Source organism: Candoia aspera, chromosome 1, assembly GCF_035149785.1.
Source record: "Candoia aspera isolate rCanAsp1 chromosome 1, rCanAsp1.hap2, whole genome shotgun sequence".
Classification (NCBI taxonomy): Eukaryota; Metazoa; Chordata; class Lepidosauria; order Squamata; family Boidae; genus Candoia; species Candoia aspera.
In genome coordinates, this window is record NC_086153.1 from 74,601,495 (window position 1) to 74,739,774 (window position 138,280).

The 138,280-nt window shown below is 40.4% G+C and overlaps 3 protein-coding genes across 3 annotated transcripts; 1 reads left to right on the plus strand and 2 right to left on the minus strand.

Annotated features, from left to right (window-relative positions):
- Positions 1–2,619: 2,619 nt before the first annotated feature.
- On the minus strand, positions 2,620–21,463 carry ABCB10 (ATP binding cassette subfamily B member 10). The gene is made up of 13 exons (XM_063307046.1): positions 20,968–21,463; positions 18,404–18,604; positions 16,598–16,800; positions 14,874–15,008; positions 14,074–14,220; positions 10,060–10,195; positions 8,493–8,588; positions 6,886–7,095; positions 6,222–6,301; positions 5,792–5,972; positions 4,630–4,673; positions 3,901–3,935; positions 2,620–2,891 (listed from the first exon to the last, which is right to left on the minus strand). Exons 1-13 carry the CDS (start codon positions 21,314–21,316, stop codon positions 2,639–2,641), a joined length of 2,070 nt encoding a protein of 689 aa, XP_063163116.1. The 5' UTR covers positions 21,317–21,463; the 3' UTR covers positions 2,620–2,638.
- Positions 21,464–26,506: 5,043 nt separating this feature from the next.
- On the minus strand, positions 26,507–36,860 carry TAF5L (TATA-box binding protein associated factor 5 like). Its single transcript, XM_063307072.1, has 5 exons — positions 36,533–36,860; positions 34,831–34,975; positions 32,497–32,601; positions 30,976–31,700; positions 26,507–28,957 (listed from the first exon to the last, which is right to left on the minus strand). Exons 2-5 carry the CDS (start codon positions 34,970–34,972, stop codon positions 28,160–28,162), a joined length of 1,770 nt encoding a protein of 589 aa, XP_063163142.1. The 5' UTR covers positions 34,973–34,975; positions 36,533–36,860; the 3' UTR covers positions 26,507–28,159.
- A 2-nt stretch (positions 36,861–36,862) lies between these two features.
- URB2 (URB2 ribosome biogenesis homolog) lies at positions 36,863–58,077 on the plus strand. The gene is made up of 10 exons (XM_063307059.1): positions 36,863–37,349; positions 39,035–39,171; positions 40,944–41,120; positions 42,234–45,621; positions 47,077–47,237; positions 48,091–48,201; positions 50,010–50,243; positions 51,671–51,761; positions 52,961–53,100; positions 57,437–58,077. The coding sequence occupies exons 2-10, from the start codon at positions 39,046–39,048 to the stop codon at positions 57,632–57,634; spliced, it is 4,626 nt and encodes a 1,541-aa protein (XP_063163129.1). The 5' UTR covers positions 36,863–37,349; positions 39,035–39,045; the 3' UTR covers positions 57,635–58,077.
- The last annotated feature ends 80,203 nt before the right edge of the window (positions 58,078–138,280 follow it).

Sequence of the window (138,280 nt, forward strand, 5' to 3'; positions counted from 1 at the left end):
TATAAAAATTTGAATAGTTAAAAAAGGAAAAAGAATATCTGAAATTGAGAAAACTACTAAAAAGCAGGATAAGAATGGAAAAATGTCATATATAGTTTATTAATACATTTTATTGTATACAAAATATTGCTGACAAGAACTGGGGAACAAAGAAGAAATGTTATTGTTCTTTATATCAAAATTAGCCTCGTTTTAGCCTCTGCATTGCTAAATATTTTATTATCATACTGTGCATCCCCCAGAAATCCTTGAATTACAATGGTAAAGATTGTTTCTTTGCAGAACTAAAAATCTGTCTTTTTGTTCCAGTCAAGCTTCAAAAACCCCCCCTATATTAAATGACTTTAAGTAAGTCAATTGAGATTAAAAAACTACAGAACAGTAAGCATGATGCTGATTATAGTCCTCATAGCCACTTGAACAGCACATAAATCATTACAATGCCAACTTTACGTCATCTACTTGTCACTAAATTGGAGGGACCAATGATAAAGAAGTCTGTAAGTAAAGAAAAAATCCAGAAGTTTGCCTATTTGAAGTTAATGTGAAGTAACTGAATCTCTTCAAAATAATTGTTCATTCTCGTCAGTACCATAATTTGTGAAAATCATGAAAAGTTCCATTTATACACCAACATGCTAAGGTTATTCTATGAGATTTTCATTTTGTTCTAATCAACAGTATTACATGTTTAATGGATTGGATACAAATGTTTAGACAAGACTCACATAAATTAATGGAATAAAATTCATCATGATTGATTTAAATCTCATAGAGTTCAATGAACCTATTTGGGGGGCTACAACCATACCTGATCTGATCTGTATAATGTAGAAACCCAACACTCAAGATTTCCATAAATTCTTCTGTGAGATTAGTGGAATTTTGCTGAACTTTAGTGTTCTCACTTAAGAGCTCAGAGTTCTCATACAGGGGATTATGTTTCTAAGATTTTGGTGTTTTTTAAATAATTTGGGGGAACTTGGGGACACCTTTTGGGCATTCAGTAGACATCAGTGTTCTAACCTCTGGTCTAGTATGAACTCAACCCATAGTGTATGTGCATTTACAGCTGCCTTAATTCTTTTTTTCCCCTTCTATCAGTATGATTCATGACTTAAACTTATTTAGAAAGTTTAACAACGATGACATTTTCCTCTGTCATCAACCCTTAACAAGTCAGTTCGGAGAAAAGTCTGAACGCTACATAAGAGAGATATATAGACAGTACTGTACAGCATCATATGAACCAAACATAAATTGGAAATATGGGAAGGCATTTCTTGCAATTAATATTCTTTGAATACTTATCTGTAACCATATCCTATCTACAGTTTATCTACTTCCATTTTATACATTTATGAGTTTATTCAGTGAACTGTACTAGGTTCAACTCATTGCATGCTACTGGTGGCACTTTGAGCAACACTATTCCATCTGTCACACTGTGGCCTAAGCACATGCTAGTTCCCACCCTTTTCCCCACGTATCACTGAATGCTGTAAGTGTTTGAATACATAATGTAGGACTAGCTGATCCTTTCCTTCCATCTGTACATACAGTAGGAAGCAGTATGGATTTCTATATGGGTAAACTATTTAACGTAACACTGAATTTTGGAATTCCAGTTCAAGTTTTCCCATGTTGCAGAGCTGTAGCCAAAATAGCACTATTTATATATCAGTAGACTGACTAGATATCAGCAGACTGACTAGGTTTGCCAATCATTAAAAATAATCTTTTGAAGTGTTGTTGTTTTTCCCTAAAGGGGAATCCTCAAAGAAAAAAAGTCTGATAAGTTTTCTGTGCTACAAAATATTGATCAGAAAAAAATGGAAAGGGGTGAAGGAAAATGGAATAGAGTTGTTGAAAGGTGAAAGAGAAGACACACATCAATACATCAAAAGCAAAACACAATTTGCTGGATAAGTTACTTCTTGATTCACAATCAGGAGGAACACAAAAGTGAGTGCTCTCTGTAAACCTAAAGAAATCAAATATTTTAACATAGCAAGGATGTGATAGAATTTGCTTTTACTAATAATATCCTTCTTTGCATTAATGTTGACCATGAGAGTTTTTGTTTTTGTGAATCAAGACTGTCTTAATGTAGAAATGATAAAATTATTAAATTCATAATGATGTAATAGGAAGACAAAGCATGAAAAGACATTTGGCATGAAAATAAATTAGCTGAAAAATTAAAGTATGCTGCCAAATCATAAGATTAAACAAAAGCCCATGATATATCCATTAATCTAGGGATCAGCAGTGTGGTACTTACTGTACTCCCAAGTAGATCCCTTACAAAATCTTGGCAAACTTCTGAAGTTTCTTTGATTTGGGAAGGAGGTAACCAGGTGATACAATGGCACCTTGGTCTGGAAAATATATCCATCCCTGTGTAATCACATCAGAAGTGTAGAATCTGAAAACAATTCACTGTTGGATTGTATCACAATATAATTAAACAAATGCATTGAATAAAATGCTTAAGATAATCAATTTTTGCAAATATCTGAAGTACTCTGGAAAATATATACAACACATTTATTGAAACTTAATTTAAATTATTGGAAATATTACATTTCCATTCCCTAGTTATACCTTTTCATTCTCTTTTTAAAAAGGATTTTTTTCAATTAGATGCAACATGTTCAATATTCTGGATAAAAGACTGTTTTTTCATTAATTTGCTGAAAAGTCCATTTGGGTTTGCAAGCAGTGTTTCATGCTTTCCACACTCAACTATTCTGCCTTGGTCCAGAACGGCAACAGAATTAGTATTCTGAATGGTGGAGAGTCGATGAGCAATAATAAGAACAGTTCTGCCTTCCATGAGCCGATCTAATGCTTCTTGGACAAGGTATTCATTTTCAACATCCAAAGCACTAATTAATGAATAGAATGAAAAAAAAGTTATTCTCCCCATTATTAATCTTAGTACGGAGAGTTTACCAGAGGCTAATTGTCTGCCCGATCTGTTTTCATTTCATTTAACATTTCTCCTAAGTGGAATTAATTTTTTTTAATGATCTCAGCATTTTTAAACAAAAGCAATTATTTAAATTCTTGAGAGACTTGCTTTCACCAAAGAGAACCCAATTTTTCACAGATGATGTCCCCAAAAATGAGTTAAAACATTTTCATTTTTAATCTGCAATTTAACTAACTGATATTACAGAACTGTGAAATAGAATGACTTAGAGAGGGAAGCTTGACAGGCTTCTAGCATACTGCATAGTATGCAGTATTCCAGAAATCAGGGAAATTTGTATACTTGCACAAATCCAGCCATGAGGTCTGTGTAACTTACACCTATCCTGAGAATTGTATCTTTTGGTTTGGACCAGGTGAAGCACTTCACCAGCTTGGCCTGCAAGCATCCAAACGTATTAGACGACACTCTTACAAACCCTTCTATAGATCTGAATGGAAGCATTATGTGGATGCATGACTTCAGATTCATGAAAGACATCTGGAATAGTGCATGTGTGCTTCACACAAGCACATTTGGAATTCTGGCAGGATGGTCCAAAATGGGACAAAATGGCTGCTCTGGGACAGATTCTTCTTAATAAAATGGCTGCCACAGTAGGCATGGCTAGTCACAAAACACCAATTACTGCACAGCAAACTTATGAAGTTGTTCGCATTTCCACTGGTATCTAGGATGCTATCACTACAGCTGAAAAGAGGAGCAGTATCTGAACAATGGCAGAAAAAGTTGAAGTTACAGAAGTATTCCACACTGAGGAAAATACATGTAATGTTTTGCCACAAAATCAGTAGTAAAAATATCAGAAGGTCCCAGGGGTTTTGAATATTAATCTTCTAAGAAACAAATTAAAAATTGTCCCAGCTACCCATCATTCATTCTTCTTAATTTTTATTATTTACCTTGTTGCTTCATCAAGGAGAAGAATTTTGGGATTCTAAACAACAAAATGAGAACAAAGAGGTTGAGACTGGAAGTCTATTTTATGCAGATTTTTTTTTTAAAAAGGAACACCACTTTTATCATAGGTTTTAGTAGGCATCAAGAGATGTGTTAAGTTTTCTCTAAAGCAGTACTAATATATCACTGAAATATTTTATCATGGAATGTGAGAGAGAGAGAGCAAGTGAGTCAAACTACAAAAGGCATATATCTTCAAAGCCTTTTTCTTTCATGTAAAGTCTTGGTCAAAAGTTACTAGCCATAAGACATCCAAGCACTCTGTATTTTTAAAATAACCTGCAAACTCTAAATAATATTACTATGTAACCAACTATCTCAGTTAAAATACAAGCTACTTTTAAAATCCTTATCAAAATTATTATCTTCCCAGAGTTCATGAATGGTTGTTTCCACAACTGGCTGTTCTAGAAAAAAGTGTAGAGCAAGTTTCAATAATTGCAAGATGTTTTACTATTGTTTTAAAAAAATGATTCAAATGCAGAAAAGTAACAATAGTTAAAGTATACATAATAAACAGTATATTGAAACAATAATAGATGTATGAGAAGTATCATAAAAGGCCATGAATGCATGAGAGTTCCTCTTTCTCTTAATTCAGCTAATTAAACCATTTTTTGCCACATATGCTCCTTTTCTCCTTTTAAAGGTGCAGAAGAAAAAAGGCTCACCTTTAGAAGAGCTCGAGCAATTGCAATTCGCTGTTTCTGCCCACCTATGCATAAAAATACTACGTAAATATTGTATACATTTTGTGTATACCTATTTATGTTTTTTAAAAACGTACTTGGCCATTCAAAACAAATGACTTATAGGTTGGTTTACTTTTTTCTTTTCTCTCCCCACGGAAAAATCCGACTTAAATGGAGAAAGGGATTACTGCACCGCTGTCTGACAACAAGATAAAGTGTTTTAATACAGTTCAAGGGGTGACATTAAAATCAGTATAATCAGGCATCTGCAGTTCTAAGAAAAGGCATCTAGACACCGACAGTGTTTGTCAGCAGAATAGCTTCTTTCCTTCCCTCCTCCCCATCTCCCATAACTATAGTGAGCATATTTTCTTGGAAATGGTATAGGACAAACCTGAAAAAGGGGCAAATCTGAAAGAGGTTCATAAGGATAAAAAAAGTTAATTCTTTATAACGTTGTTTTACAAAGAAAAATTCAAGCGCAAAACCAAGAAAAACTTCACAAAAATGCATATTCTAATAAAAACATCTAAAATCAAACAGTATATGAAAATTTATTTTAAAAGGACAATTCAATTTCCATGTTTTTCACATGACTGTGAAAGACTGTGCCATTTGTATGGTAAAAGTAAAATAACCAAAACAAAGGACAAGAGTGAATTTTTGAAAAATAAATAAATCTAAAGGACGACTTTCTGAAATAAAGGGCTGTCCTTTATAACAAAGGACGTATGGTCACTGTACCCGTCTCCTTCGAATCTGCTTGGGAAGGTCAGAAGACCCTTCGGAGCAGATGTGTGGTATAGCAAAATGAAACATGCACAGCAGAACGAGCAGGGAAAGGCAATCCCTTCTATAATGCCCATAAATTACAAAAATAGATTTTTAAACGCCAGTTTGGTCTGGTGGTTAAGGTGCTGGGCTAGAAACTAGGAGACGGAGAGTTCTAGTCCCGCCTGAGGCATGAAAGCCGGCTGGGTGACCTTGGGCCAGTTTCTCTCTCTCAGCCCAACTCACCTCACAGGGTTGTTGTTGTGGGGAAAAGAGGAGGAGGAAGGAGTATTAGGCATGTTCGCTGCCTTGAATAATTTATAAAAATGATAAAGGCGGGATAGAAAATAAATAAAATAAATAGTCTTACCAGACAGAAGAACACCTTTTTCTCCAACTAAAGTATGGAATCCTTCTGGAAAATTTTGGATAAAATTAGAAGCGTTTGCAATTTTGGCAACTCTCTCAATTTCTGCAGGAGTTACTGTGGATGGATCCTCTGCACCATAGGCTATGTTTTCAGCAATAGAGCATGAGAACAGAGTGGGTTCCTAGCGTAGGGAAAAACATAGGGAATATGGCAACACAGTTACACATATACCCAGATAAGATCATAAATAAAATAAATAACATGTGACCAAAGAGATGAAAGAGAACACTTTTTTTTTCATAATGTATGATGGCTTTAAGGGGCATGGGGCAAATTCAAATGCTGGAGGGGCAAAAAAAAAATGTCCTCTGACATCCTCGAAGAAATTAGGATAAGCAAGTACCATAAGAAAACTTTGCTTCTCTTTTACCTGACTTACTGTTCCGATATTAGTTCTGAACCATAGTGGGTTTAGCTGACGGATATCAACCCCATCAACGGTAATATTTCCTTTAATAAATTAAGAGACTGTTGTTAGATAATATATTGGGTGCTGATGAGGGCGAAGAGAGTAAAAGTGTACAGAAGTTCATAATAATGACACTCTATCAAATAGCAGCATTAGAAATATTTAATTTTAAAAAAAAATTCTAGGCAAGAACTGGTTTCGCCTTACATAGAGTAAGTGATTTCTAGAGACATCTCTCTTCTTAATATAAGAAGTTATGATTCAAGTTTATACATGTCTGATCCAATTAATTTAGAAGAGTGTAGGAACAGGCACATTATATAGAAATTGCCTGAAATATTGTCTTAACTGTTAAAAAATACAAGATAGGGGAAACATGAATCTGAATTTGTTTTATGTATTGCCACTTTTTCATTAATGGAGAAAGGCTTAAGTTATGAAATGGCAACACACATTTACTTTTGGCAGTTAATGCCTCCTTTCTAGGACTACATTTTGTTAATAGCCTTCCAACTGATTCTACAAAGGTCCTTCTTCTCCATGTGCAAGTTGTGTTTTGATCTTTACTCAGAAGTATACCCAGCCACAGATATTCAAACATATTCACCCAAACACATGTAACTACCTGAGAGTGGATCATAAAGCCTCAGTAGAAGAGACACAACTGTCGATTTGCCAGATCCACTTGGGCCCACTAGTGCCATGACAGAGCCTGCAGGGATGCTGAGAGCAAAGTCTTGAAAAATCATTGTTTCTGGACGTGTTGGATATGCAAATTTGACATTTTTGAACTCAAGAGCACCTTTGAAAGCATCCTGGTTTAATACTGTTCCCTCTAAATAGAAAAAATGCAAAAATGAAAATAGCATCAATAATATCAAACACATTTCAGTAAAGACAAACCCAATTATTTGCACTAAACATTTACTAAAAGTAAAAAGAAAATAGTCAATATGATACCTTACTAAGATTCTGTAAGTTACAGAGTTACACGAATCTGGGCATTCTGAAAGAGGAGTCATTAAACAATTTGTGCTTGTCTGCTTATACAACAAAGCATGAATCCCAGCTGTTGGTATATTTGGAAATGAAACAGCTCCTCCTCTGGTGGCTCATATCCTAACATTTCTAAGACCTCCTGCTGGTTATGGTTGAGTCGGGCCCAAAGACATTTATTCTCACTTTACCCCAGAACTAATAATATAGCTAGACCAGGTCTTCAATAACAGCAACAAAGTTATCATGACAGAGAATGGGAAAGTAAATGATCATGATTTACAAAAGAGCAGGTAGGATGACTATATGTCACAGCCAGAATAGAAATCATCAATCATATTCCTGACAAGGGATCATCAAGTCTTAAATCATCTCTTTCTGGCATGTATGGTGTTACTGATTAGAATGCTGACTCCGCCAGCCATTTCTGTTCAAACAGTCGTAAATGTAGTACTTTTACTGTGCTTTACTGCATTCTGTAAGGCATAGGCAGACAAGTTATTGGGGGGTGAGGGAATGTATGTATTTTAACAGCCTTACAGGGCTGCAGGGGCCATGGCCAGTGACATAATGACATTGTAATCATTTTCATTTTAGGAAATTTGTAGGAGGATTTTAAGGGGAGACATGCATTGACCATAAGGCATCCATTTTGGACTTTAAGATGCAAAAAGTAGTTTGGGGAAGTTTCTAAAAGGTGAAGTAGGTGTCTTAAGTCCCCCCAAACAACTAAAACATATTGAAAAGGTCCAAAGATGTTTTCAAAACAGATACCAAATTATGCAATTAAAACTATTAAAACCAATCTTATAGTTTGAGCTTTCCCATCAAGAGACCATCAATTACCCACAAAACTTGATAGTGTATCATGTTAATCACTGATCATAGCAAGTTCAAACATGTAATAACTGTCCTTCTTAAACCTTAATACATGTGGGTCATCCCATGCCCATACAGTGTTTTCCATGCATATTTACTTAGAAGTTATTCCTACAGTTTTCAGGCATTTTAACTGTCTAAAAAACTGGTACTCACAAAAACTGCACCACAACTAATTTACCTATTCTGTTACATTTTGTGGCATCAAATGAATAAGTCTATTCCTTGGGATCATTTATGCATTAAAAGTGTAATTTGCTAACATTCTAATTTATGAAAATGTTAGTTTTTGTATGATATTGTACGATGTATGGATATTTTACCAGCTTAAGCAACTGCAAAATATAAGAACATTACCATTAAAAGGAAGTTGCGGCTTTCGATCAATAAGTTCCCACAGACGCCCTCCTGCACCCAAACCTTTCATTAACTCAGTATAGAAGGAGCTTAATCCTAGGAAAGAAAAAACCCCTATTGTTATACATGTTCAAAAACAGGTATTGCATGTTTGTTGAATAAGCTCTGCCAGCCAGTGTTCAAACAGCTGAAATGAAATAGCCAGCTAGTACAGCGAAACAAAGCATAATCTAAGATTAGGCTGTTTAGGGCAAGAGCAGCAACTGGGCAGGGGTTCTGCCTTTCCCCCTTCATTCCTACCCTTAGCAGCAGAGAAAGTAAGCACATAGCCCGGAACTATTTATCTGCTTCCCCTCCCTTTCTTTTAATAAAGCACATTCATAAAATGGCTGGCAGAACTTCGGTAGGCAGGTTATCCCTCACATTCCTCAGAGCTGGAATTTGTTAACCATTCAACAGGCGAGGTGAATACTCCTGCAGACACCTGACCCCTTTAGCACCTGAGGAATTGTTTGGTCCATTCGGTGCAACAGGAACAGTTCTGTAAGGAGAGGTTGACGCTTGAGCTGTTGCCTGAAGCAGGGAAAGAGCAATGGGCGGGAGACAGGTCATTTGGGTACAATTTCGAATTTGCTTACAAACTCCTTCTCAAGAAGCATTATGTATTCTTCTTATAATAGCAAATTTTAAAGATTTAATTTCTACCATTAATGTTATTACAACTGACAGAAATTCTACCATGCCTTAATCCTCACCATATACTCTTTTACAGACCATTGCTTCTGTGATTGTCCTAAGACAGGCAACGTGTCACTTTAATGAAACCTAATTCTGCTTCTGCATATGAGCTTTTGAATTAAACGAAATCTATTAAGACAAACTGGCGTGTGTCAGATATGTATCATATACTAAGTAACATTTTGTACCCAAAAAGCAAAATTCTGCAATACCCATTATAAAAATTAATTACACTTCCATATTCATTATTATTTTGGATAATGTGTTCCATTTTGGGCTATTTTGCACAATCTGCTATAGACTTCCCAGTCATGAAAGGTTATACAGCATTATATAGAGCACTTAAGGCTCTTATTTTCTTTTATTCATTTAAATATTATTCAAATGCTCCAATCATTTGAGGTTTCAAAGATACATTTTCAAACATATCACTCCCACTGTGGGGCCTGGAATGTTTATTTTTAAAAAGAATACTGAGATTGGTCAGAAAATTCAATTTTTGAACAATATTGCATCTTGCAGATCGCCTGTGTTCCCACTGAATCATGCCACATATTCATCAGAAGTATTTAGTAATGCAAATAATTTAATGGACTCCATGTATTGTGGTTTATGAGCCATTGATCACTTAGATCATTGTTTCCCACTCCAGTGCTATTTCAGAATTATTCTCAGCCAGCAGGGCCACTGGGCTGACAAGATACTGCAGCAATTTTGGGAAATGTTCTTGACACATCTAGAGAAAGACAAGTTGGAGAAGGCTGATCTCACCTTCTGATCTGGTATCCTGCCTATCTATTTTGAACATTTAATTTTAAGTATATATTACCTCTAATGCTTATGCCAACCCAGAAAGCGTACATTAAGAAAGAAGACAGTTCACCAACAGTCAAAAGGGCACTACCCATCAGTAATCCTCCTTTGTAGAGAACAAAAAGCACAATCAAATTGCCTGATAACCCCGTCTGCAAAGAAAGGAAAGGAAAAAGTGCTGATTGCAGGACTTTCAATGTAATTCTTCAGAGCTGCATCTTCTACAATGTTCTCAGATTTATGGATGAATATTGCAAGAGAGGGAAGAACAGACACCCCTCACCTACCTTTGGCCTAAAATAAGACGATGACATGTATCAAAATAGTACTCTTAGTATTTAGACTTCCATAATTAAAAGCATCAATCCTTTAATCCAGATTATTTTAGAGATTTTTGGGCACTTTTAGATGACTAGCTTTTTCAACTTTCAGTCCAGAATCCAGTTTCAAATGCACCTAAGAATGCTTTGACTATTTTTAGTTCTACTCAGATTTTGAAGGCTGTCATCATAGATGTATTTACATGGTTGTAAGCTTACAGAACTCTAGAACCATCAGACAATCAGTACTTACCTTTCTGGCCAATAGTTGAGCCCAGAGAACTATCAGCCAATTACTGATCACCTGCTGCCTAGTAATGAAGTGCTTCATCCCACCCCCTCAGATTCATAGCTGAACACATACAGTATCTCATCTGTCTTTTCACAATAAAACAGGATGAACTACTAATGTGTCCATGTGTTTCTGTACTCGCCATGGTGGTAAATTTCATTGCCTTCCAAATTTCTAAAGCAGTCAATTTACTTAACTTAACCATGCTGCTATTGAAGGATGCCAGGAGGTGGGAAGGAGGGTGAACCAAGGTTCCCCTCCAATGAGATCACAGACCATCCCTTTAAACCAGGGTTTCTCAAGCAGTGTTCTGTGGAACACTAGGGTTCCACAAGGCGTCACTAGGGGTTCCCTGGGAGATCATGATTTATTTAAAAAATTATTTCATCTTTGGGCAACTTCACATTAAAGAGGTAAGTTTCAGTCTTTATTTTTAGTTTAAGAACAATATTAATGCATATATAAAGGCCTACACGTGAAACAAATAAAATAATTTTGTAACTTCTGGCTTATATTTGAGCCTGAATGTGCAGGGGTCCACCGAGGCTTGAAAAATATTTCAAGGGTTCCTCAAGGGTCAAAAGGTTGAGAAAGGCTGCTTTAAACACAAGGCAGCATTATACTAATATTTCCGAAATGGCATTCACTGCCTTGAAATGGCATTTCACATCCACTGCTTCAACTCTACTGGATATATTGATATTGTATTGTGATGGAATGTGTCTCTGAGTGGGAAGGTGATGTTATGGAGATTGCAGGCGAGGAAGGAGGGGGTGCCTTCCAGGGGGAAAAACGAGTTCTCAGTGTGGAGGACCTCGGGCGCCCAGCCAAGAGTGTCAAGCAGGATCTGCCTTAGAGTTCTGGAGTTTTTACCTTAGAGCCTGTTAGCTTAGCTCAGTTTGGCAAGATTTTCTGTCTGCGCTAGAAACAATAAAGAACTAGAGCTTCATATTGAGCTCAGTGTGGTTTCTTTTGCCTAAACCCTGACATCAATCTTGCCAAACTCCTTCCTCGCCTGCAATCTCCATAACATCACCTTCCCCCTCAGAGACACATTCCATCACATGTATGTAATTACAAGCTGCTGCAGGCAATGCATGTATATTAATTATTAATATTAATTAGGAAGTGGCTCGTCTTGCAGGTTTCTGCCTTTGTCTGAAGGAGTCCATAGCTGAACAAATAAATACATGTTAGTAATTATATACTGTGTATGTCAGAGGCAATACTAGGAGGAAGGCACTTTCAGAAAATATTCTGAAATACTTTCAGAAATAACTTCATTATTTGGGGGACCATAACTGCATCTTAAATAATCGCAAACATCAAAAGATTTGTGGCAAAGGGAGAAATGTAAATCTAAAATCTATAAATATAAATCTAAAACATGATTCATTTGACTGATGGTGATGAAACTCTGAGGGATTTCAAGAAGGGTTCAAGGTCGATAAGAACATGTGAATGTGAGAAAGACCATTTCTTAGTAATTCCAAAAATAGAACTTGGGGGGAAAAAAGGGGGACATAGAAGGAAAGAAGTGGAAAGAACAATAGTTCAAGTAGAATGATTGCAGGAAGAGCAAGCACAAATGAAAATATTATATGAAAACCTTTTTGAATCTAACTTAATCTCCCAGAAGAATGAATGGAATGCGTATATACAAACTGAGGGTGTAGAAGCTATTTAGAACAATGTGAAAATAATTTAAAAGCATGACAGAAATATGTGGAGTTATATTAATGGGGCATATAAAAAAGGATGCTTAGCAGAACGATGGTGAAAGAGACTGGATGTGGAAAAAATGCACATAGAAGGATTACTGCAAAAATGGTGAGAGAAAGATATTGTATAATGTTTACAGAGAGCAAAAGATAGTTGCAAAGAATATAGTGCAAGAGAGCAAGGAATGGTTAACATTAAACAAGGCAAAGAAAATGCAGAGCAATTTTAATGGAAATAAAATTTTGCTTCAGAAGCAGGTGAAGAGGGCTAAACAAAGAGTCCACACCAGAGTGAATGGAATTAAAAACAAAACAGATAAAATGATCTGGGATGTTATTGAAATGAGGAAATCCTGGAACAACTATCTGAGAGATCTGTATGACAATGATATATTGAGGAGTGGAACTGAAACTTCCAGTGTTATAAATATAGTTGTCCAAGAAAAAAAGAAGTCATATCGGCTGTAAGAATGTTGAAAAATGGTAAGGCTGCAGGACTATACAGTATAATGGAAGAAATGTTAAAATATGATGTGGTTTGGCTGTGCAACTTTTTAATCTGTCTGTGAGGACTGTTTCAGTGCCTGATTTTTGGAGAAATGTTCCTTTACACAAAAGGAAAAGTAGCAAGAGTGTATTAAAAAAACCCAACAAGGGGATTAATTTAGTAGGTGTGGGTGGGAAAGTGACAGGATACTGACTCAAAGGGTTCAAGAGATGACAATAACAATCTTGGGAAATACAATGAGGCTTTATGCAGGACAAGGGGTTTACAGATCAGATATTTTTTTGCTTTTCAGGTCATGTGAGAAATATTTATTGTGCATCTGTTGATTTAGAAAAAATATATGAGAATGTCAATAGGTTTAAATTATGAAATGTCTAGGCAAATATGAAGTTGAAGGTTGGTTGATGAATGCAATAACAGTGATGGCTAAAGCACAAGGTTAGACACTGGGAGACCGTGAGTTCTAGTCCCACCTTAGGCATGAACCCAGCTGTTCTGTCTCTTTGCTTGTTTCATGCATTTGTGGCTCAAAATGTAAGAAATGCCTGAGGTGATAGAAAAAGTATGTTTGTGAAGGACATGAACGTATGTGTAGTTTTGTGTGCAGACAATGCTGGTTGACTGGCAAAACTGACATATGAGGAAGACTAAATGGGTTAGGAGGAAGGGGAAGATTAAAAAATAATTGTGGTTATATGGAGCTGATGAGATCCTTAAAAAGAGAGAGGTCAGACCTTTAGAGAACAAAAGGCAACATATGAAGTGGCATATACTGTAGATGTGGTAGAAGCAATGATGGGTTGCAAAGATAGAAAGTTATGAGGAGGTATAGTGAAAAATGTTGATATAAATTAATTTCAGTTCTGTTTACTTTTCTTTTTCTTAATTCTTTCTTAACTTTTGATTCTTTTGGCTTAACATTTCTTGCTCTTTTTTCTGCTCTCTGCATAACGCTGCCTATCTAAATATAGAGTAGCATCATGAAAATGTATTTATGCATACTTGAAGGCTGTTACTTGTAAATATTTTCTGTAAACCTATTTAATACATTAGTTTACTGATGGTCATGATAAAAAAAAGTGCAACTGCAGATATATCAAAATTATCAAAATAACAATTTAAATGTTCAAGGAAGCAGTCTCAACATCACAAAAACATAGATGATTCCTCACCTTCTTCATATACTTACTGCTCCAAAGAATCCTGCTCGAGCTATTGCTTCCTTTTTGGCCAATTGTAGCACATACTGAATCTTGTTCTGATATTTTTCCATTTCGGTTAACTCATGCCCAAAAGCTCGCACAGTTCTTAAATTTCCAATCCGTTCTTCTGCTAACTGCAGTAAACAAAATGTGAAAATTAAGATAATCTCCCACAAGCCTTCCTGGATTGCCCTCAGCGCATGTTGTCATTAAACTAACAGTGGGTCTTTTCTGCTAAACTATATACATAGCTGAGATGCAGTTATCAGACTAAAATACAGCGTATTAGGCTAGGGAAGAATGGATGACCCTATTTCCAGACTGTGTCCATTTTATATGTTCATTCACAAACCTGTTCTGACCTATTTCCATAATGAGCTATTTATTTTTAATCAGCCAAAATTCAAATACATTTTCTAAGTATATTTCATCTAAGAGTATGTATTTCTAAATACATTTGGCAGTGCATTATAAGCTTAGAGAAAGGCAAAACCCTTCTAAATGGATAGCCCTAATCTGAATCATCTCAATCCAAGCAATCAGATCAGGTCAGTTCTCATTGGAATTCACAAAGAACAAATTCTTCAAGCATCTCAAGCTATAAGATATTTTCAGATGTGATTGTACAGAAAAATTGCTTCCAACTGGGGAATTACAACGGTGGCTATGTGGAAATGACTTCAATCAGAACAGAGTGTGGACTTTTGGGAGATGAGCATGAATGAAAAAGCTCAGGGCAATTCAATACTATCTTTCAACGTTCTCATTTGAACAATTGGGAACCTACCTGCGTAGCATCTGCGAGGGAATCCTGTGTCATTCTAGCCAGTTTTCGTAAATACGTTCCATAAAGCACAGCTATGATAGCCAGAGATGGTACTACAGTTAGGACCAATGTAGCAAGTTTGGGAGACACAAAAAACTAGAAGCAAAAATGCACTGGCATTAACTTCTTAATACAGTTTACAGAAGTTTTGCTCAATTTATTAATCAAATGTTTCAAATACAGGTAGTCCTTTGTTAGTGACAGCAATTTGGACTGGAATTTGTTACTTCCGGTTGCTGTCGTTAAGTGAATCCTGTGCCATTGTTAAGTGAGGATGTCACATGGTCACCATTTGTGACCTCCTGTCAGCTTCTCCATTGACTTTGCTTGTAGGAAGCTGGCAAAGGTTGCAAATGGTGACCATGGGACACTGCAATGTAATTGCGAGCTGGACGCTGAGCACCCAGATTGCAATCACGTGACTGGGGGTGCTGTGATGGCTGGAACTTCAAGGATCAGTTGTAAGTACCATTCATTCAGCGCCGTTGCAAGTTCAAATGGTCACTGAACAAGTGGTTGGTAAGTGAGGACCACCAACATGCTGGGCTGTTTCAATTTTTTTTTTTTTTTTTTTTTTGCAATTTTTTAAAACCAGTTCCCATTTCTCAGATCTAGCTCCCTATTGCTGAATTATTCACTCGGAACTATGCTGTAACTATTATGAGCAATAATAGCTGTTGTATAAGACACAGCTATCAACATAGGTTCCACTCACTTGTACAATTAAACCTCCCCAAAACCACAGGATACAACTGCATTACAACTCAAAATAGATGGAAGAGAGACTAAAAATGATGCAATGTTAGTTTTATTAGCTTTATTAGATAGATAGATAAATAAATAAATAAATACGTGCTATCAAATTTTGCCACTGCCCACCTCCCTCCTTTTCTCTTATATAACTCGTGACCTCTCCACCTTCAGTCATATAAAACAAAGCACTTGGGAGTCTTTTACTGCTAAATATAAAAAGCATATTTGGAGCCAAGGGACTCTAGATATTCATATGTAATGCAATATTTTTGTCTATTCTAGTGCTACTGATGGGAAGCTGGGATTGTATGATTTTCCTTTATCATGGAAACTATTAATCTGTGGTATAATTTTAATGCTGCAACTTCTGTCCATTGAATTACCCTCTTTTCATAACATATAATTAAATATAGTTTTAATATTTGCATTACATAACAACCTAGTTCATACCATGTGCTTAAACCACATTGTCTTTGGTTGAGCAAAGCCATTACAGCTTGTAAACCATGGTTTATGGCTTAATGATATTCAGTTATGTTATTTATGTCCCTTTTCTCTCTGAATTCATAGTGTGACTAAGACATACATTCCCTCATTTCTTATCCACAGCAACGTAAGGTAGATGCGACTGAAAAAGAAAGACTGGCCTAAAATCTTCCAGTGAGCTCTATGGTCAGGTAGGGACTTGAAACTGGGTCTCCCTGGTCCAAATCCAACCTCTTAACCACCATACCTGCCCTCCCAGTCAATTAGATATTTTTTAACAAATCACTGTTAAAATAATAACTCCTTAATGCAATGTGTAGACCTAGTTATTTATTTGATTTCTAATTGATCCCAATAGAAATATGAAGATGGATGGCAGGGTGGGGGGAAGCAGCGTTATACCATAAGATCTGCAGAAATGGAAGGAGAACAACACAAACACATACCATCATCCCAATAGCAGCTGAGGCCTGACCCGCAGCTCTTAACCCATCTGAAAGGTTTTCAGTGACTGAACGGCCCAAGAGAGCTGTGTCTGAAGACAAGCGATTAATCAGCTCTCCAGTGCTGGTTTTGTCAAAAAAAGCTACTTCTTGTTTCAAGAGAGAAGAAAATATTGTTGCTCTTAGACGTTGCACAATTCTTTGCCCTAAAACAGTCAAGAAGTATGGCAATTTATAGAAAAGATTTTAATATTAAAAAAACCTTAGCATTATTACCATTCCCAAAAGTTATCTGTGATATTCCAAGTTCACTACCACTTATACGCTGATGTCCTTCAGATCTATTAACCTGTCCCTATTGTGGGTGATACTGGGTGAGCAACTTTCTCCAACTGGCTAAGCAGGATTTCACACTGGATGTGCTCCAGCTGTCTGAAACCAAATATGGGTAAGATAGAGATCATTGCATTCCACTTTGATCATCTTATCCCTCCCCTTCCTTTTCCTTACTCTGAATTTCAAGGCTACTAGTTGCAGGTCTCTCCAGCCGTGAGGAACCTAGGAATCCCAATTCAATGACAGACTGTTCTTTCTTTGAAAAACCCATTATTTCCATTTACTGAATGTTTGCAGAATCCTTCAGTTCAGCTGTACCAGACAACGAAGCTCTTGGTTCCTGAGTTGACTGAGTCATGCTTGATTATTGTAGCAGCCTATTGACTGGATTACCCCATACCTCTTCACGCCACTCTTTGATTCGTGCTCAGAACCCTGTACCATGCTGGATCTTCTTTATTTTGCCCCATCTCTTTTTAACACAAATCAATATATTGGGAATTTGAGAAAGGTACCAGTACAAATTAATGGTGTTGACACATCGTACCCTGCATATGGGCAAAGCCAGTTACTTGAAAGATCGGCTGATAGCTCACGTCCCTGTGTGTTTGACCCAATTCTACGGCTAGGGTCATTTGGCTCTACTACTGCTAGAATAGCCACATCATGAAGGGCTTTTCTTCATCTGGTTCCAGTTCTGTGGAATAAACTCCCACCAGGCTCCCTCCAGATCACTCAAAGCAATAAAAATACTTCTTTTACATGGGCTTCTATGAAATAGATTTAAAATAAGTAAATTCTTACCTGTCATTTTAACGATTGAGGTGACTGTTATATGTTACATTCTTTTGGTATAAAGACTCCTTATTTTATATTATGATATTATGTTTAATTGTAATGTATTATGTTCCAATTGTCATTTTATTCTGTGTCTGTACTACACTGTTATAGGCTCACAATAAATAAAACAACAATTATTACTACACTGTGACTAGATCCCGTTTATCCTCATCAAAGAAGAAATGTGTTGTACAGAAAGGCAGGAAGGGAGGGGGCTGCATGCATTTAGTGAAATATTGGATCAAAAAGTAATATTGATTAAAAACACAAAAGAAATTAGATATTTTGTGCATCTTGGTAACAATACATAGAACATGATTTTGTGGCAGAAAAGGGCATTTCAAGTTGAGAAGCCCTTTCAGTTTTTGCTGTTTTTTCTTGTTGTTCCATAGAAATTATGCTATTGTTTCTCCTGGTTTCAACGGCACAATTTCTATGGCTGGAAAGAAAATTCAGGGTCACATGTGGATTGTGGGTGACAAATGGCTCACCCTTGTTCTGATAAAAGGAGAACAGGAAGCTCTTGCTGTATCTGGCTCTGTATCTTGAATAACTTATTTACCATAGGCCTAGAACAGATGGAATTCTATATAACTCACAAAAATATGTAATTTTACATTTGTACCCAATTACCTGAAATCTGCATGAGGTAGACACGTATTCCATTGGCAGCGGCACCAAATATAAATATTCCAGTTAATAAGGCACAGATTGTGGACAGGTTCTCTGCAAGTTCACCAGCTGGATTTGTGTAAATGACATCAATAACTTTCCCCAAGAAAAAAGGGGCAGACATAGTGATGACACTGGAAATAGCCAAAAAGCCAACAGCAGCTTGGGAGGGAAGGGGGGAACAAACATACCATCTTTTTAGTAATTAAAGATTAATATAAGTTTTACATTAACGTTTTATAAAATACTTAAGCTCTTTATAGAAACATTTTAAAAAATATATTCTGAATGTTAACATTATCCTAATGGATTAAACTGAAAATTGTTTGTGAATGGTAGCCTTGTTGGCCATTTGCCTTAAATGCAAGGTATCTTAAAATCTCCTGCTTGTCAATTTAACATAATCCCAGATAAGTGTGGATATGTGAAAGACTGCACCTTAAAAATTAACAAATATATTATGGCATAATATTACCAAAGTCCAGTGCATCAGATGCATAGAGCAGAACTCCAATTTAGTGATCTAGTTTACATACAGCCAACCTAGGATAACCATGGCTTGTTAATAAACCACAGGTGTTGTTTATGACAAGAAATCATGGTTGACTTTAAACTTAGCTTATTCAATAGGCCATAATGGCTGGATTTTCACACTGAAGAAAGCCATAAACCACAATTTACAAAGCATAATGACTGGGCTAACACTACACTAAATCAAAATCAAATAAGCCACATTATACCTTAGCGCTATTTGTACTCCAGGTCACTGTTTTAAGCAACCTAGTATCACTAACCTGAAAGGCCTTCAAGCCAACCTCCACTTTTGTGAAACTCCCAGTGTCCTTACCTGCAAATTGTATAAGGGATTTTTTTTATGATCCCATAAATGTAAGCTACAATATGAATAATACTTCCCTTCTGTTTAAATTTATAGCAAATTCACATTAAAGCTTTGATGATGTTCAATTTGCCCTGCCCAAGTATGGCTGCAAAAGGAGAAAATGCTCTTTGAGCTAAAACCCTACTGATCCCTACCTTCTGTTTTACCAAAAGATCTTAACTCTTGAACTACACATGGATTAAAGTTTTATCCCATTCTTAATGCAGCACTTGACTTGAACAGTTTCACCACAAGCTCAACGAAACACTGCTTTGCAGGGGGTGTAGCTGTGGATATTATGTAATTTGATTTTGCAATATGGCATAATATCAAACATGCAATTTCTCTGGTAGTACACATAAGAAAACCAAACAGCACATGACTGGTGTACAGGCATTATATATCAAATCAGCCAAATGGGATTTAGCCAGAATTCACAAGAAACACAATGCAAGATTAGGGACTGGCAATTTGGACATCCAATGGCAGGGTTATAATGGTATTGTTTTGTGCCAACACAGGGGAAATGGTCTGAGCTTTAGTTTACTTCAAAACTCCAACTGTCTGGATTTGTAAAAATATGAGTCAAAACCTAGCCAACCCAATTTTATTCTGGTGTGCTATGTGGATCTAGCCTAAGTGAGGTGGGGGATTAGCAATTCATACAGATATCACTTGTTGTTGTTACCATTATTATTTGTAGTACTATTAGTTAAAATAGTATTTATTAAATTGTTTTCAGGTAATAAATGTTTGGGGGTCAATAAACAATCTGAAACTTCATGAAGGGGTTGATGAGCTGAAGAGTTTGGCCACCCCTGGCTTAGACCTATCACATCTGGATTGCAAAGAATGAGCAGCCAAGAGTTTCCTTTATTTATTTGCTGCCATCAGGGGTTGTCCAGATTTTTTTCAGCCCATATCTGCTTGTCCTAGCACCCCTGAAACAGCCCAAGAAATGTCTTCCTACTGTACAGAGGTACAGAAGGAAAGTAAGAAGCAGCTGCTCAACAGCAACTCTGAGTTCCCCCTCTAGAAAGAAAATGGTGCTGAGGAGTCTGGATGAAAGCCTTGTCCATGCTGGTGAGAAATGATGGGAGCTGTAATCCAAGACTTTCCAAAGGTACTAAATTGGGAAGACTACAGTGTGCAAATGGAAGGGAATTGCAAAGTGATCCAGATACGATGGGGCAGGAATATGCGAGGAGGTCACAGAAATGGGCTCGAATTCCATGTAGAACTTGAATTCAGTAGAGCCCCATAAGGATCAAAGAATGTGGGGCGGAAATCAACCACACTCGCGGCGGGGAAGAAAAGGCGAGGGCGAGCAAAGGAGTCACCAGCAGCGCGAGGGCATTCATGGTGGGCATTTGCTTGAGCCCACGCTGTGGTGGAGCGAAGGACAGGGAGGCGGCAGGAAGGCAACAGGAAGCAGCAGCAGCAGCAGCAGCTACCAGCGGCAGCCTTTCCTCGTTGCCTGCGGGAGTCAGTTATGAGTTCTCGGGGAGGGGAGTGATGACCCCGCTGAAGATACTGCAGGAGTGAAGTCAAAGCGTAAGATCAAGCAACGCGCCCGCGCGAGAGGGCAGCACGCTTTGCAACCCGAGAGCTCCAGCCGAGGAGGCGAGAGCCGGGGAGTAGGTACCTGTCAGTTTCCAGCGTTCCGGATACGCCAGCGCCAAAAGCCTCTTGGCGTCCGAGACGGCGCGGTCGCCGGGCCCTACCGCCGAGGGCGGCTCGGTCCCTTGGGGGTCGCCTGGCTTCTTCCGCGAGGATTCCGTCGCGGCTGCCCAGGAGGAGGCGGAGCGGGAAACGGGTGGCACATGGCGAAGAGTGCCGGGGGGCAAAGCGGCGACCCCCCACCTCTCCGCGGCCCATCCCGCGCCCCCGGGGGCCGCCGGGTTGAAGAGAGCCCGAGGCCAGGAGGAGCCCCGCAGGCTCTGCCGCCGCCACAGCCGCACCAACAAGGGAAGGCGGAGAGCCAAGCCCGCCATTGAGCCCGCGGCGATTCCTTCTCTCTGGCCGAGCGGGAGAGGGCGGCCCCTCACGGGCTGGGTCGGCGCGGCCCCATGAAGCCGGGCCCAGCCTTTACTGCTGTCCGCTGATAAGGCTCCCGGCCGAGGCTTCCTCCTCCCTTTTCCAGCTGGCCGCCAGCGACCCGTCCGCCGGGCTCGGAAGCCAGCGGCGCCCTCTGCTGTTCCGGGCCTCGCCGAGCGATCAGCCAAGACAGTAAGCCGTAAACCATGGTTTGCACACCACAGTGGCTGAGTTGGTGCGGCGTGCTGAGTGCAAGCCAGCCAACCATATCAACTAAGTTTTATTTCATAGTAACAGCCGAAGCCAACACTGATTATACCCGCAGAAATGTGCCCACCAGAGGCTTAAAAAAATAAAGTCTCCGAGTCGGCTCGGATTCCTGGGGATTTTATAGACATGTCCGCTCAGTTTGCTTGGCACCAGTACAGAACTGGTGTATTCTTGCCTTCTTTTGGGATGTTTGATTTCACGGGCTAGCCTGTACCTGACCTTCCAAGATCCTGCTTAGCTTTTGACCTCAACTTTCTCAGTAAGAATAAAATGAAATGTCAGTTTCGTATTTGAAACTCTTTCTTCCTAGGCTGCAACCTGCTAGATTGGATTGTATGGCGCCATCTTCCAACTAGTAAAAGACTGGCAGTCCACCTCCCTGACCTTTCTTTTGACTTCCCCAAACCTGCTCCGATAATAATGTCACCCACACAACGAAGGGTGTCCAAATGAAGCAGATTTTACTCGTGAGAGAAAGGAATTACCAACAGCCATGCTGGCTTTTCTTGTTTAAATGCTTTCAGTCGGTTTGCATGCAAAATCCAAGGAAGTTTATAGATAAACAAATTTTACATATCAAAAACTACATTGTCTCACAAAATGTAGTAATTGCTTTATTAATATTTGCCACAGTCTTTTTAAAATAATGCTCTTTAAGTATGCTCAAATATTTACAGACTCCTCAGTTCTGGGGTACTCAAAGCCACCAACCTAACAATTGGCTGGTCAAGCCAATATAGAGAATTCAACCATCTCAATAACCTTAGAAGTGATGTACCTAATAGAGTTTTACAATTCAGGTATACTAGGCTTACAAGTATCCACAATTAAGATCTAGAGCTGTTTTTTTGCCCCTGGTCCTACAGGATGTAGCAAGTGCTCAAAAGAACATTTCTGAAGTAAAGCTTACAATGGCATTATGATAGAGGATTTCCAAGTTATAAATGTAAAAATGTAAATGTTAGTACGGGAAATGAACTGTATCATTCATTTCCAAAGATGATGGGAGGGGTGGCTGCTCATAGGAGGCTGAATATTCTTCCCAGTGAGATGTGCTGGCCACTATTTTCTAGTACCAGGAGACTCTTTTTATTCTCCCTGTATCTTTATATGTTTTACCTATTAGAGCTTAAAATGTATGTTGAATATATGCGTTTAACTGGCTGCTGGTGGCTACCTATTGTTTATATTCTGTATAAATGTATAAACTTCTTCTCTACTTTCCAAAAAATATTTACAGTATATTGTGATGTTAAGGAGGTGTAAGCCACTTGGGGAAACTCTTGTCTTTAAAGTTGGCAGTTGAAAAATAAATACATATTATGGTATAGAAGAACACTGATGTTGATTTTACTGTATTGGGAAATTTAACATTATTTGCAATAGCATTATTTGCAAGCAGATAATAAACACCTTTACAAATAATAAAAATCTTTATTTCTGTTTAATGGCAGAGTTGTTTAAGCATACAGTAGTTATTCTGAGATTTTTAAAAAATCAAGTTTATATTCCCAGACAGGTAGACAGGGTCTGAGTCTGAACGTGCGCACACACACACGTAAGCATGTTATGCTGGCATTGAGAAATCCTACCAACCCTGCCTGGAGGGAAAATCTGTATTATTTTAGAACTAGAGCAGATGGAAGAAAACAGGGAAGTTGCTGGACTGAAGAAGAAATGAGTGGGACTGAAAATCTCCACACACCCTCAGAATTAATTTACTAGAATTTCCAGGAGGAAAAGAATTTCCAGAAGAAACAACTGTTTCAAGGGGCTTCTACTCTTATGTAGAAATAGGTAAAAATTAGGCAGGATCTTGCACTAGGCATTTGATTGTAGTGCTACTTAAACTGTATTATTTCTTGTTATTTCTCTGTATAATCTCATGATTGTAGTCTAGTCTTTAGTGCATATTCTCAAATTGTACATACAGTAAGGATATTTTCTATCTTTCAAACATCTTGTGATCTATAATGTTAATTTAGAACCCCCTGTTTTACCTCTTCTTTTATAGAGATCTTGGGGCAGTAAACAAGCAATTCCAACTGGAACATTACATTTTCCCTTTGGTTTTTTTAAAATACTGATTGCCTGCATTTTAAACAAGTGTTTTAAATATTGTTACAATCTACACTGCTGGTAAGCATAAAACTAAATCATAGCTTGTAATAAGTGACCATTTTTGGATAGAATTGGATTAGAAGTAACCAACATAGATTCAAAGGAAGATTATTGTATTTATGTGCATTTAAAAAGCTGTTTGTTGATGAGACAGAGAAGGAAGGTGGCCAGCAAACAGCAATTTATTCAATGTATGCCTCTGAGTCTTTTGTTTATAGGCCAACTGGAAGCTAACACTAGGGAGACAAATTTAATTCCAAGGTGGAAAGATAATGCAGTTTAGGCCTCTATACAAGTTATGTGGTCTCACAGAATAACAAAACTACAGAGGGGAAAGGTCCATGTTGACCATTGAGTCCAATGTGTTGCGTAGGACAGAATTCAAATGAAAGCATCCAGATGGCTTTCTAGCACCTATCTGATCACATCCAACAAAGGGGAGTTCTCCACTTCCCCAGGTAATTGGTTCTACTATCAAACTACTCTTACCTGTTAGAGTTTTTAATAGGCAATTAATATTTAATATTAATATTAAATCCCTTAGTTTGTGCCAAGCATTGTGGAATTATAGGTTACAGTCTTGACTGTGTGGCACTTCAACATGCTATAGTATTTCCCCCATTTCTTTTTCCATGGCTGAACATACTTACCTCACTCAATCTCTTTTCATAGCTTTTAGTTTTTAGTCTTCTGAACATCTTCCTTGCTCTTCTTCCCTGAACCTGTTCCATTTTCTTTGAATTTTTTGTAGTGTTGTATCCAGAACTGGACATAGTTCTTGAAGTAGGATCTGACCAATACTGAATATATTACTTCCTGAAATTTAGAAACTACTGAAGGAAGTCTTCCTGGATGCCTCATATGCCAACTGTGACTTTTCTTGAGCCAGTCAGATTAATGCCTTGGCTCTGTATCTTGCCTATTGCAATGTGCTTTACATGAGTGTACTCTTTATTGTATGGAAGTCACAGGTGATGCCAAGTTCAGCAGCTAGGCAGCTAACCAGTACAAGGTTCAGGGATCATATAATGCCTGTTCTAAAAATGACATAGTTACCAGTTGCTTATCAGGTACAATTTAAGGTGTTGACTTTTAAAGACTATCTAAAGGACTTCTTCCCCGTTATTGGACCAGGCTGTTAAAATTTATGGGAGATTTTGAAGATACCTCCTCCCTATCAGAGGCTTGTCTTTCTAGCATTTGGGAGAGTGCGCTTTTCTGCATGAAGCACATTCTCTTAAAAACTGCTTATGGCCCACACTCATTCAGTGTTTAAAAAAACCTGTAAAATGCATTTCTTTTCCCTGGCTTTTAATTGTTAAATACTGTTAGTATGAACTTAAACTTTTCATATTTTTTGTTAATGATCTTGAGAACCATCCTGGGTAATAAATAAATAGATTGAGACATAAGGTATATGATTTATACAGCATCTGTTACCAGTTTGACTTTAAGGCTCAGCTTATTGTACAAGACAATATCTACACTAGCCACCTCCAAAACACACTCTACAAGGCTTTCTGTTCATGAAGTGTTTATTAGGATTCAGCTGAGCCTATTTAACAACATAGGTCTGTGCACGTTTAAGCAATTGTGCCATTTTAGATCAATGGAACTTATTCCTGCTGTCTGTAGCATCCTCTTACTGTTGTGGGTGTCTGCAGTTTTTTTGCTGCTGTTCTTTGGAATTGTAGCGTAATCTCAATAATCTAAGGAGATCTAAGAATTTTGCTGCCATTCTGATTTGGAAATTCTTTTGTTTTTCTCTTCTATTTGTGTGTGTGGCTGCCCATCCTGTATGGACAGCTAGAGGCAATCTGCTCAAAGTCTCACCCTTGTGAGAGGTAGGAGGGGCATGGACAGGAATGGAGGCCTTTTCAGTGGTAGCTCGCACACTGTGGAACATACCTCCCCAAGATATGCTCCTGGCACCATCCCATCTGGCATTTCAGAGGGCACTGAACAGTCCTTTTTCAACAGGCTTTTGGCTCCTAACAAGGAAGATCTGTTGCCTCTTTCTTTCCATCTGTATTTGCTTAATGTTAATTTACAGTGCCTGTTGTGGTGGCTATTTTTAGATGTACTATTGTGCTCCTTCAAAAATGTCTACTGAACTGAATTTTAAAGTGACAGAAGTAGAAAATAATTAAATGCACGAGTGATTGTATTGTCTTTAATTTAAATGTAATGAAGCGTAATGTCCTCTTTGTCACGATTCCTTCTCCCTTTCAAACTGTAGTCTCTGTAATAACACTTTGCTCCTCAAAAGTTGAGTATTCCATCTTAAAGTAATGTAAAAACAAAATCCAACATTGTACAAATGTACTTTTGCTTGTATAACAGAATTCCTGTCTGCTTTTCTCTGCAATTCTGTGAATCCTCCAAAATCTGGCCGGGAATGTCTCACAATTGTACAAAGCTGAGTTTCAGCGGGCGTCGAGGACTGCAGAGGGAACAAACTCTCATATAATACTGAAAGATTATATGAGAGTGTGTTCCTGAATTAGCTTTGCTCCCTGGATACAACCATTTACATTGCAATGCTTTTTTTAAGCACCAAAAACTTTCATATACTTTATTAAAGTTAATAAGAAATGGTTGCTTGTTTTGCTATATTTTTTTAAAAATAGCAATCAGTAATTTAAAACATGTTAATATGTTAGCTTTGTTTAAAGTAACTTCCTTCAACCGCCACCTCTTTGCAAAATGTACAAACCAAGTGAATAAAAACATGAATAGTGCTTGCAGCATGTGTATGGATAAGAGAAACCTGTCGTGGATTTATTTTCAAGCAGTTTTGTGATCCATCAACACAGAGTCCACAATGTGAACAGACATGAAATTCAGAGCCAGCTAACATCTGGCTTAGAATATTTTTGGCTGAAAAAGACGTATACAAAAAATAATATATTTGGGGAAATGATGCATACAAGATGTGTAAAAAGTATGTTAGGGAAAGTTGCATACAAAATGTTTTCAGTTTTAAAAAACAATTTGCAAAATGGTACAGAACTCTGAAGAGATGACTTTTGTATATTTGTTAGACTAACATGGACAAGATACAAAAAGATCCTTACCCATGTGACAAAGTTAGATTTATCTACTTCATAAAATCTGAATTCCATACAGAGATGCCAAACTTTTCTTTTTAAACTAAACATTTTAATAAAAAAAATACAAAATCTTTTTCCTGAAAGCAGAAATATTCAATCTTCTCTTAGAATGAAGAAATTAAAATTGTTGTTCCCACCCCCCACTCCATTTTGCATGCTCATACTTGTATATGAAAACTTACTGAAATGTTTGTTTCAGTGGAAAACATCAGATATTGGCAAAGCTGCATCTTCTAATAATTAATGATTTAGTAATACTAGTTTCCATTCCCTGGATATCTTTGTTCATTGTCTGCAGATAATGTTTCTGAGGAGGGGAATTGTCTTTATAGATGGAGTTGAAATGTGCTACAACAAATTCAGCCATGTTTTGCTGGTTCCTTCCAGCAGGTAATGTATTATTCCATCAATCAATCTTCTAGTATTTTATATCACCATCACAGTGCAATCAGATCTGAGAAAATCGCACATTTCTGATCTAGAAATAGCTACAAATGTTATGGTCCATATAAAGAATTAAAACCACTTTATATATTTGGTAGTGACAACAACTGCCATGTATATTAAAAAATAACAATACAATGGCAACACCCTCTTCCCCCTTTAAGCCCCTTCAACTCTGCTGCAGAAGACTGGGATACTGCCTGGGACATTGAAGGAGATGGTACTGTAGGTTGCAGTGAACACTCGTCTTTCCTCTTCATTCACCAGGTTCCTTTGTGGGATCAAAGCATTCCAGAGATGGAAGAAGCTTTTTTTGATTTAGATCTAATCCCACGTCTTTTATGCTAATAAGTTGGGAGACTGCTCTTCAGTGTTACTTCAAACATTTCTGTAATGTTATATACTTGGGAACATCTCCAGAACAAAATATATTTTTTCTATCCAATATGGTGTCAGCTGTACTACATAATTGATATTGAGACCACAAGTCATTAGCAGTAATAGGTAGGATGTTCCCATCAATGCAGGATTATTAAGTGCAAATGCTCCACTGATGATTTTACTTGTTTGGACCAGGTTTTGGACTACCCCTATACCAAAATATTCTGGGCTGCTGACTTTATCACATTGCTTCCTAACCTTGCACTAATGTAGAAGTACAGTGAAATTCTTCTATTGCTCTCCCTTCCTATCCTTTTTGCAAAAATAAAAGATACCTTCAAATACAGTACTTCCATCATTCTGAATATCTAACAAAGGGAGAGGAAAAAAATTCACAGTCAATTATATATAATCTCAGTTTATAATAGACTCTAGTTTTCAATAACATCTTCTGTCCCATTTTTAAAAAGGCTAATGTTCCTGATTCTCTTGTGCAATTCCAGTCACTAAAAGAAGGTTACAGGCCATGAACTGGACACTCAGTACATTACTGATCTGTCCAGTGTATACTCCAACTAGCTCACTGGAAGAGCCATCTACAGGAGCATTGCAGTAAGTGTTTCGAATATCCCAAACCCGAACAGAGTTGTCCATTGATGCAGAAGCAATCAAACTACTATCTGGACTAAAAGTAAGGCTGGTGATATTATCTGTATGCCCTCGTAGTTCTTTGTAAAGCGTTCCAGATGCCAAGTCCCACAATTTCAAGCGCTGGTCTTCACCTGCTGAGGCCAAGTACTTACCATTGGGAGAAAAGGCAAGGGACAGGACAGGGCCCCGATGACCTGTAAACAGACGTACTGTGTTTCCTTGCTGGGTACTCCAGAGCCGCACTGTTTTGTCTGTAGATCCTGTTGCCAAGTAGTTAGAATTTGGATGAAACTTGATGCAGTCGACATCTGCTAAATGGCCTGCATATATCCGTAGGGGATACGTCCGATCGAATGACCAGAGTCTTGCTGTGCGGTCGTGAGAACCGCTAGCAAAGTACAAGCTGCAAGGGCTGATGTCCAGATCCCACACAGGATAAGCATGTCCTTGGTACAAGACAGTGTTTGTAAAACATCCAAGATCCCAGTATCTGATAGTTGTGTCCTCAGAGCATGACAACAATCCCGAACTGTCTGACAAAAAACTTGTGCTATACACCGGTCCAGAGTGCCCTCTTAATAGCTTCATTTCAGTTCCCACATCATCATCATCTTCAGCCTGCAGAGAGAATAAAGGGCGTTTGTCAGTTTCTTCCGAAGATCTTTCTCTATGCTTTTTTTTAATGTCTTTATCCAAGCAATAACATAACATTTTGTTGCTGTCAAAATGTTCCAGAATTTTACCAGTTACAACTAAACCAGTGATAACCATCTTTTAGCATTAGGCTAGAAATAAAACACTTTCAAGTGCTTGAATAACATGGTCTCTTTGAGTCCTTAGGCTGCCAGTGAAACACTTTTAACTGCTTGTATAACGTGGTCTTTCTGAGTCCTTCTCAAAGACCAACCTAGCTGCCAAATCCTATACTAACTAAAGCTTATGGAACAGATACAAAAGCAGCCCTGTGTAGAGAAGTCAAGCTTGGAAATTATCACCTTGTATACCACTGTTATAACATCAGTTTAGTCCCAGAAAGGGCACCGAGTGTGCATCTGCTAATGCTGATAAAAGACCTCATCTTACCTGCTTACCTGCTGTCTTACCTGCTCTTTCTGGGAGAATGTAGGCCCATCCAGAAATCTGTAACTTCCATGGAACTAATATCTCATTCAGTGACTAATCAATCCAATATTGTTAGCCTCATTTAAACCATTACTAATAGCAAGCAGATGTTACATGAGTCATTTCATTATCTGATGTTTTTACCAAGAAATAGATCTGGGTGTCAGCAGCGTACTGATAACACCTAGCTTCAAATCTCTTGATGACCTCTCCAGCAGTTTCATGCAGATGTTGAGCAGCGCTGAAAACGATATGGAGTCCCAAGGGACACCATGTATGAACTGCTTTTTCAAAGAGCAACTGTCTCTAAGCAGTACCACCTGAAGTATACCTGAGGGACAGAAACAGGCATTGCTATTTCTACATTTTTGAGGTGATCCAGAAGGACACCAAGGCTGGAATATCAGAACTGCTGAGAGGTCAAAAAGAATTATGTACATATCTTACTCAACCATAATAACTGCTGGACAGATGTACACAAACAGCCCAAGGAATTAAGATGTTTTGTATCTTGTGCAAATACGTTATTTGGATTATGTTAACAGCTAGGTGTATATTAACATGAAACTGGATTAAGAGACCACTGACTTCCTTACCTTCAGTAAGATGCTCTTGCCATCACCCTCAATTCTACTACAAATCTATAAAATTATATATAGCATATACATACTGTTGTATTTCTCCCAAAACTTATCCTAAGCTATTTCTTTACCCTTCTTTGTTTACTTTTACATGTTTATTCCTAGTTCTTTCCTCCTTTGTTCATTTCTATAATGTGCTTTAGACAATAAGTAAGTGAAGTCCTTTATTTTGATCATTGACCAATCTACTTTAGGCATTAGTTAACAAGATTACTTTAGGAATTATTTTAGGAACAAAATTGCAACACTGCTTTGCTTAGGCAGTTACACCACACAGAGTACAGGCAAGAAATAATAGCTGGATTAATCATGCATATTGTTGAATTCTGTGTTAAGTCACCCTAAACTTTTAGAGCCCAAAGAGGGCTAGAAGCAACCTATATGTAACTTTCTTTCTAATGAGCCAGTTTGACATTATAAGTTAAAGCACCTTCTGAGTCTCCTTTTCTGGCTCAAGTACTGTGACTCACCTCGATTTGTGACTTTGAGGAGTTGAGGTATATTACTGTAAATGCAAATGAAGAACGAAACTGCCACCATAAGGAGGCATAAATGGTTAATAAAGTGTGCAACTCAACAAGGGCAAGTGTTTGATCAGCTCTACTGCTATCAAACCAACAGTGATGGGTATATGAGACATTTTAACTTAAATCCTTACCCAGGCAAAAGAGTGTTGCACCCTATCATTTCTCGCCTGCCCAGAAGTTATGACTAATGGGTAGAAGGGAAGCACCAGCATCAGGCAGATTTTGCTTTTGGTTTGCTTGGGAGAATGTGACAATTTTGAAAATCTCTCACATAAATCATTTCAACATAAACATAATATATTCTACCCATGATTCCAAAAATTTCAGGATAACAAGGTTCTCTGACCTCTTCATCCAAGATATCACAAGCCAGGCGTATTCGGGAAATATCTACTAAATGAGGCTCAGATTTCAGCTTCTTGGGCCGCAAGCTCCACAGCTTTACGCAGGAATTATCAAAACCAGCAGCCAGCAGCTTGCTGTTTGGTGAGATCTCTGCTGTGTTCAGCGACTGCTCAGTATGATAGAATGCATAGAAACATATGGTAGTAAGTGATGGTGGCCCATCTTTGACTCTTTTAATGCTATCCTGCAGGATATCCAAGGCTGCCTCATTCTGCAGGATGGAAGCAGGCATGTCAGTAGGCTCCAGGCCATTGCTCTCACTGCGGGAAGAGCCACCACTGGCATAGAGCTGGTAGTCCATCCTCTTGGCTGGCTGCACATCTAGGTGAATATGCAAGGAAAGGACTTTGCAGAGAGCACTGTTATTATCACTCTGGAGGTAGCGGAGGAGGAAGTTGTAGCTATCTTCCTGAAGGCGGACCACGTATTTATTGTCCAGAAATGCCCGAAGCTTGAAATTGGACAGGATGTCTTGAATTGTTAATGTGGTTTGTAGCTGTTCAATGATATCTTTCTGGCTGGCATTCTGTAAGAACATCCCATGGAAGCGACTGTAGAAACTGTCCACTGTGCTCTTTAGGCCATTTTGGACCATGTTGAGATGGAGGTAGACAAAGAGGGGGTACAGGAGAGGCATCACTTCCTGGCTATGCTGGGAATCTGAATCTATACATCCAAGATAAAGAAATGTCACTTTTCCTCACTGAGTTCTCAGCAGATATTAGAGCGAAAATTAAGCAAGCCATCACCCAGCCCATTTACTGATAGCCCCGTAATTAATTTTTTTTAAAGAAATCAGAGGATAGTCAACATGACTTTTTGTTCATTAAGAAATACAAGGTAATTCTAAAACTCACATAGGAGCCCTTGTAGATGTTGCTACTGTCTGTGGCAGAAATAGGGGTAGGCACACAAGTAGCCAGTTATACTCTGGTCCTTCTTTATCAGGTTTGCTCTGGTAACAGAATACCATTCTGTATGTATGCTCCCCATGGAACTCCAGTCAAAGAAGGTATTTATTTATTTATTTATTTTCTATCCCACCTTTATTATTTTATAAATAACTCAAGGCGGCAGACATACCTAATACTCCTTCCTCCTCCTATCTTCCCCACAACAACAACCCTGTGAGGTGGGTTGGGCTGAGAGAGTGTGACTGGCCCAAGGTCGCCCAGCTGGCTTTCATGCCTAAGGCGGGATTAGAACTCTCAGTCTCCTGGTTTCTAGCCTGTTGCCTTAACCACTGGATGAAACTGGCTCTCTCTACGTAGCTTCATTACTCTTGCATTTGAGAATAAAATGCTATCAGAGCAGAGATAAGAGTTAGAAATGGTAGTTTCAGGAACTGATATTCCAATGGCATTAGAAAAATCACATTCCAGGCCAAATGACTAAATCTGACACAGAACGTCAGGAACCTTTCACTTAACAAATCTATGCCTCCAATCTGAATTTTACTTACCTGTCAGAAAGTTGCGTAAACGCCCAAACTGTACTTCATATTGTTGGGGCTCTGCTAAGCAGGGTGCAGCAGAAATCACATTTGCACAACCTGATTCAGATTGTACTAAGGAAATAAACAAAAATGAAGACAATTGGCTTTCAAAAACATTGAATGTTGTAATATAACTTTCTGCTTTTTCATATTGAAACATGTAACACCTGCATTTTAAAAACAATCAAGTAAAGCAAACACCAGAGTTTCCATTATTTGCATAGGATAAATGCAAGGGGTACAAATTAGGTTGAAAATAATCCACTATTCTTGCTATACTTTCTGTCTGTATATAAACTTTACAAACAAGGTAAGATTTTTAAGGTCATTGCCTATATGGCTATTAATCTAGTTTACTTTTTTCATGATACAGGAGGAATTCACATATGTAACTAAATATGCCACCAAAAAAAAAAAAGACTTCAGTATTTAGCATAGCTGGTTATCAGGGACCACGAACACAGAAACTTGATGACACATGAAAGGTCAGAATACATTATTTTTTTTGGCTAACTCCATTTCTAAATTAAGTGGAGATTATTCAATAATCAAGTAATCAACTATGATTTTTAGGTATCCATCTAAATGTCCACCATATATTCACTCTGGAAGTCTGAAGGACAAATGTACTTGCACTTGTTTGACCCTGAGTATAGCTATCTATACAATCTAGAATTCTAATAAAGCCAAAGAGGGCTTAGGAATCACTGTGTGAATTGATCTTACACAATTTAAAAAATAAATTTTAATAGTAAGTATTCCTCACATTTCAATTAAATCTACAGAAACATGGGTAAGAGGAATGAAGGAAAGAGACCTTCCCCATCCTCTGAAATTCCACTGAGGGATTTCTACATGAGGAACTTTGGCAGCATGAAGAACAGATGCAAAAGTGGGAGATTTCAGGCAGTCAAGGAGAGAAACTTTCTGATAGCAGAGCTCTTGCTAGCCGAAGATACCTCTGCCTAATTTTTAGGAAGCCTATCCCATTCAGCATGTTCTCCCCACCTTTGGGAAAAGCAAGGAACTGAGAGGGCCAGAGTGGCATAAAAATCCTTTTCCTTTCCCAAGCACTGATTTGGATTCATCTCACTGTAATTATTACCCCACCAATATAATTTTCTAAACTATTTGGTGTTCAAATAACTCCTCCATATGGCTAGATCTGTGGCTCAGCATCACCACAGATTCTGCTTACAGTGGAACCTCCACAATCAATTCCTGGCAAGATGGAACTTCAATTTCACTGTTAGCATCCCAAAAGAAGAAATCTGGAAGCAACTTTTGCAGTTAAGTTGCCTAATAGTTCTGAACAATGGAAAAAAACTTAAAAGACATTTTAGAAATCTTAAAAGTAGTATCTTAACTAGCTTCTACCATGCAAACCCTACATCATTTAATTTCTATTAATTTAATTAGGATCTTGCATTCATTTTCTGTGGGTTTACATAATTTACCCCAAAATAAAATAAAGAGATCTGAAGATGTGGCTAAGCTTATTTTAACATGTATTCCTGCATGACTACAAACAAACAAGCATGAGCAGTGCATGTACTCCTTTTCCTAAGAAGCAAATATTAATTATTTAATTAAAATTAAGACATCCATTGTTTTCATCCAATTCCATCCTGGTGTATTAAGTATAATCTTAACCTGAAAAATTAATGCTTTGGATAAGATGGACCATGGTTAGTCACTGGCAATGGTAGCTGATTTATATATCTGCAGAGCACCAGCTTGGGGAACACAGTGGCTGAGTTAAAACATTATAATAACTAAGGCAATAAAACTGCAGTCTTCCTCAACATTTCAAGGTATACAATAACAGTTTAAACATGCAGTTCCCAAAAGAGTCACTTTTGAACATTCAGGAATGGCAGCTACTAACTAGATGTTTCATTAAGTTTTCTTACTTGAAAATCTCTAACAAGTTTTCCTTGCAAATATTAGCTGATTTCAACTTTTTGAACATACCTGCCTACTTAAGATATTTGCAGGGGGTGTCAAAAAAGTCAAAATGGTAGTTGTGACCGTGTAATAAAAACCCCACTCCTTTTTACATGCACGTTTGATCACACATTCATGGCCACCATCTTGACTTTTTTGCTTTTTTAAAAATAATTTTATTACAATTTTAAAACCATCATCTTGACTTTTCTGACTCCTCGCCTGCCCCTACCCCACCTGAATGCTGCTGAATTGGATTATCTATGTTCAGTCTCTTCCCAAGCATATTCCAAGTAAATGCTTAGACATTTTGTAGCACTACAGGAATAATTTCACTGTTCCTTTCTTGGTTACCTGTTAGATTAGCTGCCATTTCTTCAGCTGTGTGGCATAAGCGCAGCCCTTGCTTCAGAGGACCTTCTGAGTCTACATACTGCCTGCGCTTGACATAGCAGGAAACAGCCATCTGAATCTGTTCAGTGCGTACACGTTTCATGACCTTCAAAGAGAAGCAGAATTCTAATTGCAAGAAAACAGTAAAATCATGATGGGTTTTATGTAGAATTTTCTTAAGACACAGTTATTGCATTAGAAAGCTGTAAGTAGCTGCCTCTGCCATATTTCATTCTGAGAGAACCCCTGGTACAATATTGGAATGTAGTATTTGGATTCCAGCACTTTGAGATGGATGTGATTTATGACAATGAAGTACTTTTAGGATTATGAATTTTTAAATGAAACCTTAACAAAATGTTGGGCAAGGATTTTGCCAGTGAAAACTTCAAATTGTCACCGGCCTAATTCACGCATCACATGAAACTATGCTTTTAACTAGTGTATTGATCAAAGAAACCATAATGGCTGGGTTCACAGAGAATGCTAAGCCAAACTAAACAAACCGCATTATGACCTAATATGACACATGAATTCAGCCACAGACCCACAATTTTTTTCTTCATCTTTCTCCTTTATTCAGATCCAATAGAAATATATTTAATAATTCTCTTCATCTATAAGCCTACTAAACAAGGGAGTATGCCATCTGTGTTTATGGTTAATAAACATCTGCTATTAAAAGAATAAGTCACTATTTCCATAGTCTACAATTTAACAGTTAAAAGTTATTTCAGTTTCAGTGTTATTTTCTTATCACAGTCTAACTTTTTAGGTTTCATGGCACCCATCAAATATTAAATTGCTTAGAAATCTTTATTTGCAAACAATTTTTCAATACAGTATTATTATGAGAATTCCAGGTGATATCACAGGTGGGGAATCTGTGCCTTTCCAGGCACTGCTGAACCATAACTTCCATAAGTTACGTACTGGCTAGGCTGTTGCATCCCCTCCTAATTTTTCAGCTTGCAAATGGTATTTGCTCTCCATCAATCAGAGATATGTCTCCTAAATACTACTCCTGGTGCATCATCTCCCTACCTCAAAAAGAGATGGGACAGTATCAATAGTCTTGAGTCGTCAACTGTTTCTGTACTATAAGCAATAACAGTATTTGGAACTGCACTATAGAATTAAAACTACTACTAATACCCATTGTGGCACATGGCTATTTTGTTCAAGCTCCAAGTGGGCTTCTAGCTTGCTTATCTACAGTGATAGCTCAGCAACAATAAAGCAAAGGATTAAACGTAACCTAATCAGCGGCGGCCAAATATAGAGCCCACTTATTCAAAAGTATCAAGGACTGTTCTTTCCCAATCCCAACGTAACAGGGCAAGGTGTACAAACGATCTCCCGTTTCTATGCCTTTCCTCTCCATCCGTCCCCAGGGAAAGCACTTGCAAAAACACGGGGAGGAAGGAAAGGAAGAGGGATAGAAAAGAGACGACCGGGAAGCATGCACCACGAGAAGATACCCAGCTTTTCCTGCCGCTCCGGCAGCTGCACCGGCGGGAAGAGGGGAAAATAGAAGACGAGAGTCCGACTTTACCCAGCGAGGGCCCGAGGGCGCTTCCGCGCGCTACGCGCAGTTCGGCTCGTCCCGAGTCTCCACCCGCCCGAGCAAAGCAGCTGCTCCGCGGGGAAGAAATACACTCACTGGAGCACTGCAGGCATGGAAGAAGGGAGAGAGAGACAGCGCGCGAGCCGCCGCGAACGTGGGTGATTCCTATTGCAGCCACGAGATAGAATTCCTGGGCTCGCGCCGTCAGTCACTGCGCCCAGCGGCGCGAGACGACTCCGCCGCGGTTGCTGCTGGTGTTGCGGAGATAGCGGGCTCCGCTGGTGGCGAGAGCAGTTTTTCCTCTTGGATGAGTCTTCTGCAAACTAAGCTGGCTCGGACGTCCCGCGTTGCAAGGTCTGGTGGCGTTATCTCGACGACTGTCGCGGCTGCAAAGCGCCGCTCCATGACTGACGGAACTGACTCAGAGAAACCGGGGGCCAGGGAGAAAGACGACTGCGCAGGCGTTGCCTTCTAGCCAATGGGAAGGCGCTCCTTCTTTTCGACGCTCAGCTAGGAATGCCTGCACTGCTCCCACCATCCGGATAAAGGTGGCAGAGAAGAGCACGAGGAGGTGCCGGAAGGAGGAGCACGTGCGTGGAGCATCTGGGAAGCTCGTGGGAAGGGGAGGCGTCCTTCCCGCCGCGTCCGTCGCGGGACGGAGGAAACCTGCCGGAGTGTCCGGCGGACGGTGCAGTTGCGTGCCGGCCATCAGAGTAGCCTTGAAGCTCTGTTGGATTACAGTCCTCCGCATTCCCACTAACGCGACTCTTGCCTAAGCAATAGGTGGACTGTGGAAGTGAAGCCAACTCTCTTTATTTCGGTCATTGACCAGCAAGGGACTCTGGAAGCTGTTATCTGGTAGGGCGGCAAGTTCTGGAAGGCAGCTAGAAACCGATCTGGTGCAGTCTGATTTGTAAGCAGCTCTCATTGGGTGTGGGTTTGTAAACTTAATAACACGTGAGATAAGCGACTCTGAGGAAACGACGGGGAAGCCCTCTGATTTCTTGTGATAGAAGGAACAGTGGCAAGTGCAGACTTTCCTGGAAGTCGTATCGCCTGCTCTGAATTTCTGCTGCTTAGTTTTGGCTCGGGTCAATTGATGGCGATGCAAAGACTCTCAGCAGGACAAATGCCCTCTAGATATTTTGAAATGCGGCTTTCTGTGCTGTCAGAGACCAGCTGGGAATTTTGAAAAACGTAGCCCAACGTTGCTGCACGTCAGCAAGGTTGGGTTGGATAGAAATTTAAAACATCTAGTGGGCACAAGTTTGTGAAAGTTAAAACATTTAGTGGGCACAAGTTTGCCTGCTGGCTGTATGTTTTGATGGGGTATTGTGTTAAAGTCTTGATGTTAATACTGGGATTGATTGATTGATATTGAGGTGGGATTGTGGTTGCTGCATGAGAACTACTGGCAGAGACTTGTTTGAAGTGTTTCCTATGCGAATTTGGGAAATGAGAGACCATTTTGGTAGGCCTGTAACAAGTTGTTTCTATGTCTGAGGGAAGGCACTCTAGTAAATCTATAACAAATAAGTAGTAACTGTATAATAAGTAAGCACTACAGTAAATGGGTATTAAGAATCTGATCAATTAATGTGCAGGTGAAAGGTGAAAGGTCCCCTGTGCAAGCACCGAGTCACGTCTGACCCTTTGGAGGGACGCCACTTTAGCGACGTTTCCAAAATGTGCATATATGAATTTTTATTTCCTTTTGATGCAGGGAGAGGGAGGGAAATAATAAGACAGTAAACAGAGATTTTGGCAATGGTAGAGATGAGATACTTTATTGATTTGAACAGTTTTTATTGAAACAGTTATGTCCTCATACCAGCAGAGATGGTGTGTGCAGGAAAATGAACATAGTGCTTATCTTTACCTGAAGGAATCAATACCTTTTCCTGGGTGCTCCAACCCCTTTTTAGACAGTGCATTTGAAGTGCTGCACAGCTTTGATATATACCGAATCTCCCATGCACAGTGGGAGATTCGGTATATCGATGTGGACAGACCCTGCCACTATAAAAACAGGGAAAATGGGTAGGCAAAAGCTGTCATAGAATGAACTGGTGAATCTTAACGTGATATACTATGCTTAGGTGCACTGGGTTAGCTAGTTTGCCCTTATCTCTCTCTGATATCTGTCTGAGATTCAACTTACAGCTTGATTCTAATCAGGAAAGAACAGACCCTTCAAAACATCATTTATTCTGCTGAAGTGCTTATGAAAGGAAATCTAGGCTTCTCCTAACATGGGATCCTTTTTTTCCTTTAGCAAATGCTCTCTTCTTATTTCTTAAGCATAAGAAAAGGCATTTAAGGTCTCTCAGTGGCGTTAGAATAACCTTCAAAGTTGATCAGCAGTGTTCTTCATTTTTATTCCAATATTTCAATGGTGAACATGTGTCCAGGCAGACTTGCAAAAGACTACTGTGAATGAATTCTTGGGAGGCATGAGAACTGAATTATAGGGCTTCCCTTTTTCAACCTGTATCAGTTATGTTGCAAACCAGAACAGATATGCAGCACTGTTTTAAGGAGTTGTCATGAGAATTTGGTTAGAAACATAATTAATATTCAGCTTTAAATAATTTTTAGGTTCTACTTCCATGGCTGCAATTTACTCTGGTATTCATCTGAAGCTGAAAAGCTCAAAGACATCTTGGGAGGACAAACTCAAGTTGGCTCAGTTTGCATGGATTTCTCATCAGTGTTTCCTTCCAAACAAGGAACAAGTAATGTATTTCACTAGATGTTTTCCCCTAAAAGATGTTCTATACTGTTTTTATATGTAGGAAGTCTTGAACCTACTAGGCACTCTTTCTTGAACCAAAAGAGAACTTTGTTATTCAAAAAATTTTATCGCTTATTTTTATCGAAGTTTAAGAGAAAGTGGCTGAGAATTAATTTGATATTTGAAGAAGCATTTGAATAGCACAAATGTCAAGTTGTTTTGTTTTTCATGAGAGGCTTTTTATCACAAGACCATTCTTACTATATTTCTGTAATATTAGAAATTGTTTTGAAGGAAGTATAAATGTACTGGATATTTCTGTAAACATCTAGCGCCATTCTTTCACCATTTTAAAAATTTAGGCTACTTTGTCTTTCTTAAGCATATTCCTTTATATTATATAAATATACACAAGAGGAGTATATTTAGGGGACAACAATTTTGCACCACATTTTAGGTGGATTTTTAAAACAGAAGAGGGAGATTTCCTTGCCTTTTTGCATCTGCTCCAAGAAAAGATTTTGAGGACATGCAGGAGGTTGCAAAGGGAAAAGAAGATCTGTTGCCCAAGCAGAAATATGCTCCTAACATTGGATTTCATCCATAGAATACCAATGTACCATGCAGATAGGGATGTCCTGAGTAGCACCTAAATTTATTTATTACTATTTTATTGCTTTATTTTTAAATTTGTACACTGCCCTTTGAAACCAAATTAAAAAGTTACTAAAGGTCTAAAAAGTCTAGCCATGATTGAGGATTCCTAATAGCACCACTGATATCACTGGGAACATTAAGCACAGGATCAACTTTGACTGAAATCAAAAACATGTGCTTTAGTATGCTTTACAAGGACTGAACTGTGTTAAGCCTGTAAATACCAACTTATCTACCTGTGACAATTAAGGGTCTGTTAAGTTAGTAGCAGGAAAACATTTGTAATTTGGGAGGATAGTTCATTATTTTCCAGGTTGACTGCTAATCTAGAAAAATCTAAGAGATGTCCCAACCAACTAGCACAGATGTTCATTGGTGACAGACTATTTATTTATTTTATTAATCAAATTTATCACCGCCCATCTCCCAAAAGGGACTCTGGGCGGTTTACAATAAAACAAAAAATTTACCCTTTTACAAAATGGTTTAGAATGTTTAGAATATTCATAAGACTGGATATCACTGTGCAATTATATACTATAAGTCTTATATATGTTTTTCTTTGTCATATAAAATTAAATGTGTATTTTGCCTTTCCACTGATGTTCCAAGTATTTCCATGCACATGAATATGTAGCCTTAATAAATTTTGGGAAGGGACACATAACTCACCCATCTGATACACATAGGATCCAAATTTTTAGTTTAAAGAATCTTCTTTGGGAACCCTCACATTTGGAAATTGGGACAGGTCTCTTTGATTGTGGTGAGAAGAACAGGCATGCCCAGATATTGTCCCACAGGTAAAGGCAGCTTTAGTTGCAAGCTATGTAGCAGAAGTACAAGGAAGTGAGGGCTGTTAATAAGGAAATAGAATGGATCTCTAGATTTTGACTTTGTCATCTCTTTAATCATAATACTGGAAGCCTATTAATTTATACATAAATATTGAGCTGCCCTTTCATATACCATGTTAGGGAGACAGATCTGCTTGCTTTTAGGAACCAAACACCATTATTTGCCTCAAACTGCTTTGTGTTCCCAACTGTGCCTACAATGATGCTATCTAAAATGATCATTGTTAATATGTGTGCATGGGTATTTTGTGGGATGCAGGTCTTACTTGACTGGGTGAGTCATAGCCTGGTTTCTTGCAACAATAAGAAACTTGAATTGCCAGATGAAATAGTTGAGAAGCTTTGGCTATACCTGGACAGCATCATTCACAGCAAAAAGCTACAGAATCTCTTCAAGGATGGAAAAACAGTCACTCTGCGTTTTACAATTGCACAGGTACATTTACCAATATATAAACTGTTACATAGATCCATCTTCCTCTGGGAGTAGTGCATGGACTGATTTGAGATCTTGCTGACTATCTGCTGAATCTTTTCTCCTTTCATCATAACATCTGCTGCAAATTTGTCTGCAACTCTTCTTGTAATAATTTGATACTCCTTGGAAGCTGTAGTTCTTTTTTCTTTTTTAATCTGTTCAATCATGTTTGATTCTCAGAGACTGCCTGGAGAAGTCTCTGCAGTTTTCTTGGCAAGGTTTTTCAGAAGTGATTTGCCCTTGCCTCCTCCTTAGGGCTCAGAGAGAGTGACTGGCCCAAGGCCACCCAGCTGGCTTTGGGCCTAAGGTGGGACTAGAACTCACGGCCTCCTGGTTTCTAGTCTGATGCCTTCACCACTACACCAAACGGGCTCAGACACGATTGAATGGATTAAAAAAGAGATGCTTTGTTTTTTAGCGAGAAAATATGAGAGACTGTGAGAAGCAAGTGGAGGAGTTCAGTTGGTGTGAAAAGAGGCAGCAGAGCCTGGATGTGGGGGCCACGGAAAGGAAATATTTCAAAGGCTGCCTGCGGTCATTTAAGGTTTCAAGATTATATTTTTGCCCCTGTCTTGTAATAAAAATGCCTTTCTGAATTCTGGTGTGGTTCTCACTTCTAGGGTGCCAGCTATGTGGAGCTTGACAACAAGAAAAGCTTCTTTTGAGTAAAAGGCCCGCTAACGCAGCCGTTGCTTTGGAATTCAGATTGTGCTAGTATGATAAAATTTTTTACTAAGTCATTGCCTGATTTGATTTTCACCTTTATAGAACCTCCCTTGTCCATAATCCACTTGTAAAGGCCATTTTGTCTGTCTGCTTTTGGATCCACAGGCTGAGACTGAATTTCCATAAACACTGTCATTATAAAGAGCCAGAATAGATTGTTTGGTAGTGCAGTTTTTAAAGGAGACCAAAGGTAAAAGGAGGGGTGGGATAAATATGCTGTTTGTATTGAGAGACTTTGCAGATAACAATAAATATAATACAATAAGTACACAAGAAGTCACTGAGTTTAATTTTGATACAGATCACTGAGCTTTACTTTTACTTTGTATCTTGTCTCATCTTTAGGTCATAAACGAAAAGCTTTCTCTTGCCTACACTCAAAAAACACTGAAGAACGTCAAGTCAGTGCTAAGTTGTTGTGGTGGCATCCTTTCCAGACCTCCTCTTTCAATAGTCTATACTGCAAAATTTGAACTGCTGGTGCATCTTCTAAGTAAGTTGGCCTGGCTAACCTGTTGGCAGTTATCATCAGAAGATGCTGTATCCTCTCAGTTGTTTGAAGTCCTTCAACTGAGCCTCAGGCAGTACCTTCTAACTCAACGGCAGCAAACCAATGCAAATCGAGTATTTGGACAAGTAACCCAACAACTGCTTCAGCCGTGCCTGTTGCTTAGATACTTGCTAATAATGAAAGTATGGACAGAAGCAGATGCTGATCGCATTCATCCACATCTGAGCAAGGAAGTCCGGAATCATGTAGAGACTTTGCTCAAGGCTGGCATTTTCCAACAGGAGCTCCTGTCCTCCTACAGAGAAGAGCTGTTGCCAGAGAAGGAATCTGTCAGCACAAAGAAAGGGGGCTTGAAATCTCTGCTGCTACCAGCCAGTACAATCCAGGCTTCTTTAGGAGACACTGCCTTTTGCGAACAACCTCTTCGTGGAAAAGTGGTAGCACATTCAGTGTCTTTGCTCTTCAAGCTTTTTTTAGAGACTTACAATAAGCCTGAAGACCATTTGGTCTGCTTCCACATGCTTACCAAACTTTTTGGTTGCTTACGGATTTCTGGCCTGCAAGGGAATCTTTGGGACAACCAGCTTCCAGCATCAGAATGGAGCTCAGAGCTGCTTGCAGTGGAGCAGCTTCTCAATTTGGTGCTGAGCAACAATATTTATAATGTTGCTGCTGATCGGATTCGGCACCGGGAGGTCCAGTTTCACTTTTACCACCAGGTAGCACAGTTGCTGATGAGTCATTCACAGGCCACCATACCTGCCTGGTTTAGGTGTCTCAAGACCTTGATTTCATTAAATCATTTGATTGTGGATCCTGACTTGGATGACTTAGTGGCCTTGGCTTGGGTTGATGCAGAAGTCTCTGAGCCACGTACACAGAAGGCTCAGACAACACTCGTCAGCACCCTCTTCTCCACTTACGCCAAATTGCGCCAGTTCCAAAATCTCTTCCAAGAAGTTTTATCGGTCATTTTACGTCCTGCTGCAGAAGAGTCAAGACTCCCACTTTTGCCAGCTGGTATCAGGGCCAAGCTACGTGAGTGTCTTCTGGATCTGCCATCCAATCAGGGGCTGGACATAGTAGCTCTCACAGTGGAGAAGTGCCAGGCCTTTGTCATTCCTCACGTCAAGGGGGATTCCGACATGGCCTTGAAGCTTCTGTCCATAAGCACATTGCTATATTCTGTTCTCTTCCACATGAAGAGTTTAGATGATTCCACTCCACTGTCTGTTGTGTGTCGCACTCAAAGCCTGCTGGAGACAATGCAGAAAAATGTCATCCAAGTTTTATTTGACCTGCTAAAAGATTCGGAGGCAGAAGGGGCAGAACTTGAGCTTTGGATAGAGAAGGTCAGTAACTCAGCTGTTCTTCTTGCTTGTGTGTGGGTAGAAAGTGATACTCTTTTTTCCTTAAATTGCAAGCAGTATGTCTCTCCATTAGCCCAGATAAACTCTTTGCTTCATGATTCTTCTGAAGAAATCTGGGACTTCTCAGCCATATTTCCTGGTCTAGATGCAGAGTGCTGGGGGAAGATAGATAAGCTGGTAAAATGTTCCTCCCCAATGAGCAGCTACTGTACTGAATGGCTGGTGCTTCAGAAAATGAAGAAGATGCTGATGCACACCAGCTGTTGGACAGAGGCATTGTATCGGACCTTGCAAAGTGCCGGGGCTTTCATCCTTCAGTCTGGAAGAGCTTACACGAACAAAGAAGAATCGGAGCCCTGGGATGGCAGCGCAAGTAGTATAACTACTATTACTTATCCAGTGGCACATTGGCACCTGTTAGTCTCAAATCTTCCTGTCCTGTTTCCCTATCTTTCTGAGAATGATACAGAGTATGTTGCAGAGGTGCTCCTGAAAACATTATTGGTCAAGCAAACCCAGGCAACTTTTGCTGATGAAGATGATTCCTTGCTCACAGTGGAGAAGGTGTCTAAGGATTTATTGCACAGTTCTCTTCTTCCAGAACTGCAGATGCTACACTGTTTTTTCCTAAGCCATATAATTCAGCACTGTGCTAGTGTTCTCTCGTCTACATTTCCAAACGTTGCCAGTCAGCCTCTTCAGCTGCTGTGTGCAGGAGATATTCCGTGGTGTGAAGCTGTCCCTGCTGGTCATGGGGCCAGCGTAAGGTCTAGCAATGACTTTTCAGCCTCCTGGGCAGTTATGGAGAAAGTTGCTCTCAGTATATTATCCTTGGTGAAAGACAGATCTTATGCTACCCTGGAAGAGGAGCATATCAAAGAGCTCTTGGGTGTACTAGAGATCATTTCAGCACTGAATGTGGACAGCTTCTTTCCTTTGGACTTCACACGATGCTTTCTTTTGTTGATTTCTTTGACGGTTAATACCAGGGCAAGCACTTCTTGCAGCAAAGCCTTATCTTTAAAGTTTTTGGCAGCCTGCTTCCACCTTCTAGCATGCCTACAGGCTGGGAGACATGCAAACTCATCCTTCAAGGTTTTGTATGCTAGTGATGTTCTCGAAGCTCTCCTCACTTCTGTGTTTGCAGGCTGCAAAACCTTCGGCAGTGTCTTGAAGATTGCTGCTTGGGATGAATTTCTTCATGAGCTCCAAGTCTTTTTGGAACAGTATCTTCAGGTAACCCTAGAAAGGAGGCAGAGTGTGAAACTGAACCTGGAAAAGTTCCTGTCTTTCATAACAATTTGCCAACCATGTACAACAAGTTCTGGACAGTGGGAGCATTGGAGCCCTGCAGCTGACCAGGTTCTTTTAGCGGCACTAATTGCCCTGTGTCACATTCTGGCTACATATCTGCAGCAGCACCATGGAAAACCACGGACTTCAGGAATGCTATCTATTTTTCTTAAACAGGCCATGCTACAAACAGGAGCAACTGTCAAGTTCTGCCTTAGAAACAGCACAAAAGGCCAGCCATTACCTGTGGCATTTATACCACATATTACTACTCTTCTAAAAGCAGATTCATCTTGCTTTCAATCTATGGTTCTTGCAGCTGGTGAGAATGAACTAGAGGGTGTGATGAAACCAAGCAAAAACTGGCAGCTTTTTCACAGTGAACTGTATCAAAGTTTTTGTGTTCAAATATTGAGAGAACTTGACTTGGCAGATGGTAACCCCCAGTTCCTTCACTCTGCTTTGCAGTTTTTGACTGCTTTCTGTTCCATGCCAGAACTGTATCCACCACACATAAATTCTATTGCCATATTTAATTCTGTCAGAAAACTACTTGCAGGTAAGAAATTGCAATCCTTATTTCCTCTCCTAAATATTGAAGGGAGAAAGTAGATTAGAAAGAGTTTCAGAGAGCCAGTATTCAGCAAGGCTCAAAAATCAGCACACAGGAATAGTAGAGAGAGATTGTGAGAGTTGAAAGGTCAATATTACCACTGGATGACCAGCAGTGGCACAGATTAATGACATCTCTAAGAATGTTTTTGTCTATCATGGCTGAGAGGTGACTCTGAGAGTCCAGTAAGTTGTTAGTGAAGAAGTGAAACCAGTGACTCTTACAAGGGAGTTCTAGAGCTGGGAACCTTGTTCATAGCCTTTTGCCTTTGTATACTGCCTGGCCTGCCGGAAGCACATTCAGTGATATGATTTCACCAGGGTGCACTGAAGTTTTCTTTTATGTTTTTGGTGGGTTTGGGACAATCTGCCTGATTTTCTTGTGGTTTCTAGGATTTTTAGGGGATAAAATTAATGCCTTAAAGGCACCCTAAACCCTTCTCTTCAGTACAAAAAAATGGTCCCAAAATGTTGGTCCCCACCTGCTCTGGGGTAGGCTCTAGGACCCACAAGTGAGGTGTTGGGTTTTTTTTTATCCTATTCTGGAACAAGAATTGAAGCCACCAAAAAGAATTGCCTACTTAAAATCACATAGATTTTAATTTCTTTGAAAATGTGGTTGATAGCTAACAGTTGGATGACTGCAGTAGGATTGCATTGGATTCTCCACTGCTGCCTGATAGCTGAGCTGGAGATGGTATTCAGTTAGATCCCTTTGCTGGGCATGAAGAATATTGCTTCTTTCCCCCCCCCTCTGCCCTCCTCTGTCCCAAAACAGACCATACTGGCTGGGAGGAAAGCAGAGAGTTGCATGGAATGGTTACCTGGTAATGATAGCAGCCTGCCTGATTTAGAAGGGGGAGACCAATGAGTTGCAGCTTTTGGCCACCCTACTAACACGGCCAGTGGTGAAGAATATTTAGTGTGGCAGTTCAACACTTTCTGGAGAACCACCTGTTTCTTCCCTTGATCTTGTTGGCTGTGGAAAGGGAGCTTCAGTGGCATTGTGACGTCTCCGGCCTGGTTCTGTGTGATTACTCCACTGTGTAAAATTCTGCCAGTGTATTTTGTAACTTAAGGAAAGTTATATTGATGGAAACAATTTGAGATTTTGGCAGGAAGTTCACGTGACAGGAAAAGCTAGACCTTCAATATTTTTCCTGCTTCCTGGTTGCAGAAAAGGAGATACTGTTGGTTTGTGAGAAGTGCTGTCAAGTCTGTTGCACTATAAGGAAAAAGAATGTTGTACAAATAAAATAATAAATACGATACTGAGTTGTCATTTCAGTCAGTCTTTCTGTGGGGGAAGTGAAGGAAAGTTCTGTGCAAGAATGGTTCAGCATCTATCATTAGTCTGTGGGCCTTAAGAGTTTGGATGATGGTTTTTCTTGAACTATTGCAGGTCCTGAAATCAAATGCCAGTTGATCCAAGATCTAGATGTGCCCTTAACCGAATTGATTGCCCAGCTGGTGGAGAATAGTACCACTGATGACTTTTGTACCATGTTGAGGCTGCTGATTGAGGGACTGAATGTTTGCAACCTTTGGAAACAAAATCCTGAAGTAGGGATAATGTTGTTCATTTTCTTTTGAATTTCTTGTATGAATCAGTGGTGCTGAGTATTTGCCTTCATCCAGTTCCAAGCTTTTGAATCACACTGCTGCTGAACAGCAATATACTGCTGCATATGGAGAAGAGACATCAAAATGAGTAGTTTCAAAATTTACATCTACTGGGGCATGTTACCCAACCAAGGTTTTAGGTTTTGTATTTTTTTACATGGAGTATTTTTTTACATGCAGAAGTTGGGGATTAAACCCAGAAACCTCCTAAGTACAAAATGTATGCTCTGCCCCTAGATCTTATATTATAGGTAATTCCTGGGTTACATGAGGATCGTGTTCTAGGAATCCTTATGTAAGCTGATTCTCATGCAAAATCACACATTATCTGCATGCGGAAACATATTGGTGGCAGTTGTTCCTTCTTGCATAGCATCAGAATTACATACATCAGGGCTTATAGGTATTGTCTGTATTTCCCAAAAGCATGTCCAAATTCTGAATAAACAAGAGTAAATTGCACCATTCAGAAAAACCTGTTTCTAAAACTGCAGTCTTAGTCTGTGGATTTTATGCTTAAGTAATGTGCTTACCTATTCCAATTGCCTATGCACCGGTAAGCTTCAGAGAAAAGGGTACAAAGATAATATTTTAAAAATCTTATTACTATACAGCCAACATCTTAGGGATGCTAGTTTCTACATGTATTATATATGCTTGAATTTCATTTATTTTTATAAAACCTTGGTTAGCCTGATATTTTCTAGGTTGCATGTTGCTTGTATCTTTTACCTTTTACCTTTCTGGAAGTGACCATGTTTATTACTCTTACTGTCTTGATGTGTTTGTGTAGATAGTATTATCAGCTGTTACCTTACTGAAAATGCTACTTGGCTGCCCTCTAAGTGGAGAGAAAGAGAAAGTTTTCTGGTTTTCTAGTCCCCAGATAATCACTGCTTTAGCTGTAAGTACCTCTGCTGCTGGATTAGGTTTATGTTCCTGAATTTGGGTCACTGGTTTAGGTTTGTGCTACTGAACCCCCCTGCCCCCAACACACCCACAGAAAAGAAGCATACTCTTTACGTACTGTCGTCTTAGTCTGAGGATGGAGAACTAAATAGTTCATATCAACGCTCTGTCAATGGTCTATGCTTTCTAAAACTAGTTACTCCAAAAGCACGTTGGTTATTACTGCTGCTGTATGCAGCTTCCTGTCTGGCCAGACTTCCTGGTTTCCTTGGCAGTAGAATGATATCCTGTGCTTCATTATAAGTTGTAGGCCACTGAAGATTTTGAAGCTCTGGTGTATACAGGTGAATGGCAAGCAGGAACTTTGTGATATATATAAAGAACTTCATGTACACTGAGTTCCATTCCAGTGGTTTGCAAAATGTCCAATTACAAGGTAGGGACCACCTCTTTCAGGATCAGACCACTTCCAGAACGTTTGGAACAGTTCACTCAGAGACCAGAAGTTCTGATACAGGAGGTTTTCCACACCACTGTTCCATTCCCTAGTGCAGTGTTTTTCAAACTTGACAACTTTAAGATGTGTGGACTAGGGAATGCTGGCTGGGGAATTCTGGGGGTTGAAGTCCACCCATCTTAAAGTTGCCAAGTTTGAAAAACACTGCCCTAATTCCCAGAAGATGGAAAGTGGGAAACTATACCAGATGTTATTATATCTTCTCTACCCTCATTTTTGTGTGTATGTTACAGTGCTAGGAGAGACAGCAATTAATCTCCAAGGAACTGAAAATAATAAGCTAATGGGCATGGAATATAGGTATATTGGGGGTGGAGCTCCCTTCCTACTTTGCAACTTCAAATTGTCTTTTTAAAGACATTCCTGCAGTAGGGTTACTTAGTGTTAAAGAAGAGGACATTATGAAATCAAACTAAGGATGAAAAATAGAAGCCTCATTTCTTCTCTTCACATTTTATTTTTAAAGTGACATTGGGTTATTTGGGTTATATAGGACTACACTGTATTTATTTATGTGTATAATTGTATTCGTTTACTTGCTTTTTTGCAAAATAGCACAAAGATGAATTAAATGACATCAAAGCATTCAGGTAGCTTCCTCTGATGCCCATTCAATTAGTCAACTCTATAGCAACGTTTTGGGGAAACGTGATGGTTTTCCAGGTTAAAAAAAAAGTAAACTCATCCAGTAACCCTATACAGGATGTGCAGTCTTGAAGCAGCTGAACTGTACTAAATAATAAATTGTATGGAGCTAAAAGCTGATTGAACAAAGAGTTGTAGATTTCATTCCAATGCATAATTTTCTTTTCCTTGGCATAGGCCAGAGCCAGAGATACAAAAAATACAGCAAATTTTCAGTGGCAGGTAAAGACTGTGGATATGCACGGATTTATTGGCATTACTGCCTTTGCAGAAAACCTGTCCTGATTACCAGGAAACACACTGAGACAATGACTTGGTCTCTAATATTTATTAGTAGTACTTAACAAGAATCCTAACAAACTGAGGAAGCGTGGGAAAACCCAGCCATATAAACCCCAAAGGTTAAGGCGGTCCCGATCTGTGTCTCTTTGAATGGCTGACCAATTCCTCAGTGCTACGCATGCGCTTGACAGTCTGGGTGGGAGCCCCCTGCTCGCCATCCTTACTCATGACAAAACCATACTGTTTCTGGAAATGGCATAGCATTGTGTGATTGCAGCAGGAGTTTTGAGGCTGGAGAAGCATGCCTCAACACGTATAGCATGTGTTCTACTGTTTGTGTTGTCTTCCTCTTAATGTAGATGCAAATCAAAGAGGCTTCTCAAGATCCTGTCGTGTTCCCTGTTCTTGTTGTGCCTATACTGGAGGTATCAGCTCTTCTTCTAAGACACGGAGAAGGGATTCTCTCCAACCCACATCATGTTACTCTGGTTTTTAACATCCTTCTGACTGTCCCTCTCGACCAGAGGATGTATAGTAGCATCTTCCTGGGAATCCACGAAGTGCTCTTTTCCATACTGCAATGTCACCCTAAGGTAAGGAGTAGGCTGCTGACTTAATTAACTTCATTTGAAAAAGCAAAATGAAACATGATCTAGTGCCTGAGTGGTAAAACTACCCCACCCACCCACCAGCCGCCATAGGCCTTTTGTGTTACTCCTCCACTCCTGTTGAAGTGACATCAAGTTTAGATAAATAATTGAAAATTAAAGTTGGTGGCTTTAAGGATGGATAAAGTGGGGGGTGGGGGAAATCAATTTAATGGAAACAGTTGGATGGGGATTAAGAAAAACACTGCTTTCACTCTGAACATACCCTCTTTCTGTTTTAACCTGTTCTTTCCTGCTTCTCACAAACCATGACTCCTGGCACATTTCAAAAGATCCAGATGCAAAAAACAATGATATAGCCATGGTCTCCTAGTTCTGAAGGCATTTTGGTTCATCCCAAATACAACTGCTTTAAAAACTGCATTTGCTTTGTAATTTGTCTTAGAATGCTTCCCCTCTCTTCCTTGTTTATTAAGGAATTAGTTTAAAATGAATCCGAGCTATCTAAATATATAGCATGTTTTTCATCCATTTCTAACAGTGTCTCTTGTTTCCATCCTTGGGATGTTTTAAAATAGTTTTGCAATGTTAGCCAGAAGATGACATCCCAACAGTGAGCAGGCTCTTTGCATATCCTCTTAATATTTCTGTATGTCCCTTTCTACCAATCAGGTCCATTACATTTCTGCCTCCATCTTGTACCAAGCTCCTCTCTTTCCCAGTTCCTCATCATTGCTGTTCCATTCTTTAAAGCAGTCTTTCTCAACTTTTTAGCCCTGGAGGAACCCTTGAGATATTTTCCAGGCCTCTGGGAACCCCTGCACATTCAGGCTCAAATATAGGCCAGAAATTACAAAATTATTATATTCATTTCATGTGTAGGCTTGCATATATGCATTAACAGCATTCTTAAACCAAATATAAAGAATGAAACTTACCTCTCTAATGTGAAGTTGCCTGAATTGGAAATAATTTTTTAAATAAATCATGATCTCCCAGGTAAACCCTAGTGACCTCTCATGGAACCCTAGGATTCCACAGAACCCTGGCTATGAAACACTGCTTTAAAGTGATCTGGATTCTCTCCCTTGCAAGATTTTTTTAAAATATCAATAAACCTTGGAATTTCTTCAATCTCTCTATATTTCCCTCTTGCATATGGATACTGCTATTGTGGCTGCATGTTGGTAGGACCCTGTCTTGAAGTTTGGAATAAATAATAGATGATTATGGATTATTGTTACTTACGTAAAAGACTATTCCTTCTGGGTTCTCAAAAACCAGACTTCAGAGTAGTGTAGCTTTGAACGTTACCTTCAACCTCTCTTATTTACTTTGAGTATGGATTTTTGAATCTCTACATTTTAACATCAATGTTCATTTATTAAGTTTTATATTCCCTTGTTATGCAGGTGATGCTAAAAGCAGCTCCATCTTTTCTGAACAGTTTTCATCGATTGGTTATTTCTGTGATGCATGAAGGGAGACAAAAAGGAGAGAGAGGTTTGACGTGTTTTATCTTATATTCCATTTTCATCTTATTCTGCACTCATGTCCTTTTCTGAGTGTAAAATGTTTTTACATGTCTGGAAGACTATACATAGCCAAATTTGAGGTTCAGAGTTGTTCTATGTGTAAGTCTTACTGAGTATGAATTGAGTTCATCTGTTATTCAGCATGGATATGCTTGGAAGCTAAGGCTGCAATCCTAACAATCACCCTTAAAAATAAAGCCTATTCAAAATATTCTGAGTGAATATCCATATGACTGGATCAATATTTATCTAGACCATGCAGTGCTTTCCTGCACTGGGAAACATTATGGAAAGGTAAAAAATGTGGGCACAGTATTTGGAAGCCAATTACCACATCACACAAATCATTTGCCCCTGAATAGAAATAAAAATACACATAACATGATTATTTTTTTCTAAATATTTCCTATGAATACTTGTGTTTTAATTCTTCCTGTGTAAGGCTTATAGGATTCTAGGTGCAGTAAAAATATTTCCATGTTGAACTACTACTACTATATCCTCTGAGTTTCAGAGCTGAGTTCTACTGGTATCATTCCAGGAGGCATGAATGTAAGAGGATAAATTCAGCAACAAGAAAAGAATACATCACAGGGGATCTAATTATACATACAGTATACCACCCTCAAAAATGTACATCCTTCCTTCTCATATTAGCATGCCAGGAAAGTTATTAAGTGTTACTACAGCACATAACTGGCCCAGAAGTATGGTAAAAAGGTAAAGGTTTCCCTTGACGTAAAGTCCAGTCGTGTCCAACTCTAGGGGGCGGTGCTCATCTCCGTTTCTAAGCCTTAGAGCCGGCGTTGTCCGTAAACACTTCCGGGTCATGTGGCCAGCATGACGACTCGGAACGCCGTTACCTTCCCGCCGAAGCGGTACCTATTGATCTACTCACATTTGCATGTTTTCGAACTGCTAGGTTGGCAGGAGCTGGGACGGGCAACGGGAGCTCACCCCGCCGCGCGGTTTCGAACCGCCGACCTTCCGATCGACAGCTCAGCGGTTTAACCCGCAGCGCCACCGAGGAGCTGCTTAACAGAAACCTCTCATATGCCCATCAGTAAATTTGCTCCTATGATTTGCTGGGGGATGGGAGAGACAAAAATTATCTCCTTTCCCCCCATCCAATGCAGTATTAGATCTCAATACATTTTGTTTTCCAAGGGACCACGGATGAATTTGAAGCTATATTGAAGTGTGCCCAGTTGGTGGAGCGGATGTATAGTTATATTGCAGCAAAAACAGAAGACTTCACTGTGCTGTCAGCCTTCATTGTGGCCCAATATGTGATAGAACTGCAGAAGGTAATGATCCACTATTTAGTTGAAAGACAAACGGTCCTTAGTTTTAAGAAATGAGAAGTGAGGTATATGCTGAAACTAATGTATGGGAAAAGTTCAGTGACATGTTTATTGAGGCTCATGTCATAAAACAGCTTTCCCACATCTAAGTCTTCCAGCAGTGTTGGACTGTAGCTTCCATCATCCTCAACTGGCATGTTTGTTGCAGGGCCATGGTACTAGCTGGGTATATTGGTGGCTGTAATCCAGTGCATCTGTAGTGCATTGGGTTCAGAGAAGTTCCTGTACTAGAATATTGAAAGACACTTGGAATCAGTTTTAAAATGATTTGGATATCTGAGTTCATGGTACTTCCAAGATACTTAGACTAGAGCAGAGAAGCTTAAATATAGTCATCCCCACTGCTTGGACATCGGTTTTACTAAAATCAGTAGGATTTGTTTTTCATAAAGTGCACCTAGAGTTAGAAGGCAGATATGTACAACAGGCACTTGTCTTACACACAGTTTTAACTCCAAAATCTATTTCATTTTGAGGAATGACATTCTGTTTTTGCAAAACTTCTGATTCCTTCACTCTACTGATTTTTCTTTTGAATATTATTCTCCTTATCCTCACCTGGTGGGAAACAAAATACCTTTTGTGTGCTTGCTGGAGCCAACCTGGTTTGCCCTCTGTCTCTTACTGTGGTTGACATTCTCAGTCACTTTTTTTTAATGAGCAGCAAATGCTTCTTTAAATGAGAAATTAATCACTGCAAGTGACTCTGATTTTTAACATACTTCCTACTATAGTGTTCACGGTTTTTTCTTCAACTGGCATTTCAGAAAATGACTCAGCTAACCTATAGTAGGCAAAGCATTAGTCTGGCCTGCGAGAATGTGCTTCAGATCAGCATGATTCCTTTTGTCATGCACTCAGATTCAATCCCATACTTCCTCACTTGCAGTTGCCCCCATTTTTCATGATGTCTTTACTGGAAAACCTCTTCGAAGAAGGGGATTCAGCAAAATTGTCTCATTGACTAAGCACAAACTTCTAACACTCACGCAATGAGGCAAATATAAAAGAACTTGAAAGTAACGTTTTTCTGTACAAGCACTGGTTAAAGGATCAAGTGTTCAAGATTGGGCTCTTTGCACTTATTTTATAGGTCCATATACCGTACTTCTGTTGTTCCTAGTTTCTCAATATCACTTCTACTTCCCTTTTATTATTGTAATACATCTATAAATTGGGCAAACCAGTGCTCTCAGAACAATCTAGATAATGGGGTTAAATGCATTCTACCTTACCTGCATTATTAATTAGACATAGTAGCAAAGCACGTAGTTCATGCAGAATTTTAGTTTACTTTTTTAAAAAGCTTAAAAAAAACCTAGCTAAACTCATTTGAGCTTTTCTGCAAGCAGCTTGAAGGTTCTAATAGCAGGATCCTTACATCACATTATGCTGGTTTTAAAGCTGGCTTTACTATTAACATGGATGCTACCACTTTGTTAAAAATTGTGAGAAAGATGGACCATTTTTACAGTATGAATGGGTTCACAGCTACCTTGGATGATATACTGACATTTTATTTGTCCCTTTTCCCCACTATGCTGTCACAACAATTAGAAATACATTTTACTAGAAAAACATGTTATGACTTGCCTAAAGAAGAGAAGAAAAAGCTTTAATGTTAATGATAGCCCTTTCTTTAATTTCTGTTCCTAGGAAGTTAGTATGATATGTCTGGCAGCATGAGGCTAATCTGGGGTTTTTGCACATGGAGGGAGGGAATGCTTTTGGCAGTAAAACATAGCAGGATTGCCTCTTGAGGCAGCCACAGCAAGAAAATCTATTTATTTATTTATTTATTTATCAAATTTGTACAGCTGCCCATCTCACAAGAAGTGTCTCGGTGGCATCAGCAAAAAAGTATAAAACAATAAGCATGTCAAACACAGTCATATTAAAAAAAGTTGCCATTTTACTCAGATGGTGCCAGCAGTCACAAAATCCAAAAGGAACAGCCAGTAGTCATGTGGAGAAGGTTTGATTCCCAACGTTTGGTGACATTACCATTAGATTTTTTGGGGTTACATAAGAAATTTTTGGATTACGAAGAAATACATAATGGATTTCTCAGTTGAGCAGTTAAAGGAAGAAGGGGGTGAATGAGCAATGACAAATCTCGATAAAATAGTTAAGAGCAGAGACATCACACTGACAACAAAGGCCCGCATAGTTAAAGCAATGGTGTTCCCTATAGTAACATATGGCTGCGAGAGCTGGACCATAAGGAAGGCTGAGCGAAGGAAGATCGATGCTTTTGAACTGTGGTGTTGGAGGAAAATTCTGAGAGTGCCTTGGACTGCAAGAAGATCCAACCAGTCCATCCTCCAGGAAATAAAGCCAGACTGCTCACTTGAGGGAATGATATTAAAGGCAAAACTGAAATACTTTGGCCACATAATGAGAAGACAGGACACCCTGGAGAAGATGCTGATGCTAGGGAGAGTGGAAGGCAAAAGGAAGAGGGGCCGACCAAGGGCAAGATGGATGGATGATATTCTAGAGGTGACGGACTCGTCCCTGGGGGAGCTGGGGGTGTTGACGACCGACAGGAAGCTCTGGCGTGGGCTGGTCCATGAAGTCACGAAGAGTCGGAAGCGACTAAACGAATAAACAACAACAACAAACTCTAGTACTGGAAAAGGTGTTTAAAAAAAAAAGCCTGATCGAATTTTGTAGACTCACTCCTAAACAAGTATTTAGTAGGATCGATTCCCAGATAATTCCTAACCATGAGTGCAGCCATAATGCTGGGAATATTTTTTTCCCAAACCAAAGTTAGTCCAGCAAAATAACCACCTGGGAGGAATCCTTCAGTAGACAAATGAGGACCCAGTTGAATGGCTTGATTTCAAGCTAGACATCTGGGAATGGATAAAGGGCTTCTGTTCATAAATGACACACTGTTTGCAGATTTCTCCTCTTTTCTTCCCTAAACTTTCAGTTTAAAAAGTACTCTTTTTCAAGAATGTATGATTTGGGGCATTTCTGCAGTGCTTTATTTGGAAGGGAATTGCATATCTATTTTTTTTTGTTTAAAATTTGTTTTTAATATTGAAAGATTTCCTGGAAGATCCTTGGATGATTTGAGTAGACCAACTAGGGCTTTTGGTTCTCCTGTGCAAGGAATGCAGCAGTTAATGGTTTCTTTAAAAATTATATTTCTAAAAAAGAAAGCCTGGAGGGATAGAGAAGGCCAGGAATGGATTTTTATGCAGACAAGAAAATTGAGCTTGGTTCGGGCAGTGATCAGTTCCTGAACTGAGTGTATACTTGGATGCATCACTGCTCAATAGCCCACAAGTCTTTATCAAGCAACCCTGAATGCTGCAAAAATATGCTTTTTGAAAGAGCATGACAGTGTTATTATTTGATGTGTGTTATTCAATGTTGCATCAAATAATACACATAACATTAAAACGTGTCTGTTTATGGAAGAAATGAAGATTGGTCAGGTAGGGGTTCAGCATCCTGATTAATTTTTGTCTTTTTTAATACAAATTGTGCTTAATTTAAATAAAGTATATTTGGCTGTGTTTTGAGTAGTATTGTAATTGGCTTAATGCAGACTTCTTTGCTCATAAGAACCCATGACTGTGAATACTAGGAATGGGCCCACCCTTGCTATGTTTTCTCAGTTGTGGGATCTGACATCACCTACTACTACTCCTACTCCTACTACTAGTTCCTGATCCACCTCCTGTCTATATATATACAGGGTAATATATGGGTATGTTTTGTCCTCAGTCACTTGAACCATTTGATCATTGTACAGTATATGCTTGTAGATATTTTACTGTTGCTTTATCTCTCTATTTTTTTTTACTGGTTATTCTTTTGTTACAGCATTTCTGTCATTCTCTCATGGCATAAACTGATAAAATTGGAAGGAAAAGTGCTTTCATATCTGACTGTGGCAGTCTTCTCAAAGGAGATTGCTAAACAGAATAAATCCAGGCATTCCTATAGCAATATTTATTTATGTTTTATATTTCTGGCTGTTAAATAACTGAGTTGTTCTGCTAGCATACACAGAGGAATAAAAATAAATTAAGAACAGCTGACAATAAAAATAGGCTACAGTTTAGTGAAGAAATCACAGATCTTTTCCCCTATTTTAGTTACGTTAAGGTTGGAGTTTTTATACCTCCAACAATCTTTGTCTTAATGCAAGTAGGATAATAAATGAACGATTCTCCTCAGAGCCTTTCCTAATGAGGTTGTATGTGTGTCATTAATCGCTGGTAACAAGCTTTAATAAACTCATTTATATTCCCTCTAGGTGACTTTGCATCCAACTGTAAAAAAACATCTAACAGAAGGGATCTATCATATCATAGATCTCTGCAAGGAACGCGACATCAAATTCTTAAATGTCTCTCTACCAGCAGGAGTGAGAGAAGTTTTCAAGGAGCTGTATCGCGATTATGCTCATTATCACAAAGCTTTAAAGCAAGGGGATGAAAAGTACAAAGCATGAACTAATTATTCTTTTGAGATCTGGGGGAAGAGTCTCCATGTGGATGGGACGAACACTTCCTTTTCTTTGGTATTAAGTCACTTGATTTGGAATGAGAAAGCCACGTGCCTTGAAGCAAGCATGTGCCACGCTTTTCCTCTGCATTGGCTACTTGAGCAAACCTCTGCTTTTCCAGGGTAGGAAAAAGAGATTTCTGAAGGAAATTGTATTAAATACTTGTACTGTACATTGCAAGGACATCTGCAAGTTCCCTAGAGAAAAAATGAATGTATTAATGGCCCCAAATTTTGAGGTATGAATAAGCACCATTTTCCCCCTTTTTGAAGTCAGGGATAATGGGTTCAAAACTTTTCTTTTGTTGAGATAAGAGTGTTTTTTTATATATTTAGACTGAACAAGTTTTGTATTACACCTGTAAAATATTAATACCTATTAAATCTAAATAGTCTTTATTTTAAAAAAAATGGGGTTGTTTCTCTGCGATACCCTTAAGCCAGATTTTTCCTAACCTGATGCCTTCCAGATGCATTAGGCTATAAATCCCATCATCTCTCACCAGGGCATTATAGTGAAGAGCTAGCTGGAAATGAGGAGGCTTGCAGTATTCCACATTTGAAGGACACTAGTACACATTTGGAGGCTTTATTAAAGCCAGCTTTACAAGATACATAAATCTTACCATTTTAAAAAAATTTCTGCAGAAAATGTGTGTTCTCTTACTGGCCTGCCACATTGTCAGAGTCCCACTGAGACAAGGATAAACACAGCTAGAAATTAATAACTAAGTATAGAGCTCCAAACACAAAGAAACCCTAATTCAGCAAGGTTTGTTTTTTTGCACTAAAGGGCTTAACACAAGTGGACCCCTTTCACATAATGGATGAATGCACAGATGGGAAGTGTGAGCTTTGTGCACATCAGTGGAATGTGGAGCTAAGCCTGAAAAAATCAGATTATTTTTTTACAGTATGTATGTGTGTATGATACAAGGTAGCTAGATTCGATTAAAGTGGAGATGGGTACACCTGTGGATGACCCAAAGGACCCGGTTGAGGACAAACCACTGGAGGAGATCAATCTGTGTGGTCACTAAGAGTCAACGCCAGCTTGATGACATGTAACCAATGTATGATGAACTTCATTTTTATTATAATCTATGAGAAGAGCCACACTTCAGCAGCACAGCATATGCAGAATGTCCAGCTTCAGTTCTCTTCCATCTTCATTATGCCTTGGAGAAATTCTTGAAGAGCTGCTGCAAAGCTGAAACCAAGGTAGGCAACCTGGTGCCTTCTGATGTTTTAAATGGTGATTCATATTAATACCAACCAACACAATAATGGGAGTTATAAAAAGATATGGAGGCTGTCAGGTTGTCTACAGAAGACAGACAATACTGAGTCAGGTGGAATAAACTATCTTGGTGTTTGCAGTTTTTTTTATGTTCCATTATTATTATTATTATTATTATTATTATTATTATTATTATTATATAATCTTTGCATATGGATTGTAAACCACCCAGAGTCCCTTTTGAGGGAGATGGGCGGTGATAAATTCGATCACCATATTTATTTATTTATTTATTTATTAATCTCAGTGTTGATGATCATTACAATAACTTCCAGGCAAAGGTGGATATTCTAGGATTAAGTTTCCAAACCTTGTCAGTTTCATCCTGAAGGACAAAAATGCTAATTTTTAATTTGCCTTTGGATGAGTAACTCAAAAATATCAAGCAGGAAGACAAGCACAAAACCCATTTTAATCCTTGTGTAGAACAGACATACTATATTTATAATCCCCTGAAGCCCATTGCAGTGTAACCTTTTTGTCACAAGAGGGGGTTATTGTCAAAAGTCCATGTGTCTAGCCACAAAACTCAATTTCATAACAAGCTGAAATGCAGCAAAGGAATGGATACACTCACTGAAGGATCAGGCTCTGCTTCTATTGGCATTTGAGCCACTAGTGAAAGGCAACAGGGTGGGTACCCCCCACGCCCCGAAAGGGCCCTGGGTGGAACACCCCAAGAAACTAGAATGTAAAGTAATCTGCCCTACCTCTCAATTTTCAAATGTTGTGATTAGCCACTGTCTTGTGTAGAGATGTAAAACCTACACAGTGTTAAAAAAAAAAAAGAAATACTGAAGGAAATTAACATATAAATATCTTTTTAAAGGACTCTTCAGGTGGCAGAATAGGGTAACTTGTCTTGCCTTGGAAGCTAAGCAGTTTTCTGCCTGGTTAATACTTGTATGAGAGACTTCTAAGGAATAGCAGAACTGATACTTAACTGACATGTTGCCATTTTGCACACCACACCAAACTACAAATTAGCCAGTCATATTTTAAATTAGGGTGTTGTGTGAATCCAGTCGCTGTAGTTAGTTTATGATTTAGGGTATTGTGTGAACCCTGAAAATTGAGTTAACTGAGTGACACATGGTTATCCAGTTAATCCTGGATGAAACATGCCATGGGAACATAGCTTCTCTTTCTTTCCAAAATATCTATCCTGTTTTCATTTTCTTTATGGTTTAAGTATAAAATGTAGATGACCTTTTTCTTACACTAAAGGTACTTACTGCACCTAAACAACAACAAAGAATGAAGTCAGTATCAAAAACAACATACTGCAACCATTGAATCAGTGGCGCCATAATGGACTGCCCTGTGGGTTCAGCACTTCGTTGCAAGGGTCTCTCAGCAGAGACGGGTCCAGAAGGCATACAAGTAGTCCTCGGTTAACAACCACTTGTTCAGCGACCATTCAAAGTTACGACAGCGCTGAACGAGTGGAACTTAAGACTGGTCTTCGAAGTTCCAGCTGTCCCAACATCCCAAGGTCATGTAATCGTGATCCAGGCACTTGGCAACTGGCTTGCACTTACGGTTGCAGTGTCCCATGGTCACGTGATTGCCGTTTGCAACCTTCCCTGCCAGCTTCCCACAAGCAAAATCAATGGGGAAGCTGGCAGGGAAGGTTGCAAGTTGCTCCTGTAAGTCACTCCCACTCCCTCTGCTTTTCCTCCCATGGAGCCTGGCTATGCAGTACGAGATTCCAGGGATTCTCATTCACCGTAGCATGCACCCACCAACAGCACCCCCCTGCCCACACTCTGTAGTGCATGTCTGCCTGGCTGTGCTTACACGGCACTGTGGCAGCCACCTGCGTGCCCTCCTGCACCTGGCAGCAGCTATCCCTGGCCTGGCCTTGCTTGTGCTGCACGCAGAAGCCACTTAGCCACCCACTGGCCTGCTTGCGAGCCACCCAGGACTTGCAATTTCCTGCTGGCTTCCCCATTAACTTTGCTTGTGGGAAACTGGCAGGAAGTCAAGAGATCCTCACTTAATGACCCACAGTCCTCGCTTAATGACAGCAATGGGGACTGCTGGAAATGCTGTCACTAAGCAATGGGGTCACGTGACATCACACTTTACAATCGCATTGCTTAGTGATGGAAATTGCAGTCCCAATTACTGTTGTAAAGCGAGAACTACCTGTACTGTATAGCAGGGGCAAGCAATCTATTTAGACTTCCATCACCATTGACTATGCTAGTTGGACTTGATAGGATTTGTAGTCCAAAATAACTGGAAATCAAGATCAGCTTATATTGTGGGACTCTAAGAATACATTCCCCAAAGTCTCTATGTACTCGTATTAAATTTGTCTTGTCCTGAGGAAGAGGTCTTAGTATTGTTCTTTCCAGACTGTTGGCTTTCTCAACCATTGTTTCCAGTGAAGTTTTTATTTTTACAGAAAGCAATTGGGGGAGCAGAGAGAAGGGTTCATGAAATGGAGAAATCTTACACTTCAGTCAGGGATGACAGGCACCTTGAACAGTCAGTCCTGGAGCAAGAAAAGAGTTTTGAGAAAGCAAATGTGTAGTTGCTCTCCTATCTGGGAAACCAGGAAGGCTCATACCTTGATTTATTGTGGGTGTTCTGTTTACCAGTGTTGATGTGAGGAAAAAATGGATGTTGAACTAGGAAAAAATATATAAACAGAAAAAAAGCAACATGACTCAAAGAAAAGATCAGATAAGATAGCAGACTAATCTGACTGAAACCATCTCTGTCATGGGTTCGCATAAATGCCATTTGCAGGGATTAGCTGATGCTTAGCGTGGTCTAGAATCACATCTGCTATTCCATAGCAATCTGAAAAACCATACACATTAAAACAAGCCTGTTGGTTTGTCTACCATATTTTTCAAGTGGACAGATTCAACTAGAAAGTGGGAGAAAAGTGGTAAGATCTGGTAAAATGCTTTTCCAAAAGATACAGCAGTAAGTAACCAACACAGCCAAGAATAAGGCTACTGTTGGGCAGAGTAAGGAAGCTGCCTCAGATGACAGGTCCTGCAGGGAAAGACCAAACCATGCGGGTCCTACAGCTCGCCTTGGGCTTGCTGAGCCTGCCGTAAGGTGTGACTGTATTCTGCAACTACCAGCCCATCTCTTTAAAGTGCTTATGACTCTAACCTTACCAGAAAGAAATAACCATCTCTTCTGGATTCAGCTTAGCTTGGTTCACTTACTCAAAGACCTTTTTCCTTGCTCAGCTATATGGGGATTATCACAAGACACACCAAGCACTCAGGCTGATTAACATAAACGTACACACTGCCATTCTAGCCCCATCCCGCATCCTTTGGTGGCTTTTCTGTGTGTACATGTGTCATCAGAATGGGGAATGGGGGCCATTACTCAGCTGACCCCTTCCTTAAAACAACCCTCATCTGGAGGGACCTGAGCTTCAGTCATCATAGGCTTTTCATTTTGTTTTTATTGGTTTTGCTGTTGTGGTTCCTAGTATCCTTATTTCTCATCTTTATTTTTGTATTGTGGACATTTTAATCTTACTGTTTGTTATGGTTTATTATGTTGCTAATCATGAGGAGACCTTTAGAAGTTATGGTGGTGCACCACTTTACTAAGTAAATAAATACATTTGAAACCAACAGTTGACTTTTGTTTCAAATTCTGGTTAGAATTGCTCTGGGTTCACTTACCGCGGTAGAGGAGAAGCATGGGACAAAAAGAAAATGCTGCTGTGCACGTTCACTTAGCTAGGCTGAGTGGAAGCCTTTGAGTAACATGCACATCTGGGATGAAAAATACGACGCAAATCCAATCTCATGCTATGGTCATGGGCATCCACAAAGGGGCTGTCAAAATCTGCAAGATGGCAGGCACAGTGTCGTGATCCCTGTCCCTTTTGTAGATAGTGTGAAGTTGCCATGGGTACAACACCATGTCCACCGTCTTGCAAATTTTTATCCCCCCTCCCCCATGGCTACTGCTGGTTATGGTTACTGGTAGAAACCTTTACACAAACTAAGGAAACCTTTCCCCCTCATGATGCCCTTCCAGATCTGTTGGATATAAGGAAATATTCTATCTCCATTTCCCATCCCTAACTCTACCTCTATTTCCTATATCCCTAGTCACTGTCAGTCACCTAACCTCCTTCCAAGACAATGGGTCAGTAAGCCTACCAGATTTTACACATCTCTAAGGGGGAACACACACTTCTTTAACACTGGTACAGCTAAGACTGATTTGAGCCTGCCTCTCTCATGGGATGGGGACAAGTCAAAGGCAATATGGTAGGAACAAGGCAGAAAATGATGCTGTGGTAGCAGGCTTGTGCTGAGGCTAGGACAAGTTGGGGACATGACCTTCGTGAAACTTGAGCAGATTATCACGACTGTGTTCTTGTTCTTGCTCTTAGATCTCTTTCAACTGCCCCTCTGTGCAATGATGTTGCTGAGCTGGAGGTCCAGCCTTGCCACTGGGCAAAATAAAGCATCTGATCTGCAGTATTTTAAAAGATTCTCAGTTTTAATCTGTATTTTTACTTCCCCTGGGAGGCCTTTTCTGCCTTAGCTACCAAACATATTTGATTGGCACCAAATATGAGAAATCTTTGACTCTGCATCTGTTGGGGTGGCATCTCACTGCGCAGGGTATCTCAGATCAGCCTTGCTGAGCCCCCCTCAAAAGCTTTGAAGTGGCCCCACTTCGGTTCTGTTTTCTCTCCTTAAAATGCAGTCAGAGACGCCATCCTTTTCCTTGCACACACATTAATCTTCTCATTTATTATTTCAGCTGCCTAAGCCTTCTCTGAGGTCTTTCAAGGATGTGTAAGTATTTTCCAAAGAGGAGATGTATGCAGATGAGAACAGCTATTAGCTCATTTCCATAGTCTGACATTCTCAACTTTGATAATTTGTTATTTAATAGTCTAACACAATGATGAGAAGACTTCATATGTATCCCATGGGAATGCCTCCAAGAAAAGAAACAGATGCAAACAAAAATAACCCACCACTTTATCATTGGCCAGTTGCATTCTGGTGGGCCATACAATAATGCAACATTTTAAGATCTGGGTTCTCCAGATATATCAGAACTGTAGCTTCCACAATCCCCATACAACATAGCTGACAGTTTATTCATTTATTCTATTTATATTCTGCTTTTTTAACCAAAGTATTCAAGGCAGCTAATAGTATGTAAAATACTGTTCAAAATACCAAAACATGTAGTAAAATTAATATTAAAATTATAGACAGAGATACATGCCCTGTCCGTGCTACCTGGGAATCTTATCCATTATAGTCCCAATATATCTATAGTGCATCAGATAAGAGGTAGCTACATTAATTTCTAAGAGGTTTAAGGAGCTTTTCAACATTCTCTTTCAAGTAAAATATTATATTGCTACCTATTTTTTGTTGGAAGTGTTAGCAAATCCAGCATGCCTCATTAGCATGTGCATTAGCATGTAAATTGAGTTCATCTCAAGATGCAACTCTGAGGAAGCTGTTTGTTGCCACTCCCACTTCCTCTCTCTCTCCTCCTCCTTCTTCCACCCAGGGAGAAGCAAGCATGCTGCTCTGCTCTCCATTCATTAGGGCCATGTGCTCAGGCCTTGATGAAGGATTCTGCCCCTTTCTTCCACACAGCTCTTAGCAGCTGTAGGGCTAAGGATGAATTATGTATAGAGACAAAAGAAGAACAAAGATTTCATCTTTTTCACCAAACATGGATGTAACTGGACCAAGAATAAAAATGAATAAGATATTATTTCACTTACTTTTAAATCTACTATGTCTAAGCGTGTGATTCTTTATGCTTGGGAGAGCTGAGTGTGTAAGATCCATAACCTGTGTTTCTCTGGCATGCTCATTAAAGCTATTTTAAGATATTTTTTTTTATGTGCCAGCTTCTCAGCTGTGTTAAGCTCTGCTCCATTCAGTGTTTCTAGCAGGCCACCAAATGGCTTCATCTATCAGGGATGGGGGACCTATGGCCTCCAGATATGGCTGAACACCAAAGTCTACCATCTCTCATTATTGGCCATGCAGGAGAAGATAGTTGGGAGTTGTAGAGAATACCTACATAATATCTCCATCTTTTATATACTGGGTGACTGAACTACTCTTGGCTCAGTCTGGGATTGGTTTGACATTTACAAACTTTATAAGTATAAAAAAAAAAAGTAAGATGAAATCACAGTTGAAATATTGGCACATAGAGCTCTCTCTCTCTCTCTCTCTCTCTCTCTCTCACACACACACACACACACACACAAATACACAGACACACACCTACATTCCTCCCCACCCCCATTCTGGATTTTGTAATTTGGTTTTACATGCTTCAAACCTAACACTCTTCAACTGTCATGGCAGAGAAACAGTGAGATTGTTCACACATTGTACTAAGCCATAGTTCAGTTAACAAGACTATACTAAACAAACAGAAGTCACAAGTCATAAGTTGTACACTATGTTAAACCAAACCAAACAAACTACTTTACAGTTTTGCATGGTGTGAAAAAAGCACAGCCAAGTAAAACTAGAAGCTTTTTAAATCTGAAAAGGACACAAAAAACACAGAAAACACTGGAGAGAAACAATTGAGAAGACTTACCTGAAACCTGAAGATATTCATCAAACAAAAGGCTGCTTGATTGGATAATACAGCAAGCAGTGGAGGTTTCATCACGAGAAAGAAGTTCATGTTTCTAGATTATGGTATATTTATCTCCAAACCAGCTGATTTGATAACTGACCATAATTGTATAGCAATCAGTAGGAATGTTACTGAAAGCAAGCTGGCTTGGGTGTCTTGATCAGCTGACTGACCATCTATAAGATCCCATTTAATATTCTGAATTGGAAACAAATTATTTGGAAATCACACTCCATTCCCATTAGCACACACATCCATTTGCCAAAATAATAACAGGGAATCCAGCAACTTAGCTCCATTATTGACCACCCTAAACACTGAAAATTGAATAGCATTCTTGGACTACGTCTTGGACATCAGCAGATGTGACCATATGTTTTCTAGTATTAGTAAGTGGCACTTAATAGTGGCTTACCATCTCCCCAACAGTTTCTGATGAATAGAATCAGAAGCTGAGGAAGTTCAGGTAAAGGAAGCAGAGAATTTCTGCTTCAGGCAGATTCTTTTCCTGTAGAAAGAAGCAACATATCTAACAAGGAATTTGTGTTAGGATTTTTTTTTCTTTATGATCTGCTGCGTTTAGTCTCACTGTCTTTATTTCTCTATTCAGGTTTGAAAATTGTATGTAATTTCAGTCTTTATTCTTCAGATGGGTGTAAAGATAAAATATTGTATTTAGACAATCCTTGTGATTTGTGATAATTTGGAAACTTGGCAGTCTTTCTTCCAAGACTCTGCCTGACAAGCTTCATTTATAGCAGCCTAGTGCTATTTTGTGGAAAGTGCTCAGAAAAATGGGAACCCCAAAACATCTCATTGTCCTCATGAAAAACTTATACAGGTCAGGAAGACACAGTATGAACAGAACACGTGAAACATGACTGGCTCCAGGTTGGCAAAGGAGTGAGACAAGGCTGCATACTCTCCCCTTATTTATTCAACCTGTGTGTGGAATATATATTAAGGGAAGCTGGATTGGAAGAAGATGAGTGTGGTTTTAAAATTGGAGGAAGAAACAACAATAACCCGAGCTATGCTGATGACACTACCCTGATAGCTGAATATGCAAAGGATCTGCAAGCCCTAGTACTAAAAGTCGAAGAGCACAGTGAAAAAATGGGACTAAAATTAAATATAAAGAAGCAAACTAATGACAACAGGTAGAACAACCAGCCTTAGAACTGACAATGAAGATCAATATGGTGGTGGATAGCTTCTGTCTTTTAGGATCAACCATCAACAGTAAAAGAACAAACAGCCAAGAAATACGCCACAGACCAGCACTCAGCAGAGGAGCCATGAAGGCCTTGGAAAAGATATTCAAATACTGTGATATACCTACAAATATCAGAATCATGCAAGTCATGGTATTCCCAATGACACTCTATGGAAGTGAAAGTTGGACTTTGAAGAAGGATAGGAAGAGTATTGACGCTTTTGAAGTTTGGTGTTGGAGAAGACTCCTGAGAATACCATAAACAGCTAAGAAAACAAACTGATTGATCATCAAACAAATCAACCCAGAGTTCTTACTCGGGGCACAAATGACCTGGCTCAAATTATCCTACTTCAGACACATTATGTGAAGACCAGCTCTCTGGAAAGAGCTCTAATGCTGGGAAAGGTGAAAGGAAAGAGAAGAAGAGGACGACCAGCAGCAAGGTTGATGGCTCAGTTATGGTGGCAATGAGTGCACCATTGGGAGACATGAAAGAACAGGTTAGGGATAGATTGTCACGGAGAAAATCTATGTGGCTGCTAGGAGTTGAAAATGACTTGATGGCACATGATCAATCAATCAATCAATGCCATTTTATTATCTTCCCAGATCATTATGTTTTTTCTTTAGGATTTTTTAAAAAATATATCTTTTTCTAGTAAACTCCTGTAAAGCTGCTTTACCATGATCTGAACAGCTCCACAAATTATCTTCTCTGAATATTTGCATTTTAATATTAAAAGTAAAAAAAGGCTTTTATATTTTAACTTTTCTTTTTTTAAATAAAAATTGATTTTGTTTATCTCTTGTGGGATTACTCTATTTCCCAAAGAAGTAGCTATATGCTTTTATGCTACATGGCCAGGAAAAGATATGGCTCCATTCCTGTTTGTCATGGGGGGTTTGGAGTCTGAGTTGGAGAACAAGGAAGGGCAGCCAGGCCTTGGGGCAGCCTTGGAGGGTGAGCAGGCAGTGACAGGGGAGTCGGACAAACAGCTGCCTGGGCAGGCAGAGGAGGTGGGGCTGGCCAGTGAGCAGCAGGGACAAGTGCCGCTGCTCAGCAAGGATGAGGATGCAGAGTTGCCACCCCTCCCAGCCCCAGAGCAAGGAGAGCAGAAAGGAGAGAGGAACAGCGGAGGTCAGTGAGGCTACTCGCAAAAAAAGCAGCCCACCCTCCTAAATAAGCTCCACCTGGGTCTGCTCTTATTTAAAGGGAGCCGCAAGCCCAGACCGGTCACTGGAAGGAACTGTCTGTTTACCCAGACTCCATGTGCCTTGACTCCCAATTGGAAACCTCATTACTTGACTCTGGACTGACTGACAAACCTCCTACAACATCTGGACCTTTGCACTTTGCTTGACTACTCTTGTTTTGAACTTGGAACTCTCCTAAGGCAAGCTCACTGGACTTTTGGGGGCTTGTTTCTTGTAGTGTGTGTGTGTGTGTTTGCGCTCACACTTCTTTTGCCGCCTGTTTGTTTGCTTCACAAGTTCCTCAGTAAAGTTTGCAACAGCCTCCCTGGTGTATTGTGTGTGACTGGCCTGGGATAGGACACTGCTGATATTCTGGAAGTCCCTCAAAACCTGGTTATGCCGACAAATACTGGGGACTGGTGAGGTACTGAGGCAGCTCCATTGTGGTTAACGTCTGCTGTTAGCCTTTGTGATTTTTAATTTTTTAAAATAATAATTGATTTTTATATGTTAACTGTTTTATAGTCTTATTGTATGCCGCCCAGAGTCACTTTTTCGTGAGATGGGCGGCCATACAAATTTGATGAATAAATAAATAATAAATAATAAAAAAGACACTGCAGAAATTAAGTTACTTTTTGTATTTTGACCATTTAACTGAAGCAGCACAGAGTGTGAGGGTCTTATGTCTCACACACACTTGGGTTAGGGGAATAATGCCAGGTCAGGTGCCCCAGGAAGGTAGGTGGTGGCAGCAGGAACTACCAAAGCAGGAGGTCAGAATATGAAGACCTTTGGGAGGAAAAGGTCTGAGACCAGCCTCCTACTATACTAGCTCAGGAATCTGTTACAACCGCTTTATCTTTTTTTTCTGAGCAGGAAGACAGTTGTGAATCCAACCATTGCGGTTTGTTAACCATGGTTTATAATGCAGCATAATCTATGATTCTAGATAACTATGGCTTATTCAACAAATCATGGTTAAGCAAACTGGCTTAATGTGACATGTGAAACAGATCATGCATCTTTAAACATATGCCTGAAATGTTTTCAATATTTATACTCCAAAATTGAAATTGTGAGAAAGAATGTGTTTGCACACATATATAGTATATGATTTAGGATATACCAGTATCATATACCCCAAAATGTAATTGTATTGTAAACCCCAAAATATAAATTGAGAAGAACAATCCCATGTTCGCATGTAAATGGGTCATGTCATGTTCGCCGTTTCAATGTCTTTGATACATCGTAACGTTTCGCATGTCATTAGCTGGATGCGTGTTTCATCTTTCTCGGGAGGATGGGAGTAGTTATCTTTTGGCTTTGCTTTGGAATGTATTTATATTATCTACTGCGCTCAAGGTTACTTTCCCAGGCTAGCAGCTCTGACGATTGCTAGCACCTGTGACGGGCGGGGCTGTTACGAGGGAGGCGGGATACGTTTGAAGCAAGGGTTTAAGTTTGTATTTGGCGCGCTTTTGCTCATTCTCAGCTTTCTCTGTATTTGCCTTTAGTTCCTTAATAAATCAGATTTCATATAGCAGCCTCTTGTGAGTCTGAGTATTTGGGCTGGGGCAATCATTACAGATCATATCAGTAGGGAGATGCGACCGGCTTCAGTTTCTTGGCCTGTGCACAATTCCTAGCGAAAGATTTGCTTCTGTGGGTGCAGTGGGCCTTTTGTCAGTCGTAAACGTGAATTCAGGTTGTAATAGGAAGGAAGGAAGGAAGGAAGGAAGGAGAAAGGACTTGTACATTGTATCATCCTTCATGGTAGACAACCAACAGAATTAGGCAGAAAGGAGTTAGAGTTTCAATTGTGAAAACGTATTTTTAAAGTGATATTATGAGCACTCAGTTTATTTTCTGTATTGTTCTTTGTAGACAGAAGGCTTTTAACACTTTTTAAAGTGTTTATGAATATTTTTCCTTATGGCTTTTCACTTGAATTCAGTGAAAAGTTCAGTGTTGCTTAGAGTGGTGAAACCCAAGAAGTAGTAATCATTTTTATATTAAGTTGTCACACTGAAGGCCAGGAAGCCGATCCAATATGCCTTGTTATTGTTCTTCATCCAAAGCATGTAGAAACAAATGAAGGTTAACCACATGTGTGGTCTACTTCCTGAACTAAAAGCTCCACTCGTTCACATATCACTAAACCCAGACTTATATATCACTAAACCTACTCAACTCAGGCAAGGTTTGAGATCCAGAAACAGTGCCCCATTTTAATATCTTCCAAAGAGACTTGGCTAGTTCCACTTTGGCATTATTCTCACACCACCTGGTACTTTCCCATGAGTGTCATTGCCTCATCCAGTCACATGGGAACCATCTATAGTTTCGGGAAGCACCTTTTTTTTTTTTTTTGCTGGAAACGTAAATTGTGTCGTCTTTGAAGTCTTCATTCTGGCACTTTTTCACATGCTGTGTAGGCTGAAACTTCCCTGAGTAAATCTTTCTGACTCTGTGGCTTGTTCTGAGTAGGTCTCACACACTCCATCTTTCACTCTGGCCCATTCCCAGACAATAAGACAGAGTCATAAAATGACGACATATGACTGTAAAACTATGATACACACACAAACGATATGTGGCATAAAACTATACGACGCTATATCATGGCATTACATGAAAATATACCACCAATGAGATATATGGTTCATTAACTAACGCAGTTGTAGCTGGCTAATATATTGTTACACTTCCCATTTAGATCTTAAATCCCACCTTCTGGCAGTTTTCTAGGGATGAATTCTAGAGGCTGCTAAACATCATAGATTAACTGCTTAATCTGGCAGGGGAATTCTGGGAGTTGAAGTCCACTCATCTTAAAGTTGCCAGGCTTGAGAAACACTGGTATAATGTCTCAAACTGCCTGAGACAATCATGGGAAAGCTCACTCTTCATAGTGCACTATCTATTTGAAGGAAAGCTCATTTTAGGAAGGATCAATTGTAAGTAGAGAGCAGGAAGGAAGAAAAACATCTCCACTCTTCTCCTTACAGACCTCTTCCAACTCTTTCCCTAAATTACTTTTCTCTGGATATCTGTTCACTTTTGCAAATATGTATCTGGAAACCGATGATGAAAAAGCAGATGGCAGAAGGAATTGGGAATGGAAAAATAGCCAGGTGGAGGACTTGACAAGTTTTAGTTTCCCTTTGCTTAACTTTGCTTAAACACTGCTTAATACTGCCCCTCCTAAGGACGACAGGACTTGGGATTCTGATATTCATGGACGTGTAATCTGCTGGTTGGAAAACTGTGGAAACATGCTGGCTTTTTATCCCACCTGGCGTTTTGAAGAGACTGCTTTGCTACCTGCCTTGCATTTGCACTAAGAATTCCTTTACACATTGTTTTAGTGCTGCTGTTGCCTCCACCATTAGGCTCATCTGCACATCTGCACCCCAACCCTCCACGAAGGTAACCTCTGCTCATCTGTTCTTGCTCTACGTCAAAAGCTGTGCTTTGCAGCCTCTTCTGGCACAAGGGTGCTGGGCTGGGTTTCTGCAGCACTCCATTTTCTTGTAGGTGACGCCTCTGCTCCAGCTGGTGAGGAGGTGCTGGGGTGGGCATGCCCGCTCTCCTCTAGTCACTGGCTGCTGCCTTCCTTGGTCATTCCATCCTGGGCTGCTGGACTGGTGAAATGGTACAACTTTTGTTTAGTTATTTACCAGTCCATGTTGAAACAGTGAACCTTCTCTTTTTTGCTTCCCTTTCTTTTTAAGTCAGTCCCATGGAAATTAGCAGGGAAATGGTAAAGGGAGAAGAGGCTGGTGGTATCTGGTTGAAAGGAGAGAAACTCTGCAAGAAAGATAATAGGCAGGAGAGGGAAGGATCCTCTGTGTGTGTGTGTGTGTGTGTGTGTGTGTTCAGGCAAATACAGCAAGGAAGCAAGCAAACCTCAAATTTCTTCCTGAGAATAATAAAGAGTTAGGAGAAAACCTCCATTTCCCCTCCCTGCTTCCCTCCTACTGCAAATGTTCCTCCCAGTTCTCCTGTACAAGAATCCAGTTACATGTTTGGCTTCCTGATGTTCTCCTAATGGGGCTTGCAAACCAAGAGCTAAGAGATGACATCTCTGTGGAATAGAAACAGGGGCTGGGATGAAATTGGTAAAAGCTTCCCCTTCTAGCTCAAGTGAAAACAAGAATGGTGAAACAGTGGTGTCTTTTTTCTCCCACTGTTCCATAAGTGGGCTGGAAAAAAGCTCAGAGTGAGCAGAGGGTTGGACCAGATGACTTTAAGTCACTTTCACCTATGTCATTCTATGATTCTGTGACTGCTGGATGTTGTTTGCTCACACGAATGGAAACCACATGTCCTCAAAGACCTTCCCATAGAAAGCAAAGTGACTGGCATGCACCTTCCTGGCATGGGTAGAAGGATTAAAGAAACAAGAGACACCCCCTCCCCAAGCTGTAGGCTGTGGTAACTCTCATCTGAACAGAACATATGACCAAAATTTGAAATCTGGACAGTAATTTCTTAAGCCGACTTCATTTGCAGCCAGCGTCAGCATGGGAGACAAGGAGCTTAATTGCCCTCAGTTTCTCATTTGTCCGGGAGCATCTCTTTACAAGGTCTCTGCACTACTTACCCCAGAATCAGTTCTCTGGTGCTCAGTGATGTTATGGCATCTTATGTGTTGGACAGCTGAGCTGATTCATATAATGCAAACCATGAAGAAAAAAAAGGTTCTATTTTTTTCTATTCTCAGTGCTGAACTTCTACAGAGCTTCTGGGCGATCTGGATTCCCATTTGACAAACTGGTTGTTCAACCAGCCTCATGGCTCCTGGGCTTCAACTGACCATGTCTTCTATTCACAGGTTCTTCAAGGGGAAATTGGCATGACAGCTTGATATGTCTCCCTTTTAGCAACTCCTTGGAATTTTTTTAGAATGTGGCTAAGCAAATGCATAATGCCATGCAAAATATAAAATGCAACCAGGATTTATCTGGGCTGTTGTGACTGTTTGCAACCGTTCCCTTAAACTCTGCAACTCACACAAAGGAAGTTGGATTAAAATTGACAAGAATTTGCCTAGTTCTCCCTTCTTTCTGGGAGGGAACCACCTGTACAAAGCACCAAGTTGTTGGTTTGTTTGTTTGCTTTTAACCCCCAGCTTGGATGGTGTGAAAGGTTAGTAATTTATTTTCCTTTCTTTCATTATTGTGTGGAAGAGAGGAAAGGATTTTTGTTGTTCCAGGACCATCTCTCTCTCAGTTCCTCTCCTTTCCCCACCACAGGCATCCTTCAGCATCCTGTTCCTGGTATCTGTCTGATGTATTGTTTAGAATGCATCTCTTCTACTCCAGTTATTCATAAACCATGGTTACAGGTATTAGGAAATGGCTGATGACAAAATTGCCACCATGCTATTGTTTTCAGTGCAAGAGAGGAATGGTGGCTTGGCACCATTGCAGCTTCCTCTTTATACAACTGCTGAGGTTTTTTTTTTTTTGCAAACAGACTAATACATATAACATATACCAGAAACAAGGATGGTTGGGTTACTGGTAATGTATTCTGCATAGTATGGGAGGGAGGTTGAAGGGCCTCCAGGGCCTGTAGCAGCTTAAATAGTGACATTTTTTTGCTCTTTCATTTTGGTCAATGGGAAATCAGCACTGACTGGCCCATGGTGCTCCTGCATTTTCTTTGTGTTTGGAAGTTGGCAGGATGACAGCTTTGGCTTCTAAGTAATTTAAATGGATCAAAGGGGAAAGGAGTGCTGGGCAGAGGCATCCATAAGCTCATCAAGATTGGGGGTGGCGGTAAATGATAAAAGCAGCTTCATATTGATACAACAGAAGCTCCCATCATTTGCACATCATTGTGACATTGCACACATATGTGAGCGGGTGGAGCAATTCTGCTTTCATCATTTTGATGAAAGTGTTAGATCCTACTGCCACCTCTAGAACTGGGTGAATTGCATACAGACTTCTGCCCATGTTGTTCATCTTCCTGGCATATTTTCATACCTTCTAATCGCAACTGATCTTCCCCAGAGATCAGGCATTAATGTGTGGTTTCGATACATTCCAGAGAGTCAAACCATATGGGAAGAAGTCTTGCCTGTATCCAGACTGATTCATGAGCAAAATAACTCTACCAGGGAAAGTACATCTATGCAAATAACTGAACCTGTTTTCAGAGTAATCTTTTGTGGAAAGCAATAAGTCCCTGGCTTAAAACTATGCCCTGCCTCGCTTTGTCCAGCAGAGAAGGGAATTCTGGGAGTTGAAGTCCACACATCTTAAAGTTGCCAAGTTTGGAAAACAGTGATCTAAGGTAACATCTCTACTTTCCCCATCCTGCCTTTTTGTTCATGGCTGCATCTTATTAGTGTTTTTTGTTGGCTTTTTCTTTTCTCTATATAGCTAGTTTACATACTTTAACTTTCTGCCCAAACCATTCACACTGGATATTAAACCAGATGGTGTACACTTGATACATTTGCCATGCTTGCAAATTTCTGATTTTGTTGGTGCCGAATGAACGGAGGAGGCCCTGTAGTAGGATCTGTTCCTCACTTTGAGCATTGTTGTTCGGCACATGCCTCTGATGACAAAGGCGAAGGCAGTTATTTATTTAATGGAGGATGAAGTGATTGCTGTTTATACAGTATAATTTCAGGGTCTTGTGGGGTGGAAGAGGCAAGGTTTTATTATCAAGGTTCTTAATTACAAGCCAAATCTGAAAAATAAATGTTTACTGTCTAGCTTTCCACTCTGTAATGATCTGGTAGTGGAACCTAATTCTTGTTCATGAGTTGGCAGATCTGTCTAGAGTTAACCTGACAACCCTGGAGATCAGGCACAGATTTCCCAATCACTGGGCCAGGAACTGAAGGAGGAAACCACAGATAGCAAGAATGTTGACACTATAATCAGGGATTTCTCTAGTCTGGAAATTGAAAGAGCCAATTCCAGTCTATTGTCTTCTCCAAAACAGTCATTCACCATCTGCAAGACATCTAGCTGAAAGGAACACCCCCAGTCACACACTGTGATTTGCCAGACATCAACACACTCATACAACTGTTTTTGACAGTCCTCTGAGAGACAGCACAGGATAGATCAAGATTAGCAAAGGCCACTGCCACACATTTGGAACGGAAAGTGAAAAAAGAGGAACTGGAAGGGTATTTTACTTTCAGTGCAGTTGCTACTAAGGATAGAATATTTTTTGTAATTGTTTACATGTATTTCACAGTAAGTTTGTGCAATCAAATTAATGCAGCCAGATTTTTACATGTAAACAAAGGACAGAAATTAACCTTTATTTCATACTCCATTTTCCCTAACTTAACAACAACTTAATGTTGGTCTTGTACATTTTTGTATGGACTTTTCTCTAATAATCTCTAGAATATACAGTATGTGTGTTCCTGTGTGCATGCATGGTTAGACATAGATATTGAGGACAGGCTGTGCAAAGCTTTTGAAAGAGGCCCAAGCAAAGCAGGGCTCCTCAAAGCATTAAAGTAGACGTGTCCTTTGGAAGGCTGCCTGAGTTTTTTTGTCTAGGTACGTGCATACAGAACCACTATGCTTCACCAGGGAGCCCAATAGAAGTGCTGTCTCTCTTCCTAAGTCTGCCATGTCCCGTTTTCTCCCTCTCTTTGCCTCTCTTTCTCTTCTTTCCAAAAGCTGGTGAGGTACAATGTACTCATTGCTTGAAAGCTAATGCGGTACCTTAGAATAAGAGTGATATCTGTTTTGCTTTGTTCTAGAATACTGAGCTCTACAAACCATTGTCAGGTGATCAGAGTATATTACAGAGCATATGCAGAACCATATGATTGCACAGAAATTGCATATAAGGAGACTTCCGGTGGGGACATGGCAGACTGAACAGCTGTACCTGCAGGCTCAGCAGGCAGAACTGACAACGGGGCAGTTTTTTCGAGCTCAGGCAGGTTTTTTCTGAAGCCTTGGAATGTTTTTCTGAGAAAGGAAAACACTTGGAATTATCCCATCTGCCCTCTAGATGGCTGCTTGCAGCCAGAAGATGGCAAACAGCATTCGCGCTCATCTGGTAAGAGCTAGCTGGGAGGCGAGGACGTCACCATTTCCAAGCTGTGCTGTAGCCTTAAAGGGACAGTAAGACTGGCCACCCCATTTCTAAATCACCCAATTTATATTTTTTAAGTATATGTACCCTAAGAGAAAGGGATGTGGTGGCACTGCGGGTTAAACCACTGAGCTTGCCAATCGGAAGGTCGGTGGTTCAAATCCACGTGACGGGGTGAGCTCCCGTTGCTAGTCCCAGCTCCTGCCAACCTAGCAGTTCGAAAACATGCAAATGTGAGTAGATTAATAGGTACCGCTTCGGCGGGCAGGTAATGGCGTTCCGTGTAGTCATGCCGGCCACATGACCACGGAAGTGTCTACGGACAAATGCCGGCTCTTCAGCTTTGAAACGGAGATGAGCACCGCCCCCTAGAGTCGGACACAACTGGACTTAATGTCAAGGGAAACCTTTACCTTTACCCTTTACTACCCTAAGAGAGGCTTTCTACAGCAAGGAGAAGTGGGCTCTCTTGGTGCCCATTATTTTTGGGGTTAATTTTTAGAAATTCTTTTTTAAGTTTTGGCTTGTTTTCCATCCAAATATTAAGGAGGACTGAGAGTAAATAATTGTCTCCCTGTTCTTATTTTTGTACTAAATTTGAAGAAACTAGCATTTTCCTACACGTTGAATTGGTTGTTTTGAACTTTCAGTTTTCTGCTTCCACTTTCCCTGGAGAATTGTCTGCTAATCTCATTTTTGCTAGAGTAAACACATTCTTTCATATCTTTGACTTTTGCTGGTTAAGCCCCTAGGGGGCAACATAATCTACTGCTTGAGACATGGAGGACCTTAAACAGACTTTCTTCCATTGATATTTTAAGCAGATTCTTTCTGATTCTTACCAAGTTTTATGCAAGGTATTCAGGACATTGTGGAAAATATAAACTTTAAAATGTCTCATCTAGTTGGGGATGTCATGGATGAAATTGAGGAATTTAATAGTGACAGGAATGTTTCTTTGAGATGCACAAATTCCCTCAATGAAGGACTGGATGATTAAGTTGATGGAAGAGGTGCAAATGGCTAAACTAACAGCATTGATAAGAGAAAACACTGTAACTAGATTCATTTCCATCTGGGAGCCATTCTTGGACTATTTGCTTGTAACGCAAAGAATGAAGTCTTGATTTTAGGTTTGATGATTGAATGGTTTGATTTTAGAGATACAATGTTACTAAATGTTTAATTAATAGTAAGAGACTAACTTTTATGTACTTTTATACCTGTGCTGGAAAAGGTCAGAAGCCACTAGTCTGATAATGCTTTTTTGTTTATTTCTGCACCATTTTAGCTTTTCCTGTTTCTTTTTTAGACTTGTATTGTATCAGTCTTATATTCTGTGGCAGAGTGCTTGAAAGTGTTTGGCCCAAGAGATCAGAAAAATCACACACCAGGCGTTTCTATAAAAATAAATGTATTTACAGAAAGCTTCTTACATAAACATATTTACAGGCTTGTGCATTCACACACACTCAGAGAGGACTGGGAGGAAGGCTGATAGAAAGGAAAATGAAACTAACAAGCCCAGGCAAAATACCTCTCCAGGGCAATTAAAAGCGTTACCTTATATGGTCATGCCTTTTCACCCCCAAAACTGAGGATACTTAAGTCTGACCTTCTCACCCTGCCAGAGTGATTTGTTACCATAGTAACTTAATGGCTTGCTCCTTGCAAAAAACAAGGAAAGGCCAATATATTCTGCATTATGTTTCTTAATTATATATTGAAAAATTAATAATAATAATAATAATTTTTTTTTTAAAAAAGGAATGTCTCTTTGACTTCTGCTGAGATGTTGGATGAAGATTGGATAGCTAAGTTGAAGAAATTAAAGGGAGAGATCGAATTGCAAGCCATAAGTGAAATGGATCTTTTGAGGGAGTGCCTTGGAAAAGAAGTGGTTATTATGTGTGGGAGGTTTCCTGACGTGAAGTTGGAATTTTTGAGGGGGGCAGTTGGGCTGTTTGATTTCTTTAAGAAAAAAGCTATGTGTGCATTGTGGAGATATGTAAATGCTTTGGTCTATTTTGAAGTCTGATAAGGGTTTAAGAATATTTAACTGGATTGTTTTAAGGGTTTGGCTGATTTCATTTCTCTCTAATGATTTGGATTAAGATTATTAAGGTATAATAAAAAAATAATGTCTGGTTTTGGGTTTGATGTGATTATTAAAATTGCTGTATAATCAAGTATAATGGTAGACAGTTTATATGTTTTTTTTAGTTTGATCTTTATTATAGTAGACAGGAATGTATAGAATAGAAGTAGGAAGGAAATAACTAAATGTTATCTTTGGGGAGGAAGTTAATTAGGAGGTTTATATATGTATATTCTTTTCTCTTTTAATATAAGGGGAGGGAGGAACTAAGTGATTTTTATATTGTGCCAATGGTATGATTTATAGAAATAATGTGATTTTGGTTTAATATAGAGTAAGAGACTGATTAGGGACATGGTGGCACTGCGGGTTAAACCGCTGAGCTACTGAGCTTGCCGATCGGAAGGTCGGCGGTTCGAATCCATGTGACGGGGTGAGCTCCAGTTGCTAGTCCCAGCTCCTGCCAACCTAGCAGTTCGAAAACATGCAAATGTGAGTAGATTAATAGGTACCGCTTCGGTGGGTAGGTAATGGCGTTCCGTGTAGTCATGCCGGCCACATGACCACGGAAGTGTCTATGGACAAACACCGGCTCTTCGGCTTTGAAACAGAGATGAGCACTGCCCCCTAGAGTCGGACACGACTGGACTTAATGTCAAGGGAAACCTTTACCTTTACTAAGAGACTGATTATGGAAAATTGTATATACTTGCTGTTAGAAGTCAGAAGTCACCTCTTTCTGTAACTTTTAAAAACAATGTTTTCTCTTGTGTTTCTACACCTTTTTAGTTTCTTTTTTCTTTTTTTTCTTTGTAGTTTTTTTGTTTTTCAGTAGTTTTTATCTTTGCTTGAAGTTTAATAACATTCTTATAAAAAAAAGAAATCCACATATAAGTTACGGCAATCAGAGTGAGTGGGTGGGTGAGTTTTGGGGGAAACCTACTCTAACCTGGTCAACAAAGCAGAACAAAGACCCAATCAAAAGCAACCAATCAGCATAGGTATCCTTTCTTCTGAGGAGGAAAACTGAGGCTGAGAGATGAACAAATAATTCCAAGTCATCCTTGTAATTTTATTTGTTCTTCTGAAAACATTGCTAGTTAGAAACTCTTGGTGACATCAGCTTGGTTTACTCAAAACCATATCTATCTATCTATCTATCTATCTATCTATCTATCATCTATCATCTATCATCTATCATCTATCATCTATCATCTATCATCTATCATCGTCATTCATCATCATCATCATCATCATCATCATCTACAATCAATAATAATATTAGAGAGAGCCAGTTTCATGCAGCGATTAAGGCACCAGGCTAGGAACCAGGAGACCATGAGTTCTAGTTCCACCTTAAGCACAAAGCTGACAGGGTGACCCTGGGCCAGTCACTCTCTCTCAGCCCTAGGAAGAAGGCAATGGCAAGATACTTCCAAAATCTTGCCAAGAAAACTGCAGAGACTTGTCCAGGCAGTTGCCAGGAGTCAGCATTGACTCAAAGGCACTAACAACAATAATATAAAACAATGCCATATAGTATATCACCAAATAACAAAAATCATCCTATATTCAGGTGTCTCTTAGTCTCCAAATGCATGGTGAAAGACCCACATTTTTAAAAGCTTCCTGGATGCTAGAAATGAAGGTACAGTTCTCAGATCTGGTGGGAGAGGTTCCACAGGAGGAGAGTTTCTGCTGAGAATGCTCATCTCCAACTCCCCTCTTACTGCACCTCACCAGGACTGGAAATACTCAAAAGGTCCCTCTACAGACCCACTGTGGATGGGCAGATTCTATTTGAAGCAAGCAGTCTTGGAAGTAGCCAGGCCTCAAGCCAGATCAAGCCAGATCACAGCACCTTAAAGTGCACCTGGAAACAAACCAGAAGCCGATACAGTCCTCAAGGTTGATGTTACATGGCAAGACCAGGCTGTCCCATTTAGCATGCAGGCCACTACATCTTCCGCTAGGTGCAATTGTATGGTGGCTTTCAAGGGCAGTCCCATATAGAGCGCATTACAGCAGTAACCACTGTGTGAGCTGTCTTGTCATAGAAGGCTGCTGTAATGGTTGCCTATTCTAACATACTCAGGTCCACAAGTAGGTTCTGAATGAAAACTGATTTATTGAAAGAATAGTATGCAAATACAGAGAAAGCTGAGAATGAGTAAAAGCGCGCCAAATACAAACTAAAAACCCTCGCTCCAAACCCGATCCCGCCCCTCGCCCCGCCATAGCAACCACCCCCTCCCAGGTGTTGGTGAGCGTTAGACACTGGCCTGGGAAAGTAACCTTGAACACATGCAATAACCCAAACACACATTCCAGAGTAACAGTAAGGAGATTACAGCCCGGCACAGCTGAAATACTCCTTCCAGCAAATGACAGACACGGTTCAGGAAACTGACATGCGAAACGTTACGATGTACCCAGAACATTGAAACGATGAACATGACAGCTGCCTTCTAAATCCCAAAGAATAAGAGAATAAGAGTAAGGTTTTCCATGGAAACCTTTCTCCGTCTGGTACCTTTCAGATATATGTACTACAATTCCCATAAACTCCAGCCTTTAAGGAATTGCATATTTGATGAAAAGTCTCATTTGGCTTTGCATGCATCCATTTACCTTTCAGGACTGGAGTAAGATTATGAACGTGATATATATATATATATACATACATACATACATACATACATAGGCTAAATCTGAATAATAAATAAATAAATATTTATTGATTGATTGTGTGTGTGTTCATTCATTTACTCATTCATTCTCTGTGTTTGTTTGTGTGTCTGTGTAATGTTTTGAATTCATGATACTGATTTTTGAAGTTGCAGATTGCTAAGAAATTGTCCTTGGGAAAAATCTACCCAAGTCATAAAACGGTAATAAAACCCATACAGCATAACTAACAACACATTTATAGGTGTGGTGTTGAAATACATGACAATATTTTTTAATTCTCTTCCTTGAGATTCATACCTTTTTATATTGCATATAATCAGTAAGAGCTTAACATTAAGCACTTTCTCCTTTCTTTTTCTTTTTCCAGAGAGGAAAAATAATGCAGCACTGAAATATTGAAATATTTTGCCTCTGAATATAAATCTTCCACATAATAAAATAGATACATGCAGTAAAAATAAAAATGTCCACAAGACATCATTCATTCCACGTTTGATGGAAGTTCTCTTTAATTTCTTACTATTTTTAGCAGCTTTTGTGATTCTGACATCCATGTGTTACAGTGTGCTAACTAGAGATTATGGGAGTCGTAGTCCAACCAATTCAGAAGGCATCAGTTTGGAGAAAGTCAACAGATAACATGGCACCACTCCAAAGCTCATTTTAGGCATATGATAAAACAGTTTATTCAGTGCTTAAAAAAGAAACACGTTACACACAGAACTCTTTTTTTCCAGTTTTACGTTTGATTATCTCTGGAAGATCAGCACATACCAAAAAAAAAAATTAGTTTTTTACTCTGATTGAAGCACATGTGCTGATGTGATTACAGTCCAAATTTAACACTTGGCTACTAAATGGTATTCTTCAGGCAGACACTGAAGCACTGTTTTAAAGTAGTTGGGGAGGGGCTCAGACCATGGGAAGGCAAGAAGAAATGTCATTTGCAATAAAAACTAGCCATATTTTCAATTAGTTAGTCATGAAGATTTTCCAGATCGATAGTAATAAAGCATATCAAATGGAAAAGCATTAAAACTTAAATGAGAGCAAAAACTCAGAACAAATTATTCCTTGGGGCTTGGGTAGGGTTATCATATCTGGGCTGCAAAAACATGAATGATAAAGTGAAGCAGAAAACTCTAGCTCTTTGCTTTCATCTAGTGGTCATCTGGAAGACTTCAGGTCAGGTATGGTAACCTTAGCCTTGGGAGACAGAAAGAAAAGTTTTTAATAGTAGGGCAATCCTGATTTACTATTAGGTAAACACGCCTAAAAATGGAGCTTAAATGCAGTTCTGGGCCATTCATGAATTGCTTATCTCTCGTTCTCAGTCAGAGAAACAGAAAGATGAAGAATAAAATAGAAGATAACAGGGAAAGAAGAGATGGGAAATGAGTAATAGTATACTGTATGTCTTTCAAGGTGTCAGCCAGCCAGCTAGGCTATAGAGTTGCTTGCTCTAAACAATAATGTTTTGGACAGATGACATTAAAGTGTTCCTCATGCCATTAAATTTATGGAAGCTAAGTAAATAACCCAGGTTCCCTTGGATTTATCATGGCAATCTGTGCAAGGCATGCTGCTTTTTGTAGCTGTGTTGCATTGGAGGGTTTCTGAACCACTGGTTTACTGTTGTGATCATCACTTGAGGCTCGAGTTCAAATAGGCACAATTGTGTCAAATGTTGTCTATGACCAATATCCAGCAGCCTTGTTGACATTTCCAGTATATAAGGGGAATCTAAACATTCCATTTAACTGATCACCAGTTTTTTAAACCTATGTTTTGGTTATCCCTACAATGAAAGTATCTCTTGAAAAGATGCCATCAACTAGTTTATACCACTTTCTCATTAAATATAGAAGTGAAAGGTGCCTGCTGTATTCCAGAAACGAATATTATACTGTGTAACCAAGTTTGTCCCATATTTCTTCCCCCTTTATCACAATCATGGAATTCAGACACTATATTTCAGCACAAAATTATGAAATGCTTTAGTGTACTATGTGTATATCAAAGCCACATTTGCTGTTTTCTTGGATGGTTTCACAGAGAACAAGGGAATTCCTGAATTGGATTAAGTTTATTGGATTCAAATTTAATTAGATAGAACAGAAGGCACTTCCTTTACTTCATATGTAAAGTATTTATGAATAAACCAGTTTCAGACACATTCATTCACCAAGATGAAGAATTCATGTAAGGTAAAGACAAGCAAATATAATGTTACTGTTGGTAACAGCAATTTGGAACAGGATGACAAATATGGATATATTGAGAACTATTTGGCATTTATGAGGTTAAAATGTTTGTCTATAATTTTATTGAGACTAGTCCTTTTGTTGGGGGGGCAGGGTTTGAATGTTACACACACCCATTTCTTATAGGGTACAGTAGTTTCACATGGTTCTTTGATTAGCATCTAAGTTCTTAGATTTCAAACATTTACTATCCCAATCCTGTGGGGATCAAAACCCATATGTATTCCACATGGCAGATCTATATTGCTTCCTCTAAATGCAGTTTGGTTGGAGTCATAGGGGCAGGATGGAGGAAGTAAGACTGATTATGTGTCACTGAGTCAGTGCTGACTCTTACCAGGCACATAGATAGATCTCTTCCAGGATGATCTGTCCCCATCCTGGCCCTTCAAATCTTCCAATGGTGCACCCATTGCTGCTGTAATTGAATCCACTTTTCTTCCAGTTGTCCTCTTTTTCTCTTTCCTTCCATCTTTCTCAGTGCTATAAACTTCTAAAGGGAGCTGGGTCTTTGTATAATGTGTTCAGAAATGATAATTTGAGCCTGATTATTTGTGCCATGAGTGAGAACTCTGGATTGATTGATTTGTTTGATGATCCATTGGTATGTCTTCTTGGGTATCCATGTTATTCTCAGGAGTCTCCTTCCACACCAAAGCTCAAAGCATCAATGCTCTTTGTATCCTGCTTCTTCAAAGTCCACCTTTTGCTTCCACAGAGTGTCACAAGCAAAACTATTCCCTATACAATTCTGATCTTTGTAGCTACACACACCATGGCCTCTGCATAGCTTTTTCAAGCCGTTTGTTGCTACCCTATGATGCATTAGTCTATGGCATATTTCTTGACTGCTGGTTCCTTTATTGTTGATAGTCAATCCTAAAAGGCATAAATTATCCATCATTTCAATGTCTTCATTGCCAATTCTAAGGCTGGTTTCTGTACCTGTTGTTATTATTTTTATCTTCTTTACATTTAATATTAGTTCCATTTTTTCACTGTGCTCCTTGACTTCCATTACTACAGCTTCAAGATCATTGGCATTTTCAGCTATCAGAGTAGTGTCTTTGGGATAGCACAGGTTATTGAAGTTTCTTCCTCAGTTTTAAAACCACAATCATCATTTTCCAATCCAGTCTCCTTCAATATATAATTAGCATATAGTTTGAATAAATGAGAGAATATACAGCTATGTTTCATTCCTTTGTCAACCTGGTGCCAGTCTGTTTTGCCATGTTCTGTCTGGACAATGGCTTCCTGTCCTGTGTATAGGTTTCCCATAAGGACAATGAGATGTTTTGGGATTCCCATTTTCCTAATGACATTGCACAGCTTGACATATCTGACACAATCAAAAGCCTTTCTATAACCAATGAAGCAAATATTGCCTTCTTTTTGGTATTATCTGGCTTTCTCAATTATCCAATGTGCATCAGCAATAATGTATTTTGTTTCTCAGCCTTTTCTAAAACCACCCTGAAGTTTTAGCATCTTCCTTTCCATAAGGAGCTCTAATCTGCAGTGAATAATCCTAAATGTTATTTGAAGTTAACTTCATTTGAAATTAATTAATTTGAAATAATAATTTCAAATTAATTTGAAATTAATTAAATTGCTAACATGTGAAATTAATGATATAGTATGACAGTTTGCATACTCTGTTAAGTCTTTGGTATTAGTATGTAGATTGACCTCTTCTAATCTGTTGGCCACTGTGTTGTTCTTCAGATTTGCTGGCATAGCTTGGTTAGAACATTTACTGATTCTTCTGTTGCTTGCCATATTTCTGTGGCTAGGAGGAGATGTAGGTATAATATTATAAAACATTATTTATAAATTTGTTTGTCTACTGGTAACATAAAGATAAAAAGATGATAACACAGCTATCTTAATAGTGAATCTTCTCTGAATGCGAACCATTATATTTATTTATCATTTATTTATTTAAAAGAAAATGTATGTTTATTTAAATATTTTAACCTTTTTTTTTACTTAAAGCACTCAAAGCTACTAAGGAGATAATTAAAAACACAAGCAACCTCCTAAACCATACTTTAAAAATACAGTATATAGAGTACATTTAAAGCCAGAAGGATGAAAACCAGTGAAAAATAAGCTAAAAGAAGCTGGGAAAAAAAACCCAAGAACAGAAGAAAAAGCTAAGTCTTCACCTTACATCTAAAAACTAAAAACATTGGAGATGACAACTTTCATGCTATAAGGAATTCAACAAAATGGAGGCAGTGCCAAAAAGCCATTTCTGGTGGGGACACCAGTCCAATTTCAAGTGGGTGGAACCTTTTCTATAAGTTCTTGCAGGCCATGTGGGATACTTTGTCTTCAATTATTTAGAGCTTTAAAGGGCATAACCAGCAGTCTCAATCATACCTGGAAATGAATTGGTAACCAAGGCAGTTGAAATAAGAATGAAATTGTATGCTCTAATTAGTTATATAATTCCAATTCTGTGGGATTTTTTCAGCTTACTGAACCTGACAGTGCCCTTGGAAGTCTGAGGCCAACCACTTGTATGCTTGACCTTTGACCTTTTTGATGAAGAAAAACAGATGGGGCAGAGATTGGCTGAAAAGCTGGAAAATTGGTTAATTAGTCTTTTTAAAGGGACACTTCCGTTCTGCCTAAAGCAGTAGTTTCTCTCTTGCTTTAAAAACTCTCCTATGTGACAGGTTGGATAACTATCAGCCTGTTTCTAGTCTCCCTTTTTTATGCAAGGTGATAGAGTATGTGGCTCTATCACAACTGTTTTCCTGGAGGAAACAGATTATTTCAGTCCAGGTTCAGGCTTTGGTTTGCTATTGGAACAAAGCTGATCATTTTGGTGATGATCTGTTCTTGAATTAGAGATGAGTAAAGCATCCATGTTGGTTCTATTACACCTCTGAGTAGCATGTGATATCACTGATCATAGTATCCTCTTGGATCTTGACCACTTACAGTTTAAACTCTCTTAGATAGTCCCAGAATGTGATGCTGAGAGATGTCGATGAAGATTCTCAGTCATCCAGGTGGAATTGTCTGTAGGTTGAGTCATGGCAACTGGATTTCCTTCTTTTTGGCTGAAACGTTTTGCTGCTTGTCCAAGCAGCTTCTTCACTCTGGACAAAGGTTGGTAAGGGGACCCCATATATGTCTTCCAGGGTGGCTGCATTGTCCCTGAATGGCTTGTTAATTGTGCCATGGAGGTGTGGACTGCCTTTGGGATGTCTTACTCCTAAATCCCTTGTTCATCCCCAAGTGGATCGTTAAGAGTGGCTTCCTGGTAAACTTGTGAAGTGGTCCTAATCTTCCTGGGGACTGATGAAAGAGCAGCATGAAAAATGGGGGACAAGTTGTGTCTGAGGCCTCCACCTCTACTGAGGGAAGGATTTTCCACTTTGGCATGAATGGATTCCTTAACCCCTCTCTCAAACCACCTATCTTCTCTGTCCATGCTGAGAGATGAGTGTTTAATGCCATGGGTGTTACCCTGCAATGTCCCTCAGGAACCTGTTCTTCTGTACATGACAGTTCCAAGAGAGGTCATCAAAGGGAGCTGGGGAGGAGTATCCTCAGCATGCAGATGATCCCTTGCTACATAATTTCCTCCTATTCCAGTATCTGTGGCTGTGGATGTTCTGAAATGACAGTGATGATCTGGACAAGAGTTGTGAAATTGAAATGAAATTTAGATAAGGCAGAGGTACTCTTGGATTTGCTATTTCTCATCTTGGGAGCAGGATACACTCTCTCTGAAGGTGAGGATAGGTAGCTTGAGGGTACTGCTCAAGCCATTTCTGTTACTGGATTGCCAACAGGGAACAATCCGTACACTGAGGGAAAGTTTTAGCACGCTCTGGGAAGCCCTAGCCTTGACAAAGGTTTTAAAACTGTTAAAGAATTTTAACAGGGAAAAATACCTTGAGACCCATCCAAAGCCTAAGATAACTGCAGACCCTTCGCATCCTGGACATAAACTGCTCCAACTTCTACCATCAGGACGGCGCTACAGAGTACCATATGTCAAAACATCTAGACGTTGGAACAGTTTTTTCCCTCGTGCCATTGCTCTGTTGAATTCCTAATTAATGTAGCATGATATAATGATCGATAATGTATGGTAAGACATGACTGCTAAGATGTGACCGGTAATGCTCTGTTAAATGTGAACGTATGTTAGACAACAGATGCAGTATATTGTCCCTTAATTCTCCCTTTAAATATGAGTGTGTGTTAGTTAATAGCCATAGTATTATTTTCCTTCAATTTTTTTTTCTTGATTGTATAGTTTTAGTAAATAACATTATTACTTTACTATTGTTTGTTTTTGATGTTATGTAAATATATTGAGAGCTCTTGCACCGAAGTCAAATTCCTTGTATGTCTAATCATACTTGGCCAATACAGTATTCTGTTCTGTTCTGTTCTGTTCTGTTCTGTTCTGTTCTAATGAGACCCGAAGACTCAACATGCTGGCCGATTGTTGGTAGGGGAGAAATCTCAAGATGAATGGAGAGAGAATAGAATGGAACATGGCTGAAAACATGGCTGATGAGCCCAGAGACTAAACAGGAATTCAGTATTCTATATTTCAGTATTCATCACCATATAGCAGCAATCAGCTCCATTGATTTATAGACGCTCAGAGACAATCCTTTGCCTGGTAGTAGGTGGGAAATGATGAGATCATAGGGGGTTACCCTCCCCTCCCCCCCATAATATACATTTCTTTTTGGAGTGTATGTGTCTCCTTCCTGATAAGCATTTCTTTTTTAAATTCTGGGCCTGGCTCTCGGTGAGTTTTAGAGGAAAGGCATTATTCAACCTTGTCTTCATTTATGAGGATTGTGTTTTTCATGGGGGACAGAGCAGTAGGAAAGCATTGACCCACTTATGATCTGCCACCTCCCCAGCTTCTGCTTAAAGAAGGAACAAGAACCATGCCAAACCAAGTATCCAACTTCATGCTTTGGGCATACTGTTTACGAATTTCTGCAGCAGTCTCCTTCAGCATAGCCAGTGGTACAGGGTGATGGAAATTGTAATCCCAACCACCTGGAGGGCTTCTGTTTGCAAAGCCCACAAAAAGTGCTTACTATAATTACTACCCTATGCGTTCTCTTGATAGCCCTGCAAGGTTATGAATGCTGCCATTTTGTGAAAGGGAAACAAAAGCTGACAGTTGCTTTTTGAAATCCACCTAGGGAGTAGGAATCTTGGCTGTAAATATGCCTGGCTCTTGTTTTCAATGCTGCAAGCTAAGCCACATTTGTGGCAGAGCTATGCTTAATTAATGTAACTAGTGGCGTACAGATCTGTGCCAGAGGTGTAAGATCTGCATAATTTTTCTCCAAGCTGGTGCCCTCCAGCTGCCATATCCAGTGGCTTGGCTAGAAATATAGGAATTGCAGTCCAACACATCAGCTGGAGGGCATCAGGTTGGGTGAGGGTGACTTGCATCACGTCTTCCGACAATTGGCACCTTCCTCTCCTCTGTTACCTCATTAGCCATTTGAAATACATTTGCCTGCAGCTGGTAAAAAATCTTAACTTCAGTTTTGCATTGCCATAGAAACCATTATCTGCTCTTCTCTTCAGCAAGCCCTTCTGCCTTGCTTATGCTCTTCATCAGTTCGTTTACTACCTACCTTGTGCCTCATTCGCTGTTCCAATTCCCCGGTCTTTTTCTTAATGCCACAACAGCAGCAAAATGTTTCTTCCATAATTGTCTCTCATTGAGTCCTTTATCTTTGTAACTGTCAACATCCCTTGGTAAGTTTTCTTCTAGCTTTGAGTGAAAAGAGGAAAGGGGAGGAATGGGGTGAATTTGGGGATGTTATAAAATTGGCCTTTTATAAACAAAACATACTGAAGAAGCACATTGATAAGGCCTTTCTTTTCCCTTACCTTTTGCAAACAAAAGCAGCAAAAAGCAGCAATTGAATTGGCAGACTGCTCTTTGTCAACCTGGCATTCTCCAAATGCATTGGACATGAATTCCTACCATTCTCAGCTAATATGGCAGCAATGTTGTTTGAGAATGATTGAAAATGCAGTTCAACACAACTGAAAGAAGGCGGCTGGTGTACTGGGCTTACCATTTCTGGGTTGCAAAAATTCAGGCATCCATTAGATGGCAGCAAAGTGGATTTTTGTTGCTACTATCTAGTGGCTATCTGTACTTTATTTTCAAGAACAGATTTCCAAACACAAAATAGCTCCTTTGCATCAACACATTTCTACTTCAGAGTTGTGCAGTTGCTGTTAGATTATTGTTAGGGGAACTATAGAAGTAGATTTCTTGCATCAGGGCTAAAATAGATGATCTTTTAGGTCCCTTCCATAATTTATATAAATTCTATATAGCCAAAGGCTTGATTTCCCACACCTTTTTAGTGTGTGTTTAAAAATGAAAGAGAGATTGTATATTTAATTAATAAAATGCAGTGCAACAACCAGACTGAGCTGGAATATCATGCAAGATGCCATAAGCCTCTTAAAAATAGGGAAATGAGTTGCTTCATTTCTAGTGAGAAAAATCAAACAGATGAATAAAATAGGAGACAAAACCCCAATGGACTTTCTTTGCATTCTACAAAGAAGCAATCAAAAGCAAAAATCCATTCCCTTTCCTGCTTCATTGATCTTGATAAGCATAGCAATAGGCTTGGTTTGGAGCCTTCTGTGTTAAAAATATGTCCATCGTTGGACATACGTTTAGAAACCCTTCTGATTTCTTGTGTTGGATGCTTTTCAGTTCTTTTCCCCCTCAGAGCAGCATGCAGGCACCATAACCTCTTTTGAGTACCCAGCTATTAAGATGAACTGTAACACTAATCCCACCTGACAGTTTTATCTATTCTGAGCCAGTTTCTACCTGTAAAAATAAGGCTTGTCAGATTCAGTGAATGATGACAACATCTATCCATCTACCCTGTTTGTGCTAAAAGAGCCATAAAAACAGAAAAGTACAGAGCAGAGAGAAGCAAGCATTGTTTGCAGAGGGGTTTTTTTTTCCAACTATGGACGATAGGCAAAATGGAGAAGTATAGCTACTGATCTGTCACATTTCATAGCAATTTGTGCGGAAGTTTAATAATAAGCAAAGCACAGATACAAACCTGCTGACTGTTTAGAGAAGTGCTGGGTAGAGAAATTCCCCTGCTTTTCCCCTACCAGTTTACATTCTGTTTGAAGAAAGAGACATTCAGAGAAATTCAGATGGGTGAAGTGCATCTACCCTTGCACTTACTTAGTTATAAGGTTGCTCCTAGGTGTATGTGAATATCCCATCTTTCGCTGTACAATAATCTCTCCTGTGATCTGCACCCTCCCGGGTTCTTCACACTTAAATTAAATCCCATGGGAAGACACTGTGGGGAGTGCCTTTCATTAGTAACAAGATGGCTGGTCCAGTGGAAACCTTGCTCTGGTGAAATTGCAGGAGAAACCGTTCATGCAGTTTCTGAGCAAACAAACTGGATGTAGGTCCTTTGGTCTGACAACATATGGTCTGCCTGAGCTCTGATTTTTTTTCCCCCTTCCCTTGATATTTGCCGTTTCTGTAGCTACAGGATGCCTGGGCATAGCTTGTCCGTTTCTGAATAAGCAGCACAGTGCATCCAGATGAAGCAGTGTTGTTGGTGCGTTATGTCTCCTGTCACATTACAACTCTCCTCACACAGCAGCAACAATATAGCCAGTACTTATAGAGGTGTGGTAAGGCTGGAGTGAGACTTACAAGGAATTCTCAGGATTATATTTAATACAAGTGTCTGAATAAACATTTGGTTGGGATGAGATTATTATATCTGTATGTGCAGGTTTGGGGGAGAGACATCCTTATTATAACCACTGCATTAAATAAATATTTTTAGAAACCCAACATCCAAGGAATTGTTTCCTGTGCTAATACAGCATTCATGCCCACTAGGTTCGTGGTTTAATGAATATTACAACAAAATGTGATAAATGTCATGGTTTCTTTCTGCATGCACCATCAGTGATTTCAGCAGAATCACCTCTGAGGCATAGTAGAAGAAGAATGTAGGGTTTGGTAATGTCTCCAAATCATAAATATGTCTAGGCATTACGTAGAAGCCAAGTCTGACCAGCAAAACTTGCTTTACCAAGATTTATTTTTTCTTTGGGAGTTTCTGGGGTTCTGTAATAAAAGATGAAATATATCTCCAAAATATTCTCTTTTTTTGGAGGCTACAAAGCAGCATCTTTTGTATACTACATGCTCTAAATTTTCAGTGGGCTTGGATTTTTGCCAATGTACAACTGACTTTTCTTTTTTGAATTATGCTGTTGACTAAATTTATAACAGATATTTGCACAGACTCAGTTGGCAAGATTTCCTTCTCAATTTTTTGTGAAGGCTTCCACATCTTAAAACCTTATCAGATCTTTCCAGGTGGTTTGGACTTAAACTATCATCAGCCCCAGACAACACAATCAATGATTAAGAATCATAGCATTGGTAGTCTAGGAATATCTGGAGAGACTGTGTTAGACAAACAGGGTTTAAAATGATAGCACAGTAGTTCCCTCCATCATGGGTTTGTGGGAGATGATTATGAGAAAAATGGGCCAAGAAAACATAAACATTTATGTGCTTGCAGTATTGTTTTCCTGTGTATATTGTTTAATGAGAGTTAAATTTCACCTCAGAAGTTGCTTTGATTTGGTTTTCTTTCCCACTGTGAGAGGTTGTGGGGAGGCTGGGAAAGGAATGGAAGGGAAAGTAGACATAAACAATCCAGCAACAGAGGGCAAGTTGGTTGACAGAATATCTCATAAACAACAATTTAGCTCAGGTGACCAGAAACCTGGGAAGAAGCATTTCCACTCATTCAGAGACTCCACCTGAATGAACTCACTATAAATGAGGATGGGAAATTCCACTCACAAGATTCTGTATTTACCCAATACTAGTATTAAGAAGTCTTACAGAAATCTGTGTAATTCTTGCTTCCTTGATTGTGCTCCTCTGTGTGGGGCTTGATACCCACCTGCTCAGTGGCTATACTGTGCCTAATGGAATTTATGCCAAGATCATCAGCATTTAAGAGCCCCCTCCCTGAGAACTCTCAAGTGATGGGTAGAGATAGATGGCAATATGCTATAATGTTGGACCTGGACCAGGGAACCTTAGGTTCAAGTCCAATATCAGCCATGGAAACTCACTGGGTGGCTCTCAGCCAATCACTCTCTGTCAACCCATCCAGTCTCACTGGAAGTGGCATAAATATAGAGAAGTCAGAGAAGGCATTGGCAACTGTCTTGGGGCCCACATGCACAGGGGACTTTGTTGGGCTTCCTGTTGACATGCAGTTCTTGCCACATGCCTTCAATAAACCTGACTGTGTGGGGTAGGACTAACCGATCTGGGCTGCAAAAATCTGGATGACTGCTAGATGGCAGCAAAGAATGAACATTGTTTCCATGTCTAGTGGTCATCTGGGTATTTGCAGCTGGGCAAGGTATCCCAAGTGCAGGGCCCAGTAGAAGCTTTAGAAGAACAGCAGCATAGAAGGAAGGAGACTGTCAAGCCCTACACAGAGGGGCAAGATTGAGAAAGTGAAAAATACCCAGACTTCACTACCGTGTCTTTAATGCAAGTAGTAGGGATACATACAGAATCTTGAAACTGCAAGATGGATTTCCAATCCACATTTATCAGTCAGTTAATTAAGGTGGAGTCTCTTAGGACATTTTGAATTGTGTCTTCCTGGATTTCTTACCTGGACTTCATTGACATTTATGAGGGAAATTACCAAATTGACTCCCTTCCTATGTGTTGGTTATGCCTAACATCCCTACCGCTTCCCTTGCAGTCCCTCTCCCCCCAGCCATCTCTCATGGAGGGATTGAGCAAGGGAAAAAAATGATGCTCCTATCTTCTCCTTCTCTATTGTTGTTCCTAAATTGGCCACCATCTCAGTCACAGCTGCATGTGCTAGACTCTAAGCCCTCAGAGGCCCTGGCATCTTTCCTGGCAATCACTACTGGCGGCTCTCTTCTTCTTCCTGCTTGGACATACTACATCTGAACTGCATAAATCTAGAAGACCACTTGATGGCAGCACATAGGTGCAGAGAACTCAAATTCTTTCCTGGCGTCTAGTGGTGGTCTGGATTGCCACAGCTTGGTTGGGGGAACAGGCTCAGTGCCTGAGCTCTCTCACCCTTGGAAGCCCTATTGAGAGGTTGCCTTGGGGCCCAGAGAGCTCTATGTATGCCCTGCCCACCAGGTGGTTTTTATGAGGACAAAATGAAAGAGGATCTTGAGCTCCTGGAGGAAAGGTAGGATATACGTAACTCTAAGAAATTTAAAAATAACAGCTCCTGATTTAATCCATGACCCCACTAATGGATGAAAGAATCTCTGAGAAAGCTGTCTGCTTCTGGTTTCTGTGAGGTTTTGGTTTCAGGAAGGCTTACAGGCTGCACATGAGAGAAGAGGTTAGACAAGAATGTCATTGTTCTCTCAAATAAGAATAATGAAATAACATGCAGTTGCTGACTTCACCCAAATACAACTAAGTCCAGGGTCATCTAGTGACCAACTTATATAATATAGGACCACAGAGCGTGGGCCCCAGGCAAACTAAAACAGTGGTTTGCAATCTTAAGAGACAGTTCTTGATGTGGAGATCCCCAGTGATTCTGCCCATTTTGCAATGTTTAGCAACTTCCTCTGTTGCAGTGTTCAGGGCTGTATGTTCTACACACTGATTCCTGTGTCACAGTGTGTTATAGTTGCTATTTCAAAGCTTCTATAATTGTTCTGATTGACCAACTTAGTCACTGTATTTTATTGGTGATAAACTGAGATTAGAGAAGGAGATGATCCTTCCACTTTGAGATTTGGATATGTATTAATTTCTCAGAGCCTGTAAGAATGACACAAGAAGAATGACATACAATAATAATTTCCAAAGGAGAAGCTATCTTAGTGTTTTGCAACAAAATCACTGAAGAATCTTGCAGCTCATTAAAGACTATTATGGCACACAATAGATCATGAAGTGTTATTCTGAAATAGGACTGTGCACTCATTGTTGGAAGAAAGGTTTGGAATGAATTGATTCAAAGAGAAATACAACACAAAAAGTACAAGGCGGAAGCACACGCCTGACCTTGTCTGGGATCAGAAGCTTAAGTAAGGTTGGGCCTATTAATACCTGCACAAGATTCTATTCAGGAACAGCAAATCTGTAGATTAGACAGGAGAGGTAAAAAAGGAAGGAGAAACCATTTCCTGAAACCTGCAAAGAAACTGATGTGGCTGTGTCCATCAGGTCATTTGGAGTCCACCAAAGGAATAGTGACAAGGACCTTCTTGACTATGTGGGTATGACAACAACGTGCTGGATTTGTGAAATGTTGAAATAGCAAACTGCAAAAAGAGCCTTTTGTCTCTGTTTAATCCATAGGAGATAATGGGGAGTTCTTAGTGAATGCTGGCTGGTAAGTTTTTGTAAATTCCTTGCTCAACAATGCAACTAAAGGACTATCCTGGGGAGTTGAAAGCTCCTTCTCTCTCCCTCTCTCTGATGTCAGATTTGTATCAGATTATTAGTTTCAAAAGTGGGGACAGGGAATGTGGTGTCGCACAAATGTTTTGAACTTCAGCTTCCATTAGCTCTAGATAGTTTGGCTGTGGCAAGGAACTAGGGAAGCTGTAGTCCACATCTCCTACTCCTGGAATAAAAACTACTTGTTCTTTACAGAGTTCAGTGACTATTCTGAAATCCAGTCATCTAATTTTGCTATAGAGTGGAGATGTAGGTTATTTCTGAGAAACTAAGCCAGTCTGAAGTGATATCTTGCAACACCATAAATTAGTACAAGTTCTCATTAGGGTGGCTACCTGTATAGTAGACTCTTAAGCCTGAAGGCTAGTGGGAAGACTTCTAAACATTCTCAAAACAGAGCCACCATCTTCTGCAATGAAAGGCAAGGAGTGCGTTTTGGGGAAATGAAATGAAAAATGTCGTTCTTTGGGTCTTGGCTAAAAGTCTCTGTGGGAAGCACATTCTTGAAAAAAACAGATTTTGTGCAACTGAGCCAGAGAATTTAAGCCCAAAGCTTAAAAATGACTGGGAGAACTTGAACCAGCGAGGTACAGTTGGCAAGGAACAGTTATTTAGCTGTGTGAGGGATTCTTCATTCCTTTTAAGTGATATTTGCTCAGTTTGGGGTAGTTTATATCTGGTTTCATTCTCTGTCTCTCTATTGCTTTGCTCAGAGTTAGGATTACCAGACGTCTGGCAAAAGGAGGACGTGTCCTCTTTTTGTCCTCATGTCCTCCATCTGGCAGGCATAGTCTTAAAATCAAATATTGTCTGGCTTTTTGAGTGTCTTGTTTTTTTAAAAAAAATTTGGACTTCACAACAGTAGTCAATGAAACTTTTGTGTATTGTGACCTTGTAAATTGCTTGCTTCTCTCTTTTCCTCCTCTGCCAACAGATTTGACAGCCTAGATTTACATGATTTATTTCCTGATTCCTGATTTCAATCCAGCCCCTTCAAATCACTCTCATCTGTGGATCACATGACTCATAGGTTTCTCTGGTGAAATTTGAAAAAGCTCATCAATTCTATTTTATTGCTAGCATAAGTTCTTGAAAATAAAAATTTGTTGGAAAAATATTGGGATTGAAAAAGTCTTTCTGATGTTGAAAAAAGTAATTTCACATATATGTAGGCCTAAGTACATTTTTTGCAGTTTTTTGCTGTAATTTTTATAACCAACAAAGATGCCAAGGAAGTTAAACAGTGAGTGTGTCCTCCTTTCCCCCATTTGTTCTCCTTTCCAATTATCTGTGTCCTCCTTTGCCTGTTCTGATATCTGGCAACCCTACTCAGGTTATTGATAGCTAATTTTGGTTTGCCAATCCCAGCCTTGTATAACATGAAGCAATGAATGTTCCTCTATCAAAGTGTCCCCTTTTTCCTTGGAATACTCCTGTGTTGGGTTTGTGGCTATCACCACACACAGAAAAACCACTTGGGCCTGGATTTAGCTAAGGCAAAATCAAACAGATCATACTATGGTTTGACACGCTTTGTAAATCCAGTGAAAATTTGGTTTTGCTAGCTCTCAGATGCAGGAGGGGAAGACTGTTTCATTTATGACCCAAAACAGGGATGCCTGACTCATGTCCCTGCCCTGTTTAAGTCTCTCCCAAGACTGGAACTATGGTACCAGTAAGGAGTTTCCTTTCACCTGGTGAAATCAGTCTTGAGTCATCTAATACCACACATACAGCAGGCCACGATATATAGGATTTCTTGGGGGGATGTCTTATCTTGAAGACTGGCTTGGAGCATAGTCTCTCAGTAGGGAGGATGCTGATATTTCACTATCAGTATTTATATATTATAAATTATATTTAATTTATATCCCACCTTTTTTATTTACTTGTCAGATTGATATCTCACACAGAGATATATGCCCATCTCACACAAAGTGGCTCTGGGTGGCTTATAATAAAACCTACTGTTAAAACCTACTACAAAACTGTTAAAAACAATTAAAACAATAAACCTAAATAGAGACAAAACCATAGCAGGAAAAAATGTTAGACATAATACAGCCAACACATGGGCTCCCTACCGCTAAGGGATCCTCAGGGTTGCTGGAAAAAAAAAACAAGTTTAAGGGCTTTCTGGAAGGCAGTGAGGGTTGGAAATAACCTCACCTCAGGAGGGATGATGTTTCAGAGGGCAGGTGACATGGCAGAAAAGGCTAACCTCCTAGGTCCTGTCAGATGGAACTCTTTTGCAGAGGAGACCTACAGCATGCCTCTTCTGCTGGACCTGATGGGATGGGTAGATGTAATTGGAAGAGGCAGTCCCTCAGATATCATGTAGGGCTTTAAAGCATCTTGAATTGGACCTGGAAGCAAACTACTAACCAGTGCAGCTCACGGAGCAGAGGTGTAGCGTGTGTCCAATTGGGGCACACATTACTGCCTGTGCCGCTGCATTTGCACCAGCTGAAGCTTCTGGATACTATTCAGGGCAGCCCCATGTACAGCACATTACAGTAGTCCATGCAGGAGGTGACCAGGGCATGCATAACTATGAGCAGAGCCTCACAATCCAGGATTGCGTGCAACTGGAACACAACACAGAGTTGCGCAAAGGTCCTTCTGGCCATGACTGCCACCTGCTCCTCAAGCAGGAGTCGTGAATCCAGAAGGACCCTTAGATTGCAAACCAGGTCTGTCTGGGGCAGTGCCATCCCATCTAGTACCAAAGATGGTATAGTCCTAGAACTGGAGGGCCTAAAAACCCAAAGCCACTCCGTCTTGCCAGGGCTCAGTTGAAGCTGTTGTTCTCCATCCAAACCTCTACAGCCTCCAGGCATTGGGACAGGACATCCACAGCATCACTTAATTTGCCAGGGGTGGAGAGAGATAATTGAGTATCATCAGCATACTGATGATACCTCATTCCATGGTAACAGATGATCTCCCCTAGCGGTTACATGTAGATGTTAAAATAGGACTGGGGGGAGCACCAAACCCTGCGGCACCCCACATAGTAGGGGCTGAGGGTGGGATCTCTCACTTCTGATCACCAGCAACTGATATTGGCCCCTGAGTAAGGAAGAGGACCAGCACAACACTGTGCCACTGATTCCCAATCCCCAGAGCTGATACAGAAGGATACCATGGTCAATGGTACTGAAAGCTGCTGAGAGGTCAAGTAGAGCCAGGATGGATGCACTAACCACCATCCTGCTCCTGCCAGAGTTCATCCAAAAGTGCGACCAATGCCATTTCTGTTCCATGTCCAGGCCTGAATACTGACTGAAAGGAGTGGAGATAATCTGCTTCATCCAGGATCTGCTGAAGCTGCTGTATGACAATCTTCTCCAAAATCTTCCCTAAAAAAGGGAGGTTGGACACTGGATGAAAATTGTCCAGTATGGTAGGATGCAGCGATAGCTTCCTGAGGAGTGGGCAAACCAATGCTTCCTTAAGTGGTGAAGGAACCACTCCATCTCTCAAGGATGAATTAACTACCACCAAAATCCAGCCACATGTCCCCTCCAGATGGTCTTAGCCGGCCAGGAGGGTCATGGATCTAGGGATCAGGTGGTCAAGCTCACTGTCCACTTCCTCCAGCCCAAGAGATTCAAACCATTCCAAGATAACAGGAAAAGACTGTACCCCAGGCATCTTCACTGGGCCTGCACCAAGACTGGTGTCTAACTGGGAACGAATTCAAGTGATTTCGTCTGACAGATGGATCTGTCAGACAATTCTTCCATCCAGCCTTTCAGATGGATCTGGGTTGCCTGAAAAAAGGCCGCCAGATGGCAATCTGCAGATGCAACAAGGGCAGAGAACTATTGTTGCTTTCCGCCCTTACTGCCACAAGGTAGGCCTTAATAGTGGCTCTTACCCATGTCCAGTCAAGTTCATCCTTTGTTGACCTCCAGCAGCACTCTAGCCACCTCTTCTCCCATTTCATTTCCTTCAACTCTTCCATAAACCATAGAGGGCAACAAGATCCATAGGAAGGGAAAGTTCACATGGATGCAATCCAATCCAAGGCCCCAGCCGCCCTCTCATTCCAAGCAGCAACTAAGGCCTCCATTGGGCCATGCAGCAGACCATCAGGAAAGACCCCCAGCTTCCTCTGGAACTCTTGCAGGTCCATCTGTCTCCAAGGGCAGGTCCGTCTGTCTCCAAGGGCAGATCAATCTGCAGTGAGGGGCGGCACCAAAGAATCTCATGGTTTATTTTGTACAGCTCCAGGTAGTATGCATAATGTTCCCACCTCCTTTTTTCTCCACAACAACCCTGTTGTTGCCGTTATTTTTTTTAATCTCACCTTGTTATATACTGTATAACTCAAAGTGAACATACCTAATACTCCTTCCTCCTATTTTCCCCACAACAACAACCCTGTGAGGTTGGTTGGGGTGAGAGAAAGTGACGGTCCCAAAGTCACCCAGCTGGCTTTCATGCCTAAGGAGGACTAGAATTCATAATCTCCCAATTTCTAGGCCAGCACCTTCCCCACTATACCAAACTAGAAGGCTTTGATTTTCATGGATGCAGGCCAATGGCAAACATAGCAGCAAGCCAAGGTGAAACATTAACTGCCCATAGAAATGTCATAGGTACGTTATGTGTAACCAAGGATTTTATTCTGGTTTCTGCACTTCAGGAAAGCCTTGAGCCTTCCCAGAGTTTTCTTTGATCCATCACTCATTTGTATTCATTCTGAGATGTAGCGGCTTTGATAAATCACCTATGATCCCAAAGCTGGGCTGTGCATTCCACAACAAGCTTTGAGCCACTCAATTTATACACAAGAAGGATCTGAGAAAGAAGAATCATGCATATGACAGCTCTTGAAAGGAATTTCGGTAATCAGCTGTTCCCCCAGGATGCTACTATGATTCAAATGCCCCCAAAACTCCAGGAGACAATAGATACAGGATTTGAGGATTTTCAATCGTTGATCAGCTGCACTGCCTCTGCTGTATACATAAGTAATTGCATAAATGAGTTAAAAGAAAGCAACGAGAAGCATTGCCAGGTCCTTAAGCTGCCTCATCTTTGATCAGTGATACTTGTCTGGCATTGAATAGTGAGAGATGGTGATGAATGGAATATATTATGTCTTCTTGTTGGTTGGAAGAGGGCACAAGGAGAATGTTGATCAACAAACAACCCATGGAAAATATTTAACCTCATGATTATGTACTATAGTACATGGGGAACAAACCAAGGCCCAGGGTTGCAAGCACACCCCAGATCTCCTTATTGCAGCCTTTCTCAACTTTTTGACCCTGGAGGAACCCTTGAAATATTTTTCAGGCCTTGGGGAATCCCCTCACATTCAGGTTCAAATATAGGCCTGAAGTTACAAGATGATTATCAGGCCTACATATGCATTTACAATGTTCTTAAACTAAAAATAAAGAATGAAACTTACCTCTTTAATGTGAAGTTGCCCGAAATAATTGAAATAATTTTTAAAATAAATTGTGATCTCCCAGGGAACCCCTAGTGACCTCTCATGGAACCCTAGGGTTCCACAGAACCCCGATTGAGAAACCCTGGCTTATTGTGACTCTAGAAGCCACCCTCAGCTACAATTGCCAAAAATCAGTGGCCAGTCCGTACAGATTCAGTATGAAAGCTCTAAAAAAGGTTTGACAAGGTTAAAAAGAAATACAGGAAATCCAAAATGCATCTCCCTGAAGCTGATCCCAGGGGTGCTTTTTAAGGAGAAAAGGTAGTTAGACAGGATAAAAGATTTTAAACAAATCCAAGCAAAGCAACTACCCCAGACAGATTTTGCTCAGAATTTAATAACAGCAAATTATCTCCAAATATGTTACCTTTGGGGATAAAGTTTTCCTCATTCATTATATACAACATTGGAATGGCCTGACAACCCTAATTTTACCATGTCACCATCATGTTAGTCTTTTTTGGTCCCTAGTCCAGGGCTTGAATGTGAAAGGTCCCCTGTGCAAGCACTGAGTCATGTCTGACCCTTTGCGGGGACGCTGCTTTCGTGACATTTTCTTGGCAGACTATAGAGCTGGGTGGTTTGCCATTTCCTTCCCCAGTCGTCACCTTCCCCAGCAAGCTGGATACTCATTTTACCAACCTTGGAAGGATGGAAGGCTGAGTTGACCTGAGCCAGCTACCCGAGAATCCAGTTTCCACTGGGATCAAACTCGGGTTGTGGGGAGATTTTCAGTTGCAGTACTGCCGCCTACCACTCAGCACCACACGAGGCATATTCCAGGGCTTACATAGCCTTATCCTGCTGTTTTTTGCCAAACACAGAAGAAAGAGAGAAGAAAGTCAAGATAATGCATCATTTTGCCAGCAGATCCTTCTCTTGACAGATCCTTCTCCTGAGGTAGTAAAAGTTGGATTCCACTAAGGTTCACTATTGTGGAAAGGCTGGCTTCGCCTAATGACATTCAAACAACCACTTTGTTGAACCTAAGAAATGAAGATGAGCCATTCTGAATTTGACAAAACATCATTTGGTCTTCTACTCCTACAGTGCCCTTGGGGAGCCCATTATGAAAGCTGATTCTCAGACTGAAAAGCAGCCAAGTAGTCATTTTCAACCCAATCAAGAGGTACAGTCTGCCCTTCCTTCACCAAACAGACAATCCTCTCTTTTACACAGAAAGTGTATGAAAATGAAACAGAATTGTCCTGCCCTAATTTGCCTATATATGTGTTTCTCATCTGAAAGCAGAGTATTGGTCAGAATTCTTGTGTCATTACTGAACGTCCTTAAGAATAAACCTCACTAATCAGAACCAAGAGAAACTTGTTCTTGAGATTAACCAATTCCAATCTAGGCTGTTAGCAGAAACACAACTCTAAGCATAGCCTTTTCTTTCTGCTAAATTCCAACAACTGCCCCTGATCCTGGCTGTATGAAGCTTTAATTCAGAGATTTGACTGAAGACAGTTCAGTTGATTCTCTGAATCAAATCAACTTTCCAAGCTGAAAAGTAGCCTCTGACTTGTTTTGACAATATAGATGTCTTTTTTTAAACTGAATAAACTTCCCAGAACTTTCTAGATTCAATTGATCCAATTCAACAATGTGATTGAAAGCATTGAATTGATTTGATTTTCCAAACTGAATTGATAATTCAGATCAAATCCATTTTGCATATCCCTTAAAACCCATTAAAAGCTTTAGTGTTCATGAATTTGTTTAATCCCCTTTAAAATGCCTTCTAATTTGATGGTACCCACAGGACTTACAGAAAGCAAATTTTATAGGCTAATTATGTACTCTGAAGAAATACCCTTTTAAAGGTGTTAAATTATTATGACAAAATAGGAAGAAACCTCAGGAGAAATACTGCACATTTGTCTTTCTAATTCCACATTCAGGTTGTTGCTTGATATGTGGAGGAACATTAGCATATTCCACTGTGTCCTTTGACATATCCCTTGTGCCTGAGACCAGTGTTATTGGTAACTAAAAGTTGAAATTTTAATGCCAACAAGCCTAACTCTGCCAAACTGAAACATATTTAAACCTGAAGAACTTAGAAAGAAGATTTCAGTACTTCTCCCCATTCAAATAAATTGAATTTTTAATCTCAGCTGGATTTTCCTCAGAGCTTTCTTCCTCCTTATTTCTGGCAAGTCATCATTCTTTTTCCAGGATTGGCCACATGCTTTAACTATGCCTTGAAATACTTGCTTTTCTGAAGAAAGGTAAAATTTAGTCCATTTTTCTTATTAAATGATTAAAAGCCTCATCACCCCCATTAATATTCTCTATCCAATTATATCATGCATAACTGGAGATATAAAACATATGGAGGAGGAGGAGGAGGAGGAAGAAAAACAGCAACAGCTGCTCCTCTAGCTCTCCAAAAACCAGGCTCATGGGGTCATTATGACTCCTATATGAATAGATTTAGAGCCTTTGGACTGAGTCATAGAAATTGACCTTGTGGATATATCTACAGAAACACTTGTCTTAAGTGTTTAAGTGCTGAGTAAGTGTTAGTGCTCTGCATTTGGAAAATCTGTTATCCTTATGATTGGGTTAGTGTTGACATTGTGGATAAAATCCTGTATTCTCTGGCAAGTGTTAGTTTTAAAAGGGTTGATAATGAACAACTGCAGTGGAATGAAGTTTTGGTATTTCTCAAATGGTGCAGGATAGCCTTAGTTTTATTTAGAATGTGCATGGTACTGTTTCAAATTTGAAAAGAAAGGGTGTGGTCTGTTTTGGGTTAAACACACGTAAATGCCATTATGTTCAGTAAGATTATATTGCTAAAGTACTTCTTACAGACATGTTGACCCACTATACTTAAGTGCAATGCCCTGATTTGTGCCCAAGTCTCACGTACAAGGTCATCTGCGTATACGGTATAATCCACCTAGATGCCATCTTCAGCCTTTTCTTCACAGCCCTCTGCAACAGGAGTTGAGGTAAGGAAGGACAGGGAAAAGGATTTTTTTTTTTAACCGAAGCTTTCCAGCAGCAGAAGTGAAATAGTTGGACTCAACCTTATGTCTTTTGCAATTAAATGTAGGATGAAAGGGTTGTTTGACCTGCTGCTCTGATTACCCCACACAGAAGCTAGAGAACTTCACAAGAGTATTTTCCAAGGTGAGATCTTCACATGGCTGACATCAAAGGAGAGGAGCATATGTCATAAACTAAACATTAAAGCTTGATTTAGCTTGGGCAGAGGAGAGACAGGCAGCCTACAGTTCTGGGCAATAAATCTCTTTTTTGTAGCCCTCAGGACTCCTTTTGGCCTTGTTGATTAAAAATTGACAGCATAGAGTTTCCTCTAATTTTTTGGTGGGAAACATGAAAATTGTACTTCTAAGCTCTAGAGTAGGCATATTAATTAAAATAAAACACACAAAGAAAATTTCCAAATTCCCACTCACCCCAAAATTAGTCCTTCCACATGTGATGTGACCCTACCTAGTTTATTCTCCCAAGATTAAATGGCACCATCGGCCACCGAAGATGATGACAGTGGGGAAAACCATTGCCTGTTCAGCTGCTTTCTCCCCAGTTACTGGAGCCATTACTAGTAGCTGCCCTGTAGACAGGATCCCAGTTGTTAATTTTGTTTTAAAAACTATTACCTACTTGTGGACTTACGCTATGCTTTGTGTAAGCTGTTTGGGTAAGAGTTATATTCTGAGAGGTGGAACTGTAAAAATAAACAAATACATAACTGACAATATGTGCTCAAGCTGTTCTTTCAAGTTTGGGCCCAAAGAGATTTAGATGGCCTGTATTTTCATTTCTTCACAAGGCTACTTCTGGGATCTTAGCCAGCTTTGCCAGCTCTTAATTCTTCTCATTATTTTTTCCTGCCTCTTTTTTATTTTTGATCTTTGGATCCTGCAAAGAGCTACTAAGTAAGGTGATGTTCCAGAAAGTATGTTGGTTAGTCAAGAAGATGCATGTCCAAAGAAGGTGCCTTCTTTGAGGTCTTTCTGAATGGCAAAGGGACTTGTTTTATGTAGGACCCGAATAAGCAAGTCACATTGACACGATCTCTGTGAGAGGATGTCTTAGGGATTTAAAGAGCCTTGGGCTGGCATCATCTTGGCTGTTTTAACTTCCTAGCGTAGGAGACACTGACTGCTCTGTCCGGAAGACAGACCAGTGCTTGCCTGCCAGATCAATTCCATGATGTGCCATTCCCTCTTCCAAAAGACAGTCCTTCTGTGGGCTCCCTGATGTGCTTTGCATTCTAAGGATGCCTCGCTCTCCATTGGCATGCTCTGCTGGCTGCTGAGCAGAGCAGAGCAGAGCAAAACAGCTGGCATTGGTTGCTCTCGCTGCAGCAGTGTGATCATGGGGAACTGTGGGACAGCTTCCCTTTGAAACCCAAAAAATATATTTTGTTCATGCATCAAGAAGGGAGACCAAATTGCTCCAAATAATGACTAAATTCCACATTCCACATGAAGTTAAGCAGACTTAAATTCATTCATCTCAATTAGCATGAACACTATGTGCAACTCTGGATTGCATCATGGCCTCAGGAAAACCCTCCTGATTAATTCAGCAATTTTAGCATAAAGGAAAGTCAAATACATAATGGATGTGTGTGAAACAGAGATTCACAGCAAGGTTTAAAGATGAGGTCTCAGATGTAATGAAGATTACATTTCATTATTTATTCAACTGAAACATTTGTATTCTACACTTCATCCAACAGATTCCAGATTGGTAAAGAGGAGGGAAAACAAAATGAATTCTGTCATAAAAGGCTAAAATAACAACATCATAAATCCCTAATATGAACAAAAAAGCACAATGAGGACTACAAACTTAAAATGTTGGGGAAAACTGAAGCATTTTAACTTGATGCTCAACCTTTTTTCCAGATGTGCTTTTGAAAGCAGGGCACTTTGTAACTGCTCTTAGAATAAAAGTGGCAGAAAAGTAGGGCATTTGGCTGTGCTTGATTTGCATGCCTCTTCAGAACTCCACCTACATCGGTTTAGAGCCGTGAGATCCCTTTGTGTATGTGACCGCCCTCTGGAAGAGGTGTCCCTGAGCAGTCCATTTACATTCCAAGCTTGTGCTTCTCATTTCAAATTCCTCCTCAGCTAGAGACCAAGTGTCTTGCCTCGGGCAGTCATTCTCTTGTTCTTTTCCCTCAGTAAAACACAAAGGAAAACATTTTGATTTAAAAGTTTGCTTTAGGAGGAGATGAGATGCAACTTGTACGCTGTTTTGCACCTTTCAAGGTTCTGGTCTTTTGTTTCCCCTTTTTGGGGATGTGTGAGTGGATGGGGAAACCTAAGTCTTCCAGATCTGGACTGCAGAACTCAGGCCTGCAATAGAGTCTTCTGTGTACCTTTGCTGACATCTAGTGACTGTCCAGATATTTGCAGTCCAGATCTGGTAGCCTTAAGGACTCTGATTGCATATCCATAAATCTAGGAACAAGTCCATTGAGTACAATAAGACTTACTTCTAAGTAAACATCCCTAGGACTAAACTGTTACTATTGGCTCAGCAGGCTCTCCTGTTATTTATTATCATTATTAGATTTTTTATCCCACATTTTTATATATAACTCAGTGAACATACCTAATATTTCTGCCTCCTCTTTTCCCCACAACAAACACCCTGTGAGGTGGGTTGGGCTGAGAGGGGGTGACTGGCCCAAGGTGACCCAGCCGGCTTTCGTGCCTAAGGCGGGACTAGAACTCTCACTCTCCTGGTTTCTACCCTGGAGCCTTAACCACTAGACCACACTGGCTCAACTCTTGTTGAGAGGAGGAGATTGTCATTTTTCAGCATGGGATGACTAAATGCGGTGTGCAGGACTTCTGCTTCTTTAATGGCGGTGTGCCTGCTAAAATATCCTCTTCTTCACAGCTGCTAAAACTGCAGAAGCACTACCATCCTTTGCATTTGGCCACCCAGCTCAGCCTGAGTGAATGATTACCCTTTCCCTATCATTAATTAGGAGGATACACAGATTCCCCATCACTGTAGTATAACTTCTTGGGTAGTATTAACAAACAAAGCATACTCTGAATCTCAGTTAACCACATAATTTTCTCCATGTTCAACAAGCTGCTTTCTCTGACCTCTTTTTGTTTTCCTGGAAAGGATACAAGGGGAGTTGCAAAGTATGAAGCGATTTTATAAAATGTCAGTCCCATCTCTAAAAAAAAAATTGTTAATATCTGAGTAGCACATAATTGCTGCCTAGTTTTTGGAAATCTGTCTTTCAAGGAAACGGCTTCAGCTGAGGCCTTTTCCCTATTGCTATGTGAACGGAAGTTTCTGCCACACATCAACTTTTGCAGGATAATTCCATGCTGTTCTTCCCACTCAATCTGCTATGAAATTGGCTAGTTTTAAGCTGTAACCACCTTCCTACATACCAAGCTATATGACGGCATGACATAATATGACATCTGTATCTCTCTACTCTGAGACCTCAGTGGAAGGTGGACTATGTATGCCATCCTGAGAGTGTCAAGTTATATGGGAATCACTTCTATGCAACACTGTCTCACATGGCTATGGTGTGGGTGTGTGAAAAGTGCAATCCCAAACCAATGAAGCAGCCCTGTGGGATTAGGCCATTTAGACAAACAAGCAGAGACTTCAGGAAATGCACAAGGATCGTATGAAGATGATACACCATTGTTGCCTGGTAGGGAGAGACCTACTTCTTCTGAAAGTGTAGGTTCTATTTTCTATCATGGCTTTGTCTTTAATCTGTCTAATAAGCAGGATATTTATCTGGTGGGGAGGACAAATGACAGTGCTTTAAAAAGATACTGGAAGACAATAAAACAGTTTTTTTTTTAAAGAAGAGCATGGGGAAAAGTGAGATAATTTGGCCAACCTTTTAAAACAGTTGAGTTTGACAAGAGAAATAGTATCCTTCCCTCTACCCCAGTGACCAAATACTGTAATTTGAACAAGGAAAAATGCAATTCCTCTACATAGAAGCATTCTGATAAGAAAGTATGTCTGGAGTCCAGTAACACCTTCACACTTCATGCACTAGGAAAGTATTTTCTTGTAGTTGTGGATCTATTTTTTTATTAGATTTTTTAAGCTACCCAGTAATCTCAGTTTTCTAAGCAGTGTACAGCTCTGTTCAAAATATAAAATACAAAATAAAGTTATGGAAAGCAGCTCATTAAGGTTTGGATAAAATAATGCTGAATGGCAACAACAGTAATACTGATAAAATGCAGCAGGAAATTCCGCACAGATGGGTAGGTGTGTGGCTCAATTGTGCTAGCAGCTAAGGGTATCTTTGCTGGCTCCTTTGAGAGGGAAAGGCTTGTAATCTTCCAGTACTGTTTGTTGGGAGAAGGGTTTTGCAAGAACCCAACAAGTCTGCACGTCACTTCTGAATGATTTAGCTGTTGACTGTGATCGTCATGGCTTGTTAAGAGTTGTTAAAGGTCTCAAAGTGATAATTTTTGCTCCTGCCTTGATGGCAGTTTCTTCCCCCTCTTCTTTTTTGGCTAGCCTTTGAAGACTCGTGCTGCTGCTAGAGCTAAATCTTGTTCCAGCCTTAATTGCATGTGGACAGCTATCATCAAACAAGCCAGGAGCTTAGCTCTGAGGAGCTCCAACCCAATTGCCCCACCTTTGCTTCCAGAGGACTCCTTGCCTCTCATAAAACTCATGGCTTATACCTATATGTAGGAAATTCCTGCTGCCTACTTGTGCTGCCTTATGAAGTCCACTTCTTCCATAGGCAGACAGAGCTAGAAAGCAATTAATAGTATTCAATATGGGAATTCTAATCTTTGTTAAAATCCACAATGGCAACCCCCTGGTCTATTCTACAGAAATGTTTACTCCAGCACTGGCAAGGCGGGCTCAGTCTCCATCTCACACAGGGGTCAGAAAAGCTTTTGCTTTGAAGGAAACTGCATAGCAAGACCCTGCCATGGAGATGTGCCTGGCTGAGAGCCGGCTTGAAGGGAAAGCAGCAGAAAGCATCTTCCTCTTTAAGGCTGACACTTTTTCCTTCTGAATGACATGAGGTCTGAGAGTAGTGGGTTAATTTTCTAGCTGCAAGGGTGCAACTGGAAGTTAATTACAAGGCCACAACATACATAGGTTAAGGTGTGATTAGAATATAAGGCAGCCAGGACTAAAAGTATAAAGAAGAGAGAAACTCAAAGTAGGAGTGATGTCAGTTGGACTGAGTAAAAGTAAATGCCTGCAGACTGTTTGTACAGTGCCAGGCCAGAAAAGTAGCAAAGATTTAAAAATGTGAGCAAGACAAAGACTGGAGACTATGAAAGCCCTTTTTCTGCATAGAAACAATGCCTTCCCTGCTCCAAGGGTATATAGTTAATTCCCCAGAGTGACATGGATGTGGTTGTACTATAATGCCCCAGGCTCTGGGCAAGGCTAACTGGTCTGAATTGTGGATGGCTTATGTAAAATTGGTCCCATGGAATCTTTGCAGGAGTGGGGTGGAAGGAAGCAAAGGCATAGAGAAACTGGATTCAAAATGGAAATTGTTTTGATCAGAAAAGAACGTTAGCTAGATTACATTCAGGACATAAACAGAATTCAGGAATTATGAAGGAGAGATACACAAAAGCATTTCTGTTAGCCATTTCTCTTTTATTTACACAATTTCATTCACTGCTTCATAAATCACTACAGTCACTGGTTCTGTTACCCCTTCACTGTCACTTCAGTGGCATACAGGTTATCCTCGCTTAACGGCCATTTGTTCAGTGACCATTCAAAGTTACTACGGCACTGAATGAAGGGTACTTACACCTGGTCCTTGAAGTTATGGCTGTTGCAGCGACCCTGTAGTCATGTGATCAAAATTTGGGTACTTGGCAGCCCATCCACATTTATGACTGCAAGGTGTGCCTCAACTTCCCCCCACCCACCTATCTCCCCTCCCATCTTTGCCCTTTTGGCTGCCCTGCACTCTGCTGCCCCTGCTGCCCCCAGATGACCTTTGCTGTCTTCTTCCTCCCGCTGCTGATGAGGCATGCCCAACCTGGCCCTTCGCAAGGCAGCTGATGGCCAAGTGAGACCTTTTTCTCAAGGCTGTGCACAGCCTTCTTGAAGCCGTGCATGACCTTCCTGAGCTTGCGCATCCTCCCGCCCTCAGCAGCAGCCAACCCTGGTCCAGCTGAGCTTGTGCTGGGCTGCAGCAGCCACTTACCCACTTATCAGCCTGCTTGCAAAGTGCCTGGGACTCGCAACTTCCTGCTGGCTTCCCCATTGACTTTGCTTGTTGGAAGCTGGCAGGAAGTTGCAAGGAGGTCCTTGCTTAATGATCCATGATTCTTGCTTAATGATGGCAACAAGGGCTGCCAGGATTGCTGTCACTAAGTGATGTGGTCACATGATGTCACACTTTACAACTGCATCACTTAGTGATGGAAATTCCAGTCCCAATTACCATTGTTAACCGAGAACTACCCGTAATTCAGTTGAAGGTTCTTGGAATAGAGGAATCATTAGATCTCTAGACGTTTGGGCCTATCTTCTCATATGTCCTGATCAGCAAAGAATAATGGAATTTGTAGTCTAAAATATCTAGAGATACTCCCAACAGCGACTGGAAGCTATTTGTCTTTATTAATAACCTTTTGTAACCATTTGTCAAGGCAGGACTCGGTCAAAGCTCAAAGTGAGCTTAATCCACATGCCATTCACACAAGTATCCTTCCATCCATTTTCTCCATTTATCTATTCATATTATCTTTTCATTTTAAACACTCCTTGCTCTCTCTTATAAATATCAGAACAGTAGCATGGAAAAACCCTATAATTCTCAGCCAGATTGCTATGGGGCTTGTGGTCCAACACAAGTAGAATGGCACTGGTTGGGAAAGGCTGGTGTACAAACTCCTGCATATTGATGGTAATCCAGATTTTCTCAGTAGTAAATGCACTTGAGTTCAGTGGAATTTACTGCTCAGTAGAGAGGCATAAGAATTAAGATTACAACCTGACCAGCTAGGAAAACTGACAGATGGCAAAGAAAGCAGAACTAAAATGAAGCAGGACCAGCTGATGACCTTGTAAATCTTAAAACAGCCAGCAGTATTGAGCTATATAAATCAAAGGGCCTGTGTGTGTGTCTGCATAAAGGGGCTGGTCTGGGGTTCATATTCAGCATTAAGCAGGGTGTGAAGAGTATATCCGGAGAGCTACTTGATGTCCCTTGGCCATGCTGGCTTAAAGATCAGGAGGCCTGAAGGTCAGGGAAAGTGTCATATGCATTCTACCCTAATGTAAACCTGAAAACTTCTCCAAGTTGCTCCATGTCAAGTAGGATCTGGATGCCAAATCTGCTTTGCTTCTGAAATTGCTGTGACCTAGTGGCTAACAAAAAGGGGTGGTACTTTGCCGTTCAAAATCTGACAGGATGTTTGTCTTCCTAATGTGGTACATCAGTCTAATCAAACAGGAACAAGCCCTTCCCTTCTGGTAAGCAAACAGGTGACTGGGAGGCATAAAGAGCCCGCCTTTCACTCGCTCACTCACTTGGGCTCAGTTGATCTTTCCCATGAAGCCTAAAGTTGGTGACTTAGCCAACAGCACAGTGCCCAGAAATTCTGCATGGAGGCTCCTGCTGCTCTCATTATTCTATGATATTTTTCTAAGGGTACTGTTAGACAATGCTTCGCTTCAGTGTGGGAAGCACACTTGAGCCCCCCACCAAGCAATTGATGGCATTGCTGGGCAGTTTTTCCATCATACCAGGGCCAAGCTTCCTCTTGTAGCAGCTGGTAGGGCCTAATCAGCATCTCTCTCCCACGCTTCTTTTTCAAACAGTTACTAAAAGTAGGCTGTGTGCTTCCTACACTAGCCAGTTTGCCTGCCTTTTCTCTTTTGCCCTAGTTTGTCTGATGACAAGTTTTGGAGAACTAAACAACTTGCAACCACATTTATGGAGGCTGAGTTGGCCTAATGAAGAATCTTTTTTATTCCAGTTGTCACACATTCACTTTCCATTTGAACTAATCCCACAGCAGGGCACAACACAAATGTATTGTGTGAACTAAGCCAATGTAGGTACTTTATGGTTCAGTGTAGTGGAGGAACCCAGGAAATAAGGTTTAGAACCATAAACCATTGTTTCGTTAGTTATGGACAAGGGCATTCAGCAAATATACCTCTTAAAAATTATGTTCTGAAGCTGCCAGTTTTAGAGGGAGCACAGAAAAGGGGGGAGATTCTTAAGCATTTCCCCTGCTACAAGTCATCTGCTTAAAATCATCTTCACCAAGCGAGTTGAGTCAGTTGAGAAAACAATGGATGGCAAGGATTAAGAGTAGGAGAGGAAGGGTCCCTCCTTCCTATTTACTCCCCAAATTTCTTTTGTGAAGAAAACTATTTTAAACGAAAAGATGAATGAAAAACCTCCTCTTACCATGCAGTTTGGTGCCTGATCTGTTGAGAGAGATCTGAGTTGTGTGTCGCGGGTTCACTGCAAAGCCAACTAGGATAAATCTCACTTCATAAGGCAGACGCTGTTTCCCCATTATTAAGTTAAAACGCTATTGGCCCCTTTTTGTGTTGGCACAAAACAATACCATTGTAACTTGGCTGTCTGCCTTGCCAATCCTTGTCCTGCATCTGTTGCTACTCCTTGCCAAACCCTATTGTCCAGATTTACAAGTCTACCAGTGATTCTAAATTGATGCCATGCTGACTGGTTTTCTTCCCTAGCTGTGCTGCCTCCCCACTCTGGTGCGTCACCGGCCTGTACTAAACATCCATGAATTAGGACATGGCAGCAAAATGCAGTAGGCCTTGATGTCATTGTGCAGTTCTGCAATTGCAGGCTTTGCTGGTTTGCCTACCTTCCCCCACATACCCAGGGCTGCAACTAGGGTCTGTGTCACCCAGGGCAAACATGGATTCTGTGCCCATTTTGGTGCCCCCCAGCACTCGTTTTGGTGCCCCACCAGCGCGGTGCCTGGGGCACATGCCCCGGTTGCCCTCCCGCAGTTGCGGCCCTGCGCATACCCACTTGTAAGTTGAAAATCATGTGACATGGAGAAGCTGATGGCTCCCAGTCATAACCATGTGCCAACAAAAATGCGTACGTTAATGAAGCCGTACCAAACATTCTCTAGTTCAGATGGGTATAATTGGACACAGACTTTAGATCAGAAAGAGTCCTAGAAGAGGAGGAGGCAGACACTGCCATGCCTGTGTGGCTAGTAAAGCCCGGGAGAGATCTGGATAACTCTGACCACCAGGCTCAGGGCAAACTTGTCTCTTTCTGAGTTGGGGGTAGATGCAGAGCACACTCAGTGCAGAGTGTACTGAAACTGAAACATAAAGGGAAGTGATCAACAGAAGCCCATTTCTACATTTTAGTTAGAAATTGCGCAAATGCAGAGTTGCCCGACTAGGCTTCCTTTTTTTTCCTGGGTAAAATAACAGAGTCTTACTCCCCTCTCTTGTTGGAAGCTTGGAGAGAAGCTGGTTTCAGAAATAGCAAGTTGGGGGAGAGGTGAGAGATATGAAAGAAATGTTTAAAAACAGAGCAGGATCTGGGAGGACAGATGCTGGGGTGGAAATAATGGGGGCAATGGAGACAGGCTTGTGACCAACTGTGATGGGAGTGTCTGTACCCCGAAAATGTACCTCTGGTCACCCATGCAACAGGACACTTGACCTCACCTCCAAAAGTGGTAGGAGAGTGTTGGATTATGGGAAAACACAAGTTTAATTCCACTATATAGAGTGAGGATGTAAAGCTACTTAAGGCTGGGGACAAGTTGAAGCCAGGACTGTATGACCAGGATGAAGCCTTGGCATTGTTATGGTTCCAAACTAAAGACCAGCAGGAAAAGGGCCACTTTTTGACCCACGATTCACAATGGACATCCATTTCTTCAAACAAAAGCACTTTCAGGAACATAAAACTGTTTGTTTAACAAGCTTGGTTTTTCCCCAACTAACTGCTCTGCTTTTCTCCTTTCTAAAAAGCTGCAATTACGACTTCTTGTGATTAATTGCTATGATGAACTAATTAAGGCTACAAACTGATGTGTATATGTGTGTGCGCACGTGTGTGTTGCATGGAACTCAGGAGGAGTTAATTCTGAATAACAGCCTCTCCTGGAAGCTTGCCTTAATGTTTCTGGTGGCCTTCAGAGACCAGGGTCAAAGCTATGCAGGGCTTCTGAAAGGGGCTGCCTAGGCAACTAAGCAGATAACTCCAGATCTTGTTCAGTAGCTCAGCACCAAGAAGCTGTTACTGCACTGATCTCTTCCTGTCACTCTCATGTTCGGTACACCAGAGATGGTGTGTGCTGACCACAAGCAACCTAAGACGGTGTTACTGCAGTTTAATGAGAATCCCCACAAATGTTATGGTGCCAAACTAAATTTCTAGACTTCGAGGTTCCTCATCCCCAACCCAATTTAAAGAGGTGGATGGGCCAATCTGTAGATCCTCACCCTGCCCATTTCCGCACCCACCCACCCGCCTTCTCTTTCTCCAGAAGACCCAGAACTGCATTTCAATGTTAGTATGTCGCTGGAATAAATGTACCTTAGATATAGTTAGTACACATTGCTGCATAGTAGACTAAATCTGTCCTGAGTGATGCATAAGCCTCAGAATGATGAGTTATAACTTTTGATATAAATAGGTATATAAAATACTTCTCTCTCCCAATGGTGACAAACAGATGGCTAGGACACTCATATCTATTGGAAGTTGAAGTCTTCTGTATTTCTGTGTGAGTGTTCCTGAGCAGAAATCTAACCAGAACAGGGATTAATGAAGCAAGTTTTATAACTATGACGGAAAGGGGATTTATTTACAGGAAACCTATTCTAGGGATAGGCAAGCCTAGCACCTAGCTAGCTACAATCTACCGGAAGGAGAGTCTGTGCATGTGTTTACGGAAAGGCAGGCAGAAGAAAATGATCTCAGATTAGCCAACTCTTAGATAAAGAGGAGACATACACCACATCGTTCACTCTCTATCTCTTGTGGTCAGATGGGTATGAGATGCTGAAGAATCAGTGATATGGAATCTGGACCTCCAACAATATCTAGGATTCTCTCTGAAGAAAATCAGCTTGCACTAGAATCAGCTGAACAACAGTAGCAACATGACCTACCAACATTAGTAAATCAGAACTTTCACACAAAGGTTCCTTCACACATAAGCCCAGGAACAGGAGGGCCAGTTTTTTTCTCCCAGGCTAACTGGCAACCCTATTGATCTCTGTTGCTTTACATACTGGTAGGGTGGCTCTAAAATTGTTCTTCTTGCCATCAGTTTGAAATGTGATCTTGGCTAAGATGCTTATTACACCATAAATGTTTCTCTTCCCCTTTCCTGTAAATGTTAACAGTGCTCATATGGATTCACATAGCATTGCACAAAGGAAGCTGTTTAAGCTTTGCATCTGAAAACACTTTTGGTTGCTGTGAATATTATTTCACATGCATTTAGCTTCATCATTATGTGAGGCATTATGTGGGGTAGACTGGATATGGAAATGAGGCACGCAGGAGCAGAAAATAAAGAGAAATTTCAGAGAATTAACATTGTAAGTCTTTTAAAATGCCGTAAGACTCTTTGTTGTTAAAGAAGAACGTTAGCTGAATACAGCTAGACTGGGCACAGTCCAAGGCTTGCAAATATATATTTTTTCTTGAGTAATCTGTTGCAAGTAGGAATTTCCTCCAAGTAGTTAGGCAGGGGAATTTTAAAAGGCACAATTCTGATAAAGGTCTGGTTCACACATTACACTCCTTTTAATTGGATTCACACAGCATGCTGAAATAGACCAAATAAGCCTTGTTATGGCTTAGGGCAATGTGTGAACCTGGTCATTTTGACTGATACTGGCTCTGAGGACACAGAGCCTGGTAGTTAGTAGGGCTGTGCAAAGGTTTGGATTCCAGATGTGGTTCAGAATGTGTGTGGATACACGTATATCACCTGCTAGGAATACAGCAAGTATTTCAACTAAACTCATCTTTTCCCAAGATCATGTGGCAGCTGCAGAGGGCAGCTGTTCAATTCTGAGAAAAGTGCCCCCTTAGAACTGCTCTAAGGGGTTTCCAAAAGTCGTTGCATGTATATTTAAATCCAGAACCCTGTGCATCCAAGTGGTGTGGAATCCAGACTGCATTTCTGCATAACTATTGTTTTGTTCTTCAAGGTAGATCTGTTGGAAGTGCTGGCAAATCCAGCATGCCTCATTAGCATATGGATGGTTGCTCTAGGATGCAAATTCTCCATGCTATTGAGGAAGCTGTTTGTTGCCACTCCCACTTCCTCTCTCTCTCTTCCTCCACCATTGGAGAAGAAGCATGTTTTGCTTCTGTCTCCATCTTGGGCCTAAAGCCATGTGCCTAGCCCTTTCTTCTAAGCAGCTCCTAGCAGCTATAGGGCTAAGAGAACACTAAGTATAATTAAAGAACAGAAGAAACAAGGAACATCATTTTTCCACCAGAGATGGATGTAACAGAACCAAGAATAAAAGTCAATAAGACTCTTTTTTTTCCACTTTACTTTGAACCTACTCTGTCTAAGCGTGTGATTCTTTGTGCTTGGGAGGGCTGAGTGTGTAAGAACAATAACCTGTGTTTCTCCAATGTGCTCATTAAAGCCATTTAAGATAATATTCTTTTTCTGTGCACAGCTTCTCTGCTGTGTTAAACTCTGCTCCATTCTGTGGTCCTAGCAGGCCACTAATTGGCTTCAAGATCATGTCATCAGGGATCTGATGTTGCAATTTTGTCTCCAGTTTCCATTTGGTGTTGCTGTTGCCAAGCAGACCTTGGGAATACAAGACAGTTCAGGAGGAAACAGAACTATTACAAAAGAGACTAAATTAACTTTACCATAATTATACTATGTATATGTTGCGCAGGAGAATTACTTTGGTAGGCTTTCAAGATTCTATTACGCTACTAGCAGTAAAGGTATTTTCAGAAGTCTAATTCTCGCTAAAAATTAGGCTTCTGTTGTGGGTATATACTGTCAATTTTGTCATTGCAGCATATTCTCCAATGTTAATCTCCCAGTCCGATATTGTAGGCAAGGTTTATCTTTTCCAATGTTGTGCTCAGTTTATTCCTGCTATGGTCAACCTGTATCTTAATGAATTGTTACATTTATCAGTTTTGGTTTTGGGGATTATGCCTAAAAGAAGTACTGTATATGTGATTCCAATTCAATGTATTTATTTTTTAAAATTTTATGATGCATTTCTTTCCTACATTTTTGAGTGGGGGGGGGGGGTTGCATGATCACCATATGTGATGAAGTGTTCCTTCATTGTTATGGCATTTCCAAGATTTGTTGTTATATGCTTTATCTATCTTAATTGTAGATAGAATTATATATTGCCTATAGAACATTTTACACCAGTTTTCCCTCAGATTGTAGCTTGGAATAAACTTGCTGATTTTTTCCATATAATAGCTTTTCCCATTGGTCCACTGTAATTCTCTTAAACTTTGCATCCATTTTATCATGCAGTTTTAATTTGTTGTGTCTCTGTGTCTAATTCTGGCAACAGTTTATAAATACGTCCTAGATCCAGATGATCCTGGTTTTATATAAGCATTTCAAATTCTGTCATCTTTCTCCTTAGTTTCTGAAATCACTTTTTATTATTCTGGTTATTTGCAAATACATTAACCATGGTACATTCCTTCCTTCTTTGTGCAGGTCCTGTTGTTTCTTTAATCTATTTTCTGAATCCAGATACTGTATATCATATAACAGATTTTCAGTTTTATAAGAGAGACCAGAGCAAGGATTTAATGCAATATAGATCAGGACTACTCTTATTGTAACAGCTTTGGTAACAGAATCTTGCAAGTCTCAGTGTACTTCCCCCTCCCTCCTTTTATCTTCATGTGAACTAGGGAGGGGGCCTGTCTGAGATGTTTTCTCAAGTTAGTTTCTTGGAATGGGCTCAAGTCCCTCATATCTGGCCATTGCCTTGGTAGTGGCTCTTCTTCCTGTCCTTCAAGGCCGTTTCCTCTGTCCTCTACAGCCAGGGAGATGCACTGAATGTATTTACTCTGATCAAACGGTTTCAGGAGGACCTTTCCAAGGAACTGAGGGATGAATTAGTGTGTGACAAGGCACACCAGAGACCTTGCAAAAGTTATTTCAGTATAGCATGGAGATAAATTGCAGGCTAGAGGGAGCAGCCCACCTGTGCAGGTGTGGACAGCAATAAACATCTTTCCAGAAATTCAAGTGATTCTTGTTTCCTGAATTTGATCACCTTGCAGGATTTGACACCTGGACAAAGATGTGAACTACCAAGAGTGGCTGCCATATTTTAAAGATATAAAAAAGAGGATTTCTTAAACTCTGGCCATCTTAGGGATTGACATTCAAAGCCCATCTCTCCTATATCCTCAGTCACTCTGAAAGACACTCTACTGCTCATTAATTGACCATACTTGGAGTTTTCAGTGATTTCCTACATAGCACCTAAACCATCCAGGAAGAGTCCCTCCTTGGGAGGGAGATGAGTGGTGATGAAGTTTGATTGACTGATTGATTGATAAATAAATAAATAAATAAATAAATAAATAAAAATAATATTAAAATGTTATGTTAGCTACTTCTTTTTTAAAGAGTGGTTTTAGTATCTCCATTGTTTTGGTTTAGGCCCGCCATATTTGGGCTGCAAACATCCAGATAGTCACTAAGGCAGCAAAGAGATAAGTCAATCTAACACTTTGTTGCCATCTAGTGCTCGTCCAGATGTTTGCAGCCTAGATATTGTAGGCTTGTTTTGGTTCTTGTGGAAGATTTCTTTCAGTAGGAAGCTTTTTTCTCTTTTCAGGCAGACCAAAGTTGCTTCCAGATGGACAACTCCTGGAGGGGCTCAGAAGCCACTGTGCTGCTATGCTATTCCTTCTGTTCCATCTTTACTGACTGTGTTTATTCACCTTCTCACTTTATGGAAAGTTGCAAAGATGGAAAAAGCAGTGGGGCATCATGAGTGGCTAGTTGATGATGTCTGAATGCCCATGTTCAGTAAAGTGAGGCAGACTGTTGCACAATCATGCCCTCTGCTTGGAGAAGCCCAAGAGATCTCTCTTCTCTTTGTAGGATGCTTCTGCTGATTTTTACACTGGCTATAACAGCTGGATTCACCTACTGGGCCAAACCATTATGTTCTTTGGTTGGTTTAGGCTTAGTGTATTCTGTGAATTTGCAAACTATGGTTTCTGGCTGAAGAAAGCAATCTCTTCTGCACCGGGGCTGTCCTTAACATCTTTGGAAGGTCAAGAGCTTCAGGGCTGGGCAATGATGCAAAGTGAACAGGGCCATATCCTTTAGAGACTGATGCTTTCCCCTGATTTTTTGGGTATGAGGTCTTGGTTTTGGGCAATTATGGGTTTGGAGACTACATGTGGTAGTTACCCATCCTAGGTTTATGCTTTGGCATCTTGTGCAAGCACATAGAATTGTGGTTTATTTAGTAAACCTCAGTTTACTAGACCAGTGTTTCTCAACCTCCATAACTTTAAGCCATGTGGAGGGCGTGGCTGGGGGAATTCTGGGAGTTGAAATCCGCATGGCTTAAAGTTATGGAGGTTGAGAAACACTGAACTAGAGAGTGATTTAGTGCAATGTGTGATCCAGACACCCCCCCGTTGGATGCTTGTCTTGTGACTTCTCTCCCATGTTTTTCTCCAGGGAAATTCTTACGGCGGCCTGAGAAATTAAGATCCCCTGGAATCCTTGTGCTCATTTGTGATGACACTGTGCCTGGGAAACCTGAATTTCCTGTTTGCATTTAGTTTCCTGATGTGGACTCTTTCACTCTTTTCCCATGCATGGCAGCAAATTTAGAATATGTAAAAAATTGTTTGCTTTACATTTCTACTCTTTTCCCTTCCTGCTACAGTACAATATATCCTTTTGTTTTTCTCTCCCTTTTTCCTTCCTTCCTCCCTTCCTTCTGATGTTTGCTCTGCCATTTTTTCTCTCATTTGGCTGGCTACAGCTAAAGGGTCAGCTCAGTCTAGAAGGCAGTTTTTTTAACTGGTTGGTGCTGTTTGTTTATTCCAAATTTGTTTTATGGGGCATGAATTGGAAAAATCAAGTGCATCTCATTAGAACGCACAGATTTTATTATGAAAGAAGATTTTCCACATGTGTCCCTGTTAAAATTGCCTGGTGCTTTGGGGGAGACTCTCTCCCCTGTCATTAAATTAGTATAATAATAGTAATTGCTAGTATAGTAACAATAATAACTATGAACAATTGTGAATATAATGGCATCCAACATTAAAAACAGACAATTCTGCTGTTCAACTGAACCTTCCTGGTCCTTGATCTTGAAAAGTGTTGCTTTTATGTGTCTAGAGCTGATAAAGTCAGTATGTGGAGCCCTGAGTGGAAAAGCTTTTTCATTCTGCTCAACCAAACTGACCCTAAAGGGGTACTTTTTTTTTTCTTTTCTCTTTTCTTACATGTCTAAGTTCCAGTCTAAACCAAAGCGGGTCTAGCTAGGGGTGACCAGTACAGTTCAGTGTGTCTAGCATTTGGGGGGCCAGGGCACATTGGCTTTGAGTCAGATGCTGGGGGCACCACTCCAACAAAGTTGGCAGAGCCAGAGAAGAAAAATAATCCAGCTGCTTTCAGATGGACAACCTGGGCATCATGCTACTATTTCTTCTTTTCCTCCTTTCCAAATTTGGATTACCTACTTTCCTACTTTGTGGAAAATTACAAAGATGGAAAAAGAAGTTGGGAAACCTAAAGAGGGTGTGATTGGGAACGCGATGATATCGGAACACCCTGTTGGTATTTCTTTGTTTTTGCAAGGACCAAGCCATTAAGGTTACTATGGTAACAAATCACTCTGGCAGGGTGAACAGGTCAAACTTAAGTATCTTTAGTTTTGGGTGTAAAAAGAATGACCATATAAGGAAATTGCCTGGAGGGCAGCTTGCCTGGGCTTGTTAGTTTCAGTTTCCTTTCTACCTGCCTTCCTCCCAGTCCTCTCTGAGTGCGTGTGAATGCACAAGCTTGTAAAAATATGTTTTTGTGCTTTCTGTAAATGCATTAATTTTTATAGAAATGCCTGGTGTGTGATTTTTCTGATTTCTCGGGCCAAATGCTTTCCAGCAACCTCTGACACACCCTTCCCCAGCACAGTGAGGCAGCCTATTGCACAATCAGGCCTTCCGCTTGTAGAAGCCCAGGAATGGTGCTTCCCCTTAGGAGGATGGTCCTGGTATTTCTGAACTGCTACAGCTTTTCAGCACCAATAGGAAGAGAATAAAAATGGGCAAGACCATAACTAAATTTGATTTTAACGTGATTCACAGTTTGTTTATTTTCTATCCCGCCTTTATTATTTTTATAAATATCTCAGGGCAGCGAACGTACCTAATACTCCTTCCTCCTATTTTCCCCACAACAACCACCCTGTGAGGTGAGGTGAGCTGAGAGAGTGACTGGCCCAAGGTCACCCAGCCAGATTTCATGCCTAAGGCGGGACTAGAACTCACCATCGCCTGGTTTCTAGGCCGTTACCTTAACCACTAGACCAACGTATTTAATTATTTTTTTTCCTGGAGATGGTAGATTTTGCTGTGCCAATGCTAACTACTGGAGGGGCTTAGGGGCTTAACCCCAGGTTTTCAAGGGTGACAGGCAGCTTGGGTGATTGGGTTGTGCACTTCTGCAGAAGTTTGTGCTCTGGGGATAAATCCCTACACCTCTGCAAATTCAGAAAGCTGACTCCATTGGAGTCATCCATACACTCCATTATTCTGGGCTTGTTTGCAAGTTACATGTAGGCATGGCATGATTTAAAGGTGAACCTCCCATGCAGAAACTACCAGAGAGGCTTGGTTTTCTCTCTGTAACTTGGCAATAGTTAAATGTATCGCCTGAGTGGGTGTAATTCTAAACTAATTTACCATAAGTCATAATCACACTTTGGGATCTATTATTATATCCAATTCCAATAAAAGTAAAAAACAAACAAACAAAACCCTACAATAAAAGTAGTTTTAGCTTTCTTGCGGAGTTGATTTCCTGCTCTGACCTACATACAGGTAGTCCTCATTTAGTTACTGCCTCGTACAGTGACCGTTTGCAGTTAGAACAGTGATGAAAAAGTAATTTTGTGACCAATCCTTGCATTGATGACCTTCTTAGTCTGTAAAGCAAAGGAAAGCTGAAGTAAGATTGTAAGCATAATTGTGGTTTCACTAAGTGACGCTTCGCTTAACACCCGAGTTGCTGGTCCCAATTGTGGTTGCTAAATGAGGACAATCCGTACAGGGGCTGCCATCAGCTGGGTGACTTTGGACCAGTTATTCTTGCTCAGCTCTAGAGTGGGAAGTCAAAAAACATCTATCTGCTTGAAAATTATTGTGGGAAATTTTCAGTTTAGTTTGCGCCCAGCATTATATGTTGAATATATATTAAGGGAGGCTGGATTGGAGAGGATGAGCATGGTTATAAAAGAAAAGAAAAACCAATAAGCTGTGCTATGTTGATCCTGCTGCTGCTGCTTTGATAGCTGAAAATGCAAAAGATTTGCAAGCTCTAGTAATAAAAGTCAAGGAGCACAGTGAAAAAGTGGGCCTAAAATTAAATACAAAGAAGACCAAACTAATGACAATAGGTAGCACAACCATCCTTAAAATTGAATATGAAGATACCAAAGTGGTAGATAGCTTCTGCCTTTTAGGATCAACCATTGGCAGTAAAGGAACAAGCACTCAAGAAATATGCTGCAGACTAGCAGTTGGTAGACCAGTCATGAAGGTCTTGGAAAAGATATTCAGATACTCTGATGTGTCTATACCTACAAAGATCAGAATCGTGCAAGCTATGGTATTCCCTGTAACAGTCTATGAAAGCAAAGCAAATTCTGGGAGTTGAAGTTCATACGTCTTAAAGTTGCTGAGGTTGAGAAACACCACTTTACATTATGACTCTTACCATGTCTGTTCTCAAGAATATCCAAAGAGGAGGTCAAAAAAAGTAAAATTGTGGCCACGACCCTGCACTGGAAGCCTCCCTCTTGACTTTTTTGACTCATACCTGCCTGTCCTTCAAAGAGAAGAAGTTCAATTATTTAGGAAAACAGACAGCTCTCAAACGTAGACAATTAGCACAATGTGCACCTGTGAAATACGTTAGTGAAATGATGTTAATTATATTTTCTAAACAGCCTTCCCCAACTTGGTTCCCTCTGGATCTGTTGGGTGATACAGCTTGTTGAAGAAGCCTGATTTAAAGTAAGACTAAAGTGTGGCAAGTGATCATTACTAGAGCTGGGCATTGGGAGATCCAGCATGGATTTAATTGACTCTCTGAAGTAAATTAATTTTCCAAATTGGACTGGTTATTCTGTTTGAATTGTCAAATTAAATAGGGTGTATTTGGACTTACTGGATGATTCACAATTACATTTTGTGCCCCTTTCTAGAAGATAACTCAGAAAACAATTTCCTGATTCATGGGGGGAAAGTGCAGGTCTCTTCTGGTTTTTTTTTTTTTTGTTTTGGTTTAGTGCAATCTGTGAGCTCAACTATTGTGGCTTTATCAGCAAGACAAACTATGGCTTAGCAGAATACATGAAACCAGGCTAGGCTCTAAACCGTATTTTTCAAACCAAAGTGTCTAGGTTCACAGATGCCACTAAGCCAAAAACAAAACAGACCCCATAAGTGTGAAGTTAACAGCATAATCTTATATATGTTTCCTCCTGGACAAGTCCCGCCATGTTCACCCATGTAAATGCAAATGTATTTAGAAATGCAGTATTTCCTATAAGTATAGTACAGTCATTAAACTGCAAAGGAGCCACATTGAAGATGTGGTTATCATCAGTATAATCCTTTTTCACAAGACAGTTCCAGAAAGGCCAAGAATTGTGTAAAAAGGAAGGTTCTGTAACAGATAGAAAATAAATTAACAAAAGAAAATTATTTTCCTCCTTTTCTACTAGATTTAAAAATAATTACTTGCAGTATAAAAGGCATTGGGGTTATTTCTATTTTTTGTTATCTTAGGACATGCTATTTCTTCTGAAATCTAATTTCCATGATGCTTTTTAAAATTTTTCTTCTTGCAGAGTGCACGTTTCCAGAATATAAATGCCTTTATAGACTTGCTAATGTGAACACGATCATTCCAAAGGAATGTGAATCTTGCACTAGTGGCTTCTGATGGCAAGCGATTCTATTTCTAAATGACCCATAATTTGATGGAAGATATGCTGCACAGCCACGTCACAACTGGCAAACAGAATGGAAGCAGCATGAGGTGGCCATGTTCTCCCCACAATATCTGGCAATATATATTCCCATATTTCCTGGGAAAATGACTGATTATTACTATTATTTGTTTATTTGCTTATTTATGCAGTATCCTTACTGAAATCTGTAAATCAGGTTAAAAAAAAACACCAGAATATTACAATACTAAAATCAAAACACAGATAAACACCAGGAATATCAGTTACCTTAAACAAATACCCCAGATGCGAGAGGGAACATTATCAATGTTGTATTTTATTTTTAGACCACTGTTCTCCCAGTGATGTATGTTGCTGTGTGTTAACTTGTAACTTCAAACCTTCTCTAATAAGATGATTCATCTCAGAGTATGTCTGTGTTTTCATGTCCTGTTGACCTGTAAAAAGAGTTACATGGTGATCTCACTGCATAATTATTATTTACTTTATTAATATTAAAATTACTATTACTGTTAGTATTGCTGTTATCAGTCCAAATCAACCCACTGCAAGATGAGGGCCTCTTTGTTGAAGATTATGGACCATAATCTACCACACTAGTCCAGTGTGGGCTGGTAGTGTTGGATAGAACCCATTATGATGCACAGTACAGTGCACATCATCCCCATGCACCTAATTGTTTCTTTAATGATGTGGAATAGAGGGAGGATCATGTGGTGTCCTACTTTCCACCTCTGTTCTGCTACCATTATGTACGTAAAAATATTAATGCTGGAAGAGCTAAAAGCCACTCCCAGTGGGGTATCCATGCTAAATATCCACAGTGCTGTTTCCAGTGGCTCTAGAAAGTCCTGAATTTTTAGATGATAGATGAATAGACAGATAATGTAAATTCTTGTCTATTGTTCATACCTCTCTTTCTTCCTGCTTTTGCCTGCCTTTTATCCCATTTTGCTGGTTAACTGTTTTGATATTTGCTGATCTTTAATAAATAAACTTCAGGCTATATTGTTGCTAGCTAAAGGAGTGGCATGTGTGCTTGCTGTAATAGCATGTAGGGATTAACTGGGAGTATGCTGGGTGCAATTAACTGATTATGTGCCACCAAGTCAGTCTTGACTCTTAGCAACCACACAGCTAGATTCTCTCCATAATGATCTTTCCCTAACCTGGTCTCACAGGTCTTCCAGTGGTGCACATATTGCTACTGTAACGGAGTCCAACCAACTTGCTACTGTCATCCACTTCATCTCTTTCCTTCCACCTTTCCCAGCGTTAGAGCCTTTTCCAGAGAACTAGGTCTTCACATAATGTGTCTGAAGTAGGATAGTTTGAGCCTGGTCATTTGTGCCTCAAGTGAGACCTCTGGGTTGATTTGTTCAATGATCCACTGGTTTGTTTTCTTGGCTGTCCATTCTCAGGAGTCTTCTCCAACACCAAAGTTCAAAGGCTGGGGAATTCTGGGAGTTGAAGTCCATGCATCTAAAAATTATTGAGGTTGAGAAACACTGGTGTAAAGTAAAAAAAAAAGTCTCCATCTCATTGAGCTCAATTCTTGGTAATGCCTTTGGGGGGAGACCATTAATGGATATTCCTTTTTACCTATATTTGGATGAAAAGAATGGGGCATGGCTCAGATTTTAAGTCCTCGTGCTCTATTAAAACTTGAATCTCATATGGAAATTCTCAGAAAATGTCATCCTGATCCTAAGCATAATGAGTCATCTAAAGCTGGAATTGTTTGGTTTAAATAGCATCCATAATGCTACATTGTAGTAGATAAGTCTGAGTGAGAAGGAAAGCCATTCAACAAATAACTTTCCTTCTATAGCTCCTGACAGTAGCATTCTGGAGGAGCTTTGCAAGTTTAGTCTGGCTACTAGTCAGTTCTAAAATGAATAGCATCACTTTGATCACATATGTGAACATCTGTTTGGAATCAACACATGGCTTTCTGGCTTGTTTGTCTTTTTAAGGAGATTCTCCCTGAGAGGACAAAAATAGAGTGTTCTTTCCTTTCATTATTGACTGGTTGGATTACATAGTTTGCTGTGTGTGATTAATACTGATGGGCAGAGACTGCTGATAGCTGTGGACATAGCACAAAGGAATTAGATGGCACCTTTGTTTCTTTGAGATGAAAGCTTTCCATTTTTAAAGCAAGCAGTGTAAGCAAGCACCCAAGTCCAGTTAGCCCCTACGAATTAAGAGGAAAATTTTTCCTCCCCCACTGACCAACAGGTACAGGATTATACTTTTACTGACAAATCAGCAAAGTTTTTCTTCTGTAAAGTTCTGATTAGAATCCTGAAGTTGCTCACAGTTTAGTTCACGGGGTTATTATTAATTATTAATATGCCTTCAATTATTACACTATGTTGTACAGTGATGGATTTGTAATCCGTTTTTGGACTCTTTGCAGTGAGGAACAGGATAAAAAATGCGATCAGTGCTGCCATTATTAGGAATATTAATAAAAACAATGTATGAAAAAACATTATTGCTTCGAATTTAGCATGGTGTGTGAACTCAGTCAAACACAAAGAGATCTGTGTATTGCTAATAGATTCTCTGAGATTTTAGAGAAGGGAGACCATTTTCCCCTGGTTAGTGTGTATGTGAGTGTGTGTATTACTACTTTTTAAAAATAGCTTCTAAGGGTTGCAGGGGCCAGGTGGTCATGCAGTGATACTACTGGAGGAGATGGAGTTCAAACTTTTAGCCACTTTTGTGGAGGTAAGGAAAAAAGCCGCAAAAAAGTGGCTGAAAGTTTGAACTCCATCTCCTCCAGTAGTATCACTGCATGACCATCTGGCCCGTGCAACCCTCAGAAGCTATTTTTAAAAAGTAGTAATACACACACAGGAAAGAAGCAAGGGGCGCGGTGGCGCTGTGGGTTAAACCGTTGAGCTGCTGAGCTTGCCGATCAGAAGGTCAGCGGTTCGAATCTGTGTGACGGGGTGAGCTCCCGTTGCTAGTCCCAGCTCCTGCCTACCTAGTAGTTCGAAAACATGCAAATGTGAGTAGATTAATAGGTACCCGCTTTGGCAGGCAGGTAACGGCGTTCCGTTTAGTCATGCCGGCCACATGACCACGGAAGTGTCTATGGACAAACGCCGGCTCTTCAGCTTTGAAACGGAGATGAGCACCGCCCCCTAGAGTTGGACACGACTTGACTTCATGTCAAGGGAAACCTTTACCTTTACTAAGGAAAGAAGCATATTACACTCTGTAAAAGCTTGACTTATTTTTTTTCTGTATGTCTTGTGATAAAAAAATGGTCAACCGCACTACCTTAGTTTTGCATTTGCCCATCAAAGTTTGGTGTTGAGATAGGAGGGAGATCTAGAACTGTGGGGCCTGCCTGTAGCCTGTAAGTTGCGATCTCTTGGTCTAGAGCAGTGCTTTTCAACCTGAGCAACTTTAAGATGTATGGACTTCAGCTCCCAGAATTCCCCCCAGCCAGCATGCTGGCTGGGGAATTCTGGGAGCTGAAGTCCACACACCTTAAAGTTGCCAAGTTTGAAAAACAATGGTCTAGAGGGAGGAGAGAAAGCTGTGGGCAAAGACCACTGGTGGAATTGCTGATGGTAACGTTCCTATCCCATAGAAACAACAATTCTACTGTTCTGCAAAGCCTTCTGTTCCATGGCATGACACAAAATGCTGATTCATTGATCATATTTATTTGGTGCATGTTTTCTGCTCTGGAGTTCTTTAAAATGTATCAATCAGCTTCATTGGATTGCATGTAAAACTTTGTACAGTATTCCATCTTATATAATTATGCTATTCTTAATACAATATGCTATCAAAGCACAGTTCAAAGTGGATCATTATCAAAGAACCAAATAAATAAATAAATAAATTCTGAATGGGTTTCAGTAATTCTGTATATTTCTCCTTTTGCATTCTCATGTGATGACTTCTAATTAATTGTATCAGAGAAAATCTTTAGATCAGTTTTATTCAATTTCAAACCTAAATTACTGTAATCAAATGGAATTCATACTTTCAGTAATTAATCTGGAGCTCCTGTCATGGAGGGAGTGCTAATCTCACAGCAAATTGCTTACCTGAAATAAAGATTGGGTTCATGCATCATTCTAATCTACATTTTGTTTTACTATGGCTTATTGAATACTACAGTGGCCAAGGTTCACATTTTTCATGAAATCATAAATCATAGTTTTTAAACCTACAAGTTCAGTGAAACAAATCATCTTAATGCTTAGCATAATGTGCAAACCTGTCATGAGTACTGATGGTGAGCAGGAGGGGGCCTCTATCCAGGGGGGAAAACGCATGCGTAGTACTGAGGAGTTAAGCAGCCATTCAAAGAGACACAGATCAGACCCGCCTTAACCTTTGGGGTTTATCTGTCTGGGTTTTTCCCACGCTTCTTCAGTTTGTTAGGATTTTCTGTCTAATGTAGCAGTAATAAAGCACTAGAGACCTATTGCTTGTCTCAGCGTGGTTCCTGGCTGTTAGGACAAAACCAAGCCAAAATTAGCACTATACAGATGTTAGGAAAATATAACTCCCACTCTACTTATCACTGCAAAAATCCAATTCTTTGAAATATAAGGTTCAGTCAACCCATCTTTAGCATGAGTAGGGTGTCATAAAGAGAAAATGCAAAAAAGAGAGAAGATTTTGTAGTGGCCTATGGCAATTTTAATGTACACATACCAATAGAGAAATAATATGCTGTGATTTAATTAGAAGTACAGTACATCTCACTTTAATGGGGAGCAATGAAAAGATCAGATTATTTAACAAGTGTGTGAATATTCAGTTTATTCATGGGATTCAAAGGTGATTTGGTTAAATTTAACTGAATTTCCAATTGAATCCACAAGTTGATTTGAATCATAAAATCAAATTGTTGTTGTTTATTCATTTAGTCGCTTCCAACTCTTCGTGACTTCATGGACCAGCCCACGCCAGAGCTTCCTGTCGGTCGTCAACACCCCCAGCTCCCCCAGGGACAAGTCCGTCACCTCTAGAATATCATCCATCCACCTTGCCCTTGGTCGGCCCCTCTTCCTTTTGCCCTCCACTCTCCCTAGCATCAGCATCTTCTCCAGGCTGTCCTGTCTTCTCATTATGTGGCCAAAGTATTTCAGTTTTGCCTTTAATATCATTCCCTCAAGTGAGCAGTCTGGCTTGATTTCCTGGAGGATGGACTGGTTTGATCTTCTTGCAGTCCAAGGCACTCTCAGAATTTTCCTCCAACACCACAGTTCAAAAGTATCGATCTTCCTTCTCTCAGCCTTCCTTATGGTCCAGCTCTCGCAGCCATATGTTACTACGGGGAACACCATTGCTTTAACTATGCGGGCCTTGGTTGTCAGTGTGATGTCTCTGCTCTTAACTATTTTATCAAGATTTCCCCATACCACTAAGAACTTGCCACAATTTGTTCTGGTCCACACAGTCAAAGGCGTTAGAATAGTCAATAAAACAGAAATAGATGTTTTTCTGAAACTCCCTGGCTTTTTCCATTATCCAGCAGATATTGGCAATTTGGTCCCTAGTTCCTCTGCCTTTTCTAAACCCAGCTTGTGCATCTGGCAATTCTCGCTCCATGAATTGCTGAAGTCTACCTTGCAGGATCTTGAGCATTACCTTACTGGCATGTGAAATGAGTGCCACTGTTCGATAGTCTGAACATTCTTTAGTGTTTCCCTTTTTTGGTATGGGGATATAAGTTGATTTTTTCCAGTCTGATGGCCATTCTTGTGTTTTCCAAATTTGCTGGCATATAGCATGCATTACCTTGACAGCATCATCTTGCAAGATTTTGAACAGTTCAGCTGGGATGCCGTCGTCTCCTGCTGCCTTGTTATTAGCAATGCTTCTTAAGGCCCACTCAACCTCACTCTTCAGGATGTCTGGCTCTAGCTCACTGACCACACCGTCAAAGCTATCCCTGATATTGTTATCCTTCCTATACAGGTCTTCTGTATATTCTTGCCACCTTTTCTTGATCTCTTCTTCTTCTGTTAGGTCCTTGCCATCTTTGTTTTTGATCATACCCATTTTTGCCTGGAATTTACCTCCAATGTTTCTAATTTTCTGGAAGAGGTCTCTTTTCCTTCCTATTTTATTGTCTTCTTCCACTTCCACGCATTGCTTGTTTAAAAATAATTCCTTATCTCTTCTGGCTAACCTCTGGAATTTTGCATTTAATTGGGCATATCTCCCCCTATCACTGTTGCCTTTTGCTTTCCTTCTTTCTTGGGCTACTTCTAGTGTCTCAGCAGACAGCCATTTTGCCTTCTTGGTTTTCTCTTTCTTTGGGATGTATTTTGTTGCCGCCTCCTGAACAATGTTGCGAACTTCTGTCCAGAGTTCTTCCGGGACCCTATCTACTAAGTCCAGTCCCTTAAATCTATTCTTCACCTCCACTGCATATTCCTTAGGAATATTAGTGAGCTCATATCTAGCTGATCTGTGGGTCTTCCCTAATCTCTTGAGTCTGATCCTAAATTGTGCAAGAAGAAGTTCATGATCTGAACTACAGTCAGCTCCAGGTCTTGTTTTTACCGACTGTACAGATGTCCGCCACCTTTGGCTGCAAAGGATGTAGTCAATCTGATTTCGGTGTTGTCCATCTGGTGAAGTCCATGTATAAAGCTGTCTCTTAGGTTGTTGGAAGAGAGTGTTTGTTATGCAGAGTGAGTTGTCTTGGCAGAATTCTATCAGCCTATGTCCTGCTTCGTTTTGTTCTCCCAGGCCATGCTTACCTGTAATTCCAGGGGTCATTTGACTGCCCACCTTAGCATTCCAGTCTCCTGTGATGAGAATAACATCTCTTTTAGGCGTGTTGTCCAGTAGGTGCTGCAGATCCTCATAGAACTGCTCTACTTCAGCTTCTTCAGCATCTGTGGTTGGGGTGTATATTTGGATCACTGTGATGTTAGATGGCTTGCCCTGAATTCAAATTGAGATCATTCTATCGTTTTTTGGATTGTATCCAAGCACTGCTTTAGCCACTTTACTATTAATTATGAAGGCTACTCCATTTCTTCTGTGGTCCTCTTGTCCACAGTAGTAGATCTGGTGGTCATTTGATGTGAACTGGCCCATTCCAGTCCATTTCAGTTCACTGACGCCCAAAATGTCTATCTTTAATCTTGACATCTCACCAATAACCACATCCAATTTGCCCTGGCTCATAGATCTTACATTCCAGGTTCCAATGGCGTGTTGATCCTCAGAACATCGGATTCACCACCAGCACCGTCGGCTGCTAGCCGTCCTTTCCGCTTTGAGCTAGCTGCGTCATCATGTCTGGGGCTAGTTGAACTAATCCTCTGTTCCTCCCCAGTAGCATTTTGACCATCTTCCAACCTGGGGGTCTCATCTTCCGATGGTATACCGACATATCTTTGGTTGTACTGATCCATTTAGTTTTCATGGCAAGAATACTGGGGTGGGTTGCCATTACCTTCCCCAGGGATCGCATTTAGTCTGACCTCTCTGTCATGACCTTCCCATCTTGGGTGGCCCTTCACGGTTTAGCTCATGGCATCATTGAGGTGCTCAAGCTCCAGCACCACGATTCTTTGCTGAAGAAAATCAAATTAGATGCCTTCAAATAAAATTCTGAACATGCACAATATTTTTTTTTCCTGAGCTTGTGGAAGTCTGAATTGAATCAGATCACACATCCAAAATGAATCAATAATTCATATGAGGTTTGCCTGATTTACACACACCTATATGCATGCTTGCTCTGCAATCTGAGAGCTAGTTTTAAATGGACAACTTAAAGAAGCATAACTCTTGAAAATTCTTAAGCCTTATTATTTTTCCACCAGACATGGACTGGATACAATTGTTCAAATAGAAGATACTTTTCAATAGATTATTTTTTTTGAAGTAGTACAAATTACCACCCTAATCAAGATGGCAATAAAGTGAAAGAAATCCTGGAGTTAAGCTCCAAACTGACCTTACACCAGTGTTTCTCAACCCTGGCAACTTTAAGATGTGTGGGCTTCAGCTCCCAGAATTCCCCAGCCAGCAAGGCAACTTCAATTCTGGGAGCTGAAGTCCATACATCTTAAAGTTGCCAAGGTTGAGAAATGAGCCTAAGCAAGGTAGACATGCAAAGATGACAAACAAGTAACTACTGGAGGGTATAAAACCAGACGTATTGCTGGTGGACAAAATCACAAAACTCCACCTTACTTATTTTGACCATGTCATGCGATCAAACTTGCTGGAAAATGCAGTTATGCTTGGAATGGTCAGTGGTAAAAGGAAACGAGGCTGCCAACAAACATAGTGGCTAGACAACATCAAATTTGACACCAGCCAGAGCATAAAATAACTAAAAGAAGCTATACAAGATCAGAAAATGTGGAGAGTGCTGGTCCATAGAATTACCAAGAATCGGACATGATTGAATGGATAGCATCATCATCATACTGATAGACCAGGTTCTGCCACAGATGGGACCTAAGTATGACGACCACAAGAAATGACTAGTTTCCCTGGGCTTTGCTATCTATGTTCTCAAGATATAGTAAGGAAGAGCAAAACTGTGCTTCTGTGTTATTATATTTATCCAGTATCTTTTTTTATAAGTGCATTTAGCTTTTTTTGTGAGAAATGCTATTTTTCCTGAAGCAAAATTAAATAGCCCCTTTTCTAGTTTGGAATAATTGAAGATTTTTCTGTCAAGGAAACCTTCTTGAAGACATTAATAGAACTTGCTGTCTTAATTCTCCCTTCCCATAGCTCTGTTCTCATAAATTAAGGGTCATAGGCTAAAAGCACTATTATCTCATGACCCATCCTTCATGAAAGGAGGACTAAGGGAAGGGAAAAGTGACAGGCAGCAAGGACCTGTTATGTCTTTGAAGGGATCAGAAACTATTAATTATTTTAAAGCTTTCAAGGGATGTCATCTTGAAGCATTCCTTTTCTCAAAAATGTTCTCCTCCTGTTTTTTCTTATGAGCTTGTGTAATCGTATGTGGGAATAACCTTGGGAGACAGGAGGAAGAGCCACAGATGAGACAACTGTCATGTAAAATATCTCAGTCCACAGAAGCAGAGGGGGCATGAAGAGCGCTTCAGATGGGACCCTCCTGGTTTTCCAGAGAGTAAAAGGAAAGGAGGGGAGGAATACTTCCAGATTTGCAAAATTTTGTTAATGTAACCTTGCAATAAAGATAGAGGTAGAATTCATTTTGTGCTTTTGTCTGTGCTACCTTGAAGGGTTAACAGCTTGGGAGAAGTCTCAGGTTAACTGCTATGTGTCACTCTTCTTTATTACAATGGGTTGTAGGCTAGACCAGGAAGTTTACAAAACATCCTGAAAGCAGGGAATGGCAAACCATTTCCGGGTTGCTAAGGAAACTACACAGATGTATCCAGGAAGTCATTAGGAGTCAAACTTGACTTCAAGAAGAACTTCCCTTACTTACCTGGGTCTGTACACTTTCTAATTAAAGGTGTGACACTTTTTAAGTGTAGTACCAAACGGTTATTGGTGAGGAAACACAATTAACTTTTCATGCCCCATTTATTCTTTGATTTCAGCTCTGAGCTTTAACACTGTAGCTGCAAGCTGACTGTTTTTGAGGCAGATGCCAGTTTTATTAGAACCATTACCTACTTTCCTAAGGGATATCAGACAGTTATTACACACCAGGAAAATGCAAGCTTTTATGGTGACAGAAATGCCAGAACTGCAATGTTCTCATTTCAGAATGACAGTGAAAAAGGCCACCAGTTTTAAAAGCTCAGGAAATATAGAGCTTTTAGGAAACAAAAACAATGTCTTGCATTGATACAGCTCCAACATATTAAACAGGTTTTCAAGTAAGGATTTAAACATTTTGTTCCCTTGGTAATATAGAAAAATAGGATTCCTTAACCATATCTGGATGCCCTTGTTTTATTGCCATTTTATTGGTTTTCTAGAATCCTGTTCCTACCACCCAAACTGTACCACTTAATAGTAGTGTTTGTTTTGTTTGAGGGACTTTAAAAATATTTTTTTTAATATGATTTGGCCTTTGGGAGCTGCAGGAGACCTGGTGGAAGCCCAGCTTTTGGCTGTAATGGTTGCCTAATCCCAAGTACTCAGTCTCACAAGCTCGGGCTTAAAGATAACTGATTTATTAAAGGAATAGTATGCAAATACAGAGAAAGCTGAGAATGAGCAAAAGCGCGCCAAATACAAACTTAAAAGCTTTGCCTGTGAGCCAGTCCCTCCCCAATCACCTGTCAGTGTGCACCCCCTCCCAGGTGCTAGGAGCCGTTACACGTGCCTGGGAAAGTAACCTTGACCAGGAGCGCAAACCCAAACACACATTCCAGTGCTGTTAAACAACAGAAGGCGGAGGAATGGAAAAACCCTGGAGGGTGCATGAACACGGGAAAGAAGTTGACATGTGAAACGTTACAATGTTAACAGAACATTGGAATGGGATACATGACATATTGCCCCCCCCCCAAAAAATGCTATGGAGCTGGTTTATTCGGGTAGGCAGAGTGAAAGCGTGCCACTAGATGAGGGGAGTGCACGTGAGGTGCAGCGACCCATTCAGGATGAGGGAAATGTTTCCAACGGACGAGGTACTGCAAACTTGAGCGCAGGCGGCGAGAGTCCAGGACATCCGTCACCTCGAAGTGTTGCTGGTTATCAATCATGAGAGGAGGCGGTGGCACGGGTTGGGGATGCCAACGGTCCGAAGGCAGGTAGGGCTTGAGTAAACTATAATGGAAAACAGGATGTAAACGTTTGAGGTTGTGAGGCAAAGCAAGTTTAAAAGTAACAGGGTTAAGTTGTGCTACAATGGGAAAAGGACCCACAAACTTAGGGCCAAGTTTCTTGGAAGGTTGTGGTGACTTGATAAATTTGGTGGATAAGTAGACTTTATCCCCGACAGCGAAAGCAGGTTCAGGAGAGCGCTTTGTATCAGCATGGCGTTTGTAAGTGGCTTGGGAATGGAGGAGAGCTTGTTGAATGTTGAGCCATGAGTTTTTGAGAGAGTCAGCCCAGTGAGTGAGTGAGGCTGGCAGGGGTTGTGGATGGGGAAGTTCTGGAATAGGAACAAAGTCTCTACCAAAGACAGTTTTAAAGGGAACTTGGCCAGTGCTTTGATGAATGGCATTGTTATAAGCGACTTCTGCAAAAGGGAGTAAGTCGACCCAGTTGTCTTGTTGGTAATTGACAAAAGCCCTCAGATATTGTTCTAGAGTAGAGTTGACCGCCTCTGTAGATCCGTCCGTCTCCGGATGCCACGCGGTAGAGAGGGCTTGCTTGGTGCCTAGAAGTTTTAAAAATGCCCGCCAAAACTGTGACCTAAATTGTGTGCCTCTGTCACTCACCAAACGGGAGGGGATACCGTGAAGGCGGTACACGTGAACGAGGAAGAGGCGTGCCAGTTGTTGCGCAGTGGGGATAGAAGCACATGGAATGAAATGGGCTTGTTTTGAGAAAAAATCTTTGACCACCCAAATGACGGTTTTTCGTTGACTGGGGGGTAGGTCAATGATAAAGTCCATGGATATGTCTTGCCAGGGGACTGATGGGGTGGCGACAGGTTGCAAGAGACCCTGAGGTTTGCCTGGTTTGCGCTTAGTTGCTGCACAAACAGGGCATGCTGCGACATAGGATTTAAGGTCTTTGAGCAACGTTGGCCACCAGAATTGCCGCCGCACGAGGTGGAGTGTTTTTAAATAACCAAAATGGCCAGCCAGCTTGTCATCGTGGCAGCGCTGGAGGATTGTTTTACGCAAAGCCTCAGGCACATAGAGATGATCGTTGCGCCAAGCAAAATCGTCGGTGAAAGTTACAATGTTTGTATTTGTCTGTAACCAAGTGTCAGTTTTAAGGTGGAGGAGCAACTTTTGTTGCAAATCCGTTGGAACAGGCAAGCGCGGCGAGCGGCCGGGAGGCAGGGCAGCTGGAGTTTGCGTTTGATGCGCTCGCGCCTGACTGCACATCACCGCTGCCAAACTCAATTGTTTTTCGGTCCAGACGGTGCCTTGGACTGTTGGCCCTGGGCCAGCATCTTGAGGTCGGCGCGAGAGCGCATCAGCTAAAAAGTTTTTCTTGCCTGGGATGAACTTAAGGGTGAAGTCAAAGCGGCTGAAAAACTCTGCCCAGTGAAGCTGTTTGGGGCTGAGTTTACGACTGGTGCTTAGTGCCTCCAGGTTTTTATGGTCAGTCCAGACTTCAAAAGGGTTTGAAGTCCCTTCTAATAAGTGGCGCCAAGTCTCTAAAGCAGTTTTTACAGCAAAAGCTTCTTTTTCCCAAACATGCCATTGCCTCTCTGTTTCAGTGAACTTGCGGGAGAGGTAAGCACAGGGTTTCAAGGCGCCAGATTGGTCGGATTGTAGTAGGAGTGCTCCGATTGAGAAATCAGAAGCATCCACTTGTACAACGAATGGTTTGGCAGGGTCTGGATGCTGCAAAATTGGTTCAGTGGTGAATATGTGTTTGAGCGCTTCGAACGCCTGTTGACAGGTTGGAGTCCATTTAAGGAGCGCCCCTGGGTTTTTTGAACACCGCGTATCCCCCTGCGCCTTAGTTTTCAACAGTTCAGTGAGGGGGAGGGCGATTTCAGCAAAAGTTTGGGCGAATGCCTGATAGAAATTGGCGAATCCAAGGAAACTTTGTAATTGTCTCCTGGTACGGGGAGGCTCCCATGCCACAATGGCTTCCACTTTAGCAGGGTCCATTTCAATGCCTTTAGCGGAAATTCTATATCCTAGATAATCAATTTGTGACTGATGGAAGGCACATTTGGACAGTTTAGCATACAACTCTGCTTTTTTCAATTTAGCCAGCACCTGACGCACCAAGTGAATATGTTCTGACATGGTTTCAGTATAAATCAATACATCATCCAAATACACCAGTACCCCCTTAAATAGGTGGTCATGCAAGACCTCATTGATTAGTTGCATAAAAACCCCAGGTGCCCCTGATAAACCAAAGGGTAGGACTTTGTATTGGAAAGCCCCGAGAGGACAGTTGAACGCTGTTTTCCACTCATCCCCTTCCCTTATGCGAATACGAAAATAGGCTTCTCTCAAATCCAGTTTTGAGAAGATTTTGCCTCTGGCCAGATGTGATAACATATCTTTGATCAGGGGCAAAGGATATTTATTTAATATTGAGACCGCATTGAGCCCGCGAAAATCGGTACAAAGCCTTAATGACCCATCCTTTTTTGGTCTGAATAGGACAGGAGCTCCTACAGGGGAGTTCGCAGGCTCAATGAAACCCCTAGCCAGGTTTTTGTCAATGAACTCCCTTAGCGTAGTGAGCTCTTTGGGAGACATGGGGTATATTTTTGGGTGAGGTAACTTTACATTAGGTAAGAATTCAATGGCACAGTCTGTTTTCCGGTGGGGTGGCAAGCGATCTGCTTCCTTTTCTCCAAATACATCAGCTAGATCCTGATATTGACTGGGTAGTCCCTCAAGAGGTTGAAGCGTTTGTACAGTAGTGTACGCTACCCCTCCACCCTCCATGTTGTCTAGAAGATCCTTTTCGGGTACTTTGTAAAATCCATCTGCAAAAGTCACAGTTCTATGTAGCCAGTTGATGAAAGGATTTTGTTGTACAAACCAGGGCATACCTAAAATAACCAGAGGACCCCCCACTGGAGCTACGACAAATGGCAGTTTTTCCCAATGGGAACCCATCTGCAAGGCAACCAGCCCCGTGGAATGCGTGACTGCTTTCCCTCCCGCCATAGTTCCATCCAATTGGGTAAAGATCATAGGTCTTGGCAAAGGAAACGTGGGCAGTTCCAGAGCTGCTACGACATCAGGGTGCATAAGGGAACAGGAGCAGCCTGAGTCAAGCATGGCCCAAACTTCCACAGTTTTGGTTTTTGATCCCAGTTTAACTTTTACAGTCAGTGTAGGGAAGTTTCCACTCACCGAATCGTGATCACGCCCGGTTTCTTCCATCTGCCCTAGGGCGCCCTTCAGGGCAGGTGGTAGGCTTTTCCTGCCGGCTGTTCAAATTGCAATTCTTCTTCCTCTTCCCCGAATGGTAGTTCTGGTGGGTCCAATTCTGCGACGGCAGCCTTCAGTTTCCGCGGCATAGCAGGCGACTTTACTGCAGGTTTCGTCTGCCGTTCTTCTAGACGCCGTCTAGGGCACGAAGTGGCGCGATGCCCTTCTTTTCCACATCTCAGGCATTGACCTTTGGAAAATCGTCTTTCCCTTTCCTCTTCCCAGGCTTTTGGTTTGGGGCGGCTGGGAAGTCCAGTCGGGCGCACTCCTCTGGCAAGTCGGGATTGTCTAAGCTCTTTAGTATGGGCATAGGTCTGCAGGGCATTTTCTGCGCTGCCCGCCAACTGAATCCATCCGTATAGCGTCTTAGGGTCGTCTCTTCCTAGTGCCCAACGGAGGATTTCTGGTTCTAGCCCCTGCTTAAACATTTCAATTAAAGTTGGCTCAGACCAGTCTTCCACCTTCCCTGATAAAGCTTTAAATTCCAGCGCATAATTGGCAACTGTGAGGGACCCTTGGTAGAGTTTCCTCAGGGAGTTTTTGGCTGTCTCTTGAGCTAGAGGGTCTTCGAAATGCTGTTTCAGCGCCCACAAAAAGTCATCGAAGTCCTCTAACTCTGTTGCCTCGGTTTGGCACAGTTGCACATACCAATCGGCTGCCCTCCCTCTCAGTTTATTGGCAATAAAATTGATTTTGCTGTGTTCCGAACGAAAGCTTCGGCCCCAATCTTCCATATAATGCTTAGCGTTAGTGATAAAGAAAGAGAGTGTAGTGGGATCCCCATCGAACTTCACTCCAAACGGTGGGAAGTTTCTTACCAGCTCAGCTGGCTGTGGCGGCT

Excerpts from the sequence above, each read along its gene's own strand:
- URB2 (XM_063307059.1), top strand. The coding sequence starts at position 39,046 with ATGGCTGCAATTTACTCTGGTATTCATCTGAAGCTGAAAAGCTCAAAG. Across the intron at positions 47,238-48,090 it reads TTTGGAAACAAAATCCTGAA|ATAGTATTATCAGCTGTTAC; the intron begins GTAGGGATAATG and ends GTGTTTGTGTAG. Across the intron at positions 53,101-57,436 it reads ATGTGATAGAACTGCAGAAG|GTGACTTTGCATCCAACTGT; the intron begins GTAATGATCCAC and ends TATTCCCTCTAG.
- TAF5L (XM_063307072.1), bottom strand. The coding sequence starts at position 34,972 with ATGAAACGTGTACGCACTGAACAGATTCAGATGGCTGTTTCCTGCTAT. Across the intron at positions 32,602-34,830 it reads AATGGCAGCTAATCTAACAG|TACAATCTGAATCAGGTTGT; the intron begins GTAACCAAGAAA and ends TTATTTCCTTAG. Across the intron at positions 28,958-30,975 it reads GTGATATCTTGGATGAAGAG|GCTGAAGATGATGATGATGT; the intron begins GTCAGAGAACCT and ends TTCTCTCTGCAG.
- ABCB10 (XM_063307046.1), bottom strand. The coding sequence starts at position 21,316 with ATGGCGGGCTTGGCTCTCCGCCTTCCCTTGTTGGTGCGGCTGTGGCGG. Across the intron at positions 6,302-6,885 it reads GCTTTATGATCCACTCTCAG|GAAATATTACCGTTGATGGG; the intron begins GTAGTTACATGT and ends AATTTATTAAAG. Across the intron at positions 4,674-5,791 it reads AAAAGGTGTTCTTCTGTCTG|GTGGGCAGAAACAGCGAATT; the intron begins GTAAGACTATTT and ends TTTTATGCATAG.